Here is a 107,639-nt window from a genome sequence, read left to right as displayed (position 1 = left end):
CAAATAATTTAATATTGGTCTATACTACTCCTTTAATACTTGCTCACCCACATGGTCATTGCATTCATTTTAGCTTAATTTCTCATATTTATAATTTGGATGCAGCTGGGATGGTCTTGATTATGCTGCAGAAGTACAGTATATGCAGTATATTGTTTTCATTACCGTTGATATAATATCAATAATATATACATTTTTATTGGCATTATTTCATTTGACCATGTAATGATTTACAACTGATGAATGACTACACAGAGAGTACAACTTGGAGATGGACAAAGATGCCTTTACATTTTCTTTGTAAAAAAAAACAAAACAGAAAAGACCACAGCCCTGCAGAAAAAAACATGTTCAATACGTTGGAAATTAGCTGAGAAAATCTTTCCAAAAAGTTGAGTGCTTCATGCATACACATATTACATCCAAAATATACCAATTTGTAAATGTGTTTGTATCTAAAATAAAGGAAGTGTCTTTAATTATTAAATAAAGGTGATTTAGCCGTTTGTATGTGTGTTGTTGTACACACTTCCGATGTAGGTTTAACTTCTCAATCTTTATTTCTGAAACAGTTTCCTCTGACAGGAAACGAAACCCACACAACTCAACCTTGGAACAGCACACACAAAAACAGTGAAACGTATCTGGTATCACATGACTTTGTCATGCACAATGTGTGTTTTAGTTCCTAATTGCTCTTGTTAAACAGGCAGACATGAATTAAAGACTTTTTGTGCACATTTAGATTTTAATTCTGTAAACCACATACACATGACACAAAACAGCAAAATGTCATCAGAAACTCAGTATATTATCACAAACATAAGAAAAGCATGATGTGGATTTGACTTTCTCTCTACTTTGTCTTTCTTTTGCTAAGAAGTTAAATTGGTTTAAAATGAAATTGACCAAAAAAGTGCATGTGCTTTTTGACAGGTGACAAAAACCTTGTAACCTTATAAAAGTGTGGCAGTAGCATATTCTCCCTTCATTATTTTCAATCATAGATTATATATAATAATTTATAATTGGCCTACAACTTATTTGCCATAGTTTTAAATCATTACTGTAGTTCCACTGGTTTAATAACAGTAATTGCTGCCCAACTTCCATGTCATCTCATTTGTATTCAACACCCTCCCCCAGGTTTTGAGATATTAATCTCTAAGGTTTCTGCCTCCACCATCTTTCTACCACCTGCTCCCCTTCTTCTGGTCTGAAGCAGCAGACATATTTAGCACATTTAGTAACTGAAGGTCAGAAACTCAGAAACTAATGTTTGGCCAGTTACACAGAACAGTTTATTGAATGCATTGTGTGTCTAACGTGTATTGGAGACACTTTTTTAGCAGCTTTTGAAAAATTATATTACCGGTAACGAACTAAAACTTACGTGAAATTAAGTTATAAATGTTCTTTGTATGAATCTGTGTTCTTACCACTTAACTAAACACTTTTTTGAAAATTTAAAAACGGCTTATACAACTGTTGAAACAACTTTTATTGGGACTATTGTAGTCTGTAGTTGTCCTATATTACATTTATTTGAATTGCCTCTGTGTTACTTTACATTACAGCCATACAGCAGAAGGCCTATAGCTGCAAGAGTGTCATCTTGATCTATCAACAGCTTCCGCTGACAAAAAAAACAACACACGGAAGTCAGGTCAGGAGCAGCAAACACAGAAATATGCAACACATCGATACTGAGATGTAGAAGCAGACGGGCTCAGAGGCAGAGAACATCCTGTTTCTGTGTGTCACGATGCCTACTCGACTGCTTCTGCTTCTCTGTCTGACAGCACATGTGTTTGCCAGAGAACCACCTGGTAAGAACATTTAAAAAGAAAAATTGTAACGGCAGGTGAATTGTGATATTAATAAGAACTGTTTTTCGTCTATTTGGATGGATCTGAGCAGTTATTGAATTTGCTTAAGGGCTTCTGGCATTATCAAATTGTTTAACGTCTGACAAACATAATGTGAAGCTGCTTTTCCTGTTTCAAATGTACATCTAGTATTCGTTAAAAATCAATGATAATGATAATAAAAAAAAAACAATCTTTACAATGTATGAGTGATTTGTACCATATTTTGTATGTCATTACTAAAAATAAAATCTAAACAAGAACGGTGGGAACTGCACGATATGAATAGGAAACATGATTTGGCCTTAATGAAGTAAATAATCAACTTCTATCGTCAAATTGAATTAAAATGTCAGTTTATGGTAAAGCCTTACTTCCTTGGTCCAGCACATTTTGTGTAAATTCCCCTTGACGTCATTGTGCTGTCACTTCCTCATTGTGATTGGACTGCTATTCGTCTATTCCTGTTTGCGTAAGTTATGAGTGTGAATCCTTATGATTTTTGGTTTCTGTTCATCATTAACTATATTCTGTCTCAACCTTCTTGTGTCTCTGACAGAAGTAGACTGTTTGGTGGTGCATCGGAAATATGTTCACTGTTCCTGGAATAAGCAGGGGACTCCAGAAGTCAATTACACCTTCTACAGCCGGTTCGTAATTACTCACATCAACCCTAAAAAAACCAACATTTTGTGACGTCATCTGAATTGATCAAACTGCAAAGAGTAAAATGTTGGACTTACGTGAAAGATAAAAGTAATTCTTCAAAATAGAGTGATTTTTGCACGTGATATGAACTTCTGAAAGGATGTTATACCACTTTTTCCTTTTGTGCATTTATCTGGGGTGCGATCACTTTCCATACACGATCATGGTCTATATTCTGATATCCAAAAGTAGAAAATGACTCCAAAAAACATAACGGCCACACTTTGCTTTGTATGTCAATGTCTAAATTGTGATTTCTCTACAGGTTTCAACCTGACAAATTCAGTGAGTGCTCCAAGTATCTGCGAGAGAACAATATAAACACTGGATGTGAACAGCCCTACCAGACAGGACAGAGGTTCAGATCATTTAACACCAAACTGGTACATGGCAATCAGATCTATCAGAAGGAGCTTGAGCTCAAAACAAAAGGTATGCTTATTCACTGGGGTGGCAACACAACATTGTGAGGTATTCAAAACAGTAAATCAATCAATGAAGAAGAGAAAGTTCTATTTGATGGGAGAGATGCAGCACAACTGTAACATACATGTAGAATCTTCTTTTAGAAAAGGAAAACAATGCTGTTATTCAGAAACAATTTTAAAAAAGAAGGAAATGAAGGAAATGAAAAGGGTGAAAATATCTTGGCTGCCCTTTAGCACCTTGTCATCACATTCATCATATTCTGTATCTTTCAATGGTCTGTGTCGTCTCCAGTCAAGTTAAATCCACCAACTAACGTGACTGTCCAGAGAGGATCCGACTCCAACTTGTGGCTCAACTGGTCCCAGGATTATGTTAAGTGTGTGGAGAGTGAGGTTCGCTACAGGGTCAACAACAGGAAGTGGGAGGTAGGCAGTTTGAAGGATCAAAACATCTCTCATCCTTCTTTTTCATTCTTTGTTTCGTTATGTCGTCTTTAGTTTGCACCCATCTCCTTTCTCCTCTCCATCTTACTGTCCACAGAACAATCACGTCTCTACTGCGATGCAGGATTACTGCGTCAACTTGCCCTCCAGCAGTTCCATATATGAGCTGCAAGTGAGGAGCAGACTGGCAATCTACTGTGGAGAGTCTGTTTTCTGGAGTGACTGGAGTCAGCCTGTGGTCTGGGGATCCAACAACAGCACAGGTAGAAATGCAAAAAGTGTCTGCTGTGGAAAAGGTCAATATAAAGAATGACGTCATCAAAAAAGCCATCAGGATAGTTAACAATGTGGGATATCACAAACACACTAACAGACGGTTTTTCAAGTCACATGCTTTAAGCCTGCACAAATAATGTATAGCATGGGGGTAGTTGTGAGTTGTATACAAATATTAACTTAATTGTATGAGTTATGGAGAATGGGCAGAACAATATTCGTGTACATTTTTTAGATGCTGCTCTGCATGAGCACACAATATCAAACCGCTGTGTGAGCATACGCTGGTGCACAACACAGCCAAGGTACAAGAGTATGAAACAAGAACAATCCACATCTCTCTGCCCTTCACAGACGCCAAGACGAACAAGTCGACGTCTGAGTGGACCCCAGTGCTGTACGTGGTGGCCGCTTTCATCCTCATCCTACTGGTCATGCTGTTGCTGCACCATGAAAGGTGGGTGACTTGTCATGCATAAATGACGGTAGTTATAGGATTATAGTGTACTACAGAGTACCAGCAATGTGAATACTTATTTCCTCAGTTTTTCATTGGTTTTTGTTCGTATCTACAATATTTACCAAATCAAACGGTTATCAATTGTTATTGTGCCGTAAAAAGGTTAATTGTGTAAAATAGCAGCACATCTAAGTGATGAGGGGAATTAAATTCACATTTGGTAATGCACTTTCAATCATTTGACACGTAGGAGCATTTGTAGTCAGTGTCTTCACAGTCCAGAGTATTCCTTTAATCTCGCTCAATGGTGCCGAAGAGCCGTGGGAAACAAAAGTAATGTCATGATCTCTGATCATGTGAGAGTGAACATGTGCCTCCCTCCCGTACAGAATCAGAATCATCTTCATCCCTGTGGTTCCCAAGCCATCCTCGGACCTTCACAACATCGAGGTTAGTAGCATCCAGAGCTCTGTGCTGCCATCACACCAAAGATCTGTATTCAAACCGAATCTTTTCTTTTATTCAGAAGTTAATAAAACTATAGACCAAAACACTGCGGCCATTGAAAGACATGTACAAGACAGACATGTACCTTAATGTGAGGCGACAGCAAAACAAGTCATCGATTTTCCTCTTTTTTTAAAGGATTGGTTTCAATTCCCCAAAGGCCTGAAAGAGAGTTTTACCTACAACGAGCATCCCTGTCTTGTCCGTGAGTACTGCCATGTCTCCCAGTCCGACAGCGAGGCCGGCTCTGTCTTCATGCCTGGGAACGAATCGGACCTGTCCACCTCCTGCTCCTCTTCCACCTCCACAGTCTCAACTGAGGAGGAGATGGTTTCTGTTTAGGAGGCATCTCAGGCAACGAATTTACAATGCAGATCTCCTGCATGACTGCAAAGATCAGAAAGGTTGTGTTCCCCGAGAATAAACCAGATATATGTTTGAGGAACTTAAGCAATTGATTAAATTAAAGCTATTAATGCTTCTGAATACCAACAACCTAATGCAGCAGTTATCGGTTAAACAAATCCTTAAAATGCCTGATCCTATGAGTTTATTTTACCACAAATAAAAAAACTCTGAACCACTTAATTTAAATATCCCTTTTCATTAGTGACACGCAGTTCAAAAGTTCCTCTTGAAAACATGCTTCAGGGTATAAATATATATCAAGTACTTGTCAACCACTTTGAGGCGCCAACATTCACAGCAGAGCTTTCTCTTTCTTCAGTGGTCTGTATATTTCATCTCAGAGGAGAACAAACTGAAGTTCCCCTCACATATCAGAAAAAAGGTCATTGAGAACTTCCACTTCCTCTAATCCCTGATTTAAGCACAACTGCCAGTTAACAGTAAAGGTCGATGAAAAGTCACAGTTATTCCTAAAACATCAACTTTATTATTAGAGATAAATATTTCACATGACTAAACTTCATAATTTTGTCATTGTTGTACCATGTTTCTTAAAAAAGCCCAGCTTCACTGATGATAACATGAATGTAACTTCAGCAGAGGAGGAGGAAAAGCCAAACTACAAATAATTAAATGAGTGTCTGTATCAGCAAAGCAGGACTTCATTCCTGGGGACACTTACAGGATGACAAAATAGTGAAATCACTGACTTCACTCCACATTTTGCTTCAGTCTGGTATTTTTTCTTTATCTGCCATTTTTAAGTTTTAATATGTTGCCTCAGTTGAGCTGAGCAATATGAGTTTGATGTGCATTGATATGTGTATATTTTATCATATATCCAACCTTATATGAGATGTTATGTAATGAAACAAATCCATATGCCTAAATCACAAAATAGATTAGTTTATACAGAGTACTTCACTAGGAATGTGGTACCAGCTTTATAGACTCTGGCACTGGCCAAGTTTTAAATAGTATTACTCTCATGTGACCGTGACTCTCTTCTGTTTGACTATTACAGCAAAATATCTCAACAACTGATTGAAAGTTAATTTCAACTTATAACTCAAATAGCTTGCTCACGATGTATTGTTGTGTGTTTAGTAACATTTATAAAAGTAATAGTAAACTGGGTGTTGGTGTCAGAGTTGTATGACATTGATAACATCTATAATACCAATATTCACAATTTATTTACATACTCACACAAAAACAAGGCCTTGAATTTGGTCTATACAACATAAGTAAATAATTCATGATGCAATAGAAAAGTCACTCCAGTAGTTAAACCCTGTAATAAACGATGGCTCATTAGAAAGTGGCACCACGACATTACAATAACAAGATAGTATGGTCACATAGTGGGCTTGGATAACAATAGTTTCAATCTAGCGTCATCATTTTTATGTATAAATGTGTATGTTACATATATCTTAATATCTTTGAATGTACTTTTTGAGTGTGATTGGACATTTCTTTGTAACCTAACGTTTGTATTTTAGGGTTTGTGTCCTACATGCAGTATGCTGATGACCTGTCTTTGTTTAATAAATATAACGTTACTATTGTCTATTTACGTGTAAATGTGTGTTGCGCTGCTCCAATGATTGATATTAGAGCCACCTGGTGTGCCCTGTACAGTTACCTCCCTGTCCATTAGAGGGAGTGAGGAGAGTGTCCCAGAGTAAGGAACCGAGTCTACGCATTTTTCAGATTCATGACGGTTAGGGCGCAGGGCAGCTGGCCCCCGCAAGAAGAGAGCGATACAAGTCAGCTAACGCTACTTCCCTAGCTGAACCCATCAGCTATCGCAATCAATTGATGTCTTCAGATGAGCTTTAAGACATCACCGTGCATTTAGTTGGTTTGATTCGCCGTTGGTCGTGCAAAAATTACAACCCGACAAAATGACAGATCCTGCGGTGGCCGACACTCGCCGGTTGAATTCCAAGCCCCAGGACCTGACGGATGCTTACGGCCCCCCCAGCAACTACCTGGAAATAGACGTTAGTGATCCACAGACCGTCGGAGTTGGACGGAACCGTTACACAAATTACGAAGTTCGCATGCGGGTAGGTGGTCCAAAATCACGAGCCATACACACCTTGTTGGGGCGTTAGCCTTTATTTGCTAAGCTAACTGGTAATTACAGTGTTGTTGCGAGCTAGTTAGCATGTTTAGCTGCTGTGCTCTGGAGTCAACACAGCGACTGGGCTGTGACGTTGACGGTGGGCTCCTGGAGTAGGTCAAGATGGCGCTCCAGTAAAAATCAAGGACCGGGGATTGTCAGTGGCCTGCGAGAGCGTTTGAGGTGTAACTTAAGTTAGCAAGGCTGGGTTGTAGAAGTTTCGTGAACACACCCAGGACCGTCTGCTTGCCTAACGTGAGACACATAGACTGTATATGAGAAGGTTCGGTGTCTTACGCCAAGTATGTTTTGTCGACGACAACATTAACAAGCATAACGTTACTTTAAACAGACTACTGTCTGAAAGTATGAGAAGAGTAACGTTGACGTTGCACGTTGACACTTAAGAAAACGTTACTAATGCTGGAAAATGTCGTCAGTTCAATGGAAACGGGAGAAATTACATGCGGTGAAGTTTGTTTCTCAAAACAAGTTGAATTTATCGGGCGTTATTATTATTATTATTATTATGCGAATACTAACAGTAGTTATTAGTTAGCGTTATAGTAAGAGGAGTAGCGACAGTAAGTTTAACTTCTTCACAAAGTAAACGGGCAGTTTAGCTTGAGTGAGTTACAAAATCGCTGACACTGCTACATTTCAAAACATTTTCAGGAAGCAGATGCTAACATGTCATAATTGTGGCTTACTTGTCTTTACTACAATTTAAAATGTTGGTGACTCTTAGTAGAATTTGTCTCTTATAATTCTTCATTTGAATGTTTTTTAATTCATATATGTAAGCAGGTTTATTACCCCATGTGACAGGTGGGATTAACTAGCTCAACGTAATATTTAGTTAATTTGCATATACAACAGACAAACTTAAACAAAACAGACCAGTCTATGTTCAAATACAACAGACAAACTTAAACAAAACAGACCAGTCTATGTTCAAATACAACAGACAAAGCGTTGTTTAATCACACTCCACTCAGACAACAAACTGTCTACAGCAGTGAGTCGTGCAAAATATGTACTCAATTACCACAGAAGCATTGAGACATACTGTAAATGAATGAGTTGCACACACAATCTGCCTTTGCAATCGAACTGTAAACTTTTCCGCGTTTTAGTGAAACAGGTTTGCTTGGCGGGCATCTTTAATTATATTTGAAATAAACGCATGAAACAAGGTTAAAAATCACCTTAAGTTTTTGTGCACATTTGAAATTTCCACTGAGTACAGATAAAACTAGTGTTCAAATTAATTATTTTGATATTTGATAACCATTTGCTGCTCCAATGTGAGGATTTGTAGCTTTTCTCTTTCTTTAAATTATTGTAATTAGATTTTCTTTGAGGTTTACACTGTTGATAGGACATAACAGTTTGCTCTCTGAATTTCTCTGACATTTCTCACTATTTACTCACATTTGGTGAACTAAATGTTTTATCAATTGCCCATAAAGTAATCTATAATGATTATTAAACATATGTTGCAGCAACAGATTCAACTGTAGAGGTATACATAGAGTGAACTGCTTTGTCACGTCAAACTAGCGAACTAGCCATTAATTAAGTCTAATTATGGTGTTAATGCCTCCCAGCTCTCTTGATAGTTGCAGACATTGTCCAAATAATTTAATTTAATAAATCTAGGGTTGTTTTTTTTCTTCTAATTCTACTTCTCTGTGCAGACAAACCTTCCCATTTTCAAACTGAAGGAATCCTGTGTGAGAAGAAGATACAGTGACTTTGAGTGGTTAAAGATTGAGCTGGAAAGAGACAGTAAGGTGAGTGAGCAATTATGAGTTACAGTCTAATCATTTAAGCAGGCTGGCTGTTGCAAACTGATGGTTACAATGATCTAATAACTGACAACAATGTTGACGTTGCAGGTGGGAAAATAGACTCCCTTTCTAGATTAAAGTAAAGAGTAGGATTAGGTTGTATTTGTTTACATGCTTCTGCATTGCCATCTCAAATAAGTTTATTACTTAGCTGGAAATATATTGATGTACCTTTCTGCAATTGTGACTTTACAGCACAGGGAGTGTGGACTTTGAATTTCATATTTTTTGGTGCATATTTGTCATCTTTCCTATTATTTGTGCTGATCCCCGACACCTTCAGATTGTAGTACCATCTCTGCCGGGCAAAGCCCTGAAGAGACAGTTGCCATTCCGCGGCGATGGGGGCCTTTTTGACGAGTCCTTCGTTGAGGAGCGGCGATCGGGCCTGGAGCAGTTCATCAACAGGTCAGTAAGTTCAGCCCTAAATTACAATCAACACACTTTGTGTTCTCAGATGTAAATCAATCATAGGTGTTGGTCACCTGAAGAATTGCCTTTATGGGATGATTACATCTGGTAAAGCTTGTCTCAAAGCCACGAAATGTGTTGGCCGGAACTGAAATCAACATGTCATTATTAGTAGAGTCAGTCATTGCCCAACACAAGATATAACCTGATCCGTCTTCGGGCGTCAACAAACTAATCCACCATTGTATCTCACCAGTCTCCATGAAAAGTGCTTAAAACAAGTACATTTTGTGGATTGTCCGTCTGTGTGTGTATTTCTGTAGAATTGCAGGTCATCCCTTGGCCCAGAACGAGCGCTGTCTTCACATGTTTCTGCAAGATGAAGGCATTGACCGCCACTACATTCCTGGAAAAGTATGACACTCGGATTACTAAGGGGGAGGTGGGGGTTAAGGATCAGACTGTCTTATAATCTCTCCTTTCTGTCTTTCTGCTTTATCTGCCTCTCGCTCTCTTTCTCTCGCCCAGCGTATTCCATTGTATAAGTCATATGAACTTTATCTTGGGGTTAGATTATGTTCTTCTACTATACATCAGGTTGATAGTGATTCAAACAGTCTCCGCTGTGCATTTGTTTTATAAGCGCACCATAAGGAAAGCACCCGCGTAGTATTAGGGATTGTATTGTTGAAGACTTGGCGCTTAATCAGAATTTTCACGCTTAAAAAGTGATGTTGGATACATTCAGTCTTTCCCTGATGAGCGTCATATGTTCATGATTGCACACTAATGTTCAACATACATGCAGCCTGTAAATGAAAGATCTTGATCCTGTTTTGTTCTTTGTTTTGTTTTGTTTTGTATAGGTATGAATGAAGTAAGTTTGCTTTATTTGATCCGGTCTCAAGAGCTTTCTGGAGGTTAAAGGTGGCTGCATGGGCACCGTAAAGACCAAAGGCGATAGTTCACAGATACTTCAGTCGAATTGTAATACCAAATATCAACGATCACAGAGGTCTGACTGCAAACTGTCACTCTGTGCTGCAAAAGGGAGAATGTCCTGCAAGCCAGTTTTGCGTAAAATCTCATTTGCAGTTGAACGTTTTCAATTGGGAATGAGTGTACGAGAGTTATTCAGCTGTTTCTTCAAAAACTGGCTTTCAGAAGTTTCCCGCTCCACCAGTATCGGGCCACTACTAGAGTTTTGAGTTATGTGAACTATTGTTTATAAGTACTGTACATCACCATTGACTAGAGCTCTTTGGGAAACATTTCTCAAACTAATCCTGATACGATGTCATTGTCAACCGCACTAATCATTGACTGCATGGCAAAAGTTGCATGCTTTCTTTGCAATATATTTGTCTCAGTGTCACCCGCAATTTATTATTTACTTTACATGCCTGTGATCGACCATCTTATTGTTCAGTCTGTTTACTCAGATCTTTAATTCTCTCAATTCAGTTTCTACAGACACGGACAAGTGTGATATTATTTCTCTGAATAGTATTATGATGTTGTGCCATTACATTAAGTCGGTGCATCCGTAGATTCTGAGATTCACAGCAGTGACCAAATCCATAAAAGCTTGAACATGTCTCTTTTATTATTCCTCATGTCTGTCTCTTTCTCTCTCTTATTGCAAAGACAATACAGACTGCTGCACCTGCCCCATGTACATTTATTTTGACATCACGTCATTATATAGCTGGTGGAAATGTCAGAACTGATAAGTATCAACGGTGTTGGAAAAACTATTGCTCCTGGACAAAACTAAGAGATCCAATGTGTACCGTAAATTGTTTGATGTTGTGTCTTTATTCAGTCATTCCACATACAGTATGTGCGTTCTTTTTGATTCGGTAATCGGTGAAAAACAAAACATGTTTCCATATAAAATCTTTGTCATAGCTTCTTTCTTCTTTTTTTTTTTTACAATTGATTATTATGTTTTCTGAATGTCTTTTAAATTGCTTTGATCACGTTTAAAATGAGGGTAATTTCCTGCTTTGATTTATGTCTTCTTTTGCTAGCGGAGGTGTGATTTTGATGATAACTTCCCAAAGTCGAGCAACATGTAGCATCATGAGAAAGACAGTGACCATCGGTCCAGTCAATATTTAGAGTTGTATGTTCTGAACAGGCTCTTAGACAGGATTGTTTCATGATTAATTGTTTTAACTCAGCTGTTACATCATCATGGCTACACTCTGGCTGTGTGTTGTCAAATCAGCTATTGGGAATGTTAAGTTGGGTAAATAACCATATCTAAGCACTGTGACAAGAGGTTCATTATATGAACAATATTTCATTGTTTAAAGGCGTAATCAGCATCTGGTTTAATGATCTGAAATAAGGCTTTATTCTGCATTTATTTCATTTAGGCTTTATTCTGCACTTTTGTTTTCTTTTTTTTATTGTGAGGTGTATTAATACATGTTATCATTGCCGTTCCACCATTGGTGACGAGGAACTTCCTTGTTAATTCTGTCCTCCAATTAAATTCACTGCTGCTTCCTGTCTACATGTGTCTTTTGAGTTTGAAAGAGGAGAAATAGGATCAGTAAAACCCACCTTCCAGTTTGAGATTAGTGTGTCACACTGAGACGGATCAGAGAGCATCATGGGAGCTGGATGAATGGCCGCAGATTGGCAGATGACCTAATTTAACAATGAAATGGAAAAAGAACATGAGGTTGAAAACGCTTGAGCACAAATATTGGAGGAAGGTTTTCTTGGCATAAATGTTACAGCCTGTACATAAATATTCATTGTTTGAACCTGTCAAACCGTCGTGTTTACTTTTGGACCGGTAAGTAAGGGACTGTATGGAAATGACTGGAGTGGTGACATTTAGTTATGTTTCACTTTGGAAAAATGCACGGCCGTTCGCAGCATAATTAGTTTATTAATTTTAAACGCTGCCTTTGACTTAAAGCAAAACTACAACACCCTCTACAAAACAACATGTACTGAACATGTGTTGAAAACCAGCTGTTCACAGCCACTGAACCAGAGGTTCTACCAAATGGTTAGACTTTTTTTGTAATTTAAAAACAGGTTAATTCAATATCTAAATTTGCTCAATAATTCACTTAAATAAAAAGTCACATTTCTTTAATTCACAATTCATCATTTCAATGACCATCAGGTTGAGACCAACATGTTAGCGAGCCAAGTTCCCTTCAATTAAGTGACAGAATACGCTCCTCAGACGTTTTTTCAACAATCAAAGTTTTTTTAAACCATATCTCAATGGATCTTGTCATGTGCTGCTCCAAAGCTCACATCAACAAAGCTGTAATACAGTGACAGATCTGTGTTACTCTACATATGGTAAAGTGGATCTTAATGCACCATAACAACTGGAAACTGGTTTTATGTAACTAATAAAGAGCTGAAACTACAGGTTAACTTTTATTGGCGACTGTTTTGATAATAATAATTGTAAACTAAATAACTTTGGGTTTTGGTCAGATAAAACAAGCAATTTTATGTCTTATATTACAGATTTTATTTCCTTTTATTTTTTTATTTCTATTGTATAGCACTGTGTAACTTTGTTTTATAAGGTGCTAGATAAATAAAGTTGTTATTTTTATCACTAATTTGAAGACACGTTGGGTTTGGAAAAAAGCATTTTTTATTATTCCTTGCATTTTACAGACAAAACTGAAAACAACAGCAGATAAATCACTAATAAAGATAACCCATAAGGCGAATAAATATCAATAACCTGAGCACAGTCTTAGTGCAGTAAATTAAAGAAATACAGTATATGTGGTAGGAAGGAAGCCTCATAAGTAGATTGAGGCTCTTCAGTTGCAACACTGGGTCTTTTTGTTTCACTAAACATGGATTGTAAAGTCCTCTAATCTTTTTCTCGTTGCTCGCCTCCAGGAAATAAAGGGATTAACAGGGGAAGAGGAATTCTGCCCACAGGTGGATTAAAGTTGTCCCAGAATGATCTTGTAATGTAGACCTTGACCTGCAGGTAATCAAAAGTAGGCATTGGACACAATGAAAATGAAAAAAAGTAGCATTAAACTGTTGATATAGTTTGGTACCTGCGTTGCACTAAACTAGGGTTCCCTGTCAGAAAAAATGGGGAAAGTCAGGTGCATTTACACATCCCTAAAATCACAGGGATTTCTCTGGAGGGCTTTACAATCTGTACAGCATATGACTCCCTAAATCAAACATACTGGATGATTTTGCAAAGTGTGAAAATTACACAGAAGTCCTTAATTCCAAATAAAAAATAAAATAAAAACACTGCCATTCCGATTGGTCAACTAGGGGTCGCACTGTCCTAATTAGAGTGTCAGGCCGTACTCTGTTATATATACCACCTATTTACCTACAGGCTACGTAACACAACACTGTCAAGCGTAGATTAATGTTCAAGCAGCAGCCAGTGGAAGTAAATAGCAGTGTGCTTGGCGTGTTCACCTTTCAGTGTGCAAGGAATATAATATTTGGTACCACTCGACTCATCATAGCGGAAAATACAAGAACTTGCAAGGACACGTGCAGCAGAGAAGATAAATACATTTTTGGCAGGTTTGAGGAAACAGCAGTCTGTTTTTAGCAGTAGACAAGAGATCAGCGAGACATCTGAGACTTGCATCATCTTTTTTGTAAATGCATTGTTCATTAATTGTGGTTTTCATGAAGGGAAATATTAGGAGGCGTTGTTATTTATAGGTTAAAATGTTTTACTTGCCCGGCTCACTTGAGATGAAATTGTGTTGTATGAGTTTGACACCCCTGCCCTACACCTAAGAAATAAAAGGTGAGAAACCTTTAGCAAGAGCAGCCGAGGAGGGATCCCTGTCAAGGATGACACAAGCATGTCATTTGTGCGTGCGTGTAGACAGAAGTACAAGTCGAAAAAGGAATTTGATAGAGAACTGTGACCTACAAAACGAGTGACCTTTGAAGTGCTGGCCTTGTCCTGAGTAATGAAAGTGGGCAGACAGGACGGGCACACCCAAGGCAGAGATTAGGGGGTGTTTAGTTAGCGGTTCTAACACTGGAGCCCAGGGTGCAGCCATGACGCCGGTTGTGTTTGCAGAGACACCCAGTTGGATGAGATTGATGAAGTGGAAGTACATTGAAAGAGCATCCCAAAGCAGTGTGACTGGGCAAGTACAAAAGGGGAGACGAGTGGCTACTAGAGGGCCATCAGACAGAGTTCGGTGGACAGACAGGGAGAAATCTTTTTGTTTGTTTGTTTAAGGTAAGGTTATAGGTCCAAAGCATGAAAAATAATCAATCCAGCCTTTCCCAGGAACAGAAACAACAGAGAAAGATTCTCTCATTCCAAAAGTCAACGCGGCCCTTCATTTTTGTTTTTAGTGCTATTTTGTCAGCACAAACTCTATTAGACAGATACCCGGACTAACAGGCTGAGGAACAGCTTCTTCCCCAGAGGGGTTTCCTCCATCGCCCCCCACACTGCTCCCACCGGACAGTGCTGAAACAAACATAGTCAATAACATGACACTGTAACCAAGCACATTTTTCACTTTGGAGCCATTGATGCCTGTGCTTTATCTTGTATATATTTATTGAATGTCTTGTTTTTAAATCGTCTTGTCTTAATGTTTGTATACACTTTTTAACTGTTGCTGCTGTACTGATGAGTCGCCAACTAAATTTCGTTGTATGTTCGTACGATGACAATAAACATCCTTATCTTTATACTTCACACTGCTGACTACTTTCTGATATAAAGTCACTGTCGGGAGTAAACATGCCGTAAGTAAAATCAACTTAGTTTACAGTATTTAAAAGTGTCACATGAAGAACAAAGCAACAGCGGATATAGTGGAGAAAGTGGAGAGCCAGGGTCTGTACATAGCTCACAGAGGGGAGGACGCCGACGCGGGGGTTCCATATATGGGCATTCCTACTACGGGAAAGCACGCGCACACACACACACACACACACACACACACACACGCACACACGCACGCACTCTCTCGCTCTCTCTCTCTCTCTCTCTCTCTCTCTCTCTCTCTCTCTCTCTCGCGTGTACTAGTTTTCTGTATCTTAAACACTTGTTTTACTTATTTGCTTTGTCGATCAAGCTTGCATATGTATACCAGAACACTGCACCTTTATCGGAAAAGTAAATATTTGTAAATTCATAAATTCTTACGTATTTCCATTCAACAGTGGAAAGCTCCGCCTCCCAGTTGCGTCAGTTTGTTAGTACACACCCCACCCCTCGCGGCGGATCAAAAGCACGCACACGCTCAATAGAGCGGGATATTTCATCAGCGACGGCTATCACCCAGAAGACATTAAAGGTAATGCCCTTCATCACCTTTCATTCATACCTTTTATTTTTTATTATAAAAGTCGTCTTGTGATGACATTTTATCCGACCGTTTGATGTACGAGGCCGTGTGGGTGGTCTGATGCAATCCTCCCTCGTGTGTTATCAGTTTTACTGGTGCACTAATGTTTACAATGAACACAACGTGCCGCACAAGCCGAGCGGGTTTTACACTCGTTTTCAGTTAATTCAAAGTAGTTGACGTTTTTTTTTTAGGTGGCATCCATTTGTCATTTAAGCGGGGAATCAGTCAGTCGCACGCGCGCACGGGAAACCACAATATAGTAGAAAGTATACATTTGATGAGGTGACCTTTGCGAGGGGACACGTTACAACTTAAAACAATTTAATTCAAACAAACTGCTCGACACGTTTCCGTGTTTCCATTCAATGTTGTGGTCCTGGTGGTCCTAGACGGATAACTCACCCCGGGAGTAGGGCGTGCGACCGAGCCGTGTGATGACCGTAGTGCTGCGTTCAAAGACCCCCGAATTTCTACCAATTCCAAGAATTATCGCTAAACAAAACAGACCCTGTATCAAAATATATAACTCTGAATTCTGGTACAACATTGACCAACTAACGCTGATGGTCTGACATCCACGTCCGCTATAACCGTTGTATCAGACAAACTCCACAAGCACCAGGTGTGTGTGTTCATTGGGCAATTATGATGTTTCCGTGATCTACGACGGCAACATATCCACCACGCGAGAACCGAGAGGAGCCACGTAGCTAGCTGGTGTCTTCTTCCCTGACAGATGGACAGCTGAACATCGCCTAGTATATCTGACACCGCCCATAAATAAGGTTAGTTTAAGTGTAAATTAATTTAGCACCTATAGTTGCCTTGATACCACAAATTGTCGATTGTCGTCACAGTGAGTCCTCCTTCCGGGTAAAGTTCACGAGCACATTGCCTGTGTCCTGGGTGTTAACCATGCTTGGGTTGCATCAGCCGATTTGATGCCACTCCATTCATTAAAAAGGTGGCGTTATGATTGTGTTAGTAAACACAAGACTAGAGCGTCTGGGTGTGTAACGTGATCCCGACCTCATTAGCGGTGGTCAGGTGGATTAGTGGGAGTGGAGACGTTGTCGGATAGACGTGTGTCTACCCAGACGTGTGTCTGGGTAGCCACATGTCACCTTTATTTTTTATTTATTTATTGTAATCTAGGCTAAATTCACACTTCGGTAGTTCCAGTTCAGTACAGTAAAGGACAAACCCATTAAAAGCCAAAAGAAAGGCTGATATGGTCAGGGTTTTTCTTTTGTCATTCCCTGTACTATTCATTGTTAATTTCTTTATTGTTGTCAAATTATTGTTAATTTGTGTGTTATTGACAGGTAACAGCCCCAGAGTTACCAGGGCATTGCCATTTTTTAACCCGTTGAAACATGTCAGATTGTTTTTAGGAATGTATCAGGGCATAACATCTTAGGTACACCTTGTAAAAAGACATGTATGCAGTCCAACACGTAACACAAACATTCCACCTTGAAGGATGTCATTTTATTTTCCAAGAGGTATCGATCCAATATGGTAATTTTAGTGCGTTTGCATCGTGTTGCATTAAACTGAGAGGTATATTTACCTTGCTGGGGTTCAACTTGATATAGTAAACTGTTTATTGCACTGTAACTGTTGTACCCTGTTGAGCTTTTCTGTTACCGGTAGCCAGAAATCCAAGTAACCAGGATTAAAGGTGGGTGTCTTTCACAATGTTTGATGTTACACAGGAGCAATTACACGGAGCACCGCTGTCCCGTTTGTCTGCATACGTGGCTTAATCTTTTCTGACCTGCGTGTTTAGTGGACATATCTTTGCATTCGTAGACGTCCAGCTGATAGGTTATCCTCTCTTTGAATGTGTCGGTTACTTATGCTCTCGTGGCCTTTGATGTTAATGGTTCTGACATCGGTCGGCATGGGAAAGAGAACAGATCCGGAGTTTATCACATTCCATCACACAGCGCACAGCAGTGCTTTTGGCAGCAGTGCTTTTTCAGCCAGGTGACTTTAAGGGTCGTTCAGTTCGGTCTCAGTGGTCCGTCTGTTGTCCACAGTTACTTTAGTTTACACACACACACACACATGAACAAACACACGCCTTAATGTGAACCTAAAGTGTCTCTCATGCGAACACATTCCTGGCTCTAAACGCCTGGAGCACCATTGTTGGTCTGTGTGTGCGTGAGGTGCCTGAGAACGGGTCGCTGACTCTCTGCAGCCCGTCGTGATGCAGACGTACCTTCCAGGGTTACACAAGTTCACATTCAGCTCTTTCTGTGGATGTCAGCCCCCACGGGGCACTGAACACGTTGCTCCTTTTTGTTCAGCTGCTGGCCCCATAAATTAACGGACAGTTGTGTTGTCACCAGGAACATTATTCGTGTTTATCTTATCTGCAAATACTACACTTTGACAACTACTACAACTACCACTGACATGACTAACTATTAATAATTTGATAAAGATGCACCATGACAATGGTTAACTTGCTTAAGTTTGACTCATAGAGGAACTCCACTGTCCTGGAAAAAGGAAATCGACTATATACTGAAAGCAGGATATAAGACGTACTTGTGATTATTCTAATTCAAAGCAATTAAAAAACAAACAAAAAAACACCACACATCTCTTATTTTCATCCATAAATGGTGTGCAGCGGAGGAGCTTCTGAGTCTGACGCTATTAGCGCAGTGATACCCGATAACTAGGTTTGAGTGCTGAGGAGGCGGACGGACGTATCGGGCCCATCCGTCACTCCACCCGGACAGGCAGTAAAGAGAAGACGTGAAACACTGATCCAGAAACAGAGACCAGGCCGACTGTGTGGAACAGGGCGAGTGTGGCTGTGGATCAGAGCTTAGGCCGAAATGCATTCTCACACTTATTAAATGTGTGAATCTAAGATGGTGCGGGGGGGGGGGGGGGGTTAAAGAGTGACTAAAGCCTTCCTCATTGTCTATTTTTGTCGTGCTATCAAGTTTTTTCCATACCCCGTGTCCTGTTGAAAAACCAAAGTTTAAAGTGCTTCAGGCAGAAAACATGCTTGCTCCTCGGTTTGTGCGAAGTTTCGGGTCACACGGTATGTTGGACAGTTTTAAAAAAAGACGGCAGAAGAAGAAGAGAAAAAGGCCTTTCAGCTGTAGATCATGTTTTGGTCTAATTTTGGCCTGTTCTTTCTCACAGCACACATGATCAAAGCTCTCTCAATGTTTCAGTACAATGGCAATATTCTATTAATACCGTAAAATCAACATAACGTCTTTATCAAAGCTCCTCGAGTCGTACCATTTCAAAAGAGAATATCCTGCCGAGTACAGTTAAGTGTTGAGAGAAATACTGTCAAACAATGAAATAAAAACAACACGAGAGCAGCCAACAATAAACATTCAGCCCTCTGAAGACTGATGGGAAACTGGTACACGGTGGATATTCTGCCGCTCCACTTGGTGTGACATTCCAGTAGCATTTTCCACTCACACACCAGGAAGTGAGATCTGAGAGTGTCAATGTTGTGTCAGTAAACATTCGTTACTGAACTACTGTGCCCGGCTGGCTGTGATCTCCTCGGGGGGGGTTCGAACCCACGGCGTCCACACCTTTTTACCAAGCGGGACAAAAATGCTTCACTGAAACTGTGCAAGCTGTGAAAACATATTGGGAGAAATTCAAGTAAAAAAGAAAGAAAAGAATATCATTCATTGGGAAATGTCTTTGTATTTTGCTTTCTCAGTGAGATTTTCTTCCACGTCTGCCGGCACCTCAAGGATTAAAAAAGTGCAGCCCCCCCTTAAGGGTGGTCTCATTAAAGCGCTGCTCGTTCACGTCAGCTAGTTTCTAATCTTTTCCTCGTGGCTTTCACGCGGGCGTTTGTGTAAGTGGGGGCCGATTTTACTGTACGCCAGTTTGTGTCTCACGAATGTGCCGCTGGTTGTAGAAAGTAGAGTGTAACCAAGTACATTTAGTTTGCGGAAGTACTTAAGAGGGGAATGTTGTACTTTCTACATTTATTTGACAATATTAGTTACCAGTTGGGCTCCTTTGCAGATTCTTAATACCAAACATAAATCAACTAATTAACCATGATGTGTTACTAAATAGTATATACAGCCTAATTATTAAGTATATAAAGTCTTTGCTCCACCTTTACCAGCACAAACATTAAAGTGATTAACACATTAATAAGTCAATAATTATAATCCAATGATATAGGCCTTCCGTGAATATATTATTTAAAATGGGCCATTATGCATAATGTGTATACTTTTACGTTTACTGTCAACATATTTTGAAACCAATACTTTCGTACTTTTGTACTGAGTGAAAGTAAAATTTAGAAGGCAGGACTTTTTACGAGTAACTAAATATTTTTTGCACTGTGTTCGAGTAAATAACTGAATCATTAACACATTGGTTGTACACATATTAATGGCGATGACACTGCAAAAGAGTCATGGGCCGGGTGGGTTGCTGAACTTGCGGTTCGAAGACGAGGGCAGCTGTTAAGGTGACATGGCCGGGACCACGAGCCACTTTTCTGCGCCGAACTAGAGACGGTGGCTGCGCACCAGCCAGCGGACCCGTCGAGGAAGTGAAAAAATATGTGCGATTCATTCTGAAACCATGGTGGGACAAAATAGACGTTGGTGGGCGCCACAGTCTCGGTAATAAACTGTAAACAGTGTTGTACTCTTGGTTCATTTCTTCTGCAAACACACAAGCAGAGTATATTCCATTTTATCTTTAAATGGAACACACTAAAAGGCTCTTCGTGTTGGAGGACTATGACCAACGACTCGGGCCAGTCGTGCTCCGGTTACAGCAGGCTTCTGGGATAATGGTCCTGTTTCTTGACTTAGCATTGCTGCAACTGCTGCCACAGTCTCACTAAGAGGATTATCTGGAGAAGAAACAACACTGCTAACCTCATTACAGCTCGTTGCTGCTCCTCTGTCTGTTGCAATACAGAACACATGGCTTTGTTTTGAATGCCACCTGAATGACAAACAACAACACAGCTCTATGGTGGCATAACCAGACGAGCCGTGTTATTTATGCTACGTATATTAGCATCGTCAAATATCACAAGAGCAACAACTGAAACTCCTCTTTGAAAGATTTGATTGATCGGTAGTCCAACATTTATAAAGTCAACTTTATTCGGTGACATTTTTAATCCTGCAAAATTACACCTCCCTCCATAAAGAATGAGCCAACATGGCTCCTGCTTTGTGAAATTCGGAGTGTATAAAAGTCTTTACGTTTGTGTTTAATCTCAATGAGTCCCTCAGCAGCAGCAGCTGCGTGAAGGAGGACTTTGTCTAATCTCGGTGGAGCATTTCATCAAGGTGGAGTGAACCAAAAGGTGGAACCTGTTTTTAAGCGCCAGCATTTTTGTCCACAGCTCATATCATGCAATAACATTCACAGATAAAAACTTTCCGTACAACAAATCCAAACTTCGATAGTATGTCAATTTGAACCGTAATACGCAGTGCGAGATAGTTGAATATCGCTGAGCCTGTCGACGTCCAAAGAAAAACATTGCGTCTGTGCTCTGTCCTTGGCCTGTTATGAGCTGCTCTCGGTGTGTTTAGGTGCACTCATTGTCGTTCACCCTGTAATGAACTCGACATGCTCTTACTGCTGACGTGAAATGTGCTGCCGTTGTCCTTGAGGATCATTTTATCAGTTGTTTTTCTTTAAATCGCTGATGACGCAATGCGACGATGGTCAATAACAACTGTGCACTGCATTTCGATGAAGGAACAGTGACTACTATTACTCCCAAGGGCATCATCGGCGAGGCCTCTTTAGGATCAGGTGCTCTGAACCTGCACCCAGGCGGCAGCAGGGTGAGGTGGTGACTGAGTCGGTGTGTGAAATCCTGTTTTATCGAGGTTAACGGCCTTATTGTTGAGCTCTGCTAGGTCGGGCGTGGGGAGACCAATGATCCCGGCAGCGGCGTTGGTTATTCGTGCGAGTTTGGCCCAATTGGTAGAACGGATAACCTGTTAACGAAGCAGGTGGAATGGGCCCGAACAACACTCTGAAACAACCTTCCTTGTGGCTTTTTAACCGGGGTAAGGGTCAGTCTTTATAGATGCAGTGTGTTGTTTTATCTGTACCGCCTCCCAGTGCAGCTGGTTCACCTTATCGAGCTGCTGGTGCGCGCCGTCCTCCTCTCCCTTGTTGATATTAGCTTGCAGAATTCAACCATATCATCGCTTCACAGCCTCCGTCTTTCCCAGGCTTCTCCCCGTCTGTTGAAACAACACGCGTAGTAAAGTGCTCTTTGTCATAGTGCAGGGAGTGCTGAGGAATTGGTGTTCATGTGTTTATATATGGGCGCGTACAATAGCAGGTTTATTTGTTGAGGTGAAATGAAGTTGGATGAGTTTAGGTTTTCTTTTGTCTCCATGAGATCATTTCTGTGCTCTACCGTGTCTCATGTGGCGGTTAGAGGTGGAGGTTGGAATTCCTGGAAGTTGCGTAACTGGTATTTATACAGGTTCTCGTGTGGTGAAACGTGTGTTGCTGTTTTTTGTGTTGTCTAACCTGCCGATTCCCCTTTTTTGCGGAAGAGGAGGAGAATATTCCAGTGACGTTTCCAGCATCGCTGGTGCTACCTGGGTTCACTTGACATGCACCTAAACTCACTCAGGCACAGTGTGCGGTGTCACACTGACATAAACCTACTCTACGATGTTGTGAAGTTGATTTGTACAGCCCAGGCTGGAGAGACCACGTCGAGGGGACAATCTTTGAGCACTTGTGTTTGTTTGAACACTTTTCCTGGAAAGAAATTACACGATAATCCTGCTGCACGGCACACAGGGATCTGTGTGACATGTAAGCCGTGGCACTGACTGAATAGTTCCCTGTTTTGAGCTCCTGTTTTCTTGTGTTTTCTCACAGGTCCTAATCTGCTGCTGCAAACCACCGTAACCACAGACCTGCCACTTCTTGTTCTGCGTGCTCGAGTGACTGTTGCCCAAGTCTTCCCACCTCCACTGAAGGATCAACAAGTACTTGCTTTAACTACCCATCTGCCCAAAGTCCTGCTACGCACAGATCAGTCACACGTGTTGAGTCTGAGCTGTGTCGATCACAGACCCACACAAGAAGGATTTAAAACACAGCCTGGTTCAGCGCCCACGCACACACAGTCACAGCAAGTATGAGCGCCATGCTGGCCAACTTTGGCAAAACCCTGCTGCGCCGCCGGGCCCTAGACTGCTCTTGTGTAGAGACCCGGTTTGCCCGCTGCCTGTCCACGCTGGACCTCATTGCCTTGGGCGTGGGCTCCACGCTCGGCGCCGGCGTTTACGTCCTCGCCGGCGAGGTCGCCCGCGAAAAGGCAGGTCCGGCTATTGTCCTCTGCTTCCTCATCGCCGCTCTGTCCTCCATGTTGGCCGGCCTGTGCTACGCTGAATTTGGCGCCCGAGTCCCCAAAACGGGCTCGGCGTACCTTTACAGCTACGTGACAGTCGGAGAAATCTGGGCCTTCATCACTGGGTGGAACCTCATCCTCTCCTATGTGATAGGTGAGCTTTTCTTCAGCTTCAGTGGAGTTGTTTTCCTGTTTTAATCACTGCCTTGTTGACTTAAATAATTGTCTTTCTTCTCTTTTAAAAGGTACGGCCAGCGTTGCCAGGGCATGGAGCTCGACGTTTGACAGCTTGGTCGAGCAAAAGATTTCTGGCTTCTTTAAAGCCTCCATGACGATGAAGGTGCCAGGGCATGTGCTGGCAGAGTACCCAGACCTCTTCGCCCTCATCCTGGTCCTGCTGCTCTCTGGTGAGTGCACACCTGGTCACACCAACGTGTGGCCTGCCAGTAGCCGTGTTAGAGAAACAAATAACTGGTTGATTGGTGTCGCTGACTCGTGGTTCGTTTGACGCTATGAAGTACGAACACATCCGCCCACACAACAGGACATGTTGTTCTTGGTCTGAAATGTGAACTCTCGGTTACATCCCTCTCCTCTCCGTCCTCAGGACTTCTGGCCTTCGGCGTGAACGAATCGGCGCTGGTGAATAAGATCTTCACAGGCATCAATCTGGTGGTTCTGGGCTTCGTGATCATCTCTGGCTTTGTTAAGGGGGACTCGGCCAACTGGAACCTGACGGAGGACGACTACATCAGCTTCATAAACAGCACCAACAGCAGCAGGCTTCCGGAGTGAGTATTTCACCGCCGCCAGCAAATGGAACTCATCGTTTCGCTGTTTGGCCCGTGTTCGATTGCTAAGTGTCTCTCGTCACTCAGAGTCGAGGAGAAATTCGGCGTGGGTGGCTTCGCTCCGTTTGGCTTGAATGGAGTCCTGTCTGGTGCTGCCACCTGCTTCTACGCCTTCGTGGGCTTTGACTGCATCGCCACAACAAGTGAGTGGTTTTTAATTATGACATCGCCGGCAATGTGAAGACGTGTCTCGAGTTGCTTCCCATGCTTTGGGAAGTTAGTATCGTTCAGACATGAGGGGGAACCGCTTCTGATGATGTGTTTTCATTCAGTGTTGCATAAGAACATCTGGGATTTGTTCCACATCTGTGAACAGCGCTGGGCTGACGCGACACCTGTTGCCTGTATTGAAACGGTTGTTATGTAACGTGTTCCACCTACTGCGTCTAGACCTTCAAGTGTTGTTCAGGTGCTGTGATGACTGCAACGCATTTACGTGCTTACCAAGCACAAACCAACACGGTTGGTCGGTGTGTTCGCCTTGTTTCTTGTGAACGCTTCGTATCAACTCATCCCTCTTTTTGTTTTGTCGTCTTCAGGCGAGGAAGCAAAGAACCCCATGCGCTCCATTCCCATTGGCATCGTCGCCTCGCTGCTGATCTGTTTTTTCGCCTACTTTGGTGTGTCTGCCGCTCTAACCCTCATGATGCCGTACTACCAGCTGGACATCCAGAGTCCTCTGCCCGAGGCCTTCACTTACGTCGGCTGGTCTCCAGCCAGATACATCGTGGCTGTGGGCTCTCTCTGCGCCCTGTCCACCAGGTAAGGAGGGGAATTGTACTCTTGCTTTCCCCAGTGTGTCTTTTTAAATCTCTACATCCAGTACTAACTGTTGACCTTCTCTCAGCCTCCTCGGCTCTATGTTCCCCATGCCCCGTGTTATCTATGCCATGGCGGAGGATGGGCTGCTGTTCCGTATTCTGTCCAGGATGAACCCTCGCACCAAGACTCCTCTCCTGGCTACCATTGCATCTGGCGTTGTTGCGGGTGAGCTCACTGCCTCTTAAATCTGCAAAAGACAGATGCTGGTTTTGTACATTTAATCTGAGCCACTGAAGTAGCTCTTTGTTCCTCTGTCTGACTTTACAGAGATGTGTAACAGTGTAAATGTTCTCCTTCCAGCCCTGATGGCCTTCCTGTTCGACCTGGCAGCTCTGGTCGACCTCATGTCCATTGGAACTCTGTTGGCGTACTCTTTAGTGGCCATCTGTGTCCTCATCCTCAGGTAAGCACCTTTTTATTCCCTGCAAGCACACTCTCGAAGTTGTAATCGTGTGTTCAATAGTCTCTAGGTGCTGGTAGCCATGAAGCCAGTTTAAAAAATATATTTGTATCACAATGTGTGTACAGATAAAACAATCTCATACTGGCTTTGGAGAATGACCATACATCCGATGAAAGCCCCTGTTTGTGTGCCAATATTTCTAGTTTCACTGCTTTTTCACTCACTGTGACACACTTCCTGTCCCGCCGCAGGTACCAGCCAGGCACCCTGAGTTCCTCCAGCCAGACGGAGAAGCTTGTGGAGCTGGTGGAGGGGGAGAAGGTGGCTGTAAGTGGAGGGGACAGTGGCGACGAGTACGGCATGGAGACGGAGGAGAAGCCGCTCCGCGAGACCTTCACCGCCAAGCTGCTCTTCTGCCCGAGTGGAAAGGTCCCAACGAAGACCTCCGGGAACATCGTCTACACCACCACGGCTATTATTTGTAAGTGTGTCTGGCAGGGATCTAAAGGTCGTTGGTGACTCTTGTGAGCTGATTGAGAAGACAAATGTGCGTCTCTCCGCCACCATTCTAAGTAACTTTGTCTCCTTCTCGTCTCTCCGCAGCACTTTTCATCACGGTACTGTGCATTATCCTCGCCAACTGTCTCACGGAGCTGCTGGCCGGGCATGCGGCCGTCGTGGTGCCGTGCGTCATCCTGACCCTGCTCTGCATCGTCTGTTTTGTCATCATCTGCAGGCAGCCTGAGAGCAAAGAGGCTCTCACCTTCAAGGTAAGGCCGATCAAACCCTGCAAACAGACCCTTTGCGTTACAGAAAAGAGATTCCTCCGTTTTGGCGTTATTATTGTTATTTATTTATGGCTATGATGCCACACATTGCTCCCCGATTCTCTCACCGAGTGCCGCTTCAGGCAGAAACCGGGTGAATTTTAAAATAGCTGTGCTGACCTTTTCCCACATCATCCGTTCCTCTAGGTCCCTCTGCTTCCCGCGTTGCCCCTGTTCAGCGTTTTCGTCAACATCTACCTCATGATGCAGCTGGACTGGGGGACGTGGTGCCGCTTCGCTGTGTGGATGCTTATCGGTACATTGAGACATTACTAATCGTGTTCTCCTTTCTAGTACCACACACACACACACTCGTGTGAGCATTTTGTAACTTTCCATTGCCTCTCTCCTTCCCTTCCTTCCAGGTTTCGCCATCTACTTCCTCTATGGCATCAAGAACAGCAGTGAAGCTGCCAAAAGGTCCTCCCCACGTAAATACGAGCCCACGCTGCAGACCAAGAGCCCGATTTACACTGCCGCTGCAGACGACAGCGACATGGAAGCAGGCAGCAGCCCCTGATGCACGCGGACGTAGACCTGGGGGAGGGTTGCCACAGCATCTGCACTCATTTTTGGCAGTCTGGTTGAACTAGCGGTCAAATGCTGCAATGTAGGCGGCTCGGAACGCAGCCCTGGGTTTAAAAGGGAGGCGAGGCAACACACACACATCTTACCTCTGGTCTGGAGGCTGATTAACTTGATGGCTGGACACCGTGAGAGAGCCGCTCTCTGGCCCATGCTTCTGTTTCAATCTGCCTGTCTGTGCTTAGCTGTAGCCCTCTGGGAGATCTTTACCTGCCTCTAACACATGCTACCAATGGACCGAACTAACAAAGAGGTCCGCGGGTCTCCTCATCCAAGTTCTGGGTTCCGTCATCTTGAAGAATGTTTGACTTTTAGCTGTTCTCGTCTTTGCTTCCTCTCCGTTTGTTGGTGGCTGCGTGTGGAGCCACTAGGGGCAGATAACAACTACTATGTGCATCACTAAAAGATTAGGACTTACCTTATGAGCGGCACTCGAATCAATCAGCTTAGTAAGCACAAGCCACCGCGCAGCGACGGGGCCTTCAGTAGTTACCGTGTCTAGTTTGTTTGCGAGTAAACGGACGCTGAGGCTGGTGGTTGTCAGGTCAGTAGCACATAGACGACGCTGATGTCATCGGCACCGGTCGGTTCGGTATCTGAGGCCGGAGAACATTACAGATCGCACTTCCGCCCCCAGACAACAGACACACACAGTCGCTGTACACAGCACCCTGTTTTAAAATGGGATGTCGCTTATTGTAAATCGTTCAATTTTCTTCTTGCTTATAGACGCGTTGAAATGGTATTTTGTGGCCTTTTGTTCCAAAATAAACCAAATAACTAAAACATTTTTAAAAAGGCTTTTAACAGAAATGAACTGCAAGAGTCATAGGATTTACCCATATTTGGTTGAATATGATTTTTCTCCAAAACATAGCTATGAATGTCAGTTGGTATAATCTGTCCACCTCCGACTGATCTGGGAGCTGGGGATCTGTTTCTGACCGCCTTGCATCATCTTCATCACCTTTTTGTTTTGACTTTCTTGTGAAAAGACTCTCAAAGGTTCTTGTTTAGTTTCAATTGAAACTTGTTCTTGGCGGCTTTGTCTGTTGAGTTCACTTTTACTTTTATTGTGTTCAACTGTACTTTGTTTTTACTACTTTACTGACTTCTACTGATGGAACTGTTAATATTCGTTTGTTAGGGACAGGTTGCTGCTGTTGCGTCATATCGGTCGCAATCGGCTTAATATCATTTTTAGGTGTTAACGTATTTTAATTGTTACATGTACAGTTTTTAGTTTGCTTTTTTGGTCTCTTCTTGTTTTTACATGTCTTGCGTCAAATGATTTAATCCTTTCTGACCAAATGAACTTGTCTTCGGAAACAAAGACCGACCCACTAACAGTTGGTCTCTAAATTGTGAAATATGAAAGAAAATGTTTTTACCCCCACCCTCTAGAGCCGATATAACTTATTGTTTATAGTATGTTTATTGTTTGAGGATACAGTATTTGTTTTAAGATGTATCTCTATTTGTATGGTGCTGTAAATTATACAAACACATATGACTTTGAGTATAATTTGGTAAGAGATGTTTTTTGTAAATTACATTGGAAGGTGTTTCATTTGACACCTAAAGCTACTGAAATCCACAATATACAAATTGAGCCCTTTTTAGATAAAAATCGTCCCGCTGGATGCCATGTTGAAGCATTTCTGTCGATGCTCAAAGATGTTTCTCAAGTTTCTAGTTTCGAGAGGACTTGAATCAATCAACTGGTGCCTAAAGAAGCATCTTTCTGCCTGAGAAACACTCGTGGCTCGGTCAAGCAAAAGGCCCAGCTGCATTTGGGACAATTCAAATACCGGAGCTATGAGCTCTGCCTGCCAACGATATCATTAAAGGGTTTTGTGGCAGTGACGTGCGTCACACAGAGCTATTCATACTCAGTCCTTGTGCCTTTCAATTCTATCATCTCTCCATCGCATTAACAGCATTTCTTTCCCTTTGTTTTATATTCTGTACATATCGCTGACATGTAAAAAAATGAGCTGTATTTTCAGTGTTTTTTTTTAAATAAAATAATTCATGCTTATGGCAGACAGTGTTTTTTATCATTACTTATTTAAAGAAAGCTGGAGACTGAGCTGCAGACCAGAGGCCATTTTCACTGTTTCCTCCATGAGTCACCTGTGATGACTCATGACTGTTTCTTAATGACTCCACCCTTTGGCTATTTTACTACTCACATCCTGCAACAACAGTCTGTGTTCCCCTTTCTTATTCACAGGAAGCAAGTATGTAACAGTTAAGTAAAACTAAATTTACATTAATTAAAGTTCAGAAAAAAGTCTCAATACAAAAACATTTACCATTTAGAAATGAAAAACCGAACACTCCTGTCTAATCTTGTCACACTTTCTTTAAGTGTTATTTGCCCTAACAGTTACACACACACACATTTTGGCATGGAGCAACCATTCTGTGTGTCTATCTCTGCCTCCGGCAAAATGGCCTGTTGTCTCGGTCTGTATTCAAAACCTGTGGTACCTTTTTAAAAATTCACCCGCTCTCTGGGGCGTAAATGTGACCGAGAAACGAGAGCTCCCCTTTAGTCACCATGGGCAATTCAAAACATCACTGGGTCAAACGATAAGAATGTATGTCGTGTGGGACAATTAACTATGGATTCGAGGTTTGTTGAGAATTATGATTGTCTTTCAACACATTTTTTTTAAATATATTTTTTAGTATGAATAGGCCAGAATTTGAACAGCTAAAAAACACAAAACATGGTATTTAAATAGCTTTTCCTTCTGCCCTCCCCTCTCCACACACGAAGGCTGCCCTCTAGTGGCCAAACACAGCATTACGTCTGTTAACACTGCGGCTGTGACCCATTACGGCCCGTTCGCTACACAACAGTCAGTTTTGTGGTAGAAACAGCAGAGTTCCTTCACATTTTTTGCACCAGGCAAATCTTTATTCATTTCTCAGGGCATATATTGTTGATGACACTTGTGCTATAATAATAATCCCAGAGTCACAACAACATTGACGACTCAACTTAGTCTGGGTTAGGTTTCAAATAAAATATTTACAGGTTGCGTAATGTGATATCAATGTGTTTGCAGCCACCTTACATTTTAGATTTTGATATTCTCAGGATAAACACAGTTTTATCTATGAACAGGAACGTGACTGGGCTAATTATGCTTTTCTCATGAATCTGACTTGAAGTCTGAGCAATTGTAGTTGTTGAAATAACTCTAATTTGTTCACTTTCAGGTATATATACATGTGTATCTTTATTATTTCGGCTCTGAACTAAATTCAATTTACATTATATCAAAAATAAAAAACGTTTTATTTCTTTGGAAAATTTGAGTTGAAATGGAGGCATGCAATGATTAAATATGGGTATGACTTAATCTATAAGTGGATTGTAGGCATAAGAGAAATGTATGATGTTTAATGTTAATGTTAAATACTCAAACAAACTCTTGAAATCAGTTTCCAAAAGTATGGAGCCCAAATTGTTCAATATAACAAGTTATTATGACAAAGAATTACATGAATCAATTGTGTTTATAAACAATATTGTTTTGGAATAATTTCAGAAAGTATTGTTTTATTGGAGTTAATTTACATTTCATAATAGACAGACATTTTCAAAAGTATTTATTTTAAAGTTTTTATTTTGTGACATCTTTTCAAGTACAGTTTTATCGTTTTTTATGACAGTGATGTCACCGGCCTCTCACCTTTCAGCCAATCACAAGTTCCCCTAGCTTTCTTAAGATAGCTCAACAACTATATCCAATTCAGCCAGTTAGCTCCTGCAACAACAATATCAAATATTTTCTGAATGAACAAACTAGGCATAAGCGGTAAATAAGCACAGTACACAGACATTGTGAATCATCTCTGCAGTTTAACAAGCCTGCACATGCTACCTATAGCTGGCTAACTATAGCTATGCAGGATTGTGAATTAGCACTTAGCATCAGCACTCGCTGGTTAATTCAGAGTTACTTTGTGTTTTTATGAGGAACATCCGGGACCACATGCAGCCATTCAGTCTCTCTAACAGCAGCTAACTAAAACAGATAAAGGGCTACGTACATGTGATAGCAGTTGTTTGGGGCATGGGGCAAGGCGACGGGCCGCTCACGACACCACTGTCATGTGAAGTGATATCTTAAAATAAAATGTGTTGTGAAACATACTACCATTGAGAAGATGCCGCCATGCAATAAAAACAGGGGGATTTTAAGTAAAAATGTAAATAATCAAATAAAAATGAACTCCAATAAAACTGTTGTTATGAAAATAACAAATAACATTTCACAACAACTTAGAAGCATTTCTTCATTTATTTGACAAAACGTTGGTTCATTTATATATATATTTTACATAATTTATTCACATAATAATGAGTTTCAAAATATCCTTTTCAAATTGATTTAATATTGAACATATTGGGGTTCCAAACAAAAGGCTCTAAGGTTACGTCTTAACAGTTCTCACCAGTAAACCAACACAGTAAACAAAGTCTCAAACTTTGGTTCAATTTGAGTTCACTTGTATTATCATCCGCTCTCTTTGTGTGTTAAGCCACTTGCATTCGTAGTGCAGTACAATCAGTGAGGATGTCTTTCTGTCTGCTCTCTCTCTCACTGGTTAAATAGTCTGTACACAGATGCAATATATATGATGCGTCTAAAGGAGGAGGGATGGCTCAGTCTTGGCATCTCTGATTCAGTATCAGTCTTTAAGAGAAGTGCACCAACTACATAACTAGCCACTGGAATAGAACTGCACACATCAGGAAAGGCCAAAAAGTGCAGTAAAGCTGAAGTGTTGAGAGCTGCAAAAACAGCAGGATCAGTCACACACACACGCACGCACACACACACACACACACACGCACACATGCAAACAGAACAGTGAGAATATTAGGATGCTTCTTGTGCTTCTACGCCTGTTGGGAACATCAACAAAGAGCCATAAACAGGCACCGAAAGATAAAACAATGTCTTATATGTAGAAGTAAGTTGTGTAACTGAGCAGGGAAAATATTACGAGTCCCAAAAAAAAGCGGGCCAGGGTGCAGCCAAGGCGTGAGACAGATCTCCTACAGATTGGAGTCCACTGGAGTATTACTACCTGTCACCCCCCCCCCCGCCCCCCCACCCCCACACGCTGCAGCCAGGTTGGATCAGCAGAAGCATTGCCGGCTGCCCTTGGTGACTTCCTCAGAGGAATGGACGGTGTTAGGAACAAATCCACTCTTGACGCCCTCCCAGCCATCCTGGATCTTAATGTCCCCGCTCCGTACCAGCTCAAAGATGTCCCTCGTCAGATCCACAAACGCCTTTAGAAAAAGAAGCAAATAAAGAACAGATTACGAAGGATCATGAACTAATGTCAGCTGAGGAAGACCACGGGGTGGGGTTCAAAGCTGCGAGGGCAACTAGTTTGGTGATGAAGCTAAATATGAGAGTTTTTGTTTCTGGGAGGAAATAGTCAAATCTCATCCACACCTTCTCCACGTTGATCGACTCTCGCGCCGATGTCTCCACATAGCGCAACCCGAAGGCCCCCGCCAGCTTCTCCGCCTCCTGCTGGGTCACCTGACGCTGAGCCTCCAGGTCACACTTGTGACCGACCAGCAGGAAGACGATGTTGTGTGGCTGGACGTGGCTCTGGGCCTCTTCCAGCCAGTTGTGGACGTTCTGGAAGGAGCGGCGGTTTGTGATGTCGAAGAGTAAGAGCCCTCCCACTGAGTTACGGTAGTAAGCTCTGGTGATGGACCTGGAGAGATAGATGGATGGATGGGTTGTGAAACTTACTTAGTTGTTTGTGCTGAAAATAGAAGAAGAGACAACAAATGTACTCCTGTTTGAGTAATGTTTGTCAAAATCACAGTGCCCAGCTGTTTCACGAAATTACTTTAAGTGTTGGATTGTGACAGGACGCAACCTCTTGCATCATTCTGTACTTTTCATTATTATAAACAAATCTCAGGAAAAGACCAAAACCATCAATGCATTAGTCCATCAACACCCTTCTAAAAGTGGACTTGACTCAACATAAACTACAATGCCCATGTCGATCATATTGGAGAAACATGTCATCCAGTGCAACAATATAGCACTGGTGTGTTGGTGATTGTTTATGGAGGAAGGAGGAATAACATCAGGCTTCAGATACACAGTAAATATACCTGTTGGAAGAATCCACGTGGTTTGGGAATTTGAATGTGTTTTTTAGACAACAAGAAAAATACAGCACATCATTAGACTTATTATCAGGAATGTGACTTTTGTTTGCAAGTCATGATGCCGGTTTGTGGCTGGATGAGAAGGATCAAAGGAGATAAAAGAGTTCTGACTTTACCTGAACCTCTCCTGCCCTGCAGTGTCCCAGATCTGTAGTTTGATTCTTTTGCCCGGCTCGATCTCCACCAGGCGAGAGAAGAAGTCCACGCCCACCGTCGGGTCGGACACCTGGGCGAAGCGGCCCTCGGTGAACCTCCGGATCAGACACGACTTGCCAACTGTGGAGTCTCCGATGACGATCAGACGAAACTGATAGAGCCATATCGTCTCCATGTCTCACCAAAATCAAATCTGTGAGAAAATAAAAGCATTTTACTTGTGAGGTCACCGTCATCCATCATGGCTTCAAGGGTCTTGTTTTGTCCGAACAATTTAAAACTCAAAGACACAGAGTTTACGATCATATATGACAAAGAACATGACATTTCTGCATGAAAAACTACAAAAATGTATCTTTCATCAGTTGCCACTTGATATTTTCGATCTAATTCACATTACAGCAAGGAAGTTCTTATGGTTCTTATGCATCCAATCTTTTGACGAGAAAACTAAAACTAAATCTGTTCAGATTGAGCTTCATTTGCTAAACAAAACCATAAAATCAACATAAAATAATGATGAATGGGAGTATATTTTAAGACAAAACAAAGTGTGGTATTGTCTTGACCTTTGGCTGTAGTCCTGCTAACTAACAATACAAATCCTTCAAAGGGAAGAAAAAGACACAACAGCTTAGATTCGACGCGCTTTAAAGCCTCGGCAGCGAAAACAACAGAATAACAGAGGATGTGTTTGAATAGATTCAGATTAAAAACAAATGTGATCCAGACTGTGTCGACCAAATGGATTATTCTTGGATTATGGCTGCCACCACGAGGGGAAAGTAATCGGCTCAAATCCTTTCAGCAGTGTCCATGTGATTTACAGTTGGGTGATCTAATTTGAGGGGAAGGAGGGGGGGAGGCCACTCCTCTCCAACTCAATAAACATTGGTGTAGTCAGCCCCCATGTGGATAGTAGGCTGGTTGCTACACAGCAATAACACAAAATGAGGCCTTGAAGCTAGCCAAACATAAGCTTAATAAGGAGACAGCTGCTAAACAGGACCGCCAGCTAATCATATTCTGCTTCCTAGAAGACCTCCAGTGTTGCTTATAATAAAATATTATGCTCAGTTCATAGAAAAATAAGGAGGCCCAACCCACTTAGCTTAATGCCAGTATGAGTATTATTTACATTAATGGTTAACATTCAGGAAAACAATCTAATAAAAATCGGTAATGATGACCCACCTTAAAGTCAGGAGCTCAGTACCTGTAAAAAACAAACCCCATGTCGATGATTATATCTTCTAAAAATGATCCTCCAGAGTAGCAGTGGTTGACTTACAGAAATAACCAGCCAATAACATGCATCATATTAAGCCGGCCTCTTGTCCACCGTCAGCATTTAAAGATGAAAGCAGCCTGTTCAGTGTTCAAACCGACAGATAATAAGAGCTGCTGGTTAATTTGACAGTTGATATTTCCGTGATGATCCGCGGACGAAATGGCAGCAGGACACAACAGCAGCATCACACATCTCCTCCTCGCCCTCATCAGCACCATTACCGTAACTGCACGCAGGGCAGCGCAGCAACAATCCAAACAGTCCTGCTGCTACCTTCAAAGACTGTAGGAACAAACCAAACAACAAATCTAATTACGAAGTGAGCGCATATTGACATAATTAAACATTGTTTGACATTTTTTTTCGATCCATATATACACTAAGCAGAAAAACGATCAGTAATTATTTGACTTGTTTAACGCCAGATATTATGTTACATATTTTCAACAACAAAAATACAGTATATTATATGAAATCAAATATATTTACAGTAAGAAAGTGTTTTAACTTAATTTGAAATCAACACTTTACACACAGGACATATTATATGATCCGCCATGTATAATATATAGTGTATACTGTACCTTTGATAGTTTTACTTGCGTAAAGGTTCCTCAGCCTATCCAAGAAAATCAGATGCGCGATAAATACCGAAGTGGAGTTTTTACGAGGACCTCTTGAACGCACCACCAGCTCAGAGCTGCTGCGTTTAGAGTCGACCGGTTTGTGTGATTAAACGGGTGGACTGCAGTGATCACAGGCGAACTTGACCGCTGCTTTTGCAAATCTTGATGATATTGAATCATAACAACTTTTTTTTTTTCTCAGTGCATTGAACTGAAGAAAATGTCCAACTAGCCCAATAACATTTATTCTACTTTCCGTGACTGTGCTGTAGTTTAGAATTTTGTTACGATACCTGCGCACCAACATCCTTCATAGAGTTACAATAATTCTTCGAGGAGGTTTTTTTTTTGTGTGGCTGCAGAGCTGCAAACATGCAGCAGGAGCTCTTGTTCAAAGTCCTGGTCATCGGGGACTTGGGAGTCGGAAAAACGTCCATCATCAAGCGGTACGTGCATCAGATCTTCTCCCAGCACTACCGAGCCACCATCGGCGTGGACTTCGCCCTGAAGGTGCTGCAGTGGAACAATGACACTGTGATCCGACTACAGCTGTGGGACATAGCAGGTCTGTCAAACTTTAACGAGTACATTCCGGTTTACAGGTTTATTGTTGCGTCAGGTGATTATTGAAACTGTAAAGCTCTGCAGGATTTAATTTTCAAGAATGTGTGTTTTAGGTTCTTTGGAAACAAAAAACTTTAGTTTCACCTCCTACTGAACATCTTTTAAAAGCTACTTCTGGAAACCTTAACTTTTCAAATCAATCTGATGGCAGTTTTAGGAAAGTAGGGGCCTGTGAAAGTTGGACAGTACTGCAAAACATCTCCAACTTATTCAAGCTATTTCTGAGTCCTGAAAGGTTTTTTTTGCCAGTGCTGTAGGACTATATTCACTGCTTTCCAACACAATCAACTCATTTCAAGAGTGTCTTGAAACAATATACAGAACTCGGTGAGGTACAAACATAAGTTGATAGCATGGAGATTTTTGCAGTGGGTGACGTGAACTCCAAGAGAGAGAGAGTGTGTGTGTGTGTGTGTGTGTGTGTGTGTGTGTGTGTGTGTGTGTGTGTGTGTGTGTGTGTGTGTGTGTGTGTGTGTGTGTGTGTGCTGGATAACTGGGTCCCTCCCTCATTTGAAGCCTGGTTGAGGAATGTAGATCTTGTGCCTGGCTGTGACTCAAGTGATCCCATGTAGATAATATCAGTCACATGATGGCAACTATGTAGAATAAACACACATTCACACAAACTCGCTATATTTATCACTGACAAACCGTGGTGTGGGTTGATTTAATTTGATGGACTTGAAAGGTGTCTTTTCATGAATATGTGTGTGTGTGTGTGTGTGTGTGTGTGTGTGTGTGTGTGTGTGTGTGTGTGTGTGTGTGTGTGTGTGTGTGTGTGTGTGTGTGTGTGTGTGTGGGTCTGCCTGCCTGATTGGCTGTACCATGCGTCCCAGGACAGGAGCGGTATGGGAACATGACTCGCGTCTATTACCGGGAGGCGGTGGGAGCGCTGGTGGTGTTTGACGTGACGAGGGCCTCCACGTTCGACGCCGTGCTGAAGTGGAAGGATGACCTGGACTCTAAGGTCAGCACAAACTGCCATTCTGTCGCATTCAGAGGAGTGAAAAGTAATATTAATATTTACAGTACAGCCACAAACAACATCATTAATGCCAAAGTTACAGTTACGGTTACGGGCAGCGATATTGTTTTGGTTTAAAGATTTCTCATGAAAAGGAACTCGCAGATATCATCAACATTTACGTCAAAATATCTTTAATTTTAATTGCAGTACGTCTACTGCTTGTTGTAGTCACCTGGGTTTCACGTACTTTAGGAACAAATTCAAAGTGAGATTATGCGAAGAAAGGATTTAACAGCTGTCAGAGGCACAAGTGTGTGCTGACAGCTCCACGGTCGAGAAAGTTGGGAAAAGTGCAGCCACAATGTCCTAAAATTCATGTACGTTGACATTATATCAATACTCTGCAGAGAAAAAAGATACTACATTGGAACTGCTTGAGGTGTCAGTATGCCCTTCACACCTTTCAGACGTCAGAATTGACCCTTCTCTAAGCCCGCCCTCACTGTCACTACCTGCCCTGACTGTCACTACCTGCCCTGACTGTCACTACCTGCCCTCCCTGTCACTACCTGCCCTCACTGTCACTACCTGCCCTGACTGTCACTACCTGCCCTGACTGTCACTACCTGCCCTCACTGTCACTACCTGCCCTCACTGTCACTACCTGCCCTGACTGTCACTACCTGCCCTCACTGTCACTACCTGCCCTCACTGTCACTACCTGCCCTCACTGTCACTACCTGCCCTCACTGTCACTACCTGCCCTCACTGTCACTATCTGCCCTCCCTGTCACTACCTGCCCTCACTGTCACTACCTGCCCTCACTGTCACTACCTGCCCTCACTGTCACTACCTGCCCTCACTGTCACTACCTGCCCTCACTGTCACTACCTGCCCTCACTGTCACTATCTGCCCTCCCTGTCACTACCTGCCCTCACTGTCACTACCTGCCCTCACTGTCACTACTTGCCCTCACTGTCACTACCTGCCCTCACTGTCACTACCTGCCCTCACTGTCACTACCTGCCCACACTGTCACTACCTGCCCTCACTGTCACTACCTGCCCTCACTGTCACTACCTGCCCTCACTGTCACTACCTGCCCTCACTGTCACTACCTGCCCTCACTGTCACTACCTGCCCTCACTGTCACTACCTGCCCTGACTGTCACTACCTGCCCACACTGTCACTACCTGCCCTCACTGTCACTACCTGCCCTCACTGTCACTACCTGCCCACACTGTCACTACCTGCCCTCACTGTCACTACCTGCCCACACTGTCACTACCTGCCCTCACTGTCACTACCTGCCCTCACTGTCACTACCTGCCCTCACTGTCACTACCTGCCCACACTGTCACTACCTGCCCTCACTGTCACTACCTGCCCTCACTGTCACTACCTGCCCACACTGTCACTACCTGCCCTCACTGTCACTACCTGCCCTCACTGTCACTACCTGCCCTCACTGTCACTACCTGCCCACACTGTCACTACCTGCCCTCACTGTCACTACCTGCCCACACTGTCACTACCTGCCCTCACTGTCACTACCTGCCCTCACTGTCACTACCTGCCCACACTGTCACTACCTGCCCTCACTGTCACTACCTGCCCTCACTGTCACTACCTGCCCTCACTGTCACTACCTGCCCTCACTGTCACTACCTGCCCACACTGTCACTACCTGCCCTCACTGTCACTACCTGCCCTCACTGTCACTACCTGCCCTCACTGTCACTACCTGCCCACACTGTCACTACCTGCCCACACTGTCACTACCTGCCCTCACTGTCACTACCTGCCCTCACTGTCACTACCTGCCCACACTGTCACTACCTGCCCTCACTGTCACTACCTGCCCTCACTGTCACTACCTGCCCTCACTGTCACTACCTGCCCACACTGTCACTACCTGCCCACACTGTCACTACCTGCCCTCACTGTCACTACCTGCCCACACTGTCACTACCTGCCCTCACTGTCACTACCTGCCCTCACTGTCACTACCTGCCCTCACTGTCACTACCTGCCCTCACTGTCACTACCTGCCCTCACTGTCACTACCTGCCCACACTGTCACTACCTGCCCACACTGTCACTACCTGCCCACACTGTCACTACCTGCCCTCACTGTCACTACCTGCCCTCACTGTCACTACCTGCCCTCACTGTCACTACCTGCCCACACTGTCACTACCTGCCCTCACTGTCACTACCTGCCCTCACTGTCACTACCTGCCCACACTGTCACTACCTGCCCTCACTGTCACTACCTGCCCACACTGTGTGTGAGGAGAGCGGCCTTACGTTAAAAGGTACTTCTGTTAAAGCACAATGACACCTTGAAGAACAATCAATATGCTCACAAGGGTATTTACAACAAATCCCTTTACAGTTACATTTTAAATTGCTTGCATTAAAAGTCTGTACAGCCATCGTCTAAGCTGTCGTTCTTCACTTCACAGGTGACCCTGAACCACGGGAGGCCAGTTCCAACTGTACTCTTGGCCAATAAGTCAGACCAGCTGGCTTCCCAGCAGCCCAAACTCGACTCCTTCTGCAGGGAGAACGGCTTCGTCGGCTGGTTCGAGACCTCTGCAAAGGTACGAGAGAGGAGACGCCGGATGCAATTACTGCAGCAAAATCAGTGGGAAAGACATTTTGATTGAGGTAGTGACATTTTCCATTAATCACTTAACATACTGGTAAATATAAACGGTTAGAGGGCTTCTTTGATGAACCTCCTAATGGAAAGAGTTGTGAAGGGGCTTGACTTGAGGCTTGACTTGAGGCTTGACTTGAGTCAGGTTAACGACATATTTAACCCGCTGAAATGGCAATGTTAAAACAACAGCAGTCCAAACGATTCTGAAAATGACTGTAGGGTGTGTCAGTACAAACACAAAAAGTCAGATATTATTTGCCGTGCTCTCAAGAGACAAAGAGAGGAATGTTTGCAGTCGGGTGTGAGTTAACCCTCGGTTCCTCCAGCCCGTCTAATGAGTTGCACACTGGGGTGCGAGTCAGAGTCAGTCGTGGGGTTCGTGCACACAAAGGCTCAGAACACAGAACAGAAACAATGGTGTTTCTATCACACTGTGACATCCTGGCTTCCAATTAGTAAGTTAGTGTGCCATGTCAGATGTCAGTTAAGTCAGAAATCACACTTTTTGACACGCTGTATTTTCCACCCTGACTGTGATGAGGGCTGCGTTAGCCATTTGTGGACACTAATGGAAGAAGAAATAGCCCAACGCTGAATAAATCACCCTTACACATTTCGGGGTTTTGTGATGATACAGTCTCACCTGGTTCAACATGACTGTTATTAGCTTATGGTGGCTCATTTTACCGACTGTTCTCTCGTGATTCTTACTTGTGCTTTTGTTACGCTTTGTTTCAACAGGACAGGTTCACATTTTATTGGTTTTATCACAATAGTCATCCATAGAGCATTGCCACTATGGCTGTGTGTGAAGTGGCTATAAAGAGCACATGATTTCTCCACATGGTGTCTTCTTTTATTCCCTCCCTCGCAGGAAAACGCCAACATTGAGGAGGCGGCGCGCTGCTTGGTGGAGCACATCCTGAACAACGAGGAGAGCCCGGTGGTAGAGCGAGACCCCGGCGCCCTTGTCCTGTCTGGATACACGAACACCACGAAGGATCATCTCAACTGCTCTACGTGTGTGAAGTGGTGACTTCCAGACCAATCACAGACAACCAGGAAGTGAACAGCTGTGAGGCCACTGAGATAAGTCTGACTCAGGGACTGTTGTAAAACAGGAGAGCCAATGTTCACACTGCAGGCCGAGGTAAAAAATGTCTTCAATTCATAAAAGTTTTAGAATGATAGGTATTAAATGTTTCAGACTGATGTGTATTTTTTATTTCCTTAAATTTCACAACTATGGAACAGAAAGTTTGTTTATTTCATCCTTTGTTTTGCCACAGATCGTAGTGTCATTTCTTTCTCTTGAACATATTTGACATTTTACCTTTGACACTCGGCTGAACCGACAGCTCTTAAAACTTCGGCACGTCTGTCTGCAGTGTGAACACGAACATAAAAACATGAAGCCTTCTTGCATTCTTTGCACTTTTGCTCAGCCGATCGTCATGCAGTGATATTAGATCAGTGGACACAGGAGTGAGTAAAGGCAGTCTTTAATATGAAAACAGCTAAAACTGCTTCTGCTTAAAATGTCCTGAATGTCATGCATTGAACCTAAAGCTTAACTCTGTGGTAACATACAAGACCGTGTCTCTACCCACCCAGTCCCCACCATGAGTGTGACTGTCGTGTCAATACACAGGCCTACTATCCATCTGCTGAAGATCACAGCCTGTTTTTTCTTTATCTGACGTAGAAATGAATCCCTTCATGTAACATTACACAGAGGGTGCATCCCGTGTGTTCTAGACCTGCTAATACGTAAAGACATTCCCTTTCACACTGGATCATGAACTGACGGGCTGGAAAATCTGCTCTCACGTGCTACCAAGAAAAGAAAAAGCAAGACTCCTTTGCAGTCCGAAATAAACATAAATGTTTCCGAGGTAATGGGGTTAAGGTCTGTTCAACAGATATGTCCATTAAATGGACTATTCAAGTCGTTAATAAACCCTGAAAGCTGTTAGTGGATTGAGAATTCCTTTGATTAGGAATAGCAGTGGTAAAGTGTGAAGCACTTCAAAAGGCCTGTGGTTCTTCCAGTGTGCCGTCTTTTCATGATGCACAGCGCCTCCTTTAGTTCAGCACCAATTTCCATTTCATTATGTGTACATGTGTGGTTTCAGTCTCGAACGGTTTACATCACGTCCTCAAAGTGAATGTTCACTCGAGATATAAATAACCTTCACAGCAAACCTGACTGACAGTCAAACTATTGCCTCTATTGTTCGTATGAGGAGTTTTCTTCAACCCTAAAATCGATTTCTCGCCAGTCGAAAGCATGGCATGTGTGTCTTTTTAGCGCAGCAACAACCGAACAGCCGCCTGTGTTGAGTCTGCCTCTAGTGCTATTTGAAATTCCATGTTTTCGCATTAGGCCTCAGCTTTATATTCCACTTCACTGCCTTTGATGTGTAATAGCCTGTCCTTGCAATACAAAACATTTGTAACTGCATTATCTGTGGACCAGACTACACGCAATAAAAAATGTATTCGTGGTGTCGTATGGTGCGCAGTGTGTTGTCAGCAGCATCGTCCTTTCAGGATCTTTGAATGTCTCACGTCCTTTCAGCTCCACACATTTCACCATCAAAATTTGGAAATCAGCCTCGACAAACGAGAGCAAATAGAGCTGAAACAATTTGCCGATGAGTCAGCAGCTATTTATTTTCTTATCATTAACTAATTAGCTTTCTCTAAAGTGAACATTCCTCCAGCTTCTCTGATTAGCTTGGTTTTCCCCAGTTTGTGCCTCTCATGTGTTGGCTTACACATGAGTCACAGAGGTAACCATCAGTTTTTCTATAAAAAGATAATGAACCAGTATAGAGAGAGGTACAAACTGGGGCTGCAGGTTAACTGCTGATCAGATGAAACAAGACATCTGAGCAGGTCACCTTGGGCTTTATAGGAAATTAGAATGGGATTTGTTGTTTTACATTTTATAGACCAAACAATTAAAAGACGAAGTTAAATAATCAGCGGATTAATGATGAATGAAAATAATTCTTAGTTGCTGTCTTAAAGTGCAATATCATCTCCTTTAAGTCATACAAAGAAAAACAATTCAAATTGCTATAAAGAGCAGTGACTTTGTAAATAGTTGTTGGTGTGTTGTTATTTGTTTTGAGTTAGAACATCTCCATGCGGTTTCCAAATGATGTTTCCTTACAGATTCCCAGGATCTCTCTCTTTAACTATTTGATTCAGCATATTTCCTGCAATATGTGGTTCCTACAGAAATTTCTTAAGATGTTGGTCTTTAAAAAAAAAAAAAACCAGAACCATCACTGATAGTATTTACGTGACCATGTAATGCCATTGAGACACACACTGGAACATAACCAGGACATGTTTAAGTCTACAAGAAATCACATGAATGTCCTGTGTTTGCTTAGATTCATCATAGTATGGCTACCATTAACAACCACACACTATCTCTGTAAACGGCGGGGTCATAGGCACACTATTCTATGAACAGCAACATAGGATTGCTACTGTAATGCCATAAAAATCAATATCATCAAGGTCACCATACACATCTTTTCAGTCATTATAAGACAGCATGAATCACACGAATGAAACATCTTGTGTTGATCTTGTCATGGATTTGACTCCATATGTGTCTACATCTCATTGGATGGCAGGTAATCAGGGATAGTTTGCACATGGCACTCCTGAGCCCTCCACATGCAGCGAGGTGGTGACAGCTGATGCCTTGCTTTTCAGACCCGGGGCAGCCTTCTGTTTTAAGATGCCCTCCCCCGGACCCGAGAAGTGGCCCAATCGCACTCCTTTCCCAGTCACCTGATTCATGTACTGCCATTTTACACACAAGTTTGACTGACACAAAGAAAAAAGAAAAAAAGAGAAAGAATTGGCCTATCGGCAACCTCAACACAGAAATACACCCTTTTGTAAGAATATTAAAAAGACTGTGGGGGGGGGGGGGGGGGAGAAATCAAAGCGGCTAGGGTTAGATGCAGCCAGCGCGTGGTGCTGTGTGGATCAGAGGTGTTTGCGGTCGGATCCGTGCGTAGATTCAGAGGAGAAACCGGGCGAAGAAGAGGAGAAAAGGGGGACGGGACAATGCTGCTTCATATCGTCTTTGCTGGAAAAATGAGTCTTCAGTCATAGCGGATGCCGCATAGATTTGATAATAATCACCGGTAGTGTTTCGATTATTGCCATCTTTATTTCCGATTCAGCTCTCGTGCGTATCCCGCCGGCATCTCAGGGACATATTACAGTTCACTGTAGGCTACATTGTCTTATATCATAGGCTACTATTTTTGATGCAGGCCGCTGTTAATTATACATTTTCATTTATTTTTTTTACATAGGATAGCCTAATCGTTTTTTCTGCAGCTGGGTCATCCTGATGCTTTCGACTGAATATTTAATGGTTCCCTGGATGTGACCGTATAATCTTTTATTTGGCCGCCGCATGAATTCTCCCACCGGATCTTTTGCCGGTATACGCTGCTGTCCTCCTCCTCCTCCACCTCCTCCTCCTCCTCCTCTTCCTCAGACGGCCGATTCTCGCAGAGGGCACTACCCTCCTCCCTGCCACTGAAGACATTTTGATCGTCCTCCCCGGTTCCCCCCACCCGGAATCCTCGACCATCACTCCGCCTGCCTCCTCTTCCTCCTCCTCCACCACCACCTCCTCCTCCTCAGTAACATGTCGGGGCAGTCTTTGACGGACCGGATCGCCGCGGCGCAGCACAGCATGACCGGGTCTGCCATCAGCAAAGCCGTCTGCAAGGCCACGACGCACGAAGTCAGCGGACCCAAGAAGAAGCACCTTGACTGTAGGTTAAGCATGCCATCACCGCTTACTGTATCGATAACCTGCATGCATCAAGCTACCAGCATCTTTCCTCACAAAGGATAGCTTGTATAAACAGCATCTGTTATGCCCCCCCCCCCCCCTTTCTCTCTCTCATCCGGCCCGGTTATGTTTGCAGCCTCTTTAATTAGACATCACATTCCCTTAGATTAAAACGGGATCTACGCATCAAATCACAGCTACAATGTATTTGGCTGTTAGTGTGACCAGTAAATGTGTATATAGAAGGCGAGAGGCAATCAGCCTGTGCATGTCAGTCAGGGGAAATAGGCCACTCTGGTATGGGCTAATCACATTGCAACCAGCCGCTTTACAGTGTAGGCCCATCCATTATTAACGGTAATATCAGCGGCAGCACTACATCCTCTCTCTGGAGACACTTCAGAACCAAATGTGCGTTATTTCTGCAGCATCACCAACATCGTCTTTTGGGTTTCTATAATGTCACATTCAAGTTCACTGTCATGTCCTCTGGTGCATTACAGTCATTAATGGATGTGCTACTGCCGGCAGTCCGGAGGTGCTGGAGGAGCAGAGAGTCGGTGTGTGTGTACTGTATAGATCTGCTGGTGCGGTGTTACAATGAGGCGTTTGAGCAGACAGATTCTTTATCTCCACATGCTGCTAATTAGCTGTGTGTGCAAACTGTAGCAATTGTGTACACGTGGGAGGAGGAGGAGTCCTCACATGCAGATTGTGACAGTGATTATTAGATTAGGTGGATTTTCTATAATTACTTGACGTGATCGATGGAGAGCACGGGTAATCAATGGGGCCGACAGTCAGAGTCACAGGCAGTCAGTCCGGACAGCGAGAACGACAGACGAGTGAATAGCAAGATGGCTAATCAAGAGGAAATCAGTCCGAGGGGAACAACAAGGCAGGTCGCCAAGAGTCAGCCATCCAGCTACACACCCAGCCAGTCGGCCGGCAAGTTTGGCAGTGGATTAGTCAGTCATGTCCACAGCAGAGGTGACACTGGGAATTCTGGACTCCCTTACAAGATGTGCCACCGGGCGCCTCGACACAATACATCTAAATCAGGGCTGTATCACTCTATCCTACAAAAATAAGGCCATTAAAGCAGGAAAAAACCCACCCAGCGGGGGTGTTTGACAAGGTTCAGAAATGCACTTACGATGAAAAAGCCCTTTTGTGACTCTTGAATCGCAACACCGAGTAATTACTTCTGCTTTCATTTCATACAAATCTTATCTTGATTGTGAGCACCACTAAAAGCCAATCATCCATGTTTTTCAGTGTTACTGCTGTAGCCGTTTGTGAGGGTTCAAATCTTGGTACAGATGAGGATTTCTAAAGACATTAGCCAACACTGAGTGCAATTTTTAATTTCTAAAGAAAATCGAGCCAATTGATGACTCTAAATAAAGTATTATAAGTGCAGAAGAAAATAACCAGTTAAAGGGCATCAAGTGATTGGCACCATTATTGGTTCATTGTTGTGCTTCCTGCCGAAGCCACAGTTTTATAAGAACACAACACCCCTGCAGTTATTAAATGGCAGGTCGTCCACCTTCAGCAGCCACGGAGTCGTATCGTCTCTCGGAAACCAGTAAATGTCACTTAACTCAAGGGTGAGAGCAGATGTTCTTAAAATAGATCTGGAGAATTTACATGACAAATTTGCATCCGTCAAATGGATTGTAAGAAAAGGTTTGTACTGCTGCTCTCGAGGACAATGAAGTTTCTCTCATAATAGGTCAGTTCGTTCTCGTCGAGGTGGTTACACGAGGCCTTTCTGGCTCGTATTGCGATCATTAGTGGAATAAAAAGCTCCATGCCAAAGCAGAAACTGAAGGCTTTGCTCAATTCACTCCCCTGGAAGGCTGAATTGAATTTCTTTTTAGCTGAATGAATGTTTTGTACTTGAGCCATTCAGATGCAGCTGTTCTAATAGACACAGCTAGCTTTCACAATAAAACACTTTCTATTTCCTTCGAGAGGGGCCTCGCTTCTCCATCCAGGACATGATATAACAAAGAACGCTGGCATTATATTGACTGCAGCGTTTTCAAGGCTTAATTAATGGAAGACGCAGTGAGTTGGTGATCAGGAGGTCAGTGGATCTACAGTAATCCCTGGTGGTGGGGAAGCGAATAAAGAATGCAAAGAAAAGGCAATTAACTCAACCGCTCTAAGGAGCTTCTGGTGAGCTGGCTGCACAAAGACTGCGGGTCAATCTCAGGTCTGAAAGTTTAGGTGTGTGTGACCCACGCCCTCTTTGTGCAACTCACCCAGACCCCCACTGGAGTCTTTTTTATTTTTGAACATGCCGAACACTTGATCTGTATGTTGAGGTAATGGAGAGATGCAGCTCTCAGCAGGACGGACAAATGGACAAAATCAACGTGGGTAACAGAAAAGGCTTAGAGAGGAACAACGTATAAGGAAACAGAGGTTGCTGGCAAATATTTAAAATCATATCCACTGGAGCCAACTTCACGTTTACATCAGAACAAACGCACCTGGCCATCGATTCTGAATCGGTTTACCAAATCTGAGAGGTTTGACAAATACAAACGTTTCAATCGCCTTGAAAATATACTCAACTTGTTATGTCGACCCCCTCATTGCCAGGTTCAGTCAAAGGAATAGATGAAGCGCTGTGCCGTTTCTCCAAATACCGCGCATGGTAAATGAGACGCATTGCTGGCCCATTGAAGCTATTCAGAGTGTCTCTCCGGCATCTCTTTTTGAACACAGACTGGTTGGTGACATAAACGGCCAATGTTGATTATTTACTAGCTCACAGCAATGATGAGCATGACAGACGGAGTAATGGGATTTCACTTTCACAAGTCGGCCTTCTGCATGGCTGAGATAGTAGAGAGCAGCGGTATAAATAAGATTCATCACACACAGAATAGTAATCAGTCCAAAAATGACCTTCTGCCCCGAAAGCAACGCAGCTGCGATATTCAGCATATGATTTATTTGGTTGCGTGTCACGGTTGTAATAGTGATGTACCGTAGAGGCAACAAAACGTGTGGAGAATAATCAAAGACCTTGTGCACCTTGGCGGCCACATTTTTGGCCTTCCTAGCCAAATTAAGTGACACAGCTAAGATGTTGAAATGATGCCAGAAGAAGAGAAATAGACGGCGTGGCTTTGACTTACAGGAAGGAATGGATACCTCCGCACACTTACTCCCACGTCTGTGTGCCAGTATCATGACCCCATCTTGCAATGCAGTTTCAGGTCGCGAAAATGACTCACTTTATCTAAAGCCACGGTCTTGAAACGGCTTTTAAAAAAAGGTTTTTATTACATTTAAAGCTGTCGCACATACTTTAAGACACTGGTTTTACATTTTATCCTAACGAGCATTACAAATGCCGTGAAGTTCACTTGATGACACCGTGTTGTCATCTTGTTGTTATTAATGTTTGCACAACGTTGTCCTTAATCCTGTTTCTAAATGTGTTATTGATGTACATTATGTCCTTTGGACTGCAGTTTATCAATAATCCCAGTTGGCAGTTGGTTTTTCATCACATCCCTCTGGCGATCTGTCACACGTCTATGATTAAATCCTAGCTGATGTGTTATCACCCAAAGGAATGCGTGCAGGTGGACCCATGTATTTGACTGAATGGCTTAGGTGTAATTGTATTTCAGCAGAAGCATGAGAGGTTTGCTATTACTCTGTGAAAAGTTAAATAATATATTTATTAAACAAGTTGTGATAGCTGCTCTGTACGCTGTCCTTAGCCACCGTGGTCCTTTGTGCTAAATGCGAACATCAGCGTTCAAGACAGCTGGCCAACAGTGTCCAAAAAAGACTGAATTCTGGAGTGTTTTTTCACTCTTAAACCAATTTCTTGCATCTAATTGAACAAACTGTCACAACAAAAAGAAAACGTGCCACATAACTACAGTCCAAATGCTAAATAAAAAAAGGTAGCCATTTTTACAGTCCAGTCCTCACACGCATAATGTCATCACCGCAAAAACAATATTGCATGTTGGTGAGGATTTAAACTGAAACATAAAATACTGCAGCTGACATGTGAAGCTAGCCAATTTGTACAGCCTGTTAGCTCTTAATTAGCTCGTGCATTCTACTATTCTCCATTAAAACAACAAAATACAGCACAACAAATAGACACGGATTTGTCAAACTACCCTAAACCAGATCAAACTAACTCATATTTAGCAGGTATAATGCTAACCATGTTCACCTTTGTAGTTTAGCATGTCAGCATGCTAGCATTTGCACACTAAACATAAAGTACAACTGAAGCTGGTGGGAGCGTCATTCGCTTTTCAGGTATTTGGTCACAAAGCAAAGGAGCGGACAAGTTAAGCTGATGATGGCGCACTGTGAAAAGTTAACATGCACGTTTGCACCAAATGCCATGAGGATGCAGCCAATATTGACATTGACATTCATACAGCGATGACGCTATAGGGGCTAAAACGCGTGAAGCAGGTCCACCTTACTGGTGTGTTTGTTCACTTGTGACAGGAAACATTAATGAGCCGAAATCAATACGGTCCCATCAATTATTAAGCCAGGAAGGAAATTCACAAACAAACCATGAACAATGAGTGAAGCATGACTGAACGCTACTATTACCATGTACCGTTTTGATATTAATGCCCCGAAATTTAATTCGGGGAAGAAAAAACAGTCCTTATTTGTTTTTAGAGGGGATTCCAGATGTAAAGATTCATCGCGGTCGGGTATAAATCCTGATCCTTTTATTTTTTCATGTTAGCATTTCTGTATATGGATATTTACTAACAACGGGTTTGAGAATCATTTGATGATGTTTTAAATATTGTCTTCTACAGGTTTCACTTTCCACTTTCAGATTTTGGAAGACCTTTATATTTGTCCTTCATGCAGGGAAGCAAACGTCGTGACGTTAATGCAGCAGAGCGAGAGCCGGTCATGGCAGGCAAAGTTGGACGAGTCGATGAAGACGATAATTATTATTGTCGTCTGTGTTGTTGCCCCTGGGGTTTTCACACTGCTGAATAACATAAGAAGTGAAGATGAACAGGATTGAGGCATTAAGTGAACTGCCGGTGCAACGGGCTGCCTTTGACATGCATCGAAAACTTAACCGTGGTATCGACTGGCACTCTTTTGTATCCAATGTTTCAGTGGGCGCAGAAAACATCAGAGAGCTTCCAAATGAACCCAGATAACCTCTGAGCCTGTGGAAGAAACAGACCAAGGATTTGCCTCAGAAACCAAACCTTGCTTGAAGTTTTCTCACAGTAACTCAGCACGCAAATGTCTCTCTTCGCCTCTCTTTGAATCCAAGTTCACTTCCTCTCACTCCCCCAGTGGTTTCACTTACTGAATCTGCCTTTTTTTAAATTTAGTTTTTTTATTTGTCATTGTTGATGTGTTGTTCTTTTCCATGTTGTGCTCGGCTGTCAAATTCAAGTCAAATTGCTTCTCATCTTTAAGTGTTCCAGCTCATCTGGTCATATTTGATTTCTTCCTGTTGTTATTCGGCCACTTGGTTCCATCACTTAATGAGGCATTTATTTTACACTATCATTAGTATTAGAGCCTGTTCCTGACCGGGTTTTAAATAAGCGGCTTAATTTCAAGTTTTTACCGTACTGCAGAGAAGACTGCAGAGCAGAATAGTGAAATAAATGTAATTGGTTTATCCAGAAAAGATCCTTAACGTCACTGAACAGATTGTATGAAGCAGCTCTACAAGTGCACAGTACGGTCTATTTACAATACAGGCCAAGGGTTTCACGGTAAAACACACAAGGTCAGGTTTCAGACAACAAATCATTTTGTAATTGTAATTGGAGATTTGAATCTTTTATTTTTAGTCATCCAACTGAATCACAGCTGAATAAGCTTTGCAGAATATGCAGTATACAGGGCACATTTCACATTTTGATCTTTTGCCAGAGAAATCCTTGAAGAATTTAGGGCATTGTTCCACCAACCTGACCTCATTGTATGTTTAGTGTTCACAGCTGAATCCTGAATGACATACCATTGTTAACATACAACTGAAAGCTTCTCTCTTTTGCTTTTAAAATCGATCCTGTTCCTGAGTTAACTTGGCAGTTCTTCATTCAAAATACACACCATCAGCCTGCCATCTTACCGGACCTTTTAAATCCGACAAACAGCAGAACGTTGAGCTATTTTCCTTTTCAAATGTGGAACACGTTTGCTTTGAACAGATCATTTACGCTCTAAATGAGAGAGAGTCCCATTCGGTAAACATTTGAGTCACTTTGTGACATGAGTTCATTGTGAACATGAGGTTATGGTCTCAACAACTAGTTTCAAGTCTTTATCAACACAGCATGATGTTCATTGAGTGCATTATTGTCCCATTTAGAGTGAAATAAAGCAGAGATATGCTTTAGGGCGGGCTGTTGTGACTGACAGGTCGTTACCACGGCATTGTCCGGTCTGTGAGTTTCCTGTGCTTTCATCTTACAACTTTAACCCTTTCACAGAGTGTTTCATGACAGTTAATTGTCATGTTTTGGTTGCCTATAAATGTCTAAGTCAGCGTTGGTTGTTCTTAGCTCCACCCTCTCGTTTTTGTCTTCTGGTTGCAAAAAAAACAAAATGGCGACGGTCAAAGATCAAGATGGCGACAGCCAAAATGAACGAAATGGCTGCGTCCTATGCAGTCTATGGTTTTATTCCATTATTGTTGACAATGATGCTTTGGAAGGAAACTGTGACTCAGTATTCATCATGGGGCACTTCATTTGACCGTTCTTTTCAAAGTGTGCATCCATTGTTGGTGTTGAATTGACCTTGTAACATCATTTTCCATCTTCTTACTTGATTCTTTTTGGGCATTTTGGTGGAAAGTAGGTGGCACTGTTGAATAGAAGCCACACAATTGGATTTTGTGATACAGTAGGTTCTGATTCATCTGTCTATTCAGTCTCTATCATTATATAATCATTTATTCATTATACGAGTGCTGATATTGAGAGAGTCAAAATGAATGCACCATTCGATAAGACTGCCTTCATCGTGGAGGTTCATTCATTCCATCGATTCTCAATAACTCAGCCCGTAAGCTCTCTAAGGTAATAAATTCTGACATTGGCATGTGGCTGCTGCTTTTATTCACAGTGACTTACAGTAAGTGAAAATGCAGGGTTTGAGTTGAAGGACACGTGAATGTTCATAGCAGTCAAACCTGCGACTTTACAGATGATCTCCTCTTGGCCACATGCCCGTTTCGATAACCTTTCTTTTTCATAAACCAATACAATTATTGGTTTATTCTTTTACAGCGTTCTCTGCATGTCCAGAATAGATTATGCTGTTTGTTTTGTGTCCTCCAGACCTGATCCACTGCACCAATGAGCTGAACGTCAGCATCCCCCACCTGGCAGACACACTGCTAGAGCGCACGGCCAGCAACAGCTGGATAGTGGTTTTCAAAGCGCTCATCACCACACACCACCTCATGATGTACGGCAACGAGGTGAGCAAAGAATCTCAGGACGGCAAGAAAGTAGTTGGGCATCTTGAAATAAGAAGCTTGTTTCAATGAGATCAAAGATGCTATGTTACGCTCTAAAAATGTTCTCATAGCAGTGATTTAAAAAAGAGAATGTTTTCATCAGTATTGCTGTCATAATCCTGGGTGTTAGCTTGATTTATCCCTCACTACAATAGGATACACAATCGTGAAGAAAAAACTGCCATGCCCTGCCACAAGTCACTAAGCTTGATGGTCAACTCCAACAGCAGTCTATGCCGGGATCGTTCGTCCAGTTAGTTGTAACAGTGGAAAGCTGCAGAATATCAGCTTCAGGATGAGCTCACTAGTGCTGAATTGATTTGTCAATTTTCCATTCGTCAACGGACAGAAAACCAATCAAAAACAATTTCGATAGTCTGTTAATTGTTGGGAACACTTTATACATATTTGTTGACAATGCAATGTTAGTTGCAGGCCGACACAAGATGATGAACTATTAATGAAGCATTAGAAAAGTGCACCTGGGAGTCAATGAAACAAAGACATTTCCTGTGCAATCTAATGCTCCCTGAGCCTCCGCCTCCATTCACACAGACTGATTGCCAATCGGCTAGCTCGAGTCATTGGTCTGTCCAGAATCTGACATTTTGCTCACAAGGCTGAAGCAATTTCTCTCCAACTCTTGCAGCGACTTTCTCTGAAGCGGCGTCTTCCGCATGCGCAACAAGGACCGATGATGCATACCGCTGACATTTCAATGGCCAGCGTGACAAATCACCTCGCTCCGCTCGCTCACACTACAGGAGCAACATCCAAAGCATCAGACGATGTTAAACGATGAGCGTGTCAGACGAGAGAGAGGGATTACAGCGGCTACACTGACCCTCTCAAAAGTTTTCAAACAGCAAACTTTTCGCAGCACAAATAGTGACGATATGTTCCGACTTTACCTGCCCAGAAAAAGTGAGGGTTTAAAACCCATTGATTGGCACCTTTACTTCCTTAATGTGATGCATTTGTTGTCAAAACAGGATGCTGGAATAGGATCACTGTTCAATTTTACACCGATCTTTAAAAACAAAGGCAGCTACAGTGTTGAAGGAAGTCAAAGTGTCGATTTCATGACTTTAAGTCGACAAACTCTCTGTGAAATGCTTTCAAAGCTGCAACTGCTGTCTAGAAACAAAACCCTTCGCTTTGCATGGCATAGACACTGTTATTGTGTCTGAGTGGACTTGACTGGATGTTGTCAGGGAACAGCATCAGATAAGTCACGAACTCTTTCCTCTCTTTTCTTTCCCCATCAGAGATTGATGCAGTACCTTGCCTCCAGAAACACGCTCTTCAACCTCAACAACTTTCTCGATAAGGCTGCGCTACAAGGTGATTTAATGCTATTTGGCTGTTTGTAAACTCAGCAGTGCTGCACGTCTAACATAATGACTTTATGTCAGACTCTCCCTGGCTCTGTAACACTATCAATCAGCCCATTTCAGGGCTGATTTCAAAGGGAAGCTGCGGTCCGGGATTGAAACGCTGCAGATAAATGTGCCTTTTGTTGGACACAAGAAGCTGAAAATGGAAACACATGACTTTGTAATTAAATATAGGTGATCCGTCTCTAACTGCAGCGCCCCCTCTGTGCCCCCGCAGGATATAACATGTCAACTTTCATCAGACGCTACAGCCGCTACCTGAATGAAAAAGCCATGTCTTACAGACTAGCAGCAGTGGACTTCACCAAGATGAAGAGAGGGTAACAACCTCAACACACACGTCACATATATGCAGCGGCATGGGCAGTGTTTTTATTTGAATGCTTTACTTCAGAAAAACAACATGTGATTCAACAATCCAAAGGCTAAATCTGTTTGATATATGACCTAGACAGCCAACAAAAGGAACAGTTTGTGGGTTGGTCGGAACAACAGATACCCAGTTGTGTTTTTTGATGCTAATCCACATCAGCGTATATCTGAGGGACGTCCTTACACGCGTACACAGCTTAGGTCTCCAGGCCTGATAAATCCTGTGTGTGTGTGTTGCATGCGTGTTTTGTGTGCATGTATTCTTGTCTGCTACCAGAGCTGACGGCGTGATGCGCACCATGACCACAGAGAAGCTGATCAAGACTCTGCCAATCATCCAAAACCAGCTGGACGCACTGCTGGATTTCCAGGTAAAACATCTGACTCAAAGACTCAACGCTTGATTGTAAAATACCGTAAGATCGTGATCCGATCTCATTCATTTTCTCTTTCTCTCCGACTTTCCTCCAGCCCAACTCCAACGAGCTAACCAATGGAGTGATAAACACAGCCTTCATGTTGCTGTTTAAAGACTCCATTCGGTTGTTTGCTGCTTACAACGAAGGGGTCATCAACATGCTGGGTAAACCGCACACACAATACAGCAGATACAGTCGTATTTATGCAGTAATCTGCCTCTGATGTTGAGATCACAAGACTGCAGTCTGACTCACTGGATGTAGACTGCAGGTATGAGCCTGCCATTGGCCGCCTATTTCAGCAGGCGTTGTCCTCTATTTTGCGCGGATACCCAGGACTATTGTGATTGGTTTGAACAGCGCTGTTTGGAGATAGGTCTGGCTGTGCGAGATTAATGAGACTCAACCCTTCTTTAAAAAGGGGAAAATCAATTTTTCCTCCGACTGCATCGAAAAGATCACCTTCTTTTCTTCCATTAATCACTCAGCCAGTGAGGAGTCAGGGGCTGGGAACAGACCATCAGACTTCTCAATGAGGAGTTCGTGAAATGAATCATTACTTAATTGACGGCTCTTCAACTATGGTTAAATAGTAACTGGGACTCTATGAGGAATATATTTTAGCCTTCATCTGCACCAGATGTGCGGGATTATCAGGACAAATCAGTATCAGGTTGATTTTGAAGTTGTTTTATTGCATACACTTTCTACCATCATCATCCAGCACCTCAGTGGGCTAAAATAAGGTATTTACTGATGGCGAACATGTGCGTTTCCCTGATTTGTGAATAAACAGCTGATTTTGTGCTGATTTTGTAATGTTTTTTCTGATACCCAGAGAAATACTTTGACATGAAGAAGAACCAGTGCAAAGAAGCTTTGGAGATCTACAAGACTTTCCTCAACAGGATGACCAAACTGTCTGAGTTTCTCAAAGTGGCAGAGGTAACGTTCGTTTGTCCTGCTGCTCCTCCACGGGAGGAAACAGAGTTATACGCCACTGGAGAGAGCGAGAATATCTGTCTGGGGCGAATCTCGACAGCCTCCTATGAAGGAATCTCCATGTTCAATTATAATTTGATCCCGTTTCTCAGAAGAATTTCACCTGCAGAGAAAATCCACTTAAACCTGTTGAGATTCGCTCCACACTTGTTTCCCTTTGGATCTGATTTACGGTTGCTATTTCCGAACCTAAAACTGACCGTAGATCAGTGTCCGGGGGCTCTCCTTAATCTTCCTCAGTCTTTTTTTGCCTCTAGATGTTCCTCCTGTTTCTGTCCTTCTCTTGTCCTGACCAGCGGAGGGGGTGACTCCATGACAAGTGATTAATGGCTGAGTCTTAGCCTATCAGGGAGTCACTCATGTAGAGCTTCCAGTTGAGGGACCCCTCGCGTGCTGCCTGTTCACATGCCTGCACTGCATGCCCAAGCAAGCTCTTTTTCTATCACTCTCTCTGTCCTCTTCCTCTTATTTTCTTTCCTCTCTTTTCTTAAAAAACAACGACGTTATAACGGCTGTTGTCCAATGAACAGTGGCAGTTCCTTCTAGACTGCACAGTGAACATAAACAGTGTTATCCTGCCTTGTATTATCCCGTCATCTTCAAAAGCTTTCCCTCTGCTTGGTTTTGTTCCTATTTGGAAGGTTTGGGGTGCAGCCACTCGATCCAAAGAAAAAAACTACAACAGACTAACGTTGACTTTAAGGACCCATTCATTTTATCTGTCTAACAAAATGTGTGTTTGTCTGTTTGTGTGTCATCTGTGCCCCCCCCCCCTTTCTCTTTCTGTTCAAAGTCAACATTAGTTGAGTGTCTTCCTTTTGGATGTTTCTTACTTCGCAGTCACGTGACCTGTTGTCTGCCCTCTCTGCCCTGCCTGTTCAATCAGTCGGTGTGCTCAGCATTCATTTCAAACCAGTCTCCAGATCTCAGTGTGTGTGTGTGTGTATAAGTGTGTGTACATAAACTGTGTATATATTGGTGTTTGTATGCGTGAGCATGCTCCCTCCTCTGTTGTCTTTTATTTGTTTCCTTTCCAGCCACTGCATGAAGTAATGAATGCTTGAGTTTGATTCTTCTTTCTCCCTCCTCCTCCTCCTCCTCTTCCTCCTTCACACGCCTCTTCCCTTTTTTTTCTTCTTCTTTTTTAACTCTGTTGGATTTTGTTGGTTTATTTCTTGTTTTATTATTACATTTGGTTTATTTTTTATTTTGCCTCCCTCCTCCCTCCCTTACCCCCTCCCTCCTTTTTTGTGACACAGCGAGTTGGGATAGATCAGGGCGACAGCCCCGATCTCACACAGGTCAGTCTACATCTCATCTCAATCAGTCAATCAACCAATCAGTCAACCAGTATTTAAATCCGTCAAGTCAATGCTTCATTCTAAACGCTCCCGTTCCCTACTCACCCTACAGACCTGCCCACACTGCAGCTGCCATGTCCTCCTCTCTTCTTCACTCTCCTTAACTTCTTCGCCTTTTTTCCTTTTCTCTAGAATAGAGAGGAAACTATAAATGAAGACCTGCATATAGCCTTGAAGCACATTTATCTTTCACAATTCCTAAGCATTAGCGGAGGAATTTCATTTTTTCATAATCGAAATCATTGCAAAACTAATTTTACTCTTCGGTATGATTTTTTTGAAAGCAGCTGTATGCAGCTGAATAGCAAAAGTTTTTAGCCATTTCTATTTTAGACATCCATGACCGGGGCTTATTGTTTCCACAGCCGTATTTCTGGCATTTTCCCAGTGTAAATATCAAGGCTTGTCTCTTCATTCAAAGGCTTATCATATCAGTAAGTCAGCACAGCTTTATGAAATAGGTTTTTTGCCCACATAAGCAGTGTTCAAATCATTTCCCTGAAAAGATCATGTCCCTTTGCATTAGCTGTGGGGAGAGCAGCGAATGGTTTTTATTAGATAGGTCTCTGCAAATATGACTTGGATAGGTGTACATAATGCCATCATAAGCACTGCATATCATGGTGAAGGCCGCAAATGTAAAGTATCCGTTTCAATGGAACCATAATTGAATGTTTACAATGTGAGAAATCAGGTAACACACTGAGAAGGGAAGACTTTTTAAAATGAATGCCATGTCTGTAGTGCTTAAGAAGACCTTATATGCACTTATTCAACAACATAGTGACCCATGCCTTTACTGAGCTCTAGATATGTGTCTGTTTTACTTTTAAACCTTCAGCATATTCTAGATTTCTCTGAAGAAGGATATCCAGAATTCGCATTTTACTCTCTTTCCCCCTTAAAATAAGTATATGAGAAATCTTTTCTTTGCTTGTTGTGTTTTCGTTGTGATCTCCGGTGCTGAAATGCAAGACTCTGGATGAAAAACATGGTATCACATCGTGGTTCAAATGAACCCATCCATCCTTTCTGTTTTACTATGAAGAGTGCTGGCCAGCTGCTCGATGTGTATACCTGGTTTTTCACCAGATGTTTACATTTCACTGAGTTAACTTCCTTGGCTTCCAGTGGGATACAATTTTTGTACTTCGCTTTAGCTGCTGCCTAATTTCCAAACAAAATAAATGAATAATAAGTTAATTTGACTTTTAACCACCTAACGTGGAATCCACCAGTTAACTCTCAATTTTTGGACTGTGATTTTCTTTACCCGTGTGCGTGTGTAAGTGCGTGTGTTTACGACAGCGTTTGTGCACTGCTGGCCTCTGCATGGGCTCGTTAGACGGTTCAGAGACGTGTTTGTTGTGTTTCTACTCTGGAGCCGTGCAGATACAACGCTCCGCTGCTCTGTCCTGACCCGTCAGTCCCGCTGTGGACTCGCTTGCATGATCCAAGGCTGATGTTTGCATGCCGGTGAACCAAACCTGATGAAACCAAAAGCAAAAAAACAAACAAAAAAAACAGAGCAAACAGCTGTTGTAGAGTAGACAATGAATCTGAGGGTAATGTCTTCATTTTTGCTGCCGCTTTGTGCGCGTATGTGGGTGAGTGGGATAAAATGAGGAGGTGAGGAGATGGGAGTGAGAGAAAGCGGTTTGTCCCATTCTGTCCACTTGGCTGTGGTTCTAATGGTACCCCATCAACTCCCCTCCCATTTACACCCCCCCTTCAGGCTCCCAGCTCTCTCCTGGAGGCTCTGGAGCAGCATCTAGCCTCTCTGGAGGGCAGGAAGCTCAAGGACCTCTCCGCAGCAAGCAGGTACGATCAGACCACAAACAAGTTACTCAGATCTGCTGCAGCAGCCACCTAATACTACTGCTATTCCTACAGCAATTACTCTTGGTACTATAGCAAGTACTACTGCCGTCAGGGGGCTACTTCTGTAAAACTACTGGTACTACTTTTATTACAAAACAAACAATGAACAAGACTTGGGCTGCGGTACTTTTTGCTTAGGAAGGTCGGAAGCTTCCTAAGCAAAAAGGGCCGCTTAGATACTTCCGGGTCATGAGGGAAATGACCCGGAAGTATCTAAGTGGCCGCCATGATAAGAGATGTTCGAATTCCTTAAATGCCAAGGAAAGGTGCTTCAATGCTTCCTTTATTAGCCCCATTTAGCATAGGAGACACTGGACCTTCCTTTACGAAAGGGGAGTAGATAATTCCTCCCCACAATGCCTTGCAGCGGCAACATTTAAAGTGACGCACCATTCAGCCGTCCATGATAACAAACAATATGCTTATCTTACAAAAGGTATAACAAGTATACTCAGTCATGAAGTAATGGGATTCATGTTGATGAATATGGATAGACAGTGACAATCCTTACGTTTCATATCATATGTATTTATTTACTTCGAACATGTGACAAATAAGTTTATTTTTAAAAGAATACGAAATAAAATGAACAATAAATGTAGCAAACCGTCAATGAACAAATTCTCAATGACAAGACGCATCAGTAAAATACAAAAGCTCGGCCTATGATAGATTATTAAATTGTTAAAAAACGAAATACAGCCGAATCGTTGAATCTAAACAATTGCACAAAGGAAATATTGAACAGTTTCATTGATGTTGAATTGAAGTGAATTGAAGTGAATTGTCAGTTCCTACTGAAGCAGTGTTAAGTGTGACAGCCGCAGGAAAGAAGGAGCTCCGGTTCTCTCCTTCACACCACGAGTGAAGCAGCCTCTCACAGAAGAAGCTCTTTGTGAAGCCTGCATGCAGTGGGCCATTACATTTCACGGGGTTGTGTTTTAGTCCGTTGTAGTTTCGCCATGGCAGACCTACGGCAGTGACGTCCGCTGTTGCATCATAATTACATAGCTCAGTGAAAGTGGAGTCGGATTCTCTGAACACCACGGTGTCTTTTCTTAACTCCTCATAAATGATCCTTCACATCTTTCCTTGACCCCCATCACATTTTCCATAGAGGTCAAGGAAAAGTGGCTGTTGACGTTCGGTCATTTTTTGACTTTTCGACCGCAGCCTAGGTGTCTACAGCCATGTTAGGAGTTCTGTGTTGGTCTATTTAGACACAGTGGTGCTTTGAGCTAAATGCTGAGTCAGCATGTTTACATGCTCAAAGTGAAATCACCAACAGGTTGATGTTTTGCAGGTAAAGTTGACCAGTTTGACCAGTTGACCAGTGTTTATTAGTCCTGCAGGGATTTCATCTGACTTGTTCATGGCACTAGATGGAAACTCACTTAAGTGTTTCAATTGATCCTGAATGGGTCAGAGTTTAAGGCGAGAATGTTAGCAGGGGATGGACCCAAACACAGAGAGACAGGGCGGAACAGAGGGATGAGCAATAGTGATTTTAATAACAATGAAAATGTTCAGTACAAAACTTACACAGTAGGGGATTAAAAAAATGTGGGTTAACAGCCAAAACACTAAACAGGATCAGGTAAATTAGGAAAAAGGGATACATAGCGGGTAGCATGAAAGACAAACTGACACTGAGACACACAGGGTTTAAATACACTCGGGGGGTGCAGCTGATTAGACACAGGAGGATTCAATCAGGGGCAAGGCAGACAATCACACAGGCGGAAAAACATACAAAGGCAGGAAGTGAAGTGAACACGGGACACAAGAGGCAGGGAAATGAACAGGAAACCAACTAAACAAAACCCAAGACCGTGACAGAAGGGAACATGAACGTCTGTACTCAATTTTACTGAAAATTGAATTATACAGTACAAAAGTAAAGTACTTAATACTGAGATAAAAATGTGCTCAGAGTAAACCATAGCTGCCTTAAACATGTGATGACATGATATACTACTGTTCAATTGAATCACCTAACAAAATAAAGAGTATGAAATGTCAACATATAGACTCACGCAAGAGCTAATAACCAACTGTTATTTTTCTGCAGCCTGTGCATACAACTGATCATCAATTGTAAAAAATACAACCGCCTAAGAATTACCTAGAAAAGACAATGAAACAAACTTCACCGACAATACATCAAAAGACTATGGACACCAAGGAGGGTGCAAGAAGAAGAATTTAATAGAATAAGAAAGGCAAGGCCTCACACACACACACACACACACACACACACACACACACACACACACATTCAAAGCAAAAATAGCCTCAGTAGCTATGTCCACTCAGCCTCTTTAGGCTACATGAGAAGTTAGAAGCTTTGCGAGCAGCGCAAAATCCCAGCTGGAGGACCACCGTACAGGCATTTCAGCATTCAGCATGAAAACAGATGTGTCGTGATGGTCGTGGTGATTTTCAAACGTCTCTTTGAAATCATGCTTTGTTTGAATCACTGTGTTTTATTTACGTGGATATTTGAGCACATTCAAATATGCAAATAACTAGCTTTGTAAAATCACAAAAAATACATTTAATAATTGAATCCAAACATTTGGCAGTAACTCTGCGCACCGCTCGGCGCTCTGAAGCTCAAATAGGTTTAAAATAGCTGCATTGAATCACTGCTTTATTCAGGTTGATGCAACCTCTTGCTACCTACCAGAGGTAGCCGACCATAACACTAACCATGACGCATAATGATGCAAACCTTCATTTATTCCATTGTTGTGCATTTATGTACTGTTCCCTCTGAATCCCAGTGACCTTCGTCATACCTTTCATCTCGTGTATCATCTATCATCTGGTCATGATGTAAGTTTAGTCAATACTTTCGTACCTCTAACGGTTTGGTTTTCTTAACAATGACCATAACAGCTTCACAGAGCTGCAGGATTCTACAGCCTTATTCAAATAAAGTTCAGGTCACAAAGCATTATAGAGTGGAAAAAGAGCAAAGACAAACAAAACAAAGCAATGTAGCAACCAGCATTAAAAAAAACATGTGTTTGTGTGTCAACTTTAGATCCAACACCTTGTCCAGTGCAGTGTCCTCTCTCTCCAGCACTGGGATCTCTCTCAGCCGCATGGACGACAAGACAGAAGACAACAGACTGCAGCAACACAAGGTGAGACATTTTCAAGACTCATACACACACACATAGAGACAGGCTTACACAGCGACATACCAACAATACTGTACCCAATGAAACCACACCGTCATCATTGTGAGTTCACACCTTTTCACAAATGAACAGCTTTTGCTTTTAAGTGAGGAACGCACACTGAAACCATTTCAGAATGTGTGAAGTGTACGTCGAGTCTTTTTGTCCTCCACACTGTTATTGAAGTCGAAAGGACAGGCGCATTAGTCCTGCAGTACAGTGAATTACACCGTCTGTGTTTGGCTGCTGGCCCGCAGCGTAGAGCTGCACAGAGAATGACAATGAAGTCACAATCTCAAGACCCTCTGCAGTGGATGTCTCACTCAAACAAAGAAGCACCCAGGAACAGACATTGTTCCAGAGGAGGTTAACACGATTCTTGTGTACTGCAGGGATATTTGCAAACCACGGGAATATCATATTATACTGATGATGCTTCCCATTGCAGGAGGACAGTCATAAGGGGATCGATATTCAGACACCCAATGTGTCACCCAGCACCCAGTCAGTGGGCAGTGCCAACAGCAGCGGAGTGGCCACAGAACTCTTCTGCAATTCATCAATCGTACCAGTCAGCAACCAGTGAGTCTAACATCTGCAGCGTCAAACTGCTTCAGAGGGAAAGTCATCTGTGTGTTGCAGAAAGACTCCAGCTCTTCAACAACAAGCCTTTCGTCCGGTTGTCATTACAGATCAGATTTTTTATTAACGGTCTTAATCTGGTTACATAAAAATAAGATGAAAAACAAAACTGTCCTTCAAATGTTCCTTCCTGCAGTGTGCCAAACCTGACCAGTGAGCTGTTCACCCTGCAGCCTAACTACACCCCAATCCAGACCACACACACTGTGCCCAACAACAACAATGCCTGGGGAGGTAGGACTCACACACACACACCTATAAATATGCAAACATACAAGGAAACATGCAAATAAACACACACTACTCAGAGCTGGATATGCTGTGACAGATACGTCCAGTCGCTTCATGCTCTTGACTCACTTCCTCTCTGTTCTCCTTTCATGTTACCACGGTGACCTTTGGATGTCAGGCGACCTGCTAAAGCCAGCCCAACCCGCTCATATTCACAGCCCTGGAGTCCAGTTGCACTCTGGGAAAATGCTGCCCAATGATTTGGACTCTTCATTAGCCAACCTCGTTGGCAGTGAGTGTGCAGAATCTCCCGAAAATATATTATATATTCATTTTTATCTGTTATTCTTCTCCGGCTCTGTTGCTTCCTTTCAGCTGATATGTTTCTTTTTTTTTTTTTTTCTCTCAGATCTGCAGTTTGGGGGGATGCAAGCTAAGAAGTGAGTGGGTTTTCCTGACATCTAAGACTTCGCCACAAGCAAATGATTCAGCCGTCGATCCAACTTTATCACAAACGCTTTTATGATTCATTCATGTTCTTTCGGATTTTGCATAAGCTGTGCACCTAAAAATGCTGTGTGTGTGTGTGTGCGTGTGTGTGTGCGTGTGTGTGTGTGTGTGTGTGTGTGCGTGTGTGTGTGCGCGTGTGTGTGTGTGTGTGTGCGCGCCCATCAGGCCTGAGCTCCAGTGGAGTCAGCTGGTGGAGAAGAAGCCAACAGGAGGCGGCTGGCAGTCAAAGACCATGTGCACCAGCACCAACTGGACTCACACCACCCATCCCATGGCACCTGCACCCATGCAAGTCCCTCAGATGGTAAATTAAAAGCTATATTTGCACAGTTCTCAATTAAAAAAAAAAATGTAATTCACAACTCACTCATTCTCCTGTATGAGCAGGACAATTTACACTGTTATCATTGGGTGTGCTCCACTTAAAAGCTGTGAAAGAATAAATTAAAGAATAAAGAATATTCAGTTCACGATGAGGTAAAATCGAGAAAAGCTAAAGTCAGAGAATATTTGGCAGCTTACCTAAACGGTTAATTGATTATCACAATAGTTGCAAATACATTTTCTGTCTCCTACAAACATCAGCGACAGATGTCTTTTTAGTTTAGAGGGTATGATTTCAATTTGTTTTCGTATGTATTCTCATTGTAATCTACCCAAGATCTTCCTCGCTGACAGTGTTTTGGTACATTTTGTCAAAAGAAAAAAAAGGTTGAATGAAATCTTACATAAAGAGGTAAAAATGAAACATCAAAACATGGTTTACATTTTGTATTACCTTATCATTTGCAAGTGTTGATTATAAAAAGAAATGTAGGACTGCAACATGTATTTTTAGTCGTACATCTGGGAGTTACAAAATAACTTAAAATTGAAATCAAACTGACAATAAAGTCTCTATGTTACATCGGGTCAAGTCTGTAAATGTGGCCTTTTTTGTCAGGGAAGCACTACTGCACTGCTCTAGCAAATGTTTTTTAAGAAGTATGGTATTGTGTATTAACTTGGTGCCATCCATCATTCTGTCAGAGAAGCCAGTTTCTCCTAACGGTCATATATCTCATTCTGAAATGAAACTCATTAAATGTACCTGTTGGCCAAATGTAACTTTCCGCTGCACTCGGGGCTTTTTAAAGGAGCTCCCACATGTGTGTCTGTCCTTTGTGCTCCACTCTAATTATCCGCAAGTCTCTTCCATTCAATCTGGTTTCATCTTTTAATTTTCGTCTGATTGACCTCTTCGACTCAAACCGCTCATTTATTCAGCAAATGACTCGGAAAGCCGATGGCACGACAGGAATTTAAAGTCGAAGAGTTTTGAGCATGAGGAATGGGCAAAGGTCTGGTTCATCTTCTCTGCTCACTTTGAGAAAAGGCCAGAGCAATGCTTTTATTGTTGTAACTCTCTTTCTCTGTATCTCTCCACAGAACGGGATGATCTATACTGGCTACGTAAGTGCATTTATTCACTTCACCTTCCCTTCCCTCCTCTTTATGCACTGGATTTAATCCTGACATCCTCCAAAAACCTCCCTGCTTTTTTTTTTTTAATGCTTGTGACACTTTTATAATTAGGCTCTTTGTGTTGCGGATGATTCATGAATTATCAGAGGGAAAGGGAATTATTTCGCTTATTGTGCTGCCTTGGCATTGTGTTTCATCCCTTGTGGCTGCCACTCTTCTACCTCAAGTCTACGTTGTAAAATTCTGCACCTCTTTGTAATCAACTTTCAGGGCAAGATTAAGACTGTATCTCAGCCAGAAAGTCGATGTATTGTGATCCTGTCCTTTTCCCATACAGGCTCCCGCACCAGTGGCTTTTCCTATGACGACACCCCAAGTGCCTATGTATGGAATGGTAAAGAACAGCTTTAACCTCATTCATACATTCATACTCAGCTGGCATGAATCTACTCGAAATCTGAAACATTTTGTTATCTCCTGTCCACTCCCCATCTGTTGCCATTCCTTCTCCCACCTGTCCTCCGAGCAGCTCCCTCCTCAGATGAGTCATCAGATGGGGGGCGTTCCCATGATGGCCCCGCAGACTGTCATGTACAACCAGCCTGTCCTGAGACCCACCAACCCCTTTGGACCCATGCCGGGGACACAGGTAAACCGCACGCACGCACGCACACACACACAGTTGCATCGGTTTAGCATCAGTTTATCTCTCAATATATGTAGACATGTTTAGGAGAAAATAAAGCGAAACAATCCAAACCTAATCTTGACTGAACATGCTTTGGAGTGTGTACCTCAACGGAAAGTCGTAGCTATGGAGCTGTCGCTCGTTATCTCGGGGATATTGAACACGTTTCTGGGAAGTGTAGGAAATAACTAACTTCAGCAGAAGCAGGTAAGCAGCATAACAACAACCACGATTGGATTTTTCCTTCATGTGCTTCCTGTCTGCAAGTCTTCTGGCATAATTGAGGCATTCATTCATAGCTAGTTTTAACGACTGACAAGTAAAGTCAAGGAGAGGACACTCCCGAGCAGCAACAGGAATCACGTTGTCAGATAATTAAACAGGAAGTGGGAAGATAGTGTTTTGCACAGCGAGTAACCATCAGTTGGTACGTCTCTCAGGAGAGCAAACAAGTATATTTTGACCAATTATCCAAAACATAACAGGAAAGTAATTGCCCACTGAGCACTCGCGCCCATGTACAGCTGTTTTCCTGGCACTGCGGCAGGTAAATGTGCTTGTCAGTCGATGCCTGAACACTTGATGAGGTGTTTTGTCAAACTAAATTACCCTCCATTCTCCTCCCGTCCTCTGTAGATGCACTTCATGTAGGGATGATGTTGTAACCATGGCAGCAAAGCCAAGAGAGAGAAGGCGAGAGGAAAGAGATGGAAAGAGAAAGAGCTGAAGAAAACGAATCCAGAACCAAATCCAGTGCTGGAGGAAGAAAGAGGAAGACGGAGAAGAAAAGGGGGAGGGGAGAGGAAGAAGGAGAGAGGATGGATAAAAGATGAAATGCTGTATCAGTTTCCATGTAGCCTCAACATCTAATCTCCTCTCCTCCCTCCATGTGGCTACTGATCTCTCTGTCTGTTAATGGGGTACCAGAGGCTCCGCATCAATCCCACTCATCCTCTGTTTGATTTGCCAATTCAGACGGCGATTATGACCTGCGGTGACAGCTCTGTGGACGTGCAGAGGCTCTACTGCCACTTCCCGACCTCCTCATCCTGATGATTTCCTGTATAAAAACGTACCCACTTCAAACTCGGAGGACACGCGCCTCCTTCTCTGATTGGATTGTTTGCTGGCACTTTACTCAATGTGAACTTTGCCAAGGGTGTATGTCTGTGTAGGTGATTTTAGCGTCTTGTTCAGATTGGTTCCCTGTTGTGTGTCATTCATCACCTGATGTCAGAAGTAATCGATTTGAATGTGTGTGAGTGTGTGTGTGCGTGTTTTCCTTTTTCTACATTTCAACGTGCTGCATCGACATTACCGTTTTGAGTCTTTTTATGAGCTCCATTTGTTCTCAATTGCCAACTTCACATCCAAAATCCGACGTGGAGCGATACTTCGTGGATGCGCTTGTGAGTGCGTGGATGGACGTGGCTGTCGAGGGTGTGTACTGTATGTCTTTCTCTTTTGGTACCTGATGTCATTGCTGTGTTGCCAGGTACCAACGTGTTACTGCACTGGAACTAACTGATGAAAGCACTGAGCCAGATCCAGGCATCGCATTTGGATGTAAACAAACCTCTTACACGAACTTTGCTGCTTGGGGTCGGGCTGTACAAACTGTGTATTTTGTTCATTTATCCCCCCCCCCCCCCCTCTACAGCTGCGCAATATCATGCAATCTCGTTACCGTCTGTCCCACCACACCTGTAGGCTGTTTAGAAAGCTGTTTCCTGCTGTTGTGTTGTTGTGTGTCCACATCAGGTTTCTGTACAGAATGCCGTTTTACTAACCTGTTCTGTTTTACACGTACTGCTCTGAAAGTAGTGACAAATGCACTGAGAGCCAGACAGAGAGTTGACTGGATGTTAGGAAGGCGGTGTTTCTCAACTCCCAACTGTATGACTTCCTCCCTGTCCTGCATTCGTCCTGTTCAGAATGAGTCTCCCGCGATGTCCTTCACGCTCCAGAAAAACTGGATAAGGGGAATTACTGCAGCCGGATGTCTCACCTCCAGTAATCAAAGACACTGCAGCCACAGAGAGGGCTTTGCTGATGTCGTGTTAACGTTTGTGGACAGGACAGCTAAAGGTCAGTCGGAGGAGTCAAACGAGGACCAGACCGCCGTAAAGCGACCGAGGGTAACGTCTGTTGATCACGACCCGAGTAATGCAGTGACGACACACAGATTAATTCAGACAGCCAGACACGGGAGGCTCTAATGAGACGTTAAATGTTAATGTGGCTTTTCTGGCAGACCCAAGGTCACGTTAGACCCACAGACAGACGACATACATTTATATATATATAGCACAAACCTTCGAAGAGGGGACCACGCTCTGCTGCACAAAAACCTAAAATCATTGCTGGGATGTACAGTTGAAAGGGGCAATAATCGATTGGGGATGAAGTTGTTTTCTATTGATTGTGTCTGTTCTATGTACATGTACTGTATGTGTGTGTTTGTGTGCACATGCCTTCCCATAGAGATCAACAGGGTCGAGCTCCTCGGTTAGAGACGAAAGGTCTCTAGTGAGCTGGTAGTGTGCACGACTTAGCAGTGAGTGTTATTGTGGCCGTGCCTCAGTCTGTACAACCCCCGCATCACATTAAGGTGGTTCCAAGGATCACTCGTCTGATGAAAACAACGCAAAAAAAAAAGAAGAAAAGGCCCCGAAGTCATCGGCCCTGGAATCTCAAAAGTGAATCGGAGAGCCGGAGCTTGCACACGCTTGTGGTTCCTGTATGGTTCGGATTCAACCTTGAACTGTAAAAGACCAATCGCCCTGCGGCTACGACTCTACGACCAGCAGAGAGAGACTTCAGTTAGAAATCGCCACCAAGCAGGCGGATATTCTCTGAGGTTTCTCAACAAGAGGCCGTTTCACTCTCTACCATTACTCCTCATCCCAGTGGTTTGTCTTTCTCAAGTCAGCTGAATGCTCTTTTCACTGTGCACTTCACCCCCACGACGCAGCTCCATCCATCCCGGGCCAACCTCTGACTGTTACTGTGTCCTCTGTATGTAGGAAATGCCGTTCGTGTGTTTTTAGACGTGCTCTCTCTGTAAAAGTGATCGAAGCCCCATTGGATGACGTACTGTACGTGGGACAATTTATTGCTGTATCTGTGTTTGAATGGTTGTATTTTGAAGGTGTCATCATCCAGGGATGTGCGGGAGGGTGGGTTTGATGTTTGTGATGTTTGTGTCCATCTCGAGGAGGAAGTGGGTGGAGTCGAGGGGAGATGGGAGGTCATGGGTAAACTATCACAACTGGTCTATACCAAGAGTGTCTTCATCGAGGAAGTGGACAGGACAGGGTCTGTCCTCTTCGAAACAGGAACATTTTTTTGCACCAAAGTCATCATCAAAGCGCAGCTTCTTCTTATTCAAGGCCACTACGGATGGATGATATCAGAACTCAAAAGATTTTTTGTGTTCTTTTATTTTTTAGAGACAAAGAACTTTGTCTTCTTTTGCATGATTAAGTGTCGTCATTTTATTGGCTCGTGTGCCCGGTAAAAGCATGACCATTGTGTGAACTCTCACTTACCGGTGTGTTTGGAAAACGTGAAGGAAATTTCTCCATGAGATTTTTTTTTACTTACCCTCTTGACACGAACGTTCATTGACATTCATAATCAACTGTTTTACAATGTAGGGTCCCGTAACCGTTTGAAGGCTGCCTCGCATGCAGAAATGCAACTTGCAAGCAACCCATCAAACTTCAAACCCAGTTACCATAACTGCACCTTTGTAAAACACCATGGATGTCAATGCCAGTTATCACCGAGCAAGCTAGACATTGCAGTCTTGTAAAATCGCTCTTTATTAAAACGTTGCTATTTTCAATACGTGTTCGAATGCTCGCTCCTTTTTCATACTATGCCAGCAGCATCATGGGAGGTTGTGATTGAAAGTCAAAGTACTGTACTATGTGTTTGGTCCGGTCAACAATGTGTGGTGTTTTTAACGTGTTTGCCCAGTCTTGTCCCCGTCTGTTGCCATCAACTGGACTTATTCTTTCCCAGTCATCCTCTCAAAGCACAGGCTGGTTTCCTGAAACCAGGCTTGGATTCACCGGAAGCTTCAACCATATTTTTGAGATAATTTCGGCATTAGCAGGCCCAGAAAGTGGACAGACTTGGACAGGAGTTTAGAGATATATGGCATCTTTATTTTAACCTCACTGCAGATGGGTAAAAAAAAAAGCCATGTCTCTGTACACTTTATTTGTTGTGCCTCAGTTTAATTATCCTTAATTTTAACCTACTAAAGTCAATAATAGTCAGTAAGAGCCACAGCATAAAAGCTATAAAGCAAAACTAAAAGTTGTAGTTTTTAAATCTGGGGTTAGATTTCCTAAAAACATTCTCAGACTAGTTTCTCAGACTTTGAGAAAACCTGCTTCATCAGTTGAGTGTCCAGGGAAGTGTTGCTCTCTCTCACATTGAAGTCTGATAACGGACTGAAACAGCCCCAGTATCTACGTAAACTATCAACGCACACAATACTTCTACCTGCACTCTAACTTTACAAAAAGGACATCGGAGGTTAGCTTCTAGTTGCATCCACAGTGGAACACTCCCAACACCATTATCAGCCGTCCGTCTACAAAATAAAGACCGTTGTATTCGCCACTGAAGCTACTTCAGACTAATCTGGCGGCTGGAAACCAGACTTGCGTGTTCGAGTAGAAACTGCATTCCCGTGTTTTGCCAGTGAAAAGGTGCATGACGTCTTCGCGGTTTCACGCTCGATCCTTCGTCCATTTAGGTGCATAGGCCTCCTCACCACATTACCTCAGTATACCCTCAGCATTGTGTATACTGCATCCACTCCACTCACCCCGTGCTCTAGTGTCCATCTGTAAACTGTTCATTGTTGTTGAGGGCATGAATCTCAGCAGTGTCCATGAAATGTCTTGTAAGCAGGGAATGAGGTTCCATACATTCAAAGTCTTCTCATTTTATTTTTTTGGATTATCAACAGGTTTGGATTGTTATCAAATTATTGTTTTTTTTATTTTAAAAGCATAGGTTGATGTTTTAAGAAAATGGAATAAAACGTCATCTGATGCTGAGCTTTTAAAGTTATTTGGTGAATCCTCCACAAACACTCAGGGACCCCAAGAAGATTAGATACCGTTATAATACAACAGCTAATGCTGACTAACAATAACAAACTTTAAAAGTAATAACACATTAGCTGATTCATAAGCGTCTTTAAATATTCACACAGAGAAGCCACAGTTCAATTCAAATCATTTATTGATAATTAAACATTTCAAAGAACATAGGACAAAATGTAATTTAAAACAAAATGATATTTGTGTTCATCATCATTCATACAAGTTGAATGTGGCATCAAAAATCGCTGTTTGGGGGGAGAAGGGGAGTCGAGCGTTGAATCAGCAACCGATCCTGAGCCAGGTAATTCAACTCTGAAATGAAGGGCCTACCGATGTGCTCTTACGCAAGGCACTTTATCCCAAAAGTGGCCCCAAGGGCACATTTACAAAAACTAACACAACCCATCCTACCTAAATGTCCCACGTCCAGCTGTGGCTGTGATTGCCTGGTACTCTTGAATGGCAGGCTGTTAGGTACGGGTAACTAACAACGTGCCTGCTTCAGATTTGGACTACAAGACGATATACGTGTCTGCATCTGGTGTGTGTGAGCGGTCAGTATGTCAGGAGCAGGAATGTAGGAGCAGAGTATGTTGTTGGGGGGGGGGGGGGGGGGGGGGGGTGATTGCAGGGATACAACCAGGAAAATCAAAAGCAGGAAAAAGTTGATCCCTCCTCAAAAAAAGGATGCCAGATTAATCTGAAATCCTGGCAAATAAAACTCCCCGAAGACAGGGGAGGAATAAATGGATATAGGTGCATGTGTGTGTGCGATTGTGTTTGAGAGTGTGTATGGGTGTTTTCAGGGAGGGGCAGGAGTGTGTGGTCTGAGTGTTTACCTTAGTGGGGGGACACCCCATCGTCCACAGCAGTTTCAGGCCTAACGCTGCTGTTTTCCCCATCCCACGCTACAGCTGCGTGTGCCGTACGTCCAGGGCAAGGGCTCAGTTTGGCTCCCTCCCACTCTAGCTGCAATAATCAGCAAGAGGAAGAAGGTGGCTGGAGCAGCAGCAACAACAAGGCATGCAACTAACAGTTCAAATGGAGACGGTGGAATAATGTTGAAATTTAGAGAGGCTATGTGTCACTGAAAACCTAACACAGCACTACCAACTCAGGTGGCGAATGAGACATAAGATGAGGATCTAGGGTGTGGTACAATCACGGAACGGAACTTCTACTGTCAGTCAAACAATACTGATGGAATTGGGTGTGCATTAGTATCATTTGCACGTGTGGCCTGCTTTACATGAGCAAAATGCAATGAACCCAGTTAAAATACATCTAGAGATAAAGTGTGGAGATGGCGTGGTGTGAATGCAGAGGCGTGTGACTCTGGAGAGATCAGAAGAGGGAAAAGGAAAGGTCAGCGGCCTTTACTAAATCCAAAACCGCCCTCATATTCACCTGCAGCACTGTCACCTCGTGTCCACTCAGTCAATAACCCTACGCTATTCACATCAGCAACACGCCACTGCATTTAGCAAAAACAAAAACACACTTGCACCTGCCCTCAGCTGAAATGGTGAATCACAGATAGATCCCATTCTTTTGGGAACCGCACTTCCAAGATCGAATGCCATGTTCTGATTTCACAGCACGTTAAGCTCATATATACACGCTCACATGCCACACCGGTTCAATACCATTCAGTGAAAGTACGACCTCAACCATCGGGCTTCAGGGTTGCTTCACAAACGGCCTGATTCGCAATTCAACACAATATGAAATAGAAAAAAAGAAATTTGAATGAGTACAGATGACTTAATGATTCTGTTCTAGTGTTTTAGAGGTAAACACCGACGTGACAGGATACATTTAACTCCTGAGTTTGTGTATACCTCGAGAAAATACAGAGAGCCCGGACTCATACTTTAATTGAATCGCTGAAAATGTATATGTATGATGTTCACACCCGGCTAACCCATGAGACTATCAAACTGAACGTATGCCTAATCAGACTGTTTGACTATAAATGTACTCTGTAATAATTCTTCACACCTTGAAAACAGTTTGCCTCAGGTAAACTTTAATGCCAGCTGGCAAAATGCAATCTCCAAATCACCCAGTTAATTGGGTTGCAACAGAACCTAAGTGACCGTCTAACGAATTTGCAATTATCCGTCTAATACTTTGCCATATCAAAGATTTACATGATCCAAAATAGAGGACAAAACTGACACAGTCACTTTGAGTGAGAGTCCTTCACTGAAGCCAGCCTGAACCACAACACAAAGCCGGTCAATTAACAAACATTCTCCATCTTCACAAACGGACGGTTCCACAGTAAAGGCAACAAAAAGCTGGCTGAAGCAACGCTCCGTTTCACTTCTTCTGCCGTCTCTTATAGTCGACACGTATTAACCAATCGGGCGGTTCAATGTCTGGACGAACAGACTGGCTGTTGTAAAAAAGGTCAATGCAGCTGTATTCAAACAGAGGCCTCTTACATACTCCACACAGGATGTTCCGACGCCAACACTAGTGCTTGCGTTTGGATTTATATTATAAAATTGTTATCATAAGGACACGCGGACCTCTGAAAAATGAGATTTAAAAGAATACTGCAAGCCTGGTGCATCTTGTAAAGAGGCCAGAAAGGCCGATGGATAATATTATTTTTGTTTAAATGATTGGAGTATGTTTTTATAGCTATTTAGTAATTTATCAGCGTATTACATTTGAAATGTGTGATTTGGACTGCTTATGTTCCTGCACATGTTTATGTAGAGTATATAAAAGGCCTCGATTAAGTACAAACAAAAAGCTTCTCCTACGATATCCTACCCTGGCCTCGGAGTACAACTTCATCCCAAGAAACATTTAAGCCTCTTTGAACATCCAACCAGCTGTGCCTCACATCGTCGAACAGAAAGTGTGAACGCTTGACACCACCACAAAATGAACTGTCCCACTACGCCACACAGGCATCAACCGACGGGCAAGCTAGTTAGAAACTAGGTTAGGATGGAGAAAAAAGGGGGAAATGCGTCAGACTTGAATTACATTCGAATTACAACCTTGCTCCCTCACTGGTTTACACTGTCCCTTATGTAAATACACATGCACACACACACATCTGCAGTGTGGAAGGAGTGTGTGGGGGTGGGACTATCGATAAGGGGGTTCTGGCGTGTGGTAAGGGTAATCATGGCGCTGGGGCATGGGTTGCCCGTGTGCGGGTGTCTGCTCATACGGTGTGGATGCGGAGTAGCTTCCCGCTGCTGCGTAAGCTCCCGATGAATCATATGCTCCGGGTGCCCCGTAGCCTCCAGATGCATCATAGCTTCCTGACGAGGCGTCGTAGTTCCCAGATGTAGCATTGTAGCTCCCGGATGAGGCGTTGTAACTTCCTGCCGCGTCGTACGTTCCTGGCGGCGCGTAGGCTCCCGGCGCTGCATAGGTCGGGGGCGCCGAGTACGTCCCCGGGGGCGCTGTGGTGGAGGCCTGTGCCTGTGTGGTGGCTGGTGGAGGCGGGGGAGGAGGAGGAGGATTGGTGTAGGCATACTGGAGGTACTGGTACTGCTGCTGGTACTGTTGATACTGTTGGTATTGATGCATTTGCTGGTAGTACTCTGTGTAAGACCTGGAGTGCAGTTTACAACAGAAGAGGTTAAGAGAAGAAAGGAAAGAAAGAAATGTTAGCCAAAAAACCACATCTCACATGAAATAATGAACACAGGGATGTGTATTTTTTTTTGTTTGATGTTAATAAAGCATTCTACAATAATATAATGATTTATTGATCAGTGCTATGTAGTGGTGTAACGCAGTGGTTCTCAACTGGTCTGGCTGCGGGACCCACCATCACCCCTTAATGACAAGACACGACCCAAATTATATATAATTTGGGTATGTCTATAGTCAAGAAGTCTAGTAGTAGTAACGTAACTGTGTAGTAAACAACTGCCAAATCAAATAAAGAAAGTACCGTAAATTCCGGCATATAAGCCGCTACTTTTTTTCCCCACACGCTTTGAGACTGCGGCTTTTACAACAATGCGGCTAATTGATGGATTTTCATAGGCTAACTAGCTTTGCGCCGCCAAAGTCGGATACGGATGCGTGTTAGAAGACATGAGCCCACACCCGTGCTCGCTACTGGATTGGTCATTACCAGCCATGACGTCTCCGTCCCTGATTCGTCACACTCACTATCACGTGACCCGTACCCAGAAAAAAACAAACAGGCAGCGATTAGAGAGCGCCGTGACCAGCGGCGTCATCAGCCCTATTAAGCGGCCACGCCAGTTAGCCATAAATGCTATTCAGAGCTATGAGTTACAACAACAAGTTATTGCCTCGTTGCTTTTAGATTCTAATGAGAAGACACGCTGCTTCGTTTTACTTCTTCCGTTTGGTAGCCTTGAGAGACCTTAGTCTGTAATGCAAGTATGTCTGTATGAAGCATGAAAAGATGTACGAAAATATATTAGCATTTCCCCATTGGCGGTAATGTTAAAATTAGCTTAGAAGCTAGCGAGTCGGACATGTTATGATGTTCAGAGAAGAAGACAACTTTAGTACTGTTGAAAGCATCTTGCCGTTCAACGGGGACACCTGCGGCTTATAGACAAGTGCGCTTATCTATGTGCAAATTATTTTTTTCTTTTACAAATTAGCTGGTGCGGCCTATACGCAGGTGCGCTCTATAGTCCGGAAATTACGGTACACATCAATTATATTTTAACAAATATTATTCAAATTTTTCAAATGTAACTGAATGGATTATAAATAATGCATACAAATACATGAATAAATGTTCTTCTCATTTCAAGTAAAATAACGGCTGGATTAAAAAACTAAATTAATTTTAGAAAAATTATTTTCACTGAAATGCCCTGCAGCTTTAAATTCAGTCCATTCAGGATGAAGTGAAAAAGCCACAATATTATATTTTTCTCATCTTCTAAAAAGAGAATTTAGTATTGGAAGAATTCACCTATCGTCTCTCTGGCCAATTTTCTCTTTTGGAAATCGTCCTATGATTTGACTTTCACAACTCTCACTTAAACAGTCCTGCTCTGCTTTCTATTTCCTCGTCTCTCCCCGTGTGTCACTGTGTGTGTACATCTCACTCAAGTCAGGAAACTCGTCAGAATACCCGTATTTGATTGGATGAGCTGGATCACGTGATGCGATTCACAACGCAATGGTCGGTGTTTTTCCTGCACCGCTGAACAAGTGCCGTAAATGCTGGAATAATTCCGCTGCACAAAAAAGGCCCTTCAAAATAAAATCAGTTTTTTTTTTGGTCAGTCAAAGGCCCGCGACCCACTGAAAACAGGTCCGCGACCCACCAGTTGAGAATCACTGGTGTAACGGCCCACTGATCCAGATGTTTTCTTTTGTGCGAACCCGATCTGTGAGCCTATCCGTGTTACAATCCCAATTGTGAGTTTTATGATCCGTTGCGCCACGAGTGAGATGTAGATAAACTATTATTATACAGTATGTGCAAGTGGAAGCAGGCTAAACATGCTTATTTTTCCTTCTGCTGCCATCTTTTATCAAAATGTATTGTGTGTACCTAGCAATAGGATCTGACGCTTCAGGTGTGTTGGTGGCAGCTGGGGCGTCTTCGGGTCCTCCAGGTGGCGTCGGCAGCAGGGCGCGGCGCTTGGGTCGTGTCTGACCGAAGGAACCTGGAACCGGGTCAGGGAGGAGGGGGGCTCGGTTTCCTCTGATTGGACTGCGGTCTCGCTCACTGTCGGCAGACACCGCCTTTCTCCCTGCCTGCTGCTCTGCCAGAACCTTTAATTCAAAAAATATGTCAGAAAATAAATGTACAGCACAAAAATAAACAGAGGAGAACATTATACAGTTTTACTACCTTCTGTCCCTCCTGAAAGAACTTTGCTCTCGCTGCCTCGAAAAGCGTTGTTGGATCTGGTCCGCTTTGTGAATCTCCTTCTTCAACAGTGGCAACAGCTGCAGTATTGTGATTGGCCATATCTTGATACACCTGGTCAGCAACAGTCCCATATACCTGGCTGGCTAGAGCACCGTATATCACCCCATCTGCACCTTTAGCGCTTGTAATGCCCTTCAAAGCAGCGTAGGTGGGGTCAAAGGCGTTGGTGTTGTAGAATGAGTTATGGACACTTTGTTGAACCTACAAAAGACAGATGAGAGATGCACGCATTCAAAAATACATACTCAAACCTAATTTGTCTATAAAACACTACAGGTAACGAAAGTGTAAGAGTCAGGTTCAAGTGAGTCTAGTGACAAATGCTTGTCACTGTTCATAAACTCATGGGCTTGGTTTTCAGAGATCATAAGTTAGATGTTTTCCCGGATAGTGGATGCCCTGCTAGAGAATTAACTGACTTGTATGGGTAGTCCAGCCGCGGCTGCTGCAGCTGCTGCTAGCACGGCTGCTTGACTCTGCTGGTGCTCTTGTGATGGAGGTGGTCGCGGAAGAAGACCATCCCTGCCACCTACAAGGCAAAGGGAGAACAACACATGATGAGAACAGGAGTTGTTTTCAGCATTTAATATGATGCAGTTAAACACAAATGGATAACTTAATCTTTACATGTTACACCACCGTGGTTTGAATTTCCAGCCATTGCAATCTGGTTGATCAAAGGTTGGGCTTTGGACAGCTCTACGGCCAACTGACGGCCCTTGTACATGGTCCCGTTGAGTGCGTCAATAGCCACCAGGGCCTCCTCCTTCCTCTCCATATGCACAAAGGCATAGCCGACATTTGAGCATAATCTGGCTGTAGAGTACACAGGAAGCTCAGCGTTAACATGAGACACCGATTCAAAATAAAACACATCAACCCCATATTGTTATTGTCACTTTTTGTTGAGCACTATTTATTAAAAAATGTGACCATTAAAACTTTCTTGATGACACAAGATAATCTGAAGATTGTTGTTACATTACAGATCAGCACTTCCACAAAATGTTTCCTCACAATAAGTATTGGTGTCAGGGTTTCTAACTCACCTTTGACTTTGTCGCAGTCTAAAACTCTTCCAAAGGTTGAGAACAAACCGTGCAGGTCATCTGCTGAACATGTTGCGGCGAGGTTCCCCACAAACACTTTAGTGGAGTTTGGTGGGCGTGCACGGGACTCCTCGACCACCAAGGGCCGGCCTCTGTACTCTTTGCCATCAAGATGTCGTATGGCCCTGTAAGAGTAGGAATGAGAAATATCTTTGCATCATCATCAGTTGTACTTGTACATTTTACCATTAATACAGATCATCATTAACACATACATTTTCTTTTTTATTTAAAAACACACTGGCAGTGCAAGCAAAACTATATTTCTATTGAATGTGTTCAAAACTCACTGAATGTACTCATTAGCGGAATATAGCATACTGGACTCATAATGTACCTCGCTAAGATACCTGATGAGCAATTACCTTCTGTTTAAATGTGTTGGAGTAACAGTTGGACTTATAGTGGTGATGAACAGTTACTGTCTAATAGTGGTGATGAACAGTTACTATCTAATAGTGGTGATGAACAGTTACTATCTAATAGTGGTGATGAACAGTTACTATCTAATAGTGGTGATGAACAGTTACTATCTAATAGTGGTGATGAACAGTTACCTGTCTGCTGCCCCCTCTCCCTTCAGGGTAACGAAGGCGTACTGTCTGAGCAAAGAGCAGGTGTTGATCTCTCCATATGGAGAAAAGAGCTTCGTTAATTCGTCGTGAGTTGCATCTAAAGGAAGATTCCCGACAAACAACTTCACGTTCTCACCGCTCATCTCTGTATCACACAGGCATCTGGAGGAGAGAAAACATGGTGCTCTGGTTTAAATGTCTCCTTTGGATGTTGGTGACGTTACTAACTTTGGTGAATCTCAACAAATAAAATCGCGTTTTCCCGCGTGGCTAATCATAGTTAGCGATATTCATCCTAAATCATACTGCTAAGTGAGTTTATAACTAAAGTCAGAAACTAGTTGCATTGCCATCTGCTAAGAAGCGTATTGACGTCAGCTAGCCGGTTATTATTAGATTAACTGAGCTAATATACAGCAGTTGACTTTCGTGGCGAAAACGGATCAAATTAAGCCTGTGTAGCTGCAAAATTAGCTGACCTTGCTAATGCCAGACAAATTAAGCATACTCGGTAACATACAACTGGTTTATGGTAAGATGCACGACCAGTTATACGACCACCAGTTAGTTAAACAACTACGACACTACTGGCCATTTTGTTAAATGCAAACATTAACGATCTAACGTTAGCTAAGCTAGCTAGCTAGCGCAGTGGTTTCATCAGTGTTTGAAAGCATGTGCTTGAGCTACAGCTCCATCACTGCTGTGTAAACTATCATAGCGCATATTAACCACCGTTAATCGTGTTGTGCATCCAATTTAGTTTAAAATGGAGGGAAAGCAACATAATCATGCTAGCATAGTAACGTTTCTCGGACTACTTACCCAACGCGGTCCTGGAGCTGTATTTCAGACGTCACATCCGTTTCCGGTTTCTTGACGTTCGCTGACTGGAAGCCACAGGGGCGCAGTTACATCAGATTTGCACCAGATGGCTGCTTCGTGTTCCTGAATGGGGCATTCTTCCTCTTTTTCAGTTTTATGACCATGTCGAGAGTCTAAAATCACCTACTCTGACGCATAAATAACATAACACATGATCTAACGTGTCGTGTTAACGTCAATGAAGTTCATTGTGGAGGAATGTGTCTACTGAAATGTCTACAGTGCTTCAGACATCATTGATTTGATAGTTTCATATCAATAGCGGGTGTGGTACCAAGTGCCGAGGGGAAGCGGAGGAGACAGAAGGTTACATTCTCCCCCTATATACCTATTATCATGTTATCTGTTACCTGTTATCATGTGACCGACATGTCGTATTGCAGCCACATGATGCAAACTGAGCAAACTTAATTAGCTGATTACGACGGTGAGATGCGGTTTAATGCCCGGGAGAAGGCCAGTAAAGCTACCTTGAGCTACAATTGTTTTTGTTAAGATATTTCTGTTAAAAATGAACCTTCACACTCAGTTTAAAAGCTTGTTATGATGGCAGTGTGACCTCAGAGCAGAAGTCAACTTTACCTGGAGCCTTGAGATGAAAGATGACCATCCGTAGGATGATACATTATCTCGACCCCCTCATGACCTCACTGTGACCTGAAGTCATTGCCATTCTCTTCTCTGCTACATTATGCCTCCTACAGAATGGCTTTCTGTCACTCTGCATGATGTGATGTATTTCTCCAACAGTATGATAAAGCTTCCAAGACGAGTGATTTAACCCAAAACGTTGCGTAATCATTATTGATTCTCATTGTTCTCGATTTGTCTAATCACCTTAATTGCTGAAATACTATTTTAGAGAGCAGATAATCACAACCATAACTGTCTGCTGATCCTTCTCCAAAGCTACTGAAGAAATTAATTTTATTTATTTATTCTTTATTTTTATCTCAATTAATTAGTGAACAGAGTGCGAGACGTGTGTTGACCACATTTATTGACCCATGATCTAGTAAACTTTGATTTGTAAGTGTTCATTTTGAAGCAGATTTGTGTGTGTGTGTGAGAGAGAGAGAGAAATGGCCTGCAGCGTTGTAATTAAGTTTTAAAAGTGATAGAGGAAGATTATAGAGCAGGGGTCTTCAACTAAAATTCCATAGTGCCATATATATAAATATATATATATATATTTTTTTTTTATTCAAGAAGCCTAGTAGTAGTACCAACGTCTCTGTGTAGTCAACAACTGTCAAATCAAATAAAGAAAGTACACATCAATTATATTTTAACAAACTATTATTCTCAGTTTTCAAATTTAACTGGATGGATTATAAATAATACATAAATAAATGTTCTTCTCATTTCAAGTAAAATAATGGCTGGATTAAAGAATAACTGACATAACAGAAAGCTTTTGAAGAATGTGCATCTTAAAATAAAGTAATTCATTTTAGAAAAATTTATTTCACTGAATTGTCCTGCAGCTTTAAATTCAGTTCATTCAGGTGTGAAGTGATGTCAATCAAAAAGCCACAATATTATGTTTTTGTCTTCTAAAAAGAGAAATCAGTGAGCATGGGCTTTATCTATGGTTATTAACACTTGTTTCAGCTCTATTCTCTCTGGCAACATCATTGTTGGACAGTGAATTCATGTGTTGGGATTCTGATCATTTTGGGCTCTTAGGTTTATTTTCTGTGTCTTCATTTAGATGCGAGTGGGTACGTTTGTTCAAAGGAGTTGTGCTTTGCCTCGTAGTGCGCTTCATTTGCCGCTTTTATCAACAGTTACGGATTCTGAACATATGACGCACTGCCTGTGGGAAGAATTAACATAGAAGAGTCTGTTCATTCAGCTTATAAATTATATTCTCTCTGAACACGTTTCTCTTTTTGGAGAACTGGTATATTTATCTATACTAGTAATAAATAAAACATCTGTACGGTTCCCTTTTTTACCAGCTTGTTCCTGCCCAGCTTTTTGAACACTTAACAAATGGCATTAATATTAGTATTAGCCAACAGCAAGATATTAATGAAAACTACAAGGTGCCATGATTGCTGCTGACTCTGGCATCTGTCTGACTGTCTGTGGGAGTGGGTGGATAAACAATGCTTCATTTACTTGCATAGTGAGTTTGATATTTTCACTTCATATTTCATCTTAATTCATGGAATAATTATTTTTCCAAAACTAAAACTAAAAATAATTAGCTCAAGCTCCACCATCAGGCTCCACCAGCATCGAGCCAGTTTGCATCAATTGTGTTTCATTTAGTACACGTTTGTGTGCATTGTGACCTCATGATCATAGGCTTGTTGTCAAACTAGGCTAAGGCTCCTCGTGTTAGCTGTATATAGGTGAGCTTGGGGGTGTTCATGTTTATAATCACATTTGCTTATCCGTCGTTCTTTGAACTCTTTGAAAAGTTGGGGGTGTCTGTCTGAAAGGTGCTTTGCAGTGTTAGACGTGTTGCCTCCCTTTGTCTGTGTGGCTTTGAAACACGTTTCGCAGACGGGTCTCTGTAGGTCAGTGGGCTTTCCTTCACTGTCTGCAATATAGCCAAAGTACTTCCAGATGATACTTCTGGCATCTTGTTTTCCAACAACCCGAGGACAGTCGGTAAAAGCTCGTGCATGTCTCCCCTGTGATCACTCGCTGTGAGTGCGCGCGCTGCCTGTTGCTGTGAGCGCGCTGGGCAGCCCCGCCCCCTTGCATGCCTGCAGGCAGCATGACAGGGAGCGGAGCAGCCAGTGCTCTCTGATCGCGCGCTATTTTAATAAAGTATCGACACTAAAAATATGCTAAATCGTATCGTTTTTAACGTACAGGTACCGCGGTACCTTTTTAGTGTCGATACACCGTGCAACCCTACCGGTTAAAGTACAAACTCGCTGCCTAATATATGTGTGATTCCGGAATATCGATTTTCGGTCCTGGGTCCGGATGCAACTGCGTCTGGGTCCGGATCCGGACCGCGGTCCGCCAGTTAGAGACCCCTGTTCTAGAGGAAGACAAATATATTTTCTGTCACGAAGCAACCCTTTTTGTAATTCTATTTTGCTTAGGAAGCTAGCGCAGGCGGGCAAGAAACCCAGCGAGATGGTGGAAGTGATCAGCTCTCCGAGTCAAAGTCCAAACCAGGACAGCCCAGCTGAAGAGGTGCAGGTCAAAGAACACCAGCAAACTCTCAGCACACCGCTGCAGGACCTGACAACAGCCCAACCGGACTCTCAAAAACCAGACAACCAGTTGGTGTCAGAAAATGCTGCCTTGAAGGAGCTGATGGCCGCCAAAGAGCTCAGTTGGGAGCAGGAGAGACAAAAAATGATGAAGGCTCTCAGGTCAGAGAGAGAGCTTAGGAAGATAGCACAGGCGGACAAGAACATCACAGAGAAGGACACAATTATCCATTCTCTGCGTCAAAGTCAGCTTGAAAAGCAGAATGAGATCCAGTTGGTCAACAGCCAGTGGAGTGCCAAGTTCAACCAGGTTGTTGAGTCCTTGACAGAGGAGAACAACACCTTCAGAAAGAACTGTGTGACGAAGGCACATCATGTAATATTTGGCTTGAACAAAAATAATGTAATGGACTTGGACGCAAAGATGCTTGTAAGAGAGAAGGAGAATGTCACTGCGCTCAAAACCCAGGAAGAGAACTTCGACAAGAAGGTGAAGCAGACCGTCCTGGACCAGGAGAGCTACACCACGCGGAAAGACAGCGATCTCATCCGGAGCGAGGCGGAGTGGAAAATAAAACTCACAGCTCTGGAAGATCGGATGGGATGCGAGCTTACTGCAAAGGAGGAGAGCTTCCAGAGACAGCAGGAGCTGCAGAGACAGAGCAGAGAGATGGAGGAGTGGCGCAACCAAAAGGAGGAAGAGATCAATCTCCTGACACAGCAAAGCGCTGACCTCCAGGTGCATAACCTCCGCCTTCAAGAGCTCGCCCAACAAACTGACAAAGAGAATTATGAATAGCAGCCCACAGACTTCAGCCACCTCGCCCGGACCAGGGAAACCGGGGCACCCTCCCGGAGCCAGACCCAGGAAGGGAGCTCGTCAGCGGTGGACGGGCCTTCGCCCATGGGGCTCAGCTCGAAGAAACAACATGGAGCAGCCACCCTGTGGACCCACCAGCCTCAGGGACAAGCATCGGGGTCGGGTGCAATGCAGACCGGGCGGCGGGCCGGGCCCGGGGCCTGGACGAGTTTAAACACTATTTCATTGAATAAACACTAAAAAGTCCTCAAGGGCACCGATTTATCAAGGCTGTCAAATACTCTTCTCATTTTAGCTGAAACATTTATAAGTGAATGCATCTTATCAATGGATTTGGATTTTTATCAACATTCACTGAAACAGCACCTATATCACCTGTCTAACAGCTAAAGGTGGGGTGTTACCCGACATGCACACCAAGTCTCTCATGTATTTGTTTTCTCTAAACCAGGGGTGTCCAAACCTTTTTCAAAGAGGGCCAGATTTGATCATGTGAAAATGCCCAAGGGCCAACAGACCCTGCTGACATTATTTTAAACGATATAAGTTGCTTATAAATACACTGTTATTTAATGATTGTATTTTCAATGACACAGCAAATAGCAATGTAACCAAATGTAAGCATTCATGTGTGAACAAATCTCAACAACTATTCTGCCTTTCTTTCACATCTTGAAAGTCAGATGACATAAATAACAAGCCATCTAAAAGCTATCATTCAAAATTAAATTTCTTTCCAGGACTGAAGCCAACAGAAAGCAAGCAGTTTATATCAAAACGAATTAATTTAATCAGAATCAGAATCAGAAACCGTTTATTGCCATTGTATGTTGAACATGCAAGGAATTTGACATGACGGGAGGTGCGTAACATTTAACAACAATCAACAACGATCAACAATGCAAAGTAGAAACAAATTCAATTTACAGAAAATATACTGCTTAATATAACTGCTTGAATGGATCAAGCAGGCCTCTCTTAGCAAATGGCATCGTTGGTCTGTGTAGCCATGACACAGACTTGGATTTTCCAAAAGTATGACTCATTAGCTTCCCTAAATGATGCGCAGGAATAACGGAAATACAGATCGTAATGACATTTCACCTCCGATGACCACGCACGAAAATCATTTTGAAAAATAAAAGATGCAGCACAGGTTTAATCTCAACTCTGTGTCTTAGGAACACAGGATTTTCACATATACGTGGACAATGAGCTGTATTTGGAACAGCTTTGACCTCCCATAACTCAAAGTGTGTAAACATTACCACCATAAGCAGACCTTTTACAGCCTTCACACACCAATAAAACGGACGCTTAGCTGCCATATACTGTGTCATTTCTTCAAAAGCCAGAGTAAGTCATTTTGCAAACAAAGCCAGTGTTTGAACAGGAGGACTCAATCCGTGTTTACAAGAGATATCATGTACATCTGAGTGGATATACGGAAACCGAAATCGTACGTCGCTTGTTTGGTGAAAAAAACAACAACAACGGAAAAAAACCCTTTCACTCTTCTATACACGTATCTGACACAGTTTGATTTAACTACCCTGGGGTATTCCAATAAGACATTGAGTCTAATGGAGCAGTTGGTTGGGTTAGGGTTAGTTGAAGTCCACTGACCCATGTCTATGACCAGCACAGCATTTCCTACAATTTGACCTAAAATGGTTGATAAAGACTGCAAATTATGGGCATGCGGGCAAGTTGTTTTGAAAAATTACACAATATTTTTCAAGCTCCACTCCAGACTTTAGAATGCAGAGTTGCCTTGGTGACATCCCATGTGACTTTGATGTTCTAGAACTTAAATCTGGCTTTCATGACATGTGACTTTGATGTTCTAGAACTTAAATCTGGTTTATCGAATGTTCTAGAACTTTCAAAGAGACTATATCAACTGCTATTTCTCTTGTTACTTCGTAGACATCACATTCCCACAGCAAGACAAGCTCTTCTGAACCTACTTCAACTTGGATACTACTTGGAAACACTTGATCGGAAAAATGGCTCAAAACAAAATGAACAACGACTTCCAGCTAAAGAAGCATGACATACTCTCCAACAAGTCTGTACAATACCGTGTTTTAGACTTCATTGGAGAAGGAAGTTTTGGCAAAGTTGCCAAATGTATCAATTTAGATACATACGAGGTTGTCGCCATCAAGATCAACAAAGCGTTGATCGATCACGTCGAAGAAGTGAGAATGCTGAAACAACTCAAGACCCTTGACCCAGAGGAAAACAACTTGGTAAGATTCGAAGACAGTTTTGTCTTCAAAGGCATGTCTTGCATCGCTTTCCAGATGCTGGACAGGAGCCTTTTGGATTTGCTGAATGAGAGACGGGGACCACTGAGCCTGAATGAAATCCGTCCCATTGCACGTCAGCTACTTGTAGCATTTAAAGCCCTGAAGGGTATCGGCATCATTCACACAGACCTGAAACCTGACAATGTCATGCTCGTCAACCACCAGGATGAGCCCTTCAAGGTCAAATTAATTGACTTTGGTTTGGCTATTCCAGCCTCAGAAGCAAGAGACGGAATGATGAGGCAACCTTATGCATACAGAGCTCCAGAGGTGGCCTTGGGCCTCCCCATATCTGAAGCCATTGACATGTGGGCACTGGGCTGTCTCCTGACAGAACTGTTTTTTTGCCGGGGCCTCTTCACTGACGACTCACCATACAACGTCATGAAAACAGTTTGCCATCTACTCGGCCAGCCAGAAGATCACCTGCTGAATGCTGGAAAGTACACCACCCAGTATTTCAAGAGGGATGGCTGCTCTCCCAATTCAAGATGGCGACTGAAGACAGCAAAAGAGTACATGGAGGCATCCGGTATGCAGACCATTTCAGAGTGGATTTTCGACACTGTCGGAACTTTGGATGAAGTAGTGGTTAACAACTCAAATGCAAATACTTGTGTTGAACAGGAAGACACAATGGCATTTTTAGATCTCCTAAAACGGTTGCTCGATCCAAATGCTGCAACACGAATCACCCCCGATCAAGCCCTGGACCATTCTTTTGTTACAATGGCTCACTTGGTAGATCACATCGAGACCTATTCCTATCCAAATGTTGCCTATGACTTGATGACTGTCTCGCCCCCATTTGATTCAGATGAATCAACTGACTCAAGATATGGATTCTCAGACATAGACAGCTCCAGCTATGAGAGCACAGACTCCATAGCATACAATGCTTATCCTCCAACTCCACAAGAACGAATTCCGAAACAAAAGAATGACATACTCTGGAACAATCCTGTACACTACAGAGAATTGGACTTCATTGGAGAAGGAGGCTTTGGAAAAGTAGCCAAGTGGAACAATTGACACACATCCGAGGTTGTGCGTTGAGGTTTACTGCACGGGTACTTCTACTTTATCTTGCTGATTATAACATACTCGAGTAAGGTTTTGAATGCAGGACTTTTACTCGTCGTGGATTGTTTCTCAGTATGGTATAAGTACTTTTACTGCAGTGACTGCAGTGAAGGATCTGAATAAGTTTTCATCCACTAATTACTTGTAAGTGAGTTTGGTGAACAGTTAATATACAAACAGTGGTTCTTAGCACTGAATATATGTGAATATACACATATTCTGTACACTGTACACTGTTTGTATATTAACAACAAGCAAACAGTTGATGTTATTGTTATTATTAGGACATCTGATAACTTCTACTGTGATAGTAGAAGTTATCAGATGTCCTAATAATCTACTAAAAAAACAAACAAATCTGAACACACATACATACACACATCTGATAACTTCTACTGTGATAGTAGAAGTTATCAGATGTCCTAATAATCTACTAAAAAAACAAACAAATCTGAACACACATACACACATACATATACACACATACATACACACACACACACACACACACACACATACACATTGTACACATGACATCATTACACTTCTGTCCATCCTGGGAAAGGGATCCCTCCTCGGTTGCTTTCCCACAGGTTTCTTCCTCTTTTCTCCCCGTTAAAGGGGCTTTTGGGGGAGTTTTTCCTGTTTCGATGAGGGTTCTGGGACAGAGGATGTCGTATGTGTACAGATTGTAAAACCCTCTGAGGCTAATTAAAAAAAAAAATAATAATAATAATAAAAAAATTAAAATTAAAATAAAAAATTAAAAATAAAATAAAAATAAAATATATATAAAAAAAATAAAATCTCCTCCGCGAATCGCCACCTTATCGTGGTGGAGGAGTTTGAGTGGCTCAGTGATCCTGGGAGCTATGTTGTCCGGGGCATTAGCCCCTGGTAGGGTCTACCAAGGCAAACAGGTTTCAGGGGAGAGCCCAGACTAAGAGCGATTCAAAACGACCCCACATATGGCTTTGACGATGGCAGTTTTCCTTGAGTTAATTATGGCCTGTGTCAGTTCCGTTTCATATTTAAACCGCGGAAGGACAAAAAGGACACAAGCTCATCACAAAATCTGAAGCCATGTGCTCAGTCAGCCACGGACCACGGCGTGTGTCTGGGACTGGTCCGAGCTGATAGGGCGGGACGCCCTCTCCGTTGTCCCAGACAAAGACAGGAACTCAATTAGCTCAATGCGTGCTTGGGCTGATAGATTTACCAGCTATGAGCTCATGAGCAGCTAGACGAACCCACAGGCTGCCTCTACCTCTGCGAATGTCCCTCAAGTCTCAATGAAATAAAATGTGGATCTCCCACCCAGACGTCCTCACTGAGCATCCTTGTCAACAGCAGGGGGAGTGTATGATTCATTCCCCCACTAATCTTGCTCGTAGACTGGAGCCCCCCGCGGTGAGAGATCAGCCCGATGCCCTTTCCTCTCCCAAGGCCGACGTGCGCTGCATCTGTCCCCGGTAAAGGCCCTGTATCGGGCAACAGACCAATCAATAACCTTACTAATCAACAGGGATGCTGATTGTTTTTTTACTGATGAGACAGACGAGGGGGGGGGGGGGGGGACAGCTGATAGCTGAGACAGACGAGGGGGGGGGGGGGGGACAGCTGATAGCTGCATGTGTGCAATCATCTCTGTTGTAATATGGACCCTTTTGTTCAGCTGCATGGTCACAGAAGTATTACAGCTACTGTTCATTTCACAGCCACAATTTAGGCCTTCAATATCCACATTTTCAAATAATCCATTAACTATTACAAAGTAGCAAATACAATAAATATCATAATCACTCTGAAACCTATCACGATTACTCCGCTTCCAAAGATGTAACAGTTATGGGAATGGTTCTTGTCAAGTATTCAATTAAGAAAAAATCTGCACATTGAGCTGTAAGTCCACTTATAAAAGCTTTTATTGATCATGATGTTTGGAAATCTCTCCCTCTTGGTTTCCTGTGCCAGCGTGCACGTCAACTTTTCATCAGAGTAATACGATATCTGATCTCAGGGAGGAGGTAGTCAGGCTGCAGGTAGATTACTCAGGTTACCATGATGCATACCGTAACATAATAATCAATTACACCGTAATGTAATCCAATTAGCCCTCAGAGAATACAAGAGCTAGGATCCAATGAACCATGTTCATCAGTCATCAAGAAATCTAATAGAACATCTCCTCAGGGGTTCGCTGCATGAACAAATTCAGTTTAAGAATTCCTGTGGGAGTGACAGTGGCATCAAATATTGACCACGTGGTACATCATAGAGCTCCCGACTGAGTTTTACGCAGTGGTCATTAGACTGCTTTGATCTCTATCCTCATCACAGCGGTGGTAACAAGCCATCAGATTCACTGACATGTACACAGAAGTGGACAAAGACATTAGCTGGCTGTGGCAAAATACAGTTATGTCATCATTAAACATTTACCACTTTGAGATATCAGGCAGCACCGAAACCAAAAAAAGAGCCCTGTGGAGATGACTAGTACTTTTAGCTTCTGACTGCTGCTCCATAGTGTGTCACCACATCGGGTTTCACAGTGAATCTGATGGATTACAGTATGGAAACAAAGGGAGGGCCGTGGCTTTACGGCAGAGAACGGAGGGCGCTGATCTTCCAGCACAAATGGAAGTAAAGCTCTCAGAGTTTCTGGCAACTGGCAGGTGGTGGAAAAATAATTTCCAAACATGTTTACCCACTTCAGTGAAGTGAGGGAGCAAACAAATGGACGCAGGGTGATGCCAGGGTGGGGCCGGTGGAGGAGCGGGAACGCAGCGACATTCTCATTTTGACAAAAAGCAATGGGGTTTAAATGAGGTCTGAATTATAAAAAAAGAAATCAGTTCCAACGATTGTCCCGTTAATTACAGTGAATTTATAAATGAGATGTTCATGTTTCAAGCCGGTACACTGAGCACCTTTAAAACGTTGATCACCCACTTCCACTTCTGCAGTGACACACGAGCATGTGGAATCAAATGTGCCAAGCTCGCTCTTTTGTTTTGTTCATTGTTGTAAACGACGGGTCAAACACAGCGCGCACCGCTAGGCGACTGGAAAATAACTTGTCAAGGCCCATGTGAAACGAGAGGACTGAATGCCCAGAGGGCAGAATTTCAATCAATGTCCCCTTGTCCTTTCACCACAGCAAATTAGATTCTGCCCATGCATGAGAGGGAAGTGTGACGCTGAACTGACTAGAGGATCAGGCACAGAGCTTTGACAGGTAGGAGCGGCATCCATGCAACAGCAGCTGAAGCAACAGTCCAGAGTTAGGGGGCTAAGACTCTCAGCAATGGAAGTAATAACGCAGTGGTCGGTGTCCCTCCATCAGACAAGATCCTCAAAACAAACACTTCAGTTTGATCAAAAACTTATGAATGGGATGATGCATTTGTGCCAATATTTTGTTGATTAAAAATTGCATGCTCTGGCAAAAGGAGGAGCTATACCTCAAAGACAAAGCGTCAAACTTTGAAAGAGTGAAACTGCTGCATCACTGCTCTGATCATTTGTAGTTTATTAGCCTTTCAGGGACAAGGAGGGACAGGGAGGGGTGAGACAGATGGAGGGAAGCTGAGGCCAGTTATTGTTATATTCCACAATTGTTTTTTATAAAAATCAATAAACTAAAAACACCAACAAAAGTGTGTAAACATTACCACCATAAGCAGACCTTTTACAGCCTTCACACACCAATAAAACGGACGCTTAGCTGCCATATACTGTGTCATTTCTTCAAAAGCCAGAGTAAGTCATTTTGCAAACAAAGCCAGTGTTTGAACAGGAGGACTCAATCCGTGTTTACAAGAGATATCATGTACATCTGAGTGGATATACGGAAACCGAAATCGTACGTCGCTTGTTTGGTGAAAAAAACAACAACAACGGAAAAAAAAACCTTTCACTCTTCTATACACGTATCTGACACAGTTTGATTTAACTACCCTGGGGTATTCCAATAAGACATTGAGTCTAATGGAGCAGTTGGTTGGGTTAGGGTTAGTTGAAGTCCACTGACCCATGTCTATGACCAGCACAGCATTTCCTACAATTTGACCTAAAATGGTTGATAAAGACTGCAAATTATGGGCATGCGGGCAAGTTGTTTTGAAAAATTACACAATATTTTTCAAGCTCCACTCCAGACTTTAGAATGCAGAGTTGCCTTGGTGACATCCCATGTGACTTTGATGTTCTAGAACTTAAATCTGGCTTTCATGACATGTGACTTTGATGTTCTAGAACTTAAATCTGGTTTATCGAATGTTCTAGAACTTTCAAAGAGACTATATCAACTGCTATTTCTCTTGTTACTTCGTAGACATCACATTCCCACAGCAAGACAAGCTCTTCTGAACCTACTTCAACTTGGATACTACTTGGAAACACTTGATCGGAAAAATGGCTCAAAACAAAATGAACAACGACTTCCAGCTAAAGAAGCATGACATACTCTCCAACAAGTCTGTACAATACCGTGTTTTAGACTTCATTGGAGAAGGAAGTTTTGGCAAAGTTGCCAAATGTATCAATTTAGATACATACGAGGTTGTCGCCATCAAGATCAACAAAGCGTTGATCGATCACGTCGAAGAAGTGAGAATGCTGAAACAACTCAAGACCCTTGACCCAGAGGAAAACAACTTGGTAAGATTCTAAGACAGTTTTGTCTTCAAAGGCATGTCTTGCATCGCTTTCCAGATGCTGGACAGGAGCCTTTTGGATTTGCTGAATGAGAGACGGGGACCACTGAGCCTGAATGAAATCCGTCCCATTGCACGTCAGCTACTTGTAGCATTTAAAGCCCTGAAGGGTATCGGCATCATTCACACAGACCTGAAACCTGACAATGTCATGCTCGTCAACCACCAGGATGAGCCCTTCAAGGTCAAATTAATTGACTTTGGTTTGGCTATTCCAGCCTCAGAAGCAAGAGACGGAATGATGAGGCAACCTTATGCATACAGAGCTCCAGAGGTGGCCTTGGGCCTCCCCATATCTGAAGCCATTGACATGTGGGCACTGGGCTGTCTCCTGACAGAACTGTTTTTTTGCCGGGGCCTCTTCACTGACGACTCACCATACAACGTCATGAAAACAGTTTGCCATCTACTCGGCCAGCCAGAAGATCACCTGCTGAATGCTGGAAAGTACACCACCCAGTATTTCAAGAGGGATGGCTGCTCTCCCAATTCAAGATGGCGACTGAAGACAGCAAAAGAGTACATGGAGGCATCCGGTATGCAGACCATTTCAGAGTGGATTTTCGACACTGTCGGAACTTTGGATGAAGTAGTGGTTAACAACTCAAATGCAAATACTTGTGTTGAACAGGAAGACACAATGGCATTTTTAGATCTCCTAAAACGGTTGCTCGATCCAAATGCTGCAACACGAATCACCCCCGATCAAGCCCTGGACCATTCTTTTGTTACAATGGCTCACTTGGTAGATCACATCGAGACCTATTCCTATCCAAATGTTGCCTATGACTTGATGACTGTCTCGCCCCCATTTGATTCAGATGAATCAACTGACTCAAGATATGGATTCTCAGACATAGACAGCTCCAGCTATGAGAGCACAGACTCCATAGCATACAATGCTTATCCTCCAACTCCACAAGAACGAATTCCGAAACAAAAGAATGACATACTCTGGAACAATCCTGTACACTACAGAGAATTGGACTTCATTGGAGAAGGAGGCTTTGGAAAAGTAGCCAAGTGGAACAATTTACACACATCCGAGGTTGTGCGTTGAGGTTTACTGCACGGGTACTTCTACTTTATCTTGCTGATTATAACATACTCGAGTAAGGTTTTGAATGCAGGACTTTTACTCGTCGTGGATTGTTTCTCAGTATGGTATAAGTACTTTTACTGCAGTGACTGCAGTGAAGGATCTGAATAAGTTTTCATCCACTAATTACTTGTAAGTGAGTTTGGTGAACAGTTAATATACAAACAGTGGTTCTTAGCACTGAATATATGTGAATATACACATATTCTGTACACTGTACACTGTTTGTATATTAACAACAAGCAAACAGTTGATGTTATTGTTATTATTAGGACATCTGATAACTTCTACTGTGATAGTAGAAGTTATCAGATGTCCTAATAATCTACTAAAAAAACAAACAAATCTGAACACACATACACACATACATATACACACATACATACACACACATACATACACACATATACATACACACACATACACATTGTACACATGACATCATTACACTTCTGTCCATCCTGGGAAAGGGATCCCTCCTCGGTTGCTTTCCCACAGGTTTCTCCCCGTTAAAGGGGCTTTTGGGGGAGTTTTTCCTGTTTCGATGAGGGTTCTGGGACAGAGGATGTCGTATGTGTACAGATTGTAAAACCCTCTGAGGCTAATTAAAAAAAAAAAAAATAAAAAAAATAAAAATAAAAAATAAAAAAAATAATAAAATAAAATAAAATAAAATATATATATAAAAAAAAAGAAAATCTCCTCCGCGAATCGCCACCTTATCGTGGTGGAGGAGTTTGAGTGGCTCAGTGATCCTGGGAGCTATGTTGTCCGGGGCATTAGCCCCTGGTAAGAGAACATGCTGGGTCATGTCAACAGTTTCTGGTTCATTCTCACCTGAAGTTGTGTAAGAACTGTGAGAACGTTTCTACTCTGCCTGCCAGCGGCACAATGATGTTGATAATCATTCCTGATGTTTCTACGGCTGTGCTCCTGACTTTCATTAAGGGACCAAAAGGCCTGAAGAGCGTGATATGGCGGAAGCTGCTGGATTCCTCTTTGGCAAAGAAGAGCTCGTAGAGAGTCCCTTTGTCTCGCTCTGTCCTGTACAGTCCTGTGAAATATGAAAAAAGAATGTCTCTCTGAGAAAACACATTGGTTACAGTGATCACTTATTCGTCCGTAGCCAGGCAGTGTGGACCTTACCTTCAGTAAAGTGACCCTCTGTGTAAGTTTGTCTCTGCATCGGCATGTCTTCCTCGACACCGTCCTCCTCATCGGGGTTGTTGATGATGTCCAGCGCCGCCTCCATGACCTCCACCAGCTCGTCCCTGCGGTCTTTGCGCACAGGTTTCTCCTCCGGGTGCCGCGTCAGCCCCATCTCCAGCTGGTACACCTTGGACGTAGTGAAACTCTCAAAGGGCACCAGGGCGTACTCGCTGGGGAGGCGTGCGCCTGTGTTCACCTCAGCCTTGTCGATCTGAGAATGCAGGTACTCCAGCAGATCTCCCGGCTCTTGGTCTTTCGTCTCGGCCAGGCCCTGCACCCCAGGCGGCTCCTTCTTGTCCTGCAGGAGCTTTAGCTTCTCGCCCATCTCCTGCAGCTCCTGCTTGAGCTGGGCGATCTGACGCTTGAGACTGGTGGCACGGCTCAGGTGGCGCTCCTCCTGTTCCTGCATCAGGGCCTGGTAGTAGTCCTTCCCGTAGCTCTCCCCTGCTAGGCCAGGCAGGGCCAGGCTGACGTCTGCTGGAGGGGTGCACTCCAGCAGGTACGCGAACAGCAGCAGCACCAGCAGCAGGAAGAGGCCCAGAAAGAGCCAGCGGAGCCGGCCCTGGAGCGTCAACCCCCGCCTGGGCATCACGCTTGCATATAAGCTATAGCTGGCAAGTCTGCATTCCCTTTCCCCTCTGATCACATTACTTACAATGTGCGTCTGCACGTCATCTCAGAGGTCTGGAAGTGTCATTTTACTGTGAAGGTCTTGTTTCTCGGCTCCAACCTACAACTGTCTTCATACATTTGTCCTGGGTAAATCCATGCGATGATCACCTAGGTCAACAAATCACAGAAGTCAGCAATAAAACAACAAATATTATATATACTCCACAAGGAGGGAGCCATTTGTGAAGACTTTTAGAGAACTAGCTCTGGTTCAGATTAAAACATTGTGGATTATTACCAGATAATCAGACAATAAAATCTAATAATACAACATTGTGTAATTGACCAACCTGCCAGTGAAAGTGTCATTCAGATAATGAATAAAACATGTTTCTGCAGCAACGTGTCCACTTTGTGTCAAACGTTTATCAAGATTTAACATTCTGAAGATTTAACTTCAACCTGAACAAACGAGAACAGGAAGAAACGAGCCTAACCTGGAAAGCTAACACACGGCGACTAGCTGAGTGAGCTAAACAACAGCACAGAGGGAAACTAGTGGGCGAGCTCCACAGCAAGCTACTCAATATTGACTTCCGGTTGAGCGGCTTACTTTCAAAATAACAGCATGACACTCTGTCAGAACAGCCATATACAAAATATATAAAACAAGCCCAGTATTGGAAGACGTATTCCGACACTATACAATATCCTAAAGTGATCTCATACAAGGCCAGCCGATCCAAGTCCTCAGTATCTTATGGAGCCTTTAAAGTCTTCATAGTCTTCAGCCGGCCTCAAAAGGTATAAATCAGGCTCGAGACGGCTATAATGAAAACCAGCAGGGGTCTGAGTCCAATGAGATATTCACAGAGGGGCCATTCTGCTGATTAGGCGAAGTCTCAAGGTTTCAACCAGTCAGAAAAGAGGAAACAATAACAAAACTGTCCACTGAGAGCTGCTTGTTGGGTATTTTTATACGCAGAATCTTAACGGAGACCCTCCACAACTCCAAAAAGGAAGTTGTACTTTGCAAGACATTTTCCCCGAAGTACGGTCATGCAAACAGAGACTAAGCCCATAAATAGTGTAAAAATAGTGTAAAATGTGCTGTTCCCACTGAAAGTTGGAGAAATTTCTGTTCTATAATGTCAGTGGGATTAAACATTGCGCTCTGCAGCTTTGTCACCTTTAACATACACTGTGGTTTGTACACTGTGGTTTGTGTGCAACACCCTTCTCACATGCAAGAAGAAAAAAAAACACATTAAACTCCTGCTAGTCATTACTTTGACATATTAGTCTATGCTTTATAGACCACTATGTCCTATAAATGAGCGTAGTTGTCTTTCTAGCTGCCAAGGACCAGGATAAGAGATAAATGAAACACAGGATTGGCTGAAACCTAAAGTACAGGTTTGACATTTATATCACTGTCTTGGTACGAATACATCCCAAGTCTTAATTAATTAACTCATAAAGACTACACATTCATACATTAACAGGGTTTTGTAAATTCTACTAAATTCTAGTAAATTGACTAAAGACTTAGACTTCTTAAGCAGGCAAAAGTGAGTTGAGTTAAAAACAAGACATTCGCCCAGATGTTTCTCAGCATTGTCATTAAATATCTGATTTGGTTGGCGTTTTAATGGGGAAAAACTTAAGCGCATGGCCTGCTTCCTATTTAATCTTGTAAAGTACAACTTTACAGTGAATTATGATTGACATTTGCATTCAATCTGGTCATGCACATTTTGGGATACAAAGTCGTGTTGTAGCTACACAGCACATTAGTCTTTGACCAAATTTCTGCACCTCCTGTCCCTCTGGAAAATGTGATACCATACATAGCCTGTACACTTACTTTGAAAACACAAACCGGATATTGACACGGTTATGTAGCTAGCTTAGCGGTCTTTGGAGCTTCACTTCGCTTTTGGGTTAATTAATATCTATTAGCGAGCCTGCTAAGCAGTTATAATAGTGTTCAAACAACTACTCACATAATTCCGTCTTTGTCCATTCCTGCCTGTGCTTACAGCTCTGAGTTTAGTGTAAAAGCAGCAGACAGCCTGCGCTGCAAAATGCCACGGAGCCGAGAGAAGAGAGTGGACCGTAGTCTACTTCCGGTCAACAACCAACCAATGGGAGCTTTGCTAACGAGTGTCGTCATCTCACACGCTGAATCTCCTTGTTTATAATAAAAACGTTTTTATTATCCGTAAAAAGTTATCATCATATAGAATATTAAATAATTACATTTTATTTTTATCAACACATACACTGTGAACAGAAACAACATATTTTTTATAAATATTAATGTCTTTTTGTATTTGTCTTTGCAAAACAAACCTCATATCTGTGATGTTACACTCGCTGACAACTCTGAATTGAATTAGTACTTAAGCGGAGACAGATTACTTGTTTAATGTCCAAACATGACATCTGTTATCATTATGGTGCATAGAGTAAACCAGGAAATGTTCCCATTCTATTTTTAGTCATTGCCTTCATTAATTCCCATTAACAATGACAGTCTGGAGCCTATCCCAGCACACATTATGTGGAAATCACTGAGACACCACGGACAGCGTGATGACCAGTACGTCACATTGGCCTATCTATTTTAATAAATGTCCGATACTGCCTTTTTTCAGAAGAAAGCTGACATTTAACTTATTCTAACTCTTTCTGCTGAGACAGATTAATAGTCAACAAAATACTCACAACTAGTGTAACATTGTAGAGTTTAAGAAACAAATTGAATTAAATAAAGAAGCTGCTTGCAGTTAAATGACTAATGATCATGTAAGTTGCTGTACCGGCTTCAAACATGATTATGTTGATATATTTTCCTTTTGTTAAGTGTTTTGTTAACTTACTCTTGTTGAGCAGAATTGTTTTATTTTAGGAGAGGCAGGAATGTGCTAGTAATGTTATATCAATTTAATCAGTGACTTAATTAAATATTTGTTGTTATTTATATATACTGTATAAGTACTAAAACATAAATCATAGCTTAGTTTGTGTCACAGTACAGCATGTCTTAAAGTCATAACAAAAAAGTTATGATATAGTATGTCTTAAAAAATATTCATAGTATGTTTTAAAAAGTCATTAAGAAGTCGTAATATAGTATATCTTTAAAAAGTCATAAAAAATCCATACTACAGTATGTCGTAAAAGAGACATTGGAAAGAGTGTCAAAAAGTCACTATGCATAAAAAAGTAATAAAAAGCCATAATATAATACAGTATGTCTTAAAAAAAGCCCGAGTATAGTATTTCTAAAAACAGTTATAAAAAGTCCTAGTAAAGTGTGTCTTAAAAAAGTTATAGTATAATGTGTCAAAAAAGACATAAAGAAGTCATAGTATAGTATTTTCAAAAAAGTTATTAAAAAGCCATTGTATAGTAAGTCCAAAGAATTACTTGTAAAGTATGTTGAAAAAAAGACTGAAGTCATAGTGTAATATTTAAAAAGTCATAATAATGTGTCAAAAAAGTGATATTATTATGTCATTATTTTAGGCGAACCCAGCAATCTGTGACTGTTGTGTCCAACTTCTTTACAGGGTTATCAGTGATGAAAGGAGTTGTTGTCGTTTGCCATTAACTGAAGCCTACTGAGGGCCGTATCACTTAAATTCAATTTCCATTGAGTTTTTCTTTTGTATTTATGGTGATGTGACGATACACATTCATGTGACGTCACAGTAGCGCGCATACTCTGACAGCCCAGTGTATCCTGAAACAAGAGCTGGAGATGGAGACCAAAATGGAGCTTAAATCAGTTTACAATCTTTAAAAGTGGTAACATTATCTATTACAGTGAAGCTTGGAGTGATATGATTCATGTGATAGCATAAGTTGCATTTGGAATATTTTGAATAAATGCAAAAAAAAAGAAGAAAAATCTGCAAAGAGACGCTCACTATCTATTTCTTAGAGACATGAGGTGAGTAGACAAATTGCACATTTTTAATGTTTATTATTAATTGGAATCAAATAATAACAACATGATAACACTCATTAGTTTACATAATCATACGTCTTCCACAAAGATTGCCATTACAGTGAATCCAAAAGTGAGCTGTAGTCATGACACGGGACATGGTCACAATCTACATTAAGTCCATTATGTCCTTACACTGGAGAAGCACTCACTTGTTGATATCTTTCATGTACAAAAAAACAGAAACAAGAACAAAGAAAACTGTTCACTTATCATGTCTGTGTTACTTTTCTTTGGCAAGAACAGCTTGAAAACATCTATTGGGAGAAACACTAAATGGGTCTCTGACATTTTGAGGAGAACAATGCTCCAAAGTAGAAACTTTACATTTTTCAGAACAAGTTCAGCCTTTTGCTTTTGTCCACTCAATCCCAGCTGTCTACAGCAGGTGATGGTAAAGACGTCCCCTTTAATTCCTGGGCTGGAACAAGATCTTCACAGTCGCACATTAATAATCCGAGGCTATTGTAGAAGCGGCACAGGCACTTAAAAGACATTGACACTGGCGTACAATCTGGTACAATAGTCATGCAGTGATACAACTTGGCCACCATGACCCGTGAGGTAATAATTAACATACTGAAGAGCTGAATGAAGCGTGGTCTACATTGATCCTGCCGCTTCTGCAGCAAAAAGACCCCCAGTTTTAAACATTGAATACCCGTGCAACAGAAATAAAAGGGAACCAACTTTAGCATCAGATTGTATATGTACAGTCTTATAGAAATATACACATCTACCAATTAGTCATATTTTCTACAGTGTCGGTTTGTCTTTAGCTATCAAGCTTGTCCACAGCTTTTGCGGGTGAGGGCAAAGCCATCCAGTTTGCATAAACACTATCATTGGCATATCTTGTAAAGACTGGATTAGTGGCATCATGTCTGTTGAGCGGTACCGGGCTCTTCTCAGGCCAGTTGGGGTATGACATGCCTAAAAACGAGAACATATCATTTTTCTGCACTCAGTGAAAGATTAACAGCGTGCAGACAGTAAGGCTCTCAAATCAAACTCTTTCGTGACGGTCTCTGACACAAGTCCTGATTTGACTCTCAGAGGTGTACAGCTATGGCTTTGTATATGTTACATGAAGTGAAATATCGTATCATTGACTATTTATTGAGTTTTAGTGATGTATCGAGGCTCTGTTTATGCCCCTATTTTGACCTGTGACTCCCTTGATGTTACTGTTCAGAAGTGCAGATGGACCACAAGTAGCGAGTCCAATGTGTTCTTTACTTTGAATCAATGTCACCAGAGAGTTGCGTTCAAGAGCCCTACTGTTTCTCTGTTCAGCATTGTGAAATCAGTACATATCAATAGCTAATATACATTGGAAAGTCAGAAAATTTAAGACAATCTGAAATGAAAAAAACACAGTGAGTGATTGATTCAGCAAGGACCTGTTTCAAATGTTACACACTGTTTCTCCCAATGTACACGAATAATGGAATGATGACGATGGAAATGTGATGGAGTGAAAACGTTAACTATCTACAAATAAAATGCAGATGAAGCACGAGTATGAGCAGCGCCGTATAAATTAGAATGAAGGGTATACTCAATATTTACAAATCTAGCACTTTTGGTCAGCATTCATGTACATTAGAAGCAGGTCCAAGTAAAACAGAAAAGTCAAGACACAAGATCTTTTTTTTCCACTGAGCCTCTCATTTACGATGAAATGGGAGATGTGTCAGCATTAATCAGCACAAGGCATGCCCGAGATCACAGTCACGCACACTTGACTACGGAAAAAGCCAATCACAACTTGCCAAAAAAGAGAGCTTGTGTTGTGTGTCCTGTTTCTAAAATCTAGTAAATGCATGGGAGATTCTACCATAGAGCTTGTTTTCAATCCATGTGGAGGGGAGGGTTCGAGGGAGAGGGGCGTTATTACAGTCCACTAGTGGTGTGTCCTCTTCAGAGAGGGCGTCGTCGTACAGCAGGGCGTCGGCTGGCGTGGACGCTGCCAGGTCCAGGTAATCCTGACAAGAGCAGATGAAGGTGGGATTAGGCTGATTAGTGAGGGCCAAGGCTGAGTGTGCTCATGCTATAGGTCACACAGTGCGGTGACGTCTACTCACAAAGGTCCTGCGGAAATTTGTGTAAGCGCTCTCTCGTTGTGACATCAACAGGGAAGAACTAGCCTGCTGTATTCTGGGACGCCTGCATTCCCTTGTCCTTAAATCTTCTATATTTAGCCTCACTTCAACAGCGGGGGCCTGACTGGTGGGCTCTGCGATTACGCTGCCCAAGGCCACATTTTAGCAAATCCATAAGGAGCGGAAAGCATAAAAGGTCTGACAGCCCGATCCCAATGATGCATCACCGAAGTGTTGCATCACAATTGCGCCAGTATTGCCTGGAAAGAGGCTGATTAATAGCTCCCCCCCCCACCACCACTGCTTTCCTGTGGAAGAATATGAATAACTTATATTAATGCACTGTGAAGCTTCACCATACCCGACTTTTCACCATCATCTTCTCCAGTTCTTTGCTGATGTCTGAGAATGTCTGCCTCTTCTCTGCCTCCTGTTTCCAGCATCGAAGCATGAGATTATACCTGCAGAGGAAAAGGTTTTACAGCGGGTGAGAATCAGCATCATTTAATCCTCCCAACAGTCATTCTCCGCGACTGTCTTATTAATGTGGTGGAGGGGAGTTATTGCACTCAGAAGAGATGAGGAGATGCTGCAGAGTGACAGAGTGGAGCTCACATTTCCTCCGAGCAGTTCTCTGGTCTCTCCATCCTGTAACCAGTCTTGAGCAGGTTAAAGAGGCGTTCAGGAGCGATACCTGGGTATGGATTTCCTCCCAGTGTCACTATCTCCCATAACAGCACACCAAAGGACCAGCTGGAAGAGAGCACATGGGGATCATAAGAATATTTCAATAAATAGAGAATGGAATAAAAAATGGCTTTAAGGAATAATTCAACATTTTGGGAAATACACATATTCACTTTCTAACTCTTGGCCAGAAAGTGAAAAAGTGTTTTTCCCAACATGACAAACTGTTTCTTTAAATGTCTTTTGTACTCACACGTCACTTTGTGTTGTGTAAATGTGATCAAACAAGGACTCTATTGCCATCCATTTAACGGGTATGCGACCCTGGAAATAAGCGAGAGAGTTTTGTTTACGTTTTTGAAGTTTGTTGTAAATAAACCGAAATTGGTACTTTTCTGTCTCTGGTCTTTACCTTGCTCCTCTTAACATACGAGTCCTCTTCATACACGTCTCTGGAGAGGCCAAAGTCGGAGATCTTCATCTTCCGCCCTTCAGCTACGAGAACATTTCGTGCTGCAAGGTCCCTGTGAACAAGCTGTCGGACCAAAATCAATTAAAGCCATGTGACATTGCAAATGCTCACGGGTCACACACTGGAAGTGGCTTCAACACTTCCACTGAAATTTAAACTTATTTCTAACTAACTCGACTACAGTATGTCCATCTTTTACTCCTAAACTGACATTTCAAGTGTTTTCATCTTCTAGTGTTCATATCACAATTCATCATGTAACAACTGCTTTCATCTCTTGTTCTTTAACTGATACTTTTCATTGCTTGAACTTCAACTGAATCAGCAGTTTTTGCAGTTCTTGAAGGGATTTCAATCTCACTCAGTGATTACACTGAAATTGACACTTCAACTTCATTCAGCCTTTGCACTTAAACTAAAACTTGGAACCTCTTTCAGAACTTCCATGTTAACTTGTATTTCAAACTTGTGTTTCAGTATTTCAAGTACTTCAAATGTTTCAACTGCAAAATGTCTGCAGGGAGCACATGTTTTTTTGAAAATGTAATTTTGTCAAATACCTTCATTTCCGCCAGGTATTGCATGCCTCTGGAGATCTGCCATGCGAAGGAGATCAGGTCCCCCATGGTGAGCGCCCTGTCGTCTGGGTTCTCCAGGTAACTGGAGTTTCGGTTGCTGTCCCTGCTCATGTAGCTCGGGCCAACTTTCCGACTCTCGCGCAGGAAGTTGCGGAGCGACCCGTATTTGGCATATTCCACGATGAGATGCAATGGACCTATTCAGAGAAATGCAGCACTTAAGAGTCCATGTGGAACACACATGTCCTGAAAGGGGATAGCATGGAGCACTTGATGTCTTACCATCCTGGCTGCACGCTCCGTACATCTTTATGACGTGCGGATGGTTGACTTGCTTCAGTAAAGTGAATTCTGACAGCAGGTCACGCAGCTCGCTGTGAGAGGCGTTATCTGTCATGGAGGAAAAGAAGGGATTGTAATGATGAAACCATTCACTTCTCATATTACTTCCCCAACGTGTCTGGCCTCTGGCTGGCTTGTCTTACCTTTAAGCATTTTCACAGCCACGGTGGTGTAACCAGCTTTTCCTTTCAGCCTGAATGCTGTTGCCTTGACAACTTTCCCAAACTCTCCTTCTCCCAAAGTCTTGCCAAGTACAAGGTTTTTACGAGGAAACTCCCACTTAGGATCCTCCTGTTAGAAAAAAACATAGGAAAATTGTTGACTTCTCAACCAGTTCAATATACTTTGCTTAAGAGAAGTCGGTATCAGGCCGAAAGAAGCAGCTTACGGGTATTTTAAAGGTGTCTGTCTCGATGGAGTCCTGCGAGCCCCGGCGAATGTTGTTAGCAGGGAAGCTGATGGGGTAACCCTGAGCTGGCCGGCGGAAAGTCATCTCAGCAGAGGCGATCGGGGGCTTAGGCGAGTTCTTGTGGTACCGGTGGATGAAGTACGAAGACAGGAGGATGGAGACGATGAAGGAGAGGAGCAGAGCCGTGGCGATGATGGTCTTACACATGTCGTCACAGATCGCATCTGGAGGATTTCAAGAGAGTAGCAATCTATTTCTGGTTCATTCTTGAGAGGACATGAATAAGGACCCTCTCAGAGACTGTATTTCACTTTAATATTGACAGTTTTGTGTGATTTATGACGACTCACCGTCGACAACTTCCTTCTCACAAAAGCATCTCTCAGAGAGGCAGTAGCAGGTTCCATATCCAGCCTGGATCCCGTTCCTCAGGCCTCGCTCATGACCTCCGGTAACAGTTTCCTCTTCAGAGAAAATAAATAAGAACGTGATACAAAATGTCCTCTACATGTTTACATTTGTGCAGAAATCCATCAGTACAGGCATGTGTTTCTTACTTGTACAGTCTTGTGGACATATTGACGCGTCTTTGCTTTCAACTGGATCACAAAAGCTATCTGGACATGTCCGCAGGTCAGGGGAGCAGGTTGAGTAGTTTTCAGAAATTCCTGGAACGTTGACACAAAGGAGAGAAAAACTTAAGTGGGAAAACATTACAAGTATGATCAGCTTGTCTTGCTGTTGGCCTAAATTTAAGTCCTCAATAGCTATCATATGGTGCTGTTCGAGCTTGTAATTATCAAAATGAAGATCACATTTTTCCTGACTCTTGTTGCTTCCTGGAAAGGACGCACATGCTGGTTCTGATCCTTAGACCACCACATTTGGTTCTAGTTAAATGACTCCAAGGCCTCATAATTAAAATGGACATGAGCCAATGACGTTTATGTGTCCATGAAATAAAATGTACCTTTCTCAGTGCCTTGCCTCCACTGGCATCTCCCTGTTGTCGCCCCCAGGCCTCGGACAGACTCACAGTCTCCTCGCTGTCTGTTTTCTGCGCAGGTCGGGAACTGCTGGCTCTCCTGACTGGCCTTGTTTGCTGTGTGCAGAAAAGAGCCAAAAACACACATCTTCAAAAGACAGCTCAGATTTCATTACGATGTGAAGACTAAACCCTGTCTTTTTTAAAACCCTCATGAAATATGAAGTGGACCTCGACTGTTACTGGCTCACCATCACCATCCAGTATGACGTGTATCTGCGTGCTGGCCTCAAGCTGCGTGTGCTCCTCCTGAGCAACAACGAGGTACTGCAGGTCCTGGCACTCGGGCCTGCGCAGCGCCTCAGAGTCGTTCACATAGAGCAGGCCCCACATCTCGTCCGGGGCCTGGGTGATGCCGATGGCTGCATAGCAGGACTTTGTGACGTCTGCAGACACGTTCTTATCTGGCACCACCAGCCGGTACGTCACCCTGAAGCCATCAAACTGTTGGCAGTTTTCCACACAGACTCTGCCGACCTGAGAGGAGATGGGACCAGAGATTTAAAAGACGGTATGTCATTTAAGTGGAAGGTTGGCATAATACAAACAGCTTTATGGACAACTGTATTACAGAGATACTGATTTCTATTTTACTTACTGAGCCAGCAGGTGGCAGTCTCATTAAGTCTAGGAGCGCACTAACACTAGCATTTCTAAATAGTGAGTAGAAATAACATCAGAGTTAAATCCTATTGGGGAATAAAATCATTGCAGCATCAAAACTTTGAAGCACGTTGCACTTCTGACCACTTCAGTGACATCAAGGCAGATGCTATTTTACAGAAAGTCTTCATGCTCTGCTGATGTTTTGCACATCTTTTTTTAATCTTTCATTGAGGCTTTGAAGCCTGAGCTCCTCGGCAGGACATCTTTAGCATCTTCAAACATGTCGATGTGATGCGAGCAGGTGTGGCTCATCCAGCAGAGAGCTTTTGATGTGAGTTACTAAAAACTTGAAAACATGTCTACCTACACGTTAAGACAGCAGCAGACCAAACAGAGAGTTATAGATTGGTATGATAGTACAGATAAGAACCTGAGCGTAGAAAGAAGCTCGCCGCGTCAATGTGAACATATGTGTGATGTTGGCGAAGCGGATGTGGACGGGTAAGATGGTGATGTTGAAGTGCAGCGACACCGTTCCCTCCAGACCGGGGTAGGTGGTGTCATTGACCAGGTAGTCAAGCTGGAGGGTGCGATTCTCAGTCACGTACAGGTCCCTCTTCAGGACAAGCTCTGAAAGCAAGGGCCAAACATGCAGTTTTACAGTTTTCATAAAAAAAGATGATTTGTATTCGCCCCAGGATTACTCACGGTAGTCGTGGACGGTCTCTCGAATTCCTCCAAGAGCAGCTTTCTTTTCACTGAAGGTGCCTTTTATGCCAAACGTTTGCTTTGTCCACGGGTCATTATTGAGCAAGGTCCCCACATACTTATTGTGAGTCTGGTCGATGGGGTAGATGGGGGTTAAATCCCGGTCAAAGACAAACAAAGCCCCAAAGGAGCCGCCCTGAAGAAAAATGAATACATAAATGTAAAGAAGATAAAAATCAGCCCACATTGCGTTGTGTCGATAAAACAACAAAGATCAGATCCGTGTCATATTGGTCTCCTCACCTTTGTCCGATTGAAGCCGATGATAACATCGGCTGTGTCTGTTCCATTCACGTACGGCGCATTGTCGTCCTCGTCGTTGACAAAAACATCCAGTGAAGTTTCCACCTTGGTGATGAACGTTTCTGTCCGGACTGTGCAAACCAGCAGGACTCGGTAGTATTCGGCCTCCTCGCGGTCCAACGCCGCCGTCACCACCAGCTCCGTGGTGTTCTCATCAACAGCGAACGGGGCTGGAGTATCTGCAGACGAGGGGAACAACCAACGTCAGGTGTGTATGTGTGTACGGCCACCGTCTGAATGCAAGATACCGAGTCAGAGCTGGGGTGTGATTTGTTGGGCTACTAACAGTTGCCACGGTGCCTACCAGTGACGAAATAAAGGCATTTAGTCAAAATGCTAACTAGTTTAACAGTAGCACAAGTTGATAAGAGTCATACGGTCAGACAATGATCAGCGTTGTGTTATACAGCAATAGTTACCTTAGGTTTACTAACCGGCAAAACACCTGAGTGTATTCAATTGAACAATGGTGTGTTTTGTTGCTTTTTAATTCAACTGTTCATTTGTAAGAGGAAGAACATGCCATTTCCTCCTTAACATGTTACAAAGGCTCTCTTTAAAGTGTCCGACCTGATTCCACGTTGTAAGTGATGGTGTAGTTGGGGCAGACGTTGAGTCTGGTGAGACGCCTGAGTTGCCGTAGGGCCCCGGGGAACCTGTTCTCCATGATGTGGGGGTTGGAGGTGTCTCTGTGAGGGAAGCACAGCTCCTTCATATCTGTCTGAGCGCACTTAGGCATCGTGGCATTGACAAAGTCCAGGGTGACCCGAGGGGAGTTTCTATTGCACTGGGACTTCCTGGTGAAGTTCGGTATCACATGCAGGAACAACTTCTTCACGGACCATGAGCGTTGATCTGACGGGACAAAATGAAGCGGCGTTTTAATCTCAGGCAGTGCTCTTTTTGATGACTAAGCTCTTTTTTTTGTTGCCTGTATGCAATTACATTATCATCCTGAGGGCAGAGACCTGCACATGGAGCCAAAGCATTATGCAAAAGGCATAAACGTCAAGACACTAATTCACTCGCAATGTGCGGCACTGAAAGGAGACTACCGGTACACATTGCCGTCAAAATGCTCGCATCCAACTCACTGAGCAAGGCGAAGTCGCTCTCCTCCAGGGTTTTGTTCAGGGACAGTATTCCGGTGTCGATGTCCAGATTGAACCAGGAGCTGTCGCCTGAGCGTCTGGGGTAGCTCGTCAAGCACAGGTGGAAATGCGGCCGCTCAGAGGCGCTGTCCAGCATGGCGTGGACCTGGAGGATCGGCGTCCCTGCCAGCTGGCCAACATACACCGTCTCAATGTACTCATTCTGAGGGAGGTACAGCCCGGTCGCTCCTGCAGAAAGAAGAAAGAAGCAGATGTTAAAAAGCAGACATGCCAAGTGAATCACAGGGGGGTTTAAGTTATATTGCCTCTAAGGGAAACATTGTGATCACTGAAAATAAGGTCTGACAATAATGCTGGGTATTATTAGCAGTTATCAGACATCTCTTTCTGGATATTGAACTGTGGGAACAATACCCACGGACAATGCTGTCTGGCCACTGAATGGAAATGAACACATGCATGGAATATGACAGATTCTGTTTCTTTTTTTTTTCCTCCACTGATACGTCCGTCATCTCCCCCGTCAGCGGATATTGAAAGGAGGGCTCAAATGACACTTATGCAGCTCTTTTAATGAATTTCTCATACGGTCAATAACATGTGGTTTCCGATTCTCCTTCTGTTCACCTTGAGAAGTTTAATTACAAGGGATAACACGATATGGAGGAGAGATGAATCATTACCTGCCAGAGGGGGGAGGGGGATGTGTGCATGTGTTGAGGAAATCCATAAAGAGCTACAGCAGGCTGTGTTTTACAGGAAAATGGAGATGCAAGTGTTCCTCCTGTAATTATACCCCTGTTATGTTCCTCTTTGACGACGGCAGGCGACCATTTAGGGAACGCACTAATGTCATTAGCAGACAGCAAAACTAGATTTTCTATTTCTGTTGGTGCAGTTGAGGCCTCGGCTCTGGTTTCAGACATTGATTTAATTTGGCGGGGGGGTTGGATGACATGAGGCCGAGCTGATGGATAAAACGTGGCCGTCCTTCCTGAAGGATGGAGATACACTCAGGGAGGCTGCAGCCCTTTTTATTAAAAGATGGTCCTGAGACAAAAACAAACAGCAGGCCACTTGTTTGTTAATCTTTCTAGGATGGTGGGTGTCAGTTTCATGACTCAGATTTGAGGGATGGTTTTTATTTTTGCTAAATTCACCACAACCACTCAGGTTGAAAAATGTCTTGAGGCTTGATCTGGTTTATATTGTTTTTTGTGAGGTATTTAGACCCAACAGACGCCACCTCAAATGGTTTCCTTGTAGATGTGTTCAATGCCCTGTCTTGGTCATTCTGGTTGACACCCCAACGTAATCAAATATCTTTAATAATATACTCAAAAAGACATACAGGCAAAAGCTGGGAAAGGCTGAAAGTAATGTGATGATGATGATACAATAAATGAATGTAAGAATTCTCATATACATTCTTTCATAAAAGGCAGCCACTGTAATAGGTCATTCGTCAATTGTATGTCTCTTTAACTGAAAGTCTTCACTGTTGGACAAATCTGAGAATTACAAAAAGGGAAAATATTTGCAGCAATGGATGTGATATCTACCCGCAGCGAAAATGAGGTTAATCAAATTGGCTATGTTTGTTTCCTGAGTTGCATAACAGAGGAAATCATCCAAAGTGAATTTAGGATGCTATCAAGCTGGAGATTTCAAACCAGACCAAAGGAAGACCTTAAGTTTCCTCCTAAGTGAA

The 107,639-nt window shown here is 42.8% G+C and overlaps 9 protein-coding genes across 13 annotated transcripts; 5 read left to right on the top strand and 4 right to left on the bottom strand.

The window, feature by feature from the left end:
* Positions 1-1,708: 1,708 nt before the first annotated feature.
* On the top strand, positions 1,709-6,658 carry LOC306788108 (cytokine receptor common subunit gamma-like). The gene is made up of 8 exons (XM_079283458.1): positions 1,709-1,829; positions 2,428-2,518; positions 2,842-3,008; positions 3,297-3,430; positions 3,546-3,711; positions 4,079-4,181; positions 4,574-4,634; positions 4,830-6,658. Exons 1-8 carry the CDS (start codon positions 1,766-1,768, stop codon positions 5,031-5,033), a joined length of 990 nt encoding a protein of 329 aa, XP_079139584.1. The 5' UTR covers positions 1,709-1,765; the 3' UTR covers positions 5,034-6,658.
* Positions 6,659-6,827: 169 nt separating this feature from the next.
* On the top strand, positions 6,828-11,317 carry LOC306787590 (sorting nexin-12). Of its 3 annotated transcripts, none has more exons than XM_079282773.1 (5): positions 6,828-7,174; positions 8,931-9,026; positions 9,367-9,491; positions 9,818-9,908; positions 10,361-11,317. In XM_079282773.1, exons 1-5 carry the CDS (start codon positions 7,010-7,012, stop codon positions 10,364-10,366), a joined length of 483 nt encoding a protein of 160 aa, XP_079138899.1. In that variant the 5' UTR covers positions 6,828-7,009; the 3' UTR covers positions 10,367-11,317. The 3 variants fall into 3 exon arrangements, with proteins under 3 accessions (XP_079138899.1, XP_079138901.1, XP_079138900.1); XM_079282775.1 differs by having other exon boundaries at positions 9,367-9,495; XM_079282774.1 differs by having other exon boundaries at positions 9,367-9,495; positions 9,818-11,317.
* Positions 11,318-15,727: 4,410 nt separating this feature from the next.
* slc7a3a (solute carrier family 7 member 3a) lies at positions 15,728-28,780 on the top strand. 2 transcript variants are annotated; one of them, XM_079283576.1, is made up of 12 exons: positions 15,728-15,811; positions 22,772-23,400; positions 23,492-23,653; positions 23,854-24,037; positions 24,125-24,240; positions 24,637-24,859; positions 24,945-25,084; positions 25,220-25,322; positions 25,574-25,803; positions 25,926-26,092; positions 26,297-26,405; positions 26,515-28,780. In XM_079283576.1, exons 2-12 carry the CDS (start codon positions 23,034-23,036, stop codon positions 26,667-26,669), a joined length of 1,956 nt encoding a protein of 651 aa, XP_079139702.1. In that variant the 5' UTR covers positions 15,728-15,811; positions 22,772-23,033; the 3' UTR covers positions 26,670-28,780. The 2 variants fall into 2 exon arrangements, with proteins under 2 accessions (XP_079139702.1, XP_079139701.1); XM_079283575.1 differs by lacking the exon at positions 15,728-15,811 and adding an exon at positions 16,551-16,650.
* A 3,121-nt stretch (positions 28,781-31,901) lies between these two features.
* Positions 31,902-34,548, bottom strand: LOC306787603 (ras-related protein Rab-39B-like; the record flags this gene model as incomplete). The annotated part of the gene is made up of 4 exons (XM_079282792.1): positions 34,317-34,548; positions 33,083-33,315; positions 32,227-32,497; positions 31,902-32,057 (listed from the first exon to the last, which is right to left on the bottom strand). The coding sequence occupies exons 2-4, from the start codon at positions 33,295-33,297 to the stop codon at positions 31,902-31,904; spliced, it is 642 nt and encodes a 213-aa protein (XP_079138918.1). The 5' UTR covers positions 33,298-33,315; positions 34,317-34,548.
* Positions 34,549-35,354: 806 nt separating this feature from the next.
* On the top strand, positions 35,355-40,337 carry rab38c (RAB38c, member of RAS oncogene family; the record flags this gene model as incomplete). The annotated part of the gene is made up of 4 exons (XM_079284210.1): positions 35,355-35,604; positions 36,500-36,630; positions 39,102-39,239; positions 40,176-40,337. Exons 1-4 carry the CDS (start codon positions 35,412-35,414, stop codon positions 40,335-40,337), a joined length of 624 nt encoding a protein of 207 aa, XP_079140336.1. The 5' UTR covers positions 35,355-35,411.
* A 3,657-nt stretch (positions 40,338-43,994) lies between these two features.
* LOC306788512 (phosphatidylinositol-binding clathrin assembly protein-like) lies at positions 43,995-66,441 on the top strand (the record flags this gene model as incomplete). The annotated part of the gene is made up of 19 exons (XM_079284062.1): positions 43,995-44,124; positions 51,491-51,633; positions 52,941-53,016; positions 53,287-53,389; positions 53,719-53,812; positions 53,913-54,024; positions 54,699-54,805; positions 56,122-56,163; positions 57,959-58,044; positions 61,154-61,256; positions 61,741-61,874; positions 62,071-62,168; positions 62,344-62,457; positions 62,575-62,605; positions 62,841-62,979; positions 64,104-64,127; positions 64,477-64,533; positions 64,669-64,788; positions 65,464-66,441. The coding sequence occupies 19 exons, from the start codon at positions 43,995-43,997 to the stop codon at positions 65,476-65,478; spliced, it is 1,728 nt and encodes a 575-aa protein (XP_079140188.1). The 3' UTR covers positions 65,479-66,441.
* A 3,642-nt stretch (positions 66,442-70,083) lies between these two features.
* rbm14a (RNA binding motif protein 14a) lies at positions 70,084-78,401 on the bottom strand. Of its 2 annotated transcripts, none has more exons than XM_079283800.1 (8): positions 78,380-78,401; positions 77,537-77,716; positions 76,920-77,104; positions 76,498-76,686; positions 76,290-76,399; positions 75,790-76,071; positions 75,487-75,710; positions 70,084-73,542 (listed from the first exon to the last, which is right to left on the bottom strand). In XM_079283800.1, the coding sequence occupies exons 2-8, from the start codon at positions 77,695-77,697 to the stop codon at positions 73,068-73,070; spliced, it is 1,626 nt and encodes a 541-aa protein (XP_079139926.1). In that variant the 5' UTR covers positions 77,698-77,716; positions 78,380-78,401; the 3' UTR covers positions 70,084-73,067. The 2 variants fall into 2 exon arrangements, with proteins under 2 accessions (XP_079139926.1, XP_079139927.1); XM_079283801.1 differs by having other exon boundaries at positions 76,510-76,686.
* Positions 78,402-92,468: 14,067 nt separating this feature from the next.
* On the bottom strand, positions 92,469-93,460 carry LOC306788640 (chondroitin sulfate N-acetylgalactosaminyltransferase 2-like; the record flags this gene model as incomplete). Its single annotated transcript, XM_079284228.1, has 2 exons — positions 92,469-92,716; positions 92,809-93,460. 2 exons carry the CDS (start codon positions 93,458-93,460, stop codon positions 92,496-92,498), a joined length of 873 nt encoding a protein of 290 aa, XP_079140354.1. The 3' UTR covers positions 92,469-92,495.
* A 4,086-nt stretch (positions 93,461-97,546) lies between these two features.
* On the bottom strand, positions 97,547-106,154 carry LOC306787891 (proto-oncogene tyrosine-protein kinase receptor Ret-like). Its single transcript, XM_079283201.1, has 19 exons — positions 105,911-106,154; positions 105,387-105,671; positions 104,757-104,995; positions 104,454-104,649; positions 104,176-104,375; positions 103,331-103,616; positions 103,065-103,196; positions 102,652-102,762; positions 102,445-102,558; positions 102,074-102,318; positions 101,829-101,976; positions 101,626-101,733; positions 101,326-101,540; positions 100,706-100,828; positions 100,547-100,617; positions 100,222-100,359; positions 99,968-100,067; positions 99,342-99,489; positions 97,547-98,434 (listed from the first exon to the last, which is right to left on the bottom strand). The coding sequence occupies exons 1-19, from the start codon at positions 106,062-106,064 to the stop codon at positions 98,277-98,279; spliced, it is 3,171 nt and encodes a 1,056-aa protein (XP_079139327.1). The 5' UTR covers positions 106,065-106,154; the 3' UTR covers positions 97,547-98,276.
* Between the last annotated feature and the right edge of the window lie 1,485 nt (positions 106,155-107,639).

This window comes from Melanostigma gelatinosum (assembly GCF_949748355.1).
Source record: "Melanostigma gelatinosum genome assembly, chromosome: 14".
Classification (NCBI taxonomy): Eukaryota; Metazoa; Chordata; class Actinopteri; order Perciformes; family Zoarcidae; genus Melanostigma; species Melanostigma gelatinosum.
This window is presented reverse-complemented; position numbering and strand designations above follow the sequence as displayed.

Excerpts from the sequence above, each read along its gene's own strand:
- LOC306788108 (XM_079283458.1), top strand. The coding sequence starts at position 1,766 with ATGCCTACTCGACTGCTTCTGCTTCTCTGTCTGACAGCACATGTGTTT. Across the intron at positions 1,830-2,427 it reads GTTTGCCAGAGAACCACCTG|AAGTAGACTGTTTGGTGGTG; the intron begins GTAAGAACATTT and ends TGTCTCTGACAG. Across the intron at positions 3,009-3,296 it reads GCTTGAGCTCAAAACAAAAG|TCAAGTTAAATCCACCAACT; the intron begins GTATGCTTATTC and ends TGTCGTCTCCAG.
- LOC306787590 (XM_079282773.1), top strand. The coding sequence starts at position 7,010 with ATGACAGATCCTGCGGTGGCCGACACTCGCCGGTTGAATTCCAAGCCC. Across the intron at positions 9,027-9,366 it reads AGCTGGAAAGAGACAGTAAG|ATTGTAGTACCATCTCTGCC; the intron begins GTGAGTGAGCAA and ends CGACACCTTCAG. Across the intron at positions 9,492-9,817 it reads CTGGAGCAGTTCATCAACAG|AATTGCAGGTCATCCCTTGG; the intron begins GTCAGTAAGTTC and ends GTATTTCTGTAG.
- slc7a3a (XM_079283576.1), top strand. The coding sequence starts at position 23,034 with ATGAGCGCCATGCTGGCCAACTTTGGCAAAACCCTGCTGCGCCGCCGG. Across the intron at positions 24,038-24,124 it reads AACAGCAGCAGGCTTCCGGA|AGTCGAGGAGAAATTCGGCG; the intron begins GTGAGTATTTCA and ends CTCGTCACTCAG. Across the intron at positions 24,241-24,636 it reads TGACTGCATCGCCACAACAA|GCGAGGAAGCAAAGAACCCC; the intron begins GTGAGTGGTTTT and ends TGTCGTCTTCAG.
- rbm14a (XM_079283800.1), bottom strand. The coding sequence starts at position 77,697 with ATGAGCGGTGAGAACGTGAAGTTGTTTGTCGGGAATCTTCCTTTAGAT. Across the intron at positions 77,105-77,536 it reads GGAGAGGGGGCAGCAGACAG|GGCCATACGACATCTTGATG; the intron begins GTAACTGTTCAT and ends CTACTCTTACAG. Across the intron at positions 76,072-76,289 it reads CGGCTGGACTACCCATACAA|GTTCAACAAAGTGTCCATAA; the intron begins GTCAGTTAATTC and ends TGTCTTTTGTAG.
- LOC306787891 (XM_079283201.1), bottom strand. The coding sequence starts at position 106,064 with ATGCTGGACAGCGCCTCTGAGCGGCCGCATTTCCACCTGTGCTTGACG. Across the intron at positions 103,617-104,175 it reads GAGCTTCTTTCTACGCTCAG|GTCGGCAGAGTCTGTGTGGA; the intron begins GTTCTTATCTGT and ends ATCTCCTCTCAG. Across the intron at positions 99,490-99,967 it reads AGATGATGGTGAAAAGTCGG|GATTACCTGGACCTGGCAGC; the intron begins GTATGGTGAAGC and ends TGCTCTTGTCAG.